Source organism: Budorcas taxicolor, chromosome 10, assembly GCF_023091745.1.
Source record: "Budorcas taxicolor isolate Tak-1 chromosome 10, Takin1.1, whole genome shotgun sequence".
Classification (NCBI taxonomy): Eukaryota; Metazoa; Chordata; class Mammalia; order Artiodactyla; family Bovidae; genus Budorcas; species Budorcas taxicolor.
In genome coordinates this window covers 28,513,712-28,657,890 of record NC_068919.1, presented here as the reverse complement: position 1 = coordinate 28,657,890, position 144,179 = coordinate 28,513,712, and the positions used below count along the sequence as shown (strand labels likewise).

General features: G+C 41.8%; 1 protein-coding gene across 1 annotated transcript; it reads left to right on the top strand.

The window, feature by feature from the left end:
- Window positions 1–61,603: 61,603 nt before the first annotated feature.
- Window positions 61,604–139,949, top strand: LOC128054398 (rho GTPase-activating protein 11A-like). The gene is made up of 14 exons (XM_052647030.1): window positions 61,604–61,732; window positions 65,769–65,839; window positions 67,545–67,641; window positions 68,157–68,410; window positions 69,058–69,221; window positions 69,388–69,534; window positions 73,272–73,346; window positions 74,429–74,593; window positions 77,034–77,163; window positions 86,608–86,840; window positions 122,405–122,554; window positions 126,902–127,011; window positions 133,599–133,652; window positions 139,854–139,949. The coding sequence occupies exons 1-14, from the start codon at window positions 61,604–61,606 to the stop codon at window positions 139,947–139,949; spliced, it is 1,875 nt and encodes a 624-aa protein (XP_052502990.1).
- The last annotated feature ends 4,230 nt before the right edge of the window (window positions 139,950–144,179 follow it).

Here is a 144,179-nt window from a genome sequence, read left to right as displayed (position 1 = left end):
CGTTGAATCTTCAGCGGGATAAGCCTTACGTTGATAAAGTTGGCAAGATGGGAAGTCTTCTCTGGTTTATTTCCATCTCTTTTGTCCACATTCTTATATTGCTTCCCTGCTGCCAGGAAGGGATGTCATGTCCCCCCGCCCCACCCCGCCTCGGTGCAGTGCTTTTGTGCTGTACTTCTATCCCTCCTCCCTGTCCCCTGATTCGCACACACCTTAGGTTTCTGTTTCAAATATAATTTCCAAGTGATTGGTATGCTGCACTGAGCCATGGCTGATTGTTGATCAGGTCCATACCTGCATCACGACTTATCACTAATGAAGGAATGCCCCAGCTGGGGAGCCTGACTCCCATGGAGCATTTCAGAATCCTGAGCAGAGAGGTCTTTGGTACTTCAGGGTTTCTTCAAATCACCCTTTCAGGGCAACTGCCTTGGGGTCAGCCTTCACCCTTACTGATGTACAGATCACCCCTTTCTTGCTGCTGTTAGGTTTCCAGGAATTGCTGCGTTGAAAAATGGTGAATGCTGAAATGATCATCATCAGTAGGCGCTGGATGGGTGCTCCTCGCCCTGCAGTGAGTCTTTCAGTGGAGGGCCTGGGTCTGAGATTCAGATTGTTTTGTCCTCTGGGTGGTTGGTGTCAACAGAGGCAGATAAAGAGGCTCTTGCTGTGCTTCCTTCTGCTCTAGTTGGTACGAGTGTTGCAGACACTAATCAGGACTGAACAAACATGGTGTTCCCTAACTCAAATCTTAGGGGGAAGGCATTTGAAATCTCCACAAGCCTAAAAACCAGAGACTTGTTTTTCTAGCACATGCTAGGTTTCTAAATAAAGCAACAGATGTTTGGTTTTTGCTTTTCTTTCCTGTTCATGGCTCCTAATGTGGGTGATATTAACCAAGTGTGACAGGTTTCAGATTTTTATTTATAGCAGTGGAAAATGGTTTTTATGTCTTTGCAGAGTTCTGGGCCTCTGAAGCTGTCTTTCTACAGCCTCAGCTTAAAATCCTGAAGATTGAATGCAAGAATCTTGAAGGCTCTAGAAATTAGAAGTTGCATTCCAAGGGTGGGAGAGAGCATGAGGAATCAGGCAGGATTTTTATATCTTTATTTCCAATGTCTAGCATGAAGCCTGGCATAGAATATCTCTTCTATAAATCTTTGTTGAAAGTTGCATGCATGAATGAATAGTATAGCAGAATTGAGAAAACCATATATGGAACTAGTTGTAGTTGCATATGATTATAAAATAATCATATGAATCCAAAGATTTATATTTTCCATATCTTGCTCAGTTCAGTTGAGTCGCTCAGTCAGGTTTGACTCTGCAACCCCATGGACTGCAGCACGCCAGGCTTCCCTGTCCATCACCAACTCCTGGAGCCTGCTCAAACTCATGTCCATTGAGTCGGTGATGCCATCCAACCATCTCATCCTCTGTTGTCTCCTTCTCTTGCCTTCAATCTTTCCCAGCATCAGGGTCTTTTCCAGTGAGTCACTTCTTCACATCAGATGGCCAAAGTATTGGAGTTTCAGCTTCAGTATCAGTCCTTCGAATGAATATTCAGGACTGATTTCCTTTAGGATTGACTGGTTTGATCTCCTTGCAGTCCAAGGGACATTCAAGAGTCTTCTTCAACACCATAGTTCAAAAACATCAATTCTTCCGTGCTCAGCTTTCTTTATAGTTCAACTCTAATATCCACACATGACTACTGGAGAAACCATAGCTTTGACTATATGGACCTTTGTTGACAAAGTAATGTCTCTGCTTTTTAATATGCTGTCTAGGTTGGTCATAGCTTTTCTTCCAAGGAGCCAGTGTCTTTTAATTTCAAGGCTGCAGTCACCATCTGTGGTGATTTTGGAGCCCAAGAAAATAGTCTCTCACTGTTTCCATTGTTTCCCCACCTATCGGCCATGAAGTGATGGGACCAGATTCCATGATCTTCATTGTTTGAATGTTGAGTTTTAAGCCAGCTTTTTCACTCTACTCTTTCACTTTCATCAAGAAATTCTTTAGTTCTTCTTTATTTTCTGCCATAAGGGTGGTGTCATCTGCATGTCTGAGGTTATTGATATTTCTTCCAACAATCTTGATTCCAGCTTGTACTTCATCCAGTCTGGCATTTCTCATGATGTACTCTACATATAAGTTAAATAAGCAGGGTGACAATATATAGCTTTGACGTACTCCTTTCCCAGTTTGGAACCAGTCTGTTGTTCCATGTCTGGTTCTAACTGTTGCTTCTTGACCTGCATACAGATTTCTCAGGAGGCAAGTAAGGTGGTCTGGTATTCCCATCTCTTTCAGAATTTTCCACAGTTTGTTGTGATGCACACAGTTAAAGGCTTTGGCATAGTCAATAAAGCAGAAGTAGATGTTTTTCTGGAAGTCTCTTGCTTTTTCCATGATCCAGCAGATGTTAGCAATTTGATTTCTGGTTCCTCTGCCTTTTCTAAATCCAGTTTGAACATCTGGAAATTCTCGGTTCATGTACTGTTGAAGCCTGGCTTGAAAAATTTTGAGCATTACTTTGCGACCGTGTGAGATGAGTGCGATTGTGCTTTATCTTGCTAAAGATCCATAAAAATGAAACTCCTTTAGCACTGCTTTGTGGTGGTTGTTTCATTGTTAAGTTATGTCCGACTGTTTTGTGACCCCGTGGACTGTAGCCTCCCAGGCTCCTCTAGCCAGGGGATTTCACAGGCAAGAATACTGGAGTGGGTTGCCTTTCCTTTTCCAGGGAATCTTTCCAACCCAGGGATCGAATCTGCATCTCCTGCATTGCAGGCAAATTCTTACCTCTGAGCCATCAAGAAAGCCCTTAGCACGTATTACCCAAAACATATTAACTGTTAGACTCTGATTCTTTCCCTATGCAAAGCTCTTAATTTTTTGACACTTCACTTTTACCATCTTATTCTTCTTTAAATTTCAGTCATAGGGACATCCTTTTAGCTGTTTCTATGCAGTTACTACAGTATCCCTTTCTTTCTTGATAAAACAGATATGGAAGTATAACTTAGAATAAAAGGAGAAAAGTCAGGGCATATTTTTTTTTCTGTTTCACAAGCTACTCATGCCCATGAGATTTTCTGCCTTAGAATCATTCTACTGGTCTCTTAAATATGTTCTCTTGCCTGGGGCAGATATTCCTGAGAAGGGAAAAGTTACATAAAATCTCCTTAGCAAGTTGTAGAATGTTGAATAATAAATTACGAGTACCCTTCTGGCCTGACCCTCTTTATGTTTACATATCCTCTGCAAGTGCATAATCTTCACATTCTTTTATTTCAAGTATTAAGGGAGGGAGATCAGCCCTGGGATTTCTTTGGAAGGAATGATGTTAAAGCTGAAACTCCAGTACTTTGGCCACCTCACGCAAAGAGTTGACTCATTGGAAAAGACTGATGCTGGGAGGGATTGGGGGCAGGAGGAGAAGGGGACAACAGAGGATGAGATGGCTGGATGGCATCACCAACTCGATGGATATGAGTTTGGGTGAACTCCGGGAGTTGGTGATGGACAGGGAGGCCTGGTGTGCGGTGGTTCATGGGGTCGCAGAGTCGGACATGACTGAGCGACTGAACTGAACTGATTAAGGGAGGGCAATTAATCTTCAAACAAAATGCCATGCAATTTCCAAATCTTGGTCTCCATTATGTCTCAGCAGTGGGTTGTTAGTGATTTTTACCTGCAATGAATCTACTTTATTAAGCTTCACAGAATGAATAGCAGCTATTAAGATGGTACCAGCAGAGGTCAAGAGACTGGGACAGAATGGCTGAGGGAGCAGGAAACCATATAGCTGAGAGAAATCATGGGAGTAAGGGAAGTAAATGGTGGGCATGGGAAAGGGTGAAAGGATAATATTTAAAAGGATATAATGATCCTTATACAAATGTAACATGAAGATGTATCAGAGATTTTAACTCACTATTTAGTGAAGGAACCAGTAAGATGTTACCACTGGCTCAAATATTTGACTTACAGAGATTTATATTCCATACTGGAAAAAATCTGTTTACGTAACTGTATGATCTTGGGCAAATTAGTTGGCTCTTGAGATGTTGCTTCATTTTTAAATCAAGGTGGGGGGGAAATATCAGACCTACCCAGGTCATGAGATTCTTAGAAAATCAATTGAAAAAATATAACACTTTGAAAATATAGCATCCTGAGTGCATGTTTGTTTTCCCTATTATTGGGTTTTGAAAGTAAATGTTGGAAGCAGGATATTTAATGGAATGGGCTGTAGAATGCATCAAGACAAAAAGATACACACACACACACACACACACACACACACACACACGTTTATTTTCCCCAGTATAGAGCCTTAACTTCAGAGAAAAGAAAGTATCTGAAAACTGAAAGTTCCCATAGGAACTCCAACAACATCTCAGAATTCTTCAACTCAAATAAAAGTTGAAAAAGTGAAGTTGATGATAAGCGTCAGTGGCTTTTGATTCTCAGGATCTCTAGTGTTAGCTTCTGATTCTGATCTGATTATCTCCCCACTCATTGGCTCAGTGATGGGCTCAGTTAGCAGCTGCAGTGGAGTCCTCAGCCCTCAAACCAGATGGTGGGGTTGTTCCTGTGATTTGAAAGAGGGTTCTACAGGGTGTTTGTCCTGCTGAAGTAGAGAGAACTTTAATAGGCATCTTATTAAACTAAGCACCGAAGGTACTGACTTAACTCTTCATAGCCCTTCAGCCCGTTCCATCTTGGGAAAATTCTGCACTTCTTGGTCTGGTGGAATCACCAATTCTATTATTATCCCCCATATATTGCACATGATAAATATAAAGAAACTTTTATTCCTGCAAAAAAGAATAATAACTTTTAGCAAAAACAATGTAAATTCACCCTATTTTCATTAAATGCTTTTGGATTTGTTTTGTTTAAATGAAAGAAGCCATGAAGAAAAATGAGTACAGTTCTATCCTAGCAGCTAGTGGCTGGACTGTGTGACTAGAAAAAGCATTCTGTTCAAGACAGACAAACTGTGGGACTTCCCTGGTGGTCCAGTGGCTAAGACTTCACACTTCCAATGCAGGATGTCCAGGCTCGATCCCTGGTCAGGGACCTAAATCCCACATGCTGCAAGAAAGATCCTACATGCTGCAGCTAAGACCTGGTACAACCAAATAAGTAAATTAATTAAAAAAAAAAAAAGACAAATTGTAGAAAGGTGCCCCTACTGGACATGGCAGTTGAGACCAGAGCTTGTGGCCTGGACCCAAGAGTAGAGGGGGCATTCGGCACCCAGCTCCTTCATTCTTACCTCCTACTGGAAGGAGCACAAACAAGAAAATGTACTCCGCTATGCTAGGCAGTCTATTTCTTAAGCAATCAATCTTCTTAGAAGTTCAAGAGTGGGAGATGGAGGGCTATGTAAATAAAAACTATCTTTTCTTCCTTTCTCAATACTATGACTAGCATACTTGAAAATGCTGAATAGTGGTAATAAAATAGATGATACTGTACCCTGAAGAGGAGGGACAGGTGAGGGAAGTGTCAGAGGGCTGGAGGATGAACAAACCTCAGGAGGACAGGGATGCAGACTTTGAAATGAGTTCTAGTGAAGGGAGGTGGCAGGAAGAGAGAGGCTGTTATATGAACAGTTTGGGGCAAAGCTCAGAAGTGATGAAGAGAGAAAGGTCAGGTTCGCTTGGGAAATTAACCGCAGAGAGAGGCAAGCTGGACAGTGAGTGCCTTGAAAATATGGCTAGGTCTTCAGTCTAACATCCCCACTGTTTAGCATGGTGCCTGGTTCAATATATTTACTCAATAGATTGACTGATTAATTAATAGATTTGGATGTGAGAGCCTGGTGGGCTGCCATCTATGGGGTTGCACAAGTCAGACATGACTGAAGCGACTTAGTAGCAGCAGCAGCAGGCAATGTCAACTTGATCTAAAGGGCCTAACAGCACATTCAAAGCAACAGCAGGTGAAGCCATTCCCTACTCTTGCTTTTACTTTTAAAAAAATCAAATTTATTTATTGTAATTGGAGACTAATTACTTTACAATATTGTGGTGGTTTTTGCCATACACTGACATGAATCAGCCATGGGTGTACATGTGTTCCCCAGTCCTTAACCCTATGCCACCTCCCTCCCCATCCCATCCCTCTGGGTTGTTCCAGTGCACCGGCTTTGAGTGCCCTGTTTCATGCATCGAACTTGGTTGGTCATCTATTACGCATATGATAATATACATGTTTCAGTGCTATTCTCTCAAATCAAACCACCCTCACCTTCTCCCTCAGAGTCCAAAAGTCTGTTCTTTATATCTGTGTCTCTTTTGCTGTCTCGTATATAAGGTGGTCGTTACCATCTTTCTAAATTCCATATTTATGCATTAATATACTGTATTGGTGTTTTTCTTTGACTTACTTCATTCTGTATAACAGGCTCCAGTTTCATCTACCTCGTTAGAATTGATTCAAATGTGTTCTTTTTAATAGCTCAGTAATATTCCATTGGGTATATGTACCACAACTTTCTTATCCATATTCATCTGCCAATGGACATCCTAGCTATTGTAGACAATGCTGCAATGAACGTTGGGGTACCTGTGTCTTTTTCAATTCTGTTTTTCTCCATGTGTATGCCCAGCAATAGGATTGCTGGCTCATATGACAGTTCTCTTTCCAGGTTTTTAAGGAATTTCCACACTCTTCTCCATAGTGGCTATACTAGTTTGCATTCCCACCAACAGTGTAAGAGGATTCCCTTTTCTCCACATCCTCTCCAGCATTTATTGTTTGTAGACTTTTTGATAGCAGCCGTTCTGACCGGTGTGAAATGGTACCTCATTGTGGTATTGATTTGCATTTCTCTGATAATCAGTGATATTGAGCATCTTTTCGTGTGTTTGCTGCTGCTGCTGCTGCTGCTGCTAAGTCATTTCAGTCATGTCTGATTCTATGCGACTCCATAGATGGAAGCCCACCAGGCTCTGCTGTCCCTGGCATTCTCCAGGCAATAGTACTGGAGTGGGTTACCATTGCCTTCTCCAATGTGTTTGCTAGTCATCTGTATGTCTTCTTTGGAGAAATGTCTGTTTAGTTATTTGGCCCATTTTTTGATTGGGTCATTTATTTTTATGGTACTGAGCTGCAGGAGCTGCTTGTATATTTTTGAGATTAATTCTTTGTCAATTGCTTCATTTGCTATTATTTTTCCCATTCTGAGGGCTGTCTTTTCACCTTGCTTATAGTTTCCTTCATTGTGCAAAAGCTTTTAAGTTTAATTAGGTCCCGTTTGTTTATTTTTGCTTTTATTTCCATTGCTCTGGGAGGTGGGTCATAGGGGATCCTGCTGTGATTTATGTCAGAGAGTGTTTTGCCTATGTTTTCCTCTAAAAGTTTTATAGTTTCTGGTCTTATGTTTACATTCTTAATCCATTTGGAGTTTATTTTTGTGTATGGTGTTAGAAAGTGTTCTAGTTTCATTCTTTTACAGGTGGTTGACCAGTTTTCCCAGCACCACTTGTTAAAGAGATTGTCTTTTCTCCATTGCATATTTTTGCCTCCTTTGTCAAAGATAAGGTGTGGATTTATCTCTGGGCTTTCTATTTTGTTCCATTGATCTATATTTATGTCTTTGCACCAGTACCATACCGTCTTGATGACTGTAGCTTTGTAGTATAGTGTAAAGTCAAGCAGATTGATTCCTACAGTTTCATTCTTCTTTCTCAAGATTGCTTTGGCTTTTGAGGTTTTTTGTGTTTCCATACAAATTGTAAAATTATTTGTTCTAGTTATGTGAAAAATACCTCTGGTAACTTGACAGGGATTGCACTGAATCTATAGATTGCTTTGGGTAGTATACTCATTTTCACTATATTGATTTTTCTGATCCATGAACATGGTCTATTTCTCCATCTATTTGTGTCATCTTTGATTTCTTTCATCAGTGTTTTATAGTTTTCTATATATAGGTCTTTTGTTTCTTTAGGTAAATTTATTGCTAAGTATTTTATTCTTTTAGTCACAATGGTGACTGGGATTGTTTCCTTAATTTCTCTTTCTGTTTTCTCATTGTTAGTGCATAGAAATGTAAGGGATTTCTGTGTATTAATTTTATATCCTACAGTTTTACTATATTCACTGATTAGCTCTAGTAATTTTCTGTTGGTGTCTTTAGGATGTTCTATGTAGAGGATCATGTCATCTGCAAACAGTGAGAGTTTTACTTCTTCTTTTCCAATCTGGATTCCTTTTATTTATTTTCCTTCTCTGATTGCTGTCTCTAAAACTTCCAAAACTATGTTGAATAGTAGTGGTGAGAGTGGGCACCCTTGTCTTGTTCCTGACTTTAGGGGAAATGCTTTCAATTTTTTGCCATTGAGGATAATGTTTGCTGTGGGTTTATCATATATGGCTTTTATTACGTTAAGGAATGTTCCTTCTATGCCTGCTTTCTGGAGAGTTTTTTATCATAAATCGTTGTTGAATTTTGTCAAAGGCTTTCTCTGTATCTATTGAGGTAATCATATTGTTTTTATCTTTCAATTTGTTAATGTGGTGTATCACACTGATTGATTTGTAAATACTGAAGAATCGTTGCATCCCTGGGATAAAGCTCACTGGTCATGATGTATAATCTTTTTAATATGTTGTTGGATTCTGTTTGCTAGAATTTTGTTGGGGATTTTTGCATCTATCCTCATCAGTGATATTGGCCTGTGGTTTTCTTTTTTTGTGGCATCTTTGTCTGGTTTTGACATTAGGGTGATGGTGACCTCGTAGAATGAGTTTGGGAGTTTAACTTCCTCTGCAATTCTCTGGAAGAGTTTGAGTAAGATAGGTGTTAGCTCTCCTCTAAATGTTTGGTAGAATTCACCTGTGAAGCTGTCTGGTTCTGGTCTTTTGTTTGTTGGAAGATTTTTGACAACAGTTCAATTTCTGTGCTTGTGATGGGTCGGTTAAGATTTTCTATTTCTTCCTGGCTCAGTTTTGGACAGTTATACTTTTCTAAGAATTCGTCCATTTCTTCCAAGTTGTCCATTTTATTGGCATCTAGTTGCTGATAGTAGTCTCTTATGATCCTTTGTATTTCTGTGTTGCCCCTTGTGATTTCTCCATTTTCATTTCTAATTTTGTTGATTTGATTCTTCTCCCCTTTTTTCTTGATGAGTCTGGCTAATGGTTTGTCTATTTTATTTCTCTTCTCGATGAACCAGCTTTTAGTTTTGTTGATTTTTGCTATAGTCTCCTTTGTCTCTTTTTCACTTATTTCTGCTCTGATTTTTATGATTTATTTCCTTCTATAACTTTGAGGTTCTTCATTTCTTCTTTTACTAGTTGCTTTAGGAGTAAAGTTAGGTTATTTATTTGATTTTTCTCTTGTTTCTTGATGTAAGCTTGTATTGCTATGAACCTTCTTAGCACTGCTTTTATTGAATCCCATAGGTTTTGGGTTGTCATGTTTTCATTTTCATTTGCTTCTGTGCATATTTTTATTTCCTTTTTTATTTCTTCAGTGATTTGTTGGTTATTCAGAAGTGTGTTGTTTAGCCTCCATATGTTTGTATTTTTAATAGGTTTTTCCCCGTAGTTGACATCTAGTCTTACTGCATTGTGATCAGAAAAGATGCTTGTAATAATTTCAATTTTTTTTTCATTTACCAAGGTTGGTTTATGGCCCAGGATGTGATCTATCCTGGAGAATGTTGTGTGTGCATATGAGAAAAAGGTGAAATTCATTGTTTTGGGGTGAAATGTCCCATAGATATCAATTAGGTCTAACTGGTCCATTGTATCATTTAAAGTTTGTCTTTCTTTGCTAATTTTGTTTCATTGATCTATCCATAGGTGTGAGTGGGATATTAAGTCTCCCACTATTATCATGTTACTGATAATTTCCCCTTTCATTCAGTTCAATTCAGTTGCTCAGTTGAGTCTGACTCTTTGTGACCTGAGGGACTGCAGCACGCCAGGCTTCCCTGTCCTTCACCAACTCCCAGAGCTTACTCAAACTTATGTCCATTGAGTCGGTGATGCCATCCAACCATCTCATCCTTTTTCGGGTTTATCTTTCATTTTCTCCTTTGCCTGTAGCTTCTCTTCTTTTCTCAGCTGTTCGTAAGGCTTCGTCAGACAATCATTTTGCGTTCTTGCACTTCTTTTTCTTGGGGATGGTCTTGGTCCCTGCCTCCTGTACAAGGAGCAAGCATCTTTAAATTTCATGGCTGCAGTCACCATCTGCAGTGATTTTTGGAGCTCCCCAAAATAAAGTCTCTCACTGTTTCCATTGTTTTCCCATCTATTTGCCATGAAGTGATAGGACCAGATTCCATGGTCTTGGTTATCTAAATGTTGAGTTTTAAGCTAATTTTTTCACTCTCCTCTTTCACTTTCATCAAGATGCTCTTTAGTTCTTCTTTCTGCTGTAAGTGTGGTACCATCTACATATCTGAGGTTATTGATATTTCTCCCAGCCATCTTGATTCTGGCTTGTGCTTCATCCAGTCCAGCATTTCTTATGATGTACTCTGCATATAAGTTAAATAAACAGGATGACAATATACAGCCTTGATGCACTCCTTTCCCAACCAGTCTGTTGTTTCATGTCTGGTTCTAACTGTTGCTTCTTGACCTGCATACAGATTTCTCAGGAGGCAGGTCAGGTGATCTGGTATTCCCATCTCTTTCAGAATTTTCCACAGTTTGTTGTGATGCACACAGTCAAAGGCTTTGGCATAGTCAATAAACCAGAAACAGATGTTTTTCTGGAACTTTCTTGCTTTTTCTATGATCCAACAGATGTTGGCAATTTGGTCTCTGGTTCCTCTGCCTTTTCTAGATCCAGCTTTAACATCTGGAAGTTCACAGTTCACATACTGTTGAAGCCTGGCTTGGAGAATTTTGAGCATTACTTTGTTAGCATGTGAGATGAGTATAATTCTTTGGCATTGCCTTTCCTTGGGACTGGAATGAAAACTGACCTTTTCCAGTCCTGTGGCCACTGCTGAGTTTTCCAAATGTGCTGGCATGTTGAGTGTAGCTCTTTCACTGCACCATCTTTTAGGATTTGAAATAGCTCCCCTGAAATTCCATCACCACCGCTAGCTTTGTTTGTAGTGATGCTTCCTAAGGCCCACTTAACTTCACATTCCAGGATGGCTGGCTCTAGGTGAGTGATCACACTGTTGTGATTATCTGGGTCATGAGCTCTTTTTTGTATAGTTCTTCTCTATATTCTTACCACCTCTTCTTAATATCTTCTGCTTCTATTATACCACTTCTGTCCTTTATTGTGCCCATCTTTGCATGAAATGTTCCCTTGAGATCTCTAGTTTTTCCCATTCTATTGTTTTCCCCTATTTCTTTGCATTGATCACTGAGGAAAGATTTCTTATCTCTCCTTGATATTCTTTGGAATTCTGCATTCAAATGGGTATATCTTTCCTTTTCTCCTTTGCCTTTGGCTTCTCTTCTTTTCTCAGCTATTTGTAAGGCCTCATCAGACAGTCATTTTGCCTTTTTGCACTTCTTTTTCTTGGGGATGGTCTTGGTCCCTGCCTCCTGTACATTGTCACAAACATCTGTCCATAGTTCTTCAGGCACTCTGTCAGATCTAATCCCTTGAATCTATTTCTTACTTCCACTGTATAATCATAAGGGATTTGATTTAGGTCATACCTGAATGGTTCCCTTCCATACTTGTTAGCATTTGACTTACGTATTGAGGTGCTCTTATGTTGGGTGCAGATGTATTTATAGTTGTTATATCTTCTTGGGTTGATCCTTTGATTATTAGGTAGTGTCCTTCTTTGTCTTTTTTTCACAGTCTTTATTTCAAAGTCTATGTTATCTGATATGAGTACTGCTACTCCTGCTTTCTTTAGATCTCCATTTGCATGAAATATCTTTTTCCAGCCCTTCACTTTCAGTCTGTATGTGTCCCTTGGTTTGAGGTGGGCCTTTTGTAGACAGCATATATAGGGGGTCTTGTTTTTATATCCATTCAGACAATCTTTGTCTTTTGGTTGGGGCATTCAACCCATTTACATTTAAAGTAATTATTGATAAGTATGATCCCTTTGCCATTTACTTTGTTGTTTTGGGTTCAATTTTATAAACCTTTTCTGTGTTTCCTGCCTAGAGAAGATTCTTTAGCATTTGATGAGCTGGTTTGGTGGTGCTGACTTCTCTTGGCTTTTGCTTGTCTGTAAAGTTTTTTATTTCTCCTTCATATCTGAACGAGATCCTTGCTGGGTACAGTAATCTGGGCTGTAGGTTTTTCTCTTTCATCACTTTAAGTATGCCCTGCCATTCCCTTCTGGCCTGAAGAGTTTCTAATGAAAGATCAGCTGTTGTCCTATGGGGTGTTATCTGTGTGTTGTATCCATTTGTGTGTTATTTGTTGCTTTTCCCTTGCTGCTGTTAATATTTGCTGTTTGTATTTGATCTTCATTAGCTTGATTAATATTTGTCTTGGGCTGTTTCACCTTGGGTTTATCCTGTTTGGGACTCTCTGGGTTTCTTGGACTTGGGTGGCTATTTCCTTCCCCATTTTAGGGACATTTTCAACTATTATCTCCTTAAGTATTTTCTCATGCCCTTACTTTTTGTCTTATTCTGGGTTGCTTTTTCTTTCTAAGATTTTTTGCTGTGGACCATTTTTAAAGTCTTTATGTGAATTTGTTACAATATTGTTTCTGTTTTATGTTTTGGTGTTTTGGCCATGAGACATGTGAGATCTTGGCTCCCCCACCAGGCATTGAACCCATACCCCCTGCATTGGAAGATAGTCTTAATCACTGGACCACCAGGGAAGTCACCATCCCCTACTCCTTATTGATAACCCAGCCAGTCCTTTCTGCATTCACACTGCAGTAGTCATATATGCCTATGACAGCTGTACTTCCAGAAGTCCCCGATTTGGCTCAGTCATTTCAACCAGGGATCGCCAAAACTGAATTACCACTCAAACACTCAGAGAATACTTGAACACAGCTCCTGGGTCTCTGGGTACTTCTCATCATCAACCAGGGGGACCAACCATTCAGTTAACCAACAGCTGGAAGGTGGAGAAATCAAAGACCCAAAGCTGAGGGAAGGGGAGAGTGAGAGCTTGCTGACCTCAGGCTCTGAGAGTCTTACCCCTTACACCCTCCCACGGCACATCTCAGTTTCCTGTAACACCTAATATTGATGTTACCGCAGCACCTGGGCTCCTTCAGCTTGACAGCCTTGAGGGCTGCAGCATGATGTCAGCTGTCACTTTGAATTCACCCTAAGTCATCAGAGTAATTGCGTAGAAAGGCAGCAGAATGCTCAGGCCCCACCCAGCCCCTCATATGGTTCTCTCTTCCGACTTCTCCCATTCAAAAGACAGCTTCTGAGCTGAATCTCTTTTCTCCCAGCTCCCACCTCCATCCTGTCTTCAAACCCACTCTTCGAAAATCCTCCTTCCTAAACTGCAGTTGTTATAGACTATTTCTAAGTTACAAAGGGATTGTACATATTCCAAAATTTTTCCTTGTTGGAATTTCTTTGGAACTCAAAGCACATTTCCCAAAAAAAAAATGGTGTCGGACAGATTCTTAAATCACCCATAAAGCTCTGTTTAACATATGATTAGATTAATTCATCATACTTTATTCTCTTTAGTTACTGCTCATGTGATAGATGAGCAGTCCAAGGCCCAGTGAAAGTGAGTTTCCCGACCCAAGGCTCTCAAGGAGATTGGAGTGAGGACAGAGGATGCCTGGAGGTTGTGTGACAGGTGGCTTTGATGGGCTGGAGCTCAGGCAGTGGAGAACATGTTGGAGACAAGGTTGTATGGACACAGTTCGAAAGGCATTAGAGGAAAAGGGATGGAGAGTCTCTGAAAATGGATAGAATTTCAACACTGAACATCACAAACTTTATTCTCCAGTGAAGACATAAAAAATAACCACAGAGTGCAGATTTCATATGTGGAAATTGTCATGGCAACTCATTCCAGGGTCAGGGAAAGCAAGCATCTGAGAACTGCATAACACTGTCTTCCAACTCTTTATCAGGGGACTGGGTGACTGCTTAAGGAGAATGAGAGGGCAGCTGCCAACACAATCACAGCAAGTGTCTCCCTTTCTTCACTGCCCACACCACCTGCCCATCAGCCATAGGTATCTCACAGGTGGGCCCTCCATGACAGAACATGACCCTCCTTTAAGGAAGAGGGTAGTGTTTCCCATTCTTGCCTTGATTCAGGCCTAATATGTAAGTGTCTGGAAAGCTGGGAGGCCCCTCAGGTTGTGGACACACCAAGGGCCTCGGAACGACTCCAACACTGGAGGGGAGGGGACCTGGGGAATGTCCTCACTTGCCCCTGGGGAGCAGTGGTGTGGTGAACTTGGAGCAGTGGGTCTGTCACAGTGGTCCTCTAATTTAAGTGAATGTTCAACATATATCGAGCACCTGCCATTGTGTGAAGTATTTCCACATATTGTCCTTGAAGTTTGCTTTAATTTGATTCTATCTATATAAAAGTAACTAAATTGAGGGGGCCAGAGAAGGCAATGGCACCCCACTCCAGTGCTCTTGCCTGGAAAATCCCATGGATGGAGTAGCCTGGTAGGCTGCAGTCCATGGGGTCGCTAAGAGTCGGACAGGACTGAGCGACTTCACTTTCACTTTTCACTTTAATGCATTGGAGAAGGAAGTGGCAACCCACTCCAGTGTTCTTCCCTGGAGAATCCCAGGGACAGAGGAGCCTGGTGGGCTGCCGTCTATAGGGTCGCACAGAGTCGGACACAACTGAAGCAACTTAGCAGCAGCAAATTGAAGGGGCAGGAAGGGTACTCTTCCACTCCTGCTTTTATAAGTGAATATTTATTTTATAGTTTTCCTGTCATAACCATATGAAGAAGGCCCACCCTGTGTAAAACCTTGTGATCAATCGTATGTGTGGCAGGAAAGTTTGGAAATATAAAAACAGTCCTTCAAAAGACTTTGCAGTTTATGTGGGAAATCAAACGTGCCTCAATCATATGTGGAAATCAGGCAAAGAAATGCTGATTGTGGAAGAGGTGTACTAAGGATCAGCCTTGATATTCCAAACTGGGATTCTGCTCTTATGAATCCACTTTTTCATAGTTCATTTCTTTTGAATAAGTAAAGCATGCGTGGAAGGCTACAGTCCATGGGGTACTCCCAAAAAGTCAGACATGACTGAAGCGACTTAGCACACATACATGCATGTGCACGGTACAAACTCCAGTAGGGACAAAATGGTATTCAGTGAATAGCCTATCTCCCCTTCTTCCCAGTCTTCTCATTTTTGTCCCCAGATGCAACCATATTTCTAATTTCTTATACAACCTTCCGGAGTTTTCTGTGTATTTACATATGTCGTTATTTTCTTCCTCTTTGATTTAATTAACAGCATATCTTAGAATACTTTCCAGAGTAGTGTTTACATAGACTTCCCTTGTTTCTTTAAATTAGGATGGGTAAGCTGCAGCCTACAGAGTCATATCTGGTCTCTGTTTTTGTAAATGAAGTTTTATTAGAACACAATCACCCCCATTCATCCACACATTGTCTGTGGCTGTTGTTACACTACAATGCAGAGTTGAGTAATTGTGACAGAGAATGTATGATCTGCAAAACCTAAATGCCCTTTACTGAATAAGGTTTTTGACCCCTGTTTTAAATGACTGCCTAATGTTCTATATATGAACTGTCAAAATTTATTTTACTAGTCCCCTATTAAAGGACAATTCAGTTATTTCTAATGTTTTGCTATAAATACAGCTATGATTGACATATTACTATTTGTGTTATTCTCAAACATGTGAGTATATCTCTATAATTACAGGAGGAGATTACTGGGCAAAATATGTCATAGATTTTTCATGAATATATGTGTTAATGATGTGAAAGAAGGCTAAGACCAGAAGATAGATCAATAGCAAGAATGAACTGAGAACTCTGTGCTGCTAGGAGATAAAATGAAGAACACTATTTCAAAAGAGAGTAATGGTGGTTGCTTTCATCCATTCCTTGGAATGGGACTGTGGGAATCTGATGGATAGAAAGTACATTGTTGTTGTTGTTTAGTTGGTAAGTGTCCAGCTCTTTTGTGACCCCAGGGACTGTGGCCCACCAGGCTCCTCTGTCTATGGAATTTCCTAGGCAAGAATCCTGGAGTGGGTTGCCAGTGTCTTCTTCAGGTGATCTTTTCAACACATGTCTCCTGCATTGTAGATGGGTTCTTTACCAATGAGCCGCCTGCGAAGTCCACATAGAATTATGTGTCTCATTCACATAATCTACTGATGTATCACAACTGTGGAAACCAATGCAAGAGCATTCACTCCTGTGAAGGTCACTCTTTGTCCTAATTGCAAACTCCTCTCCACCTCCCTCCCTGTTCTCATTGCCCAAAAAGAGCTGTGTCAGAGCCTTGGAGGCAAACACATTTGACTGTCAGAGCTGCTGCTTTTGGGGACAGCTGCATAGATCACTGGGGTCAGGGAGTTTGACTTTGTTGTGGACAAGTTTGCTTGGCTTTACCTTTACTAGACTGAACGGGTCTTGGTGATGGGGCTCTGGGTTCCCCAGCCTGGGAAGCCAATTTGGGCTCATGTCCTTAGAAAGGTGGATCAGGAGTCAACGAGCTTTGGGAAGAAAATCTCCCCAAGAGACTCAGAAGAGTTCAGATCTTCTCTGTAGAGAACAAGAGGTGGATCCAAGAACTAGGAGCAAATCAGGCTTCCACTTTCACCCACTAATGCCCTTCTGGGCACCAAGCCTTATGCTGAGGGTGAGCATGTAGGGATTAAGAGAGAATTTGGATGCCTGGCCAAGGGCTCACAGCCTAGTGGAGGAAAACAGAAAGACCTGCACTTCTCAACCTGTGTGCACCTTTTAAATTTTCAAGCAAAACACATCAATGCCTCTGTCAGACATGGCACAAACAGCTGACTCAAAGTAGTTCACAGCTTCAACTTTAGATTGAAACACTCCTTTCAATAATGCCATATCTTTGCAAAGCTAGGTTGTTGGAGGTTATTGTGCTAAATAGAAAGTAACACATAAAACTCAACATAGAAGAGAAAATGAGGGTGGTAGTATCCAGTTTGACTCCAAGTTTGAGAAGCTATGTATGCCAAGAGGGTACACACATCCCACTGGTAAGTGAATGTGGTTAAGAATGAAATAAAGCATGACTTTTTCTCCCAATTTATATATATTGTTTTGTGAAGTGGCTACTAAGTTATCAGGAAAGAAATATTTATTAGTAAATGGAACTATTGGTATATATTTTTGGCCTTTGTGCACTAGGAACAAAGGAAACACTAGGGCACTGAGAACTGAAAATGTTTAGGAACTCTGAAATGGACATGTAACTGTGCTTCCAACATTGTGGCCTAGTGAAAGCTAACACTCCAAGCTCAGCTACCACTTCCTCAACTATAAAATAGGGATAATAAGACTGAAAACCCTTGGGGGGGCTATTGTGAAAGTTAAATGAGATAATGCAAGTAAAGAAACACTGGCAAGTCTAAATCCACAGAGCCTTGGGTACCATAAGAGAAGCAGAGTTTAGCCCTAACTACTCTGACCTACACCAGCTTGAATTCATTTGTAAGCCTTTGGTTTCTCAAATCAAGTGCTGTTGCCATGGTAACTCTTGTAATGTCTGTAATATCTGGTGTCAGTCAACTCATTCTGAAACCAGAAAATTAATAATCCCCCTGAAATTTGTCATGGTATTACGTGAATGATTTCACCATCAGTCTTTCATTAGGGCTTTCCTCCTAACATTAGTTCACAGTGCTTATTCTGTTTGAGAAGCCTAAGGATCCTTGAAGAAACAAATTTAAGACAAATTGTATCAAAATTATTCTCCAGAGTCTCTGACATATTTCTGTTTTAAAAAGTTCAATTGGCTTGACTATGGTACAGTTTTATTTTGGTTTATACCTATTAAAAACAAATTTTGTGTCTGAGATCTTATTTCACTCCCAAAGACAAATATATAGTAAGATTTATGACTCCTCATTTGAAAAAAGAAACGAACAAGAAAATCCTTCCGTTTTGGATGCCACCCTAATTCCAAAGCATCCATGAAGATGGCTGTTTCTATCATTAAACAGAGCCTTCCAAACCTTTCAGCAAAGCTGGTATCTTTTCTGCTAGTTACAGATGGGTTTTAAGAACTTAACAGAAGTGTTAACTTTAGGAAAGATGATCAGATTAGATAAAAGAAGAGAGAAAATCCAAACTCTAATTGTCTAAATCAGTTGTTCTCAAATGGGGTGGGGGGCTGGGGAAGGGTGTTCACACATCAGAAGACATTTGGCAATGCCTGGAGACATTTTTGATTGTCACAACTGTGGAGGGTGCAAGGAGGTGACATTGCTACTGGCATAGAAGCCAGGGTTGCTGCTAAATTTCTTAACAGTGCACACTGGATAGCACCCACAACAAAGATTTATCTGACTGCAAATGTTAAGACGACTGAGGCTGAGAAGCTCAAGATGGCCTTGACATTGTTCCCTTTCTTCATTGAATCACACTTTTTGATTCTTCCTTCTAATACCTCTTCTCCTGACCTTATGAATTTCTTTGAATAATTAGCTTCTGAAATTAGGTTACAGTAGCTGTGGAAAAATATCAAGTTTTTTTCCCAAATCAGTGGTTCTCAACAGTTCTGCACATTAGTATAACCTGGGAGAACTTTCAAACTATGTCAGCGTACAGACTCCACCTTGACCAATTAAATCCATATCACCAGGGTTAGGACCTAACTACAGTATGTTTTTAGTTTTCCAAATGACTCTAATGGGCAGCCAGGGTTGAGCACCAGAAATCTAAATAAAGAGAAAGGTTATTTACTATACTGTTCATGCACCCATGAAGAGAGAACTCAGTTGCAGGAGGGTGGGTAGAGGGTGGGTAGTGATATCTCTACCAATGTAGAAATGCTTTTTTCCCCCAGGGCTCAGGTTGACTATTTGAAGGAAGGGCTGTTTGAGATTTTCACTCATGAGGCTTGATCACCTGTAATATTTCACTTTTTGGTGGCTAAACTATGCATGACCAAAATTTTATGTACTTATGAGTTCTCAACATTTTCTTAATCTTTTTCAAAAAATTACAAGTAAAAGAGAATTATATAGCCCTCTTACAGTACCCCCAAGCTTGACTTTCACCTTTCCCTGCATCTAAAGAAGACTGGAGTATTTTTTCTCCTTGGATCTCATGCACCAGTGGAGCCCTATGCTTCTTAGCATGCTGAAAGGCCAAAGGAAGGTTTTCCAATTTACCCTTTCTCTGTCCCTTTCACCCTCACCCGCAACCCCCTTAGCAAATGCTGCCTGAGCAGATGGTTTTGATGTGATGCCCCAGAGGTTAACAGATGTTAATTCTGATGGAACAACAAAAAGACAGAACTTTTCTATTGCCACATTCAACCTAAACTTATGGTGTTCTCCCAACAAATAAATGGTGCTTCAGATGGCTGACTTTAAAAATCCTAGCCAGGGTCAAAGAATTCCAAGAACAAGGGGAGAAGTAGAAGTCATCAAGGGAGAACTGATTTCAGCATAAAAAGAAATGAAAATTTTTTAGTAGGCAACCTACTTCTCATTTCCCAAGGATTACCACTGTCTGGCCCTGCCCAGTGTCCTCCTTGAAGGATACCAGATATTTAGGGAAGTAGACCTCTTTCTCTTGATGGACTGTGATAAACTATAAGTGTTCTATCAAAATGGAGCAAAGGCCCATAGATATATCCTCAATAGTTCAAGAGTTTTCTTTTGATGAATATTTTCAGTATTATGCTGCCATGTCATTCTAAACAGTATGCGTTAGTCTCTCAGTCGTGTCTGACTCTTCGGGATCCCATGGACTGTAGCCCACCAGGCTCCCCTGTCCATGGGGATTCTCCAGGCAAGAATACTGGAGTAGGTTGCCATTCCCTTCTCCAGTTCTAAACAGTTTATTAGCACAATTCTGGTCGTCTGAATAACTACTTTAAAATTAAGATGCCACTCTCTATAGGTACCTGAAATTGTGTTTGTGTTTATATTCAAACCCTGCAAAGGGTCAGTAATGTTGCTGAGTGTTGCCCTAAAGCTGAAGCAGTAGTTTGACTACAGAAAGATAGGATAATGGAGTCATCACCTTCCCATAGCATAGCAATCCTACAACATTTGTTCTGTGAATGGATACCCTGCATGAATACCAGTTGTGAACATACCACCTTGAGCCAACAGGTGATTGACAGTGAGCAGAGTAATACATAGACAATAAAGCACTTTTTGTTCAATTCAATAAAAATATTTTAATTATTACTATTAACACCATTTTATAATATCTCCTTATGATAACCAGCGTTCACTACTTTAATGCTTTTATTTTGAAGTATAAAATGACTAAATTTATTTTTTTTAATTTAAGTTTATTTATTTTAATTGGAGGCTAATTGCTTTACAATATCGTATTGGTTTTGCCATACATCAACATGAATCTGCCACGGGTGTACACATGTTCCCCATCCTGAACCCCCCCTCCCTCCTCCCTCCCGGTACCATCCCTCTGGGTCGTCTCAGTGCACCAGTCCCAAGCATCCAGTATCATGCATCAAACCTGGACTGGCAATTCATTTCATATATGATATTATACATGTTTCAGTGCCATTCTCCCAAATCATCCCACCCTCTCCCTCTCCCACAGAGTCCAAAAGACTGTTCTATACATCTGTGTCTCTTTTGCTGTCTCGCATACAGGGTTATTGTTACCATCTTTCTAAATTCCATATACAGAGTGAAGTAAGCCAGAAAGAAGAACACCAATACAGTATACTAACGCATATATATGGAATTTAGAATATGACTAAATTTAGAATTGTACCAGAAGCTACTTCTTTCTAGCATTAAACTCCAAATCATCTGTTTTGCTTCTGCAAATCATTATTTATCATATTTAATTGGTATTTTAAGTTTAACTTTCATTAGTCCTGTATTTTGTTTATCCTTAATTTACACATTTGTTTCTGCTTTGTATTCACATAAGAGTCATAAGAATATACATGTTTATATTTAGGGGATATTAAAAATGTTAGTTCTTACTGGAATTCTAGGAGCACTCAGTTTTTTTCCTTAAAGAAAGATTTGCACATTGGTCAGTTTTGAGAAATGCAGGACTAAAATGTTTCTTTTGAAACCAAGGCTGGTTGAAACCTCAGATTTAGACTAGATTTGAACTTGGAGCCTAGCTGAGCCAACAGATTGACATTCTCCACTCTGTTGAGAGGATATTAAGACAGATTTTACCCAATTTTCCCTGCCTTTACCAGAAGATGAATAGCCATATTTCCTTCCTTCCTAAGTAGACTTGCTGAATACTTGTTCAATAATAACGGGAAGGAAAAAAGATGTTTAAAAATAGGCAAAAATAAATAAATCTGAAAGCAAGGTTACCAACAGGAAGAATACAGATTGTAAACTTTACTTCCTTCCTATTGGTATAATTTCAAAACTAATGCCCTTAATCCTTTTATCTAAAATCTACTGTAACCTTTTTCACTGCATGATCCCAGACCCCGCAAAGTCCTCCTGATCACAGATCTCAGTGTTCTCAGTCTCACAGATGCTCATGAAGGCATCTGGTCAGATACCATGAGATGCTGACTGCTTCTTTCCCTGCCCCTCCTGGTAGCTCTGTAGCAGCCAGTCCTCCTGTCTCAGTTACCATTTGCTGGACACTGCCCCTGATGCCTGTGCTCTTGAATTCAAAGCATTGGGAATGCCCTTCGCCGCCTCTTTTTTTATGTAACATTGGTGGCTCAGAGGTTAAAGCGTCTGCCTCCAATGCGGGAGACCCGGGTTCGATCTCTGGGTCGGAAAAATCCCCTGGAGAAGGAAATGGCAATCCATTCCAGTATTCTTGCCTGGAGAATCCCATGGAAGCCTAGTAGGTTACAGTCTACGAGGTCGCAAAGACACGACTGAGCGACTTCACCTTCACCTTCAACTTCACCTTTGTTAGCAGGATAGCAAAGGTCTTGTGCTTTAGTGTCTTACAGATTTTCTGTTTAAATGGAAAAATCCAGTTTTTACCTTTAGCTCTCTTTCCCTGGGACCAAGAAGTAGAATTACTAATGTAAAGGGAGAAGGGAGAAGACAGGTATCTACAAGGCAAGGTGAGAGTCCCCAAAAGATGCTAACTCTGCTGACACTTTGACTGTGGATCTCTAGCCTAAGAATTATGAGAAATCAATTTCTGTTTAAGCTACAATGTCTGTGGTACTTTGCTGTGGTAGACCAAGCAAACTGGTACAGGGAGAAAGAGCTCGGGGCTTTCAAAAATCCACAAGTATTACGGAGGGGCCCATATATGGTGTCAACCTTACTTTTCTTCAAATTTCTCTGTGTGATCAAGTGACCTGTCAATTGATTTCCTTAGTATACAGTGAGACATTAGTTCCTACTATTTCCATCCCAGGGTCTAATGTTCTCTGAGCTCTCACAGGCATCTTACTTGCACCTTTATTATAAAACTATGTCTCATGTTTAAACTCTCTGTTTCAACCATGGTCCATTTCTCCACAAGATAATGAGTCTGAAGAACAGGGACTGTGGCTGTTTTTTTGTCTTCCAGTAGATAGTAAGTACTCAACAAATGTTTATGGAACAAATGATTTAATAAATGAATGCTTTAGAGATTTCCCTGTTAGTCCAGTGATTAAGAATTTGCTTTCCAATGCAGGGGAGACAGATTTGATCCTTGGTTGGGAACTAAGATCCCACATGCCAAGGGGCTGCAACTGCTGAGCCCATGCACTCTACAGCCCATTCTCCACAACTAGAGAAAGCCCAAGTGCTGCGATGATGACCCAGTGCAGCCAAAAAAAAAAAAAACAACTAAATGAATGAAAAGTATATTAAAAAAAACTAAATGAATGAAAAGTATATTTAAAAAGAACAACAAAAAAATAAATGAATACATTAATTTAAAAAAAGCCACCTTTATCCAAAAGATAACTTGAAGGAGCTTTTTTCCCTGGGAAATTTAGACTAAACCAGTTAAAATGATTTATCTAACCCTTAAGTCAAAGTTGTGGCGACAGCTGGGCACCAGAGTGGTGCCACTTTTTGGAAGCTACCCCAAAGCCACTGCCTATTTGCCCAACCATAGAAGAGGTCATCTACACTCTGCAAGTTCTCTGGAGGGAAGAGGCCCCAAGGTGCTCTGCCCTGGGAAATCTGCAATGGCCTTTTATCCCTGGGAGGGACCTCTGTTAAATGATAGCAAGGGAGAAGGTGACTGAAGTAAAAAGTTTGCTCGCTCAGACACATTTGCTGTTGAAAGGGTTTGTCGCTCCCCTTCTGAACCACTTTCTTTTTGGGAGCTACTTGATGCTGATCAGTTTTCCTAGGCAGCAAACATTTTCTGTAAAGGGCCAGATAGTCAATGCTTTGGGCTGTGTGGACCATGCAAATATGCACGTAAATATTTTTAGAAAGTAATGGACACTCTCCTCACTCATTTCCAGCTCACTGGGAATGAGCAAATATCAAGGCCTGTCCTCAAGACTGGAAGAAAATGAAGATAAAGGATACTGGAAAGGAAATAAGATGAAGCCACGTTTAGACCAGCAAAGCCTAGGTTGCCACCTGCAAAACAGCTCATTTAGGTTACAGCTCATGTTATGTTGATTTTTCGTTGAAAAAGGATGAGCTTATTTCTCTCATCAGAGTAAATGCTCTCATTTCAGACAAACCAAGGAAACTGGTGACTCGCTGACCTCAAATTCAGTGAATGCCCATGAGGGGTTGGCCTGGTCCTCGGTACGAAGGAAGGAGAACTCACAGCTGATATGACCTGGTGTTATGCCAGTCTGTGCAGAATTAGAAGATGGATTATTGTGGATTTGTTTTCCTTTGGGAATTAGGGCTGGCACTGGCTTAGCTTCAGTGCAGCTGAGGTATTAAATGAAATGCATTTCTATCTTAACAGCCGCATCCCATTTAGCCCAGTGACTTTGGGGTGACTTCCAAAACAATCTCATCAGAATGAGTTGGCAGATTAGGGCTAACTTGCATGTCAGAACTGCAGGCAAGGAGAAATGAAATGCACGATATTGGTCCTCCTCCTGCTCGCTGAAGAAGATGAAACTGCACAGTATGAGGTGGGCAAATGAGTATTGGTTGAACTTTGGATCTCCTTCAGTTAGCTAGCTTCAGGAAGATTCAAAGCAGTGTAAAACCTTCACGACTAGGTTAAAATATGCCACCATGTCTGGCCACGCATGGTGCTGGAAGGCTTTCTAGGTTCCATGTCAGCTCTGATTTGAAGTTTTTCACCTGTCTCCTTACCTGTTTGGTGAATTCACGCAGTTCAATCGGAGCAAATAAGTGCACACGTACTGAGCATAACTCCCTCTAGATGGCCCTCCCCTTAACTGAGAAGTCTCCTAGCTCTGGAAGGCTCAGTTTTCTTATCTGCAAAAGGAGGCTTAGCCTCCACATCTCACGATTGCTGTAAGGATTGGAGCAATAATGTATGATAACACGTGTGAGGATGGCTTATAAACTCTACAAACATTGGCTTTCATTTTACCCTCTCTCCTTGCCTAGAACCCAAACAGAATGTGTTCTATTCAGCTGACTGGAAACCGGGGAATGGACAGCTGAGTCAGCGACCCAAAGACTTGCTCTCTCATGGTCTTCTTGCCTTTTGCCTCCATCAATCAGCACTTATCAAAACAATGTCTGCATTAGAGCAGGAGACATTTGATTTACAGAAGCATGGATTTCTTGAAGGATTGGGACGAAAAATATTTTTCCAGATGCAATTCAATTTGTCAGTAGCTCCTAATTTTCACCTGTCCATCCCTGCCAAGCCAGTTCTGCACAGATTTGTCCTTTAAACACACATAGAAAATCCCCAACACAGTACCATGCAAATAAGCACAGCATACACACAGAATCAGTCTTACAAATGGACAGCCAGGTGATCACCCATATTCTGTAATATGGGAATGCTGCTGAGGTTTCTCTGCTGTAAAATACCTCTCTACTAACTTGGGCTATATTCCCCAAATGCCACCATTATGGAGTTGTTCACTTAAAAAAAATTTTTTTGTTAATTTGTATATATTTGGCTGCAACAGCTCTTAGTGGCAGCATGCAGATCTTCATTGGGCGCATAGACTCTCTAGTTGCGGCACAAGGGGTCAGCAGTTGCAGCACGCAGGCTTAGTTGCTCCACAGCATGCGCAATCTTAGTTCCCTGACCAGGGTTAGAACCCACATCCCCTACACTGCAAGGTGGATTCTTAACTACTGGACCCACCAGGGAAGTCCCTGGAGTTGGTCACTTAACTACAGAATTGTCCCTTTTAAAAAGCAAATATTTCTTAGAAAGATAATATTTTACAACAACCAGATATTAACAAGTTCATGTAAATTTCTTTATATCTTTTCTAAAGTACAGCCAGGAGCTTCCTTTAATCTAGTAGAATGGAGAGGGGTACTGGGGACACAGAAAAGGATGTAGGATGTATCAAAGAAAAGAATATTCCCATTCCATCCCATTTACTCTTCTGTAGCACTTTCCAGTGGATTCTTGGCTATCTCCCCAGCTTTGTGTCAAATGCACCCTGGGGAGTATTCGTTTGATTGGTCAACCTCAGGCCTCATGTCCATTCCCTATCTGCAGAGTCGGGGATATAAAACTGCCAAGGTTTTCACTTCTTGAGTGGGAGAGGTACTCTGTCTTCTGTTAAAAATCAAAATCCCACTGGGTAAATTTTAAAAATCTTACTGGCTCTATTCAGCAATTCCTGAATCAGGCAATATCCAACCTGGCAGAGAGGAAGGAGCTCTGAAGAGCTGAACAAGGAGAGATTGTTATAGGCCAAAGTGAGCAGAAACAAAGATGTTATCCTGGGTATTCGCTGATTGGTTGAAGCAGAGTTTGTTTCCATATATGGAACAAAGGGAAGTCTTCGAGCCAGGTCAGGTAGCTTGTGCTAAGTAGGCAAGAGCTGATTGGCTGACCTAGGCCTGCCTTTTCTGGGAGAGTTGCATATAGAATCTTAGTTTGGGCTTGCTGATTGGGTCTTAGCATGAGTGACTCCATCTTGGGCCCAGTCTGGTTACATTGATAGCATCACGACTCATGTAGTGAATAATTCCCTCAAATATAAAAGGACTGAAATGGTAGACAGTTTCCCAAATGACAAACGCCCTTTAGTCACCTTTCATGTGTCAAGTACTGCGTTCAATTCCAGGGATAAAACACAGCCACTGTCCTTAAGTAATTGATAGTGAAATAAGAGAAACAGACATGTCAGGGGACAGCTACACAGCCGTGCCCATTATAACAGTACTTAATAGAATGCAAAAAGTACTATTGGATCCTGCTGCAGAGAGTGACTAAAACCCAGGAAACTGGAAAAGGCCAGAGTGAGGAAACACCATTTGAAATGAGTCTTGAAGGATCAGTAGAGTTTGCCTCTTGCAGAAGAGAGGGAGGTAACTACCTTTCTTGTGTGGGGAGGACATCTTGTAGAAAGGTGTGGAGTCATAAAAAGTTAACCACTCAGAATTCTTTGTTATAATCAACTTCCACTGATTTAGGCCAACTTAATTTTATTTAATATTTATTTAGTTATTTATTTATTTTTGGCTGTGCTGGATCTTCACTGCTGCCTGCGGGCTTTCTCTAGGTATGGTAAGCGGAGGTTACTCTCTAGCTGCGGTGCACCTGCTTTTCATTGTGGGGGCTTCTCTTATTGCAGAGTACAGGTTCTAGGGCACACAGGCTTAGTTGCCCTGTGGTATGTGGAATCTTCCTGGACCAGGGATTGACCCTGTATCCCCTTAATTGGTAGACTTTTTCTTAGCCACTGATCATCAGGGAAGTCTGGCCAACTTAATTAGAAAATGAATTCATGAGATGCTAGGTGATAGCTCAGAGTTAATAGAAAGCCTGGAAACTAAGGTTGGGAAACTGGTAGGAATCAAGGGATTGGAGCTAACGGGCTGGATCTTGCCCTAGTAGCAGCTTGTCAGGATCCCACCACTGTCCTTTAACACAGAATGTTGCTGCCACTGCCACCAGCAGAATGGATTATCGATGGCCTTTGCATCTTTCAAAGTCCTGGGCCAGAACACTCAAGTCCCCAAACCAGAGGGCACCCATACTTTCACCACTCCCCAGTGAGAATGCCCTTGGACTCCCACCCAAGCTTACCACTTGGGATTCTCCCCAAATATGATAAAGGGTTTGTAAACTGAGCAGCCAAAAAATTAATAAATAAAATTGACAGATGTTCTCAGCAAAGAGTGTGGCCTAATTTGAAACTATTCAGAAATTCTGATTGTTAGATTCTAGGGTAGTGGAGGAAAGGGATGCTAGAGGAGGGTGGAGAGCGAAGACACCAAATTTTTGAAGACTTGCATGACCACCTCATTAATTTGAACTTTCTCCCATAGGCAGAGAGGGTCAGCAGAGATAGTAACAGCCAAATGACTGTGTGCAATTTTTGTCTTTCCAGAAAGATAATGTTGGTGGCACTGTGGACAGTGAACAGAAATGGAAAGAGATGGAGAGGAGGGTCAGTCAGGGCTTGTTGCTGGATTACAAATGAGAGACACAGAGAACTTGGGCTAAGGCAGTGGTGGGGCTGGAAGTGAATGACAATTGGTGGGATTTGATCAACTTGAGGTTGCACAGATTTTACCAGCTTCACTCCCCTGCTCAGCGACTCCAGTGGGGAGAGTAGTAGAGAGCCAGGAAGCAGCTGCAGACAAAGAAGCCTATCTTCCCCACTTATCCATGCCTACCCCAGGAGCAGCCGGGTACTTGTGGTTCAGGGCAGAGAGGAGATCCTTTGTGTTTTCCTCATCAAGGCAGGACCTGTATTCTGAGGCTCCTTTAACACTCTCAACTGCTGGGCCTTACTGGCCTAGAAGAACTGAAGATGTGGTGATGTCCTGATACCCTGCTGAGAACTCCATACCTGCTCCACAGCCAGCTCATTTTAGAAGTGTGGACCTGAAGTCCTCAGCAGTCTTGATCTGTATGTTGTCACCCTGCTTATTTAACTTTAATGCAGAGTACATCATGTGAAATGCTGGGCTGGATGAAGCACAAGCTGTAATCAAGATTGCAGGGAGAAATATCAATAACCCCAGATATGCAGATGACACCAACCTTATGGGAGAAAGGGAAGAGGAACTAAAGAGCCCGTTGATGAAGGTGGAAGAGGGGAATGAAAAAGCTGGCTTAAGACTCAACATTCAAAAAACAAAGATCATGGCATTCAATCCATCACTTGATGGCAAATAGATGGGAAACAGTGACAGACTTTATTTTCTTGGGCTTCAGAGTCACCATAGATGGTGACTGCAGCCATGAAATTAGAAGACGCTTGTTCCTTGCAAGAAAAGCTATGTCAAACTTAGCATATTAAAAAGCAGAGATATCACTTTGCCATCAAAGATCCATATAGTCAAAGCACTTCCCTGATAGCTCAGTTGATAAAGAATCCACCTGTAATGGCGAGACCCCGGTTTGATTCCTGGGTCAGAAAGATCCACTGTAGAAGGGATAGGCTACCCACTGCAGTATCCTTGGGCTTTGTGACTCAGCTGCTAAAGAATCCAGTTGCAATGCAGGAGACCTGGGTTTGATCCCTGGGTTGGAAAGATTCCCTGGAGAAGGGAAAGGCTACCCACTCCAGTATACTGGCCTGGAGAATTCCATGGACCATACAGTCCATGGGGTCACAAAAAGTTGGACATGACTGAGCAACTTTCACTTTTCATGAATTTTTCCAGCAGTCATGCACAGATATGAAAGTTGGACCATAAAGAAGGCTGAGTGCAGAAGAATGGATGCTTTTGAACTGTAGTGTTGGAGAAGACTCTTGAGAGTTCTTTGGACTGCAAGGAGATCCAACCAGTCCATCCTAAAGGAAATCAATCCTGAATATTCACTGGAAAGACTGATGCTGAAGCTGAAACTCCAGTACTTTGGCCACCTGATGTGAAGAAGTGACTCATTGGAAAAGACCCTGATGCTGGGAAAGATTGAAGATAGGAAAAGAAGGGGAGGACAGAGGATGAAATGGTTGGATGGCATCACTGACTCAATGGACATGAGTTTGAGCGAACTCCAGGAGTTGGTGATGGACAGGGAAGCCTGGCATGCTCTAGTCTATGAAGTCACAAGGAATTGGAACAACAACAACAACAATTCTTGAGAGCTTTATTGCCTGAATTAGTGTCACTCTGTCATCCATTCTATGGGCTAAATGTTATTATAATCCACATTTTACATGTTACTAAGCTGAAACACAAAATTAAGTAACCTGTGCAAGTTTAGAAAACTGACAAGTAGGAAAAGCCAGACATAAGCCCGGAAATCTGGCTTCAGAGGCCATACTCAGCAGCCCCTCAAGAAAGGAAAAGGAAAGAAGGAAGTGATTCAAAAATTCTGTGCCTATTAGCCCCACAGTCCACATGGGTATGACTGGGAACACCATGGTGTCCTTGTTCTGGAGCAAGGTCAGCAGTGGCTTCACACCTGAAAACAAGTGCCCCCCAGGCATATGCAGAGGCTTTCCAAGTGTATTGAGGGTGCAGTCAGTTTTAAGGGGACTGACTTCCATGTCCTCACCTTCCATGTGTCCTTTTCTAAGATGGATCTTCTTCAGAACTTACCAGCATTGGCAGGCAGGCTCTCCTTCCCATCTCCCTTCCATTAACACCAAAAAAGCACACCTCTTGTCCTTCCCAACTATTGATTATCCCAGGTTGTAGGGCCTCAGACAAAGGGACAATTGGAAATCCTGGAGCTGAAAAAGCAAATAACTCTAATGATTGGACAACACAGTCTTTAGAAATAAATGTTTCCAATACTTGGCTTTCAACAAGACTAAAATACTGCCTACTAGAGATAAGAAGGGGACGACAGAGGATGAGATGGTTGGATAGCATCACCGACTCAATGGACATGAGTTTGGGTATACTTCGGGAGTTGGTGATGGACAGGGAGGCCTGGTGTGCTGCAGTTTGTGGGGGTGTAAAGAGTTGGACATGACTGAGCAACTGAACTGAACTGAATAGAGATCATGGATCACTAAAAATAATTGTTGATGCTAGAGCACCACAGGACTTCTGGCATATAATTCAGGAGTCTGAGACTTGGTTGACACTCCTATAGAGAAGGGCTTCCCAGGCAGCAGTAGTTGTGAAGAACCCGCCTGCCAGTGCAGGAGACATGAGACATGAGTTCATCCTTGAGTCAGAAAGATCCCCTGGAGGAGGGCTTGGCAACCCTCTGGTATTCTTGCCTGGAGGATCCCATGGATAGAGGAGCCTGGTGGGCTACAGTCCATAGGGTCACAAAGATTGGACTAGAACAACTTAGCATGAATGGATGCTTATAAAAATACCTCTTCAGGAATGCAAATATGTGAACAAGATTATTTAGTATTCATATCTGTTAAAATGGAATTAGGAATATAATTTTACCTTCATTTGAAATATCCACCCATGGGTATATAGCACTATTCAGCCACAGATAAATGACTAATTGGAGGTTGGAGGTGACACCCACTAAAGATGTATTTCCCAAATTTTTACTTTTATCCTTCTTTTAATTGAAGTATGGTTGATTAACAATATCATGTTAATTTCAGATATACAGCACAGTGATAAAGTTATACACACACACACATATTCTTTTTCAGATTCTTTTCCCCTATAGGTTATTACAAAATATTGAGAATAGTTTCCTGTGCTATACAGGAGGTCCTTGTTGTTTCTGTACTTTACTTATAGTAGTGTATTTATTTTAATCGCAACTTTCAAATTTATTTTACCCTCCTTTCCCCTTTGGTAACCGTAAGTTTGTTTTCTATGTCTGTGAGTCTCTTTCTGTCTTGGAAATAAGCTTATCTGTATTTAAAAAAAATTTTTTTTAAGTAAGCCAGCCAAAGAAAGACATCATGTGATATGGCTTATTTGGGTAATCTACTTTTACCTTTAATAATCATCAAAATTTGTAATATAATTATATTGTCTTGATATATTACACACCAATAGTCATTTTGATGATACCTCAATGCAGAAAACTGTTTTTAACACTTAAACAAAAGGTTCTCAAAGGTTTTCTTGTGTCATAGCACCCTTATTGAACCAGAAGTATTTCCACTTAATGATATTTATATCCTAATAACATAGTAGACATTTGCAAAAATTAAACACATAAAGTGAGAGGAAAAATAATATTTCTATTTCATTCTTAAATAACCACAATTACTTAATAAGACGTGTGCACCTGTTGTACTCTGCACAGCTTCTTAAACCTGGGGGTCAGATTGGCACCACACCCTCATCGCCTGTCCCACACTGACTTTGTGCTGACTTGCTTTCAAATCAAAGCAACTGCCAAAAAAACAGTTTTTCAAAAATGTAACCTCATCAACGGAATGTAGAAACAGTAAACTACTTCTAAACTGGCAGTTGACACAGTGTTTCCCTAGCAAATTTAAAATATCCCACAGTTTCCCCGTGATTTCACTGAAAAGCTGCTGGCACACCTTGTAAGTAATTTGGGAGTAGCTGTCTTAGAGCCTTAGATTCACAGGAAATAATTCCTTTAATTTCAATTTGTGCATCTCTTTTGTTGCAGCAAAAATGGTTGCATAATTAATAAGACTTATAAGCATAAATTACATTTTGTTGGAATAATATTCCATGGAGGAAGTAGAATGTAAATACCTTTTTTCATGTGTCTTTTTAAAAAGATGCTATTACGTATCAATTTTATATGGTATTTAAATATCATTGGATACATTTAAAGGAATGATATGACCTTTATTTTAAAATATTTATTTTTCAATATCAGAATTAATGACATACCAGCTGTTACATGCTTTGCCACTGTTTAAGTTTATGATTAAATATTTACATGTCAACCTATGTGTGAAGGGGCTATATTTTTTCAAAATTCCTTTAGGGCAGGGCTGGGTTCAATCCCTGGATCAGGAAGTTCTCTGGAGAAGGAAGTGGCAACTCACTCCAGTACTTTTGCCTAGAAAATCTCTGCTTGTTAGCAGCAGTCCTGGCCTCTTTCCACAATAGCCAGTAGTATTTCCCCTGACCATTCTGACAACCAGAAATGTCTCTGCAGCTGCTGCTGCTGCTGCTGCTAAGTCGCTTCAGTCGTGTCCAACTCGGTGCGACCCCAGAGACGGCAGCCCACCAGGCTCCCGTCCCTGGGATTCTCCAGGCAAGAACACTGGAGTGGGTTGCCATTTCCTTCTCCAATGCATGAAAGTGAAAAGTGAAAGTGAAGTCGCTCAGTCATGTCCGACTCTGTGCGACCCCATAGACTGCAGCCCACCAGGCTCCTCGGTCCATGGGATTTTCCAGGCAAGAGTACTGGAGTGGGGTGCCATTGCCTTCTCCGGAAGTGTTTCTAGACATTGACAAATGTCTGGGATGAGGGTGGCAAAGCATCTCGCTTGAGAGCCATTGTTTTTGCGGTGTTTAAGCAAGAAGGTACAAAGACCATAATCTAGACTTGACTTAGGTGAGGAGCAGTAAAGCATAACCCTTAGGGATTTACGTTTTAGAACTTCTGGTCCTACTCTTACTTGCCTTGGGTGAGAGAGTTGATTTCTCTAAACCCATCTCTTCATCTATAACCAGAAACAAACTTTATTAGCACTTCAGAGTTGTTGCAAGCCTTAGATGAGAACGTTTGTGTGAGAGCCATAGTGAATATGACACACAGTAACCTGTTGATAAATCTTAGGCATTATAGTTATTCCCAACACTTCTTCAGTATGTACTTCCCTATGGAGACTCCTCGTCTATAGCATCATCTGCCTGAACTCCTCTGTCTTGATATTGAGAACTTTTATCATCTGCCCCCACACTGTCAAGCTAGCCTTACACCCTAGTGAGGAAAGCATTGCACACCAGGCTCAAAACAATGCAGTCTGATTTTTGTCTAGGTCTAGTTTCTGATTTTTTCACCAAAGACCGCTGTGATCCACTTGGCCTATCTCCTGGTGTATGTGTGTGTATGTGTGTGTGTCTGTGATGGTATGTGTGTTTGTGTGTGTGTTAGGAGGTATGCAACAAGATATCAGTTCATTTCAATCACTCAGTTATGCCCAGTTCTTTGCAATCCCATGGACTGTAGCACACCAGGCTTCCCTGTCCATCACCAACTCCTAGCGCTTGCTCAAACTCATGTCCATCCAGTCACTGATGCCATCCAACCATCTCATCCTCTGTCATCCCCTTCTCCTCCTGCCTTCAATCTTTCCCAACATCAGAGACTTTTCCAATGAGTCAGTTCTTCCCATCACATGGCCAAAGTATTGGAGTTTCAGCTTCAGCATCAGTGTTTCCAATGAATATTCAGGACTGATTTCCTTTAGGATAGACTGGTTGGATCTCCTTGCAGTCCAAAGAACTCTCAAGAGTCTTCAACACCACAGTTCAAAAACATCATTTCTTCAGCACTCAGCCTTCTTTATAGTCCAACTCTCACATACATACATGACTACTGGAAAACCCATAGCTTTGACTAGATGGACCTTCGTCAGCAATGTAATGTCTCTGCTTTTTAGTACATTAAGTTTGTCATAGCTTTTCTTCAAGGAGCAAGTGTCTTTTAATTTCATTGCTGCAGTCACCATCTGCAGTGATTTTGAAGCCCAAGAAAATAGTCTGTCATTGTTTCCATTTATTCCCATCTATTTGCCATGAAGTGACGGTACTGGATTCCCTCAAGCCAGTTTAGATTCCACTCTCCTACACCTGCTCTGCTCACACAGTTGTCTCTCACCTCTCTAATCTCCTTTAGCACTGGAGATCTGTATCACACACTGTAGCGCTTAGCTATATACCCTCGGGTCACTCCCCTTGTTTCCTGTGTCTGTGGCATGGACCCATTGATATGAGTTCTTTAGGGGAGCAAGTACCTTACATCCTTTTTAGTATGTGTGTGTGATGCTCAAATGACAGCACACAGCATTGAGTCAATACGGGTTAATCAGTTAATTGTCTGGGTCATTATATTTTGGTGTGTGCTACTCATGACATCTGTGTCCTAGGAAAGTTTATTCAGAGATTATCATGGGATTTGAAAATAAATAGCCCCTCAAAGTTGTACATGCATAGTAAGACAAGGCTATGTTGTGGAAATTCCCCAGCTGTTTCACATTTAATATGTCCTTCTGTGATTGAACGCTGATGGGAAGGACAGGGAACATTAGACACCCAAGCTCCTCTTGTTCATGTACGATTATAGTCTCTAAGTGTGCTTTCCTAAGTAATTCCCTCAACTGCGGTTCATTAACAGCCGTTAACAATCCCCTTCTGGCCTTAATTAATTACCTTGCTTTGGAGTTAAAGGGGGAGAATGGTTGTCAAGGGCATTATTTGCTCAATTACCCAAAAGCCATAGATAATGTGTGGTAATGAATTGGAAGATGGAACACCCAGCCCTTCTCCACCCCCACAACAGTAAAACAGCTCTGCCCTTTAAGGTGTGTAACACCAGCCCTTAGAAAGAACTTGTGTTCGGGACAACCCTAAATGAAATAACAGGACATAATATCTTCATTTTCCTTCCAGCAGAAACACTAAAATTCTACGTTAATGACACAGCTCAGTTTTTTAGATGATTCAAAGACCGATTACCAAGGTTTCTTGCTTTTCTTCCATTGCCTACTCCTCCTCCTCATAGTCTGCTTTTTTTGGTCATTTCATGGCTATTTCATAGCTGGCTTCATCCCTAGGCTAATTATATCTTGTACGGTATAATTAGATCTTCTTGCAGGGGCTTCTGTTATAAAACTACATTTTACTTTTGTTTGCTTTTTAAAAAGCATATTCTGTTAGGCTTGGGTTTTAAACTACAAAAGGAGTACTTTCTCCTTTTTTAAAGAAAGCGTGATCTTCATTAGACCAGAGGTAAATGTGATCCTCTTTGAGATAGTTGCTAAGGAGATACTTGGTGTCATGTGGAAAATAACAAGGCTTCAGCGGGTCAAGAGCTAAGGTGAAGAGAAGGAAGACAGAAGCCAACCATCTCTTCTTTAATAGGATAGTGAAATCATGGCATTTTCCTTCTCTAATAGAAAATGTATATATTTTATGTCCTTGAGATCTTTCTCTTTGTACTTGAACCAAGGGAATCTGAAAGCAAATTTCTTGATTGGGTCATGAGTTGTCAGTAGTTGTGACTTCCTTCTACCCACTATAGCAGATTTTGAGCTGATATTTGCTTGGGGTCTTGAAACTATGACAATTCTAGGATCAGTGAAGGGAGTGAGTAGGGATGGGGTTGGATTGCAAACCACTTGGGAATTCACAGCACTTGAAACATTGTAATTCTGTACAGTTTTTAGATATAATTATTAGAAAATGTAAGGGCTTCCCAGGCGGCACAGTGGTAAAGAATCCACAGGAGACACAATAGACATGGGATCAATCCCTGGGTCAAGAAGATCCCCTGGAGGAGGAAATGGTGACTCATTCCAATATTCTTGCCTGGAGAATCCCAGGGACAGAGGAGCCTGGTGGGCTACAGTCCATAAGAGTTGCAAAGAGTCAGACACAACTGAGTGACTGAGCATAAGGAAATTATTGTTTAAAATTGTAAGATATGTGTACCAATAGGGGTGTATCAACTTGCACTGCTAGCATTGAGAAAGAGTCTCTAACTTTCTGGGGTGGAAGGGGGGCTCTATGAGGTGTGTGTGCATGGATGTATGTTCATGTATGTGGTTGGTGCATGAGTGTGCAGTGTGTGTAAGTATCCACATTTGTGGTATGGTGGGGTGTGTGTGTGTGTGAAGGCTTCACTCAGAAGGTAACTCCTGAGCTGAGTCTTGAGGAATGAGTGTCCCAGGTGGATAGAAGGGTGAGGACCTTTAAATCAGAATAGACAGCACTTCAGCAGTAGAGAGACAATGAGGAAACAGAAGCTAGCTTCTGCTAAAGTGGAGAGTGTAGGCTGGAAGGTGAGACTGGATGAACGGCTACACACCAGCTTACAAATGCCTTGTCTGCCCATGTGCTGTGTTGTGCTTAGTTGCTCAGTCGTGTCCAACTCTTTGCAATCCCATGGATTGTAGCCCATCAGGCTCCTCTGTCCATGGGGATTCTTCAGGCAAGAATACTGGAGTAAGCTGCCATGCCCTCCTCCAGGGGATACCATCTGAGCCACCAGGGAAGCCCAAGAATACTGGAGTGGGTAGCCTAACCCTTCTCCAGGGAATTTTCCCCACCCAGGAATTAAACCAGGGTCTTCTGAGTTACAGGCAGATTCTTTACCAGCTGTCATATTTAGCCTGAGCTAGTGCTCAGACCAAATATGACACCTGAGGAGAGGGCAGCTAGTTTGATCATTGATCGGATAACTATTAAGCTGGCAGCATGGAGCTCACCCGTCTGTGCTGAGGCCTGGCCTCTCTGCTCCTCGGCCATCTCCTCAGGTTCCCTTGTTCTCAGAAGCTAACCTAAGCCAATCTGTTTAGTCTCACTGGATTCAAACTTTGGTCCACTCCCGGAGTCAGCCTGTTACCGCCTATGCGGCGGACGCTTTAGGCTTTGACTCCAGTCGCCAACTCTGAACCTGTTTCTTTTCAGCTGAAGGGCACATCCACATCCTTCCTTAAAATGGAGGTTCCAGATCATTGCTTTTGTGCATACCTCCTTTCTGTACCTTTCATATCCACCTCCTCAACCAAGCGTTATCTTATTTTTATTTGTTTACGGCTGCACCGACTCTTTCACTGCTGCGTGCAGGCTTTCTCTAGTTGACGGGAGGGGGCGCTACTCTTCTCTGTGGTGTGCGGGCTTCTCACCGCGGTGCTTTCTCTCGTTCAGGAGCATCGGCTCTAGAACTTCTGGGCTCCAGTAGCTGCAGCGCGTGGGCTTAGTTGCTGCGTGGCAAGTGGGATCTTCCCAGACCAGGGATTGAACCCACGTTCCCTACACTGGCAAGTGGATTATTAACCACTAGAAGTCCCCAAGTGTTTCTTTTGAACATTCTTTTCAGTTCACAACGCAAAGTTTAAATATCTCTTCTTACCTATTTGAATAAAAGATTTATTTTGTTTTGTTGACTGAACACCATTGACTGAAAAACTATATGCCATCCTTCCCCCCACTGTGGCACAACAGGAAATATATTTGATCTTTGTCCTCAGCAGCTTGGGATTTCCTAATAGGAATGTCTTTTGTCATTCATAAGGAGTGCCTTTTGAGCCTACCTGAGTTTATGTCAATGACTTAGTTTTGATTCAATGGACATGAGTTTGAGCAAACTCCCAGAGACAGTGAAGGACAGGGAAGCCTAGCATGCTTCAGTCCATGGGGTCACAGAGAGCCGGACACGATTGAGCGACTGAACAAGTGGCCCATAGGTAGCCTCAGGATGCGGCTGGTCACCAGAAATCCTAAGAGATTAGACAGCTGGAATTTTTAGTCCCACCTATTGACCACTGTAAGGAGTGGCTGCAGATTAAGTCCTATAAAAACTCTTGAACCGCAAGAGCTGAAGGGCCTCCTTGCTGGTAAGGGTGGTACACCTCAATTTTGTGAGAACAGAAACTTCTGTGCTCAGGGTGCTTCTGAACCTTACCCTATGTATCTCTTCATCTGTAACTTTTAAAATATCCTTTATAATAAACTGATAAAAGTAAGAAAATGTTTGATTTCTGTAAGCTGCTCTAGCAAAATGTTTTAATCCAAGGAGGAATCACGGGAGCCACCAGTTTAGAGCCAGTGGGTCAGAAACACAGGTAACAACTTGCACTTGTAAATGCCATGGGAAGTGGGACAGTCTTGTAGGAAGGAACCCTCAGCCTGTGGGGTCTGACACTCTCCTCGTTGATAGCGTCAGAGTTGAGTTAAATTTGCAGTACACCCAGTATGGCCACTAAGAATTGGAGAATGGCTTGGTGATGTTAGAAAACATACACCAAACCCACTAATCAACCACATTTGGCCATTTAGGCCAAGAGGTCTCATCACCAGTGTTTCCCCCATCCTTCAGCAGTCATGGTTTGGCACAGTCCTTCTAGAAGATAAAAAAACAAATTTGGAATCTACCAAAGTTCTTCCAGTTCTCATTACTTCATGGTTTTATCCCTAGGTTTATTTGCAGCTCATAAACGCAAACAATGGAAGCTAAATAATACTTTTTGCATAATTTCTTTTTCAATTTTGCATCCTTGTATATTACTTTTCTGTGTCAGAGGAAAGCATGTTGACACTCTGTCTCACAGAAAAAATGAAATGTTCCCAGGAGCTCCCCGGCTGCCACTCCTGATGCCAGGATAATGAATGCTGATATACTCACTAGTATCAAGGCATCATCAGCCTGGAATTTTTGCATGGGCTCCCTCATTCTGGAAGCGAAACATAATAATGCTTAATTAATAATGTTTAAACATATAATGAAAACAGACAGACTTCCTGATTTCAGTAGGCACTTGACATCCAAGAAACTTGGCTGTAGTACTGTGAGATGATTTTAGCTCACATTTGATCATATCTCAGCACCTGGCTCAGTTTAATGGTGTCACCACTATCTCTGGAGGTCTGGCACACCTTGGCACCTCATCCAGGTTTCTTAATAATTCCACTTATTTGCAGTTTGCAAAATGATCAGATCTTGTCTTTGTCATTTGGGCTATTATAACAGAAGTATTAATACCATTGACGGGGGGCACCTAAACAACACATATTTATTTCTCGCAGTCTGGAAGCTGAGAAGTCCAAGACCAAGGTGCCAGCAGATTTGGGGTCTGGTCAGTCCTGTTCCTGGTTTGTAAATAAATGTCTTACTGCTGTGTTCTTGCGTGATGGAGAGCTAGACTGAGAAGAGACAGTCGTAGGGACTGCACCATGTCCCCCTCAAAATTCATGTTGAAGCCCTAACCCCGGTACCTCAGGATGTGTTTGGAGATAGGGCCTTTAAACAGCGATTAAGTTGAGGACTTAAAGTCAGCCCTAGAACAGTCTGATCAATGTCCTTATAAGAAGAGGAGGTTAGGACACACAGAGAGACACTATGGATGCACACGGAATGACCATGTTAGGGCATGGAGAGAAGGTGGCCATCTGCAAACAAACAGGCCTCAGAAGAAACTAATCCTACCAACATCTTGATCTTGGACTTCTAGTCTCCAGAAATGTGAGGAAATTAATTTCTGTCTTTTAAACCACCCAGTCTGTGATATTTCACTATGGCAGCCTGTGTGGTCAGACCATTCAAGATGGCTGTTCTCTTGCCCTTGGTGCATCCCGTTGTTCAACTAGCCCTTTCACTCAATGACTATTCAATTCTCACTTGACCTTCTAATCCTCTTAATTAGAGGGCGTCATCAGTAACTACCTATGTATTTGCCCCCTGCCCCAGCCACTGGTTTCCCTGGTAACTGATGAGTCTACCTGACATTAATTCCCCCTGTAAATGGGAGCCCCCTTCTCTCCTGAGTAGCGTAGACTGCTGCCCAGGCCTGCCTGCTGTCTGTCCTTCACAGTGGGGTGTTGCTCCAGGACCTTTTGCTTCAGATTTGTAAGATTCCCTATTCAACAAACCACTGGTATCTGTACTGCTGTCTCTGGGTTCTTTCTTTTGTCTCATGGCTGTGCAACTGGAAGGCCTGCGAGATGCAGTGAACACAGCCCTAGCAAATTAATACATATCCTAATAGACAATTGTTAATAAGCATTTAAACAAAATAAGAAACTTCTTTTTGCAGTTATGATGTAAAGCAGAAATAGAATGACCTAGTGATTTTGCAGTCTTATCCTTGTTTCCAGGGAGTTTGGAGGAAAGCAGTAGCACCATAACCCACTGAAAACTGAATTGGGCTGATTCTGGGTCTGGATTACTGCCACTACTCCGGTGCCTGTGCGTGCATGCCCATGCTCAGTCATGTTTGACTCTTTGCAACCCTATGGACTATAGCCCACCAGGCTCCTCCGTCCATGGAATTTTTCAGGCAAGAATATTGGAGTGGGTTGCCATGTCCTCTTGCAGGGGATCTTCCTGATCCAGAGATCGAACCTGCATCTCTTGAGTATCCTGCATCGGCAGGCAGATTCTTTACCACTGCACCACCTGGAAATCCCTATTCAGGCACCTAGTGGTGGACTGTGGATCATATGTTTTCACGTATTGTAAATCAGTTACTGTCTACCACTTATTTTCAGAGCCCACTTTGACTTTGAAATGTGTCCTAACTTATATGAGCAGTGATATAGTCATCTTTATAGGTAAGTTTGGGTAACAGGCTTTTCTACAAGAAATCTCTTTGGAGCTGGGATAAGAAAATCGAGCAACAGTTTCCCTGGATAATTTGCTGAAGGAGAAAAGGTGCCAAGTGTCATTGGCAATGTGGCAAGATCATACCACAAAACAAATGAGCAAGCTAACAAATAAAAAGCAAGTTTGTTAACGGTACCTTGTTATAGGCCTCAGTAACCGCCCCCCACCATGCCATCAGCCTAGAAACACACCATCAGCCTAGAAACCCTCCACCACCCGAGTCCAAGTGCATGCATGGGGTTGCATTTCACCTGACCTCTCTTCCTCCATGTTCTTTCAAAGGGTTTCTAGAGGACTTTAGCTTTGATGATTTCTCCCATTAAGCCTGCTTTTTAAACCAGTAACTTCCATTGGTGGTCCAGACTAAGACTCTGCACTCACAGGGGCTCAGGTTTGATCTCTAGTCAGGGAACTAGGTTCCACATGCCACAACTAAGACCTGGCACAGCCAAATAAATAAAAATATTCTTTTTTAAAACTGACATATTTATTTTAAAAAATAAAGGCAGGGAATGGGCTGGATAATACCAAAATAAATAAATAAATAAAAAATAAAGTCATTCAATTTTACTTGCTCCATCTGCATAAATATATATGGGCCTATGGAGGAGATCCCACAGTATAATGGATCAGCTACCCTTGACTTCCTGTCTCTGCACAGAGAGTGGAAGGATATTTTCCCTTCCCACAAGTAAATTTGCTTACAGGCAGAATGGATGCAAATAAAATTTTTAAAGAGTAGCTGTAAAGAAAGAAGATCCTAAGTGTTCTCAGTGCATACACACACACAATTGTAATTATGTGAAGTGATGAATGTGTTAATTAACTTTAGTGTGGTAATCATTTCATAATATATACACGTATCAAATCATCCCCTTGTGCATCTTAAATTTACACAATATTATATGTCAATTATATCTCAATAAAGCTGGAAAAATGAAAGAGCAGCTATGATGAGGAAGATGGCTAGCAAGTAACAGTAGCTTAAGGAAAAACAAAATCTTTATATGAAATAACAGAAAGCTCGGGAAGTGGCCTCCGAGATGCTATTTTTATTTTCAGCATTTCAGGTTAACACAGATTGAGTTAACGATGTTTTCCTATAGCTCCCAGGCAGCTCAGCAATGGCAGGGCTCAGACTCACAGAGATGCACTTCATGCAGATTTGAAAGAGATGAGAAGTCAGGCCTAGGGGGTGTGCTGGGTCTCCAGTCTGCAGACACAGAGGAAAGCAGTATTATGTCAGGGATTTCCTACTGCACCCTAGACACATGGCAATTTTCACAGGTCTTTTCCTTGTCAGTTTAACCCGTTTTACTCAGCTACCCAATTTCAATGGCTAACAGGCTTTTTTATTAAAGTAACCCCAGAGGTTCAATGATGGAAAATGAGCTGTGTTAGAGCAGAGGATCATTTAAGAATCCTGAATTCCATTTCACCCCTGGTGTTTATGTTTTCCAAGGGAGAGATAAAATTGTGTATGTTCAGAAAAAGGAAATTTCTGAAACTCTAATGGGAAAGTTTGAGATGCTTCCTGCTGCAAATAGATTGTTAAAGACTAAAGAATCAGCTCAAACTGAGGTCTACTCTTTGGTTGACTGGTGATTGCTACTTAGAGACTTTATGTCAATCTGTTTAAGTCAATGAAGATTGGTTGAGACATTTTGAAGTTCCAGTTCCGCTGTCTTTAGAAACATTTTCTCAATATATGCCTTTTATGGAATTATTTTCTCAACATTATTTAATTATTCAAAAACCTGACTCATTAATGCTTCATGAGTTTCAGCAAGTTGTGTCTCTGTGTGTGAGTGCGCACGCATGCTCACATGCGTGTGTGTGTTTTTATGTGTACTCTTTGGGCAACTCTCTTAAGTTTTCTGAACAATTTTCTGCATTGGGGTCATATTTTTTGAATCATAAGCTCCAATAGGACTACTCCCATATCACTGAGTATTGAATTCTATTATTGTATTATGACCAACCTAGATAGCATATTCGGAGAAGGCAATGGCACCCCACTCCAGTACTCTTGCCTGGAAAATCCCATGGACCGAGGAGCCTGGAAGGCTGCAGTCCATGGGGTCGCTGAGGGTCAGACACGACTGAGCGACTTCACTTTCACTTTCATGCATTGGAGAAGGAAATGGCAACCCACTCCAATGTTCTTGCCTGGAGGATCCCAGGGACAGGGGAGCCTGGTGGGCTGCCGTCTACGGGGTCACACAGAGTTGGACACGACTGAAGCGACTTAGCAGCAGCAGCAGCAGATAGCATATTAAAAAGCAGAGACATTACTTTGCCAACAAAGGTCTGTCTAGTCAAGGCTATGGTTTTTCTAGTAGTCATGTATGATGTGAGAGTTGGACTGTGAAGAAAGCTGAGCACCGAAGAAATGATGCTTTTGAACTGTGGTGTTGGAGAAGACTCTTGAGAGTCCCTTGGACTGCAAGGAGATCCAACCAGTCCATTCTAAAGATCAGTCCTGGGTGTTCATTGGAAGGACTGATGCTGAAGCTGAAACTCCAGTGCTCTGGCCACCTCATGCGAAGAGTTGACTCATTGGAAAAGACCCTGATGCTGGGAGGGATTGGGGGCAGGAGGAGAAGGGGATGACAGAGGATGAGATGGCTGGATGGTATCACCGACTCAATAGACATGAGTTTGAGTATACTCCGGGAGTTGGTGATGGACAGGGAGGCCTGGCGTGCTGCGATTCGTGGGGTTGCAAAGAGTCGGACAGTTCTGAGTGAGTGAACTGAACTGAACTGATGATGCTTAAAACATAAGCATAATTGAGATGGTGTAAGATAGAGGATTTTCCTGAAAAGGGAATTGGAAGTTTTTGGATATCGCTATCATATTATAATTCATATTATCAATACACATTGTCATATTTTGTTATTAAATTAAAATAGTAAGGGTTTTGTATATCCTTTTTTCCCTCCCTACTCCCAAATGAGATAAATGAGAGAAAGACAATCAGCCTGATGTGACCTGTAAAAACAGAAGTCGTAAATGTTTGGTCTTCCTATCAAACTCTTGCCCTTTAGGCAGCATCTGTTTCATGTCAAATGCACTGTCTATGGTGTTTTTATTGACCTGTTTTATTGTGGCAAAAGCATATAACATAAAATTTACCATGTTAACCGTTCTTAAGTGTACAGTTTAGTAGGGTTAAGTATATTCCCATTGTTGTGCAAAGGATATACAGAACTTTTTCATCTTGTCGAACTGAAAGTCTATACCCATAAAACAACAACCCCACCTGTCCTCTTTTTCTCAGCCCCAAGTAACAACCATTCTACTTTCCATTTCTAAGAATTCGACTACTCTCACGTAAGTGGAATAATAGGTATCTCATGTAAGTGGAATAATACAATATTCGTCCTTTTTGTGATCAGCTTATTTCATTTAGCATAATGTTCTCAAAGTTCATCCATGTTGTAGCATCTGACAGGATGGCCTTCATTTTTAAAGGCTGAATAATATTCCATTGCATGTATATGTCACATTTTGTTTATCCATTCATCCATCGATGGACACTTGAGTTGCTTCTACCTGTTGGCTGTTATAAATAGTGCTGCTATGACCATAGGTACGCAGATATCTACTTGAGGTCCTGACATCAATTCTTTTGCATGCATACCCAGGAGTGGGAATGCCAGATCATACTATAGATGTATTTTGAAATTTTTGAGAAACCACTGTCTGTTTTCCATAGTGGTTGAATCTTTTTACAGTCCTACTAACAGTGCACAAGGGTTCTAGTTTCTCCTCACCCTCATCAACACTTGTTATTTTCTGTTTTTCTGATATTAGCCATCCCACTGGGTATGAGTCTTACTGACTTTTGATTAACAGGTTCTACAACGTTTTTTTTAGGGTCCATTTCAGTCTCCTATAATCCTCACTATTGAAATTTCTTGGTTTCTGTTTTTTCACTCAGCCTTCATTTAGCACCGACTTTGTGATAGGGATAAGGGGATACAAAGACTTTTTCAAAAGACACCTTACATGCCATCAGAGAGCTGACAGTCTCATCAGGGACAGAACTGTAAATATATAATCATGTATTTACATGTGATAAACATGTTACATGTACATCACATGAGCAATGTGCCAAGTGTCAAAATACACTCAGATACAGAGTTCCATGGCAGAATTAAGGAGGAAGTACTTAACTGCTTGGGGAGAGAACCCCAAGGAAATAGTAGTTGAGCTGGTTCTTGAAACATAAGACAGAGAAGGAAGGCTTAGGGATTTTGCATGTGCAGAGGTACAAAAGAACGGAAGAACATTCAAGTTTAGGAAACCACCAGCTGTTTCTTCTGGATATGGTCAGAGCATACATAGCATATGGACAGAAGTGTGAAAAGGCACAAAGGAATGTGACAAAGGAAATGGCAGAGTTGATGCTAAAATGTACACAAGAGTCGTATATGAAGAGTCTTATGTGTCACGCTCTGGAAGAGGCTGTCACTTCCATGATTGAAGAAGTGACATGGTTGCAAAGTGTAATGGGGCTGGGGTAGGGTTGGGGAGTTCAAGAATGAAGATAGGGAGCACACTTCAGAAATTTCATTTGTCCTCTACAAGTTAAATAGAGATGTTGATGTTGAGCCAGATTCAAAAGATGCTTAATGGTTGAATACATGGGCTCTGATGAGTCTTTCTGAAGTGATGCTTAATGGAAGGTGAGGAATCTAGGATGGCTCAGATTTCTGATATGTCTCATATTTCTGAAGGGTGATGGCATTACCTGAGAAGAGAAAATAGGGAAAAGGACAAGCAGGCTGTTGGTGTTTGTCAGGGTGACACTCCAGGAAGATGACAAGGAGATAGAGCGGTAAGAAGCACCTGTGAGATACAGAAACGAAGATGCTGAAAGACATAATTGGAAAAATTAGGCTGGAGTTCCAGAATGAGGTCTGAGCCAGAATGGCATAGATTTGGAAGGCACCACTGGTAAGTTAGTAAAGCCACGGGAGGGGATGACATTATTTAAGCAGACCGTGCTGATCAGGAGAAGGTTGAGTACAAAGCTCCAGGGAGCCTAGTATTCTCAGGGTGAGGACTTTAGAAGAGCCAGAAGAAAAGGGTTCTCTGGTCAGCCGGAGAAGTGAGATTATGACTGAAAATTGCCCAGTGAATTTGGTAACCAGGTTATTGTTACCTTGGCAAGAGCATGTGCAGTGAAGTAAAGGCTTCAGAACTCAGATTGCAGTGAGACTGAAAACCCTAAATGCAGAATACTCTTTCAGGATTTTTGTAAAAAGGAAGAGGAGAGGGTAGGAGAAATAGCTGGAGAACCAGAAGAAAGTTTTTATTTTCACTTTTTTCGGTTGTTAGTTTTTCTGAGGTGCATACTAGGAAGCAGTAAAGAAGAAAAAGTTGGCAATGGAAAAGAAGGGGGAAAATGGATGAACTGAAAAATTGGATGGATTCAAAATAATGAGTAAAGACAGCACATTTGACCAAAACAGAGTCCCTTCTGCTTCAAGAAGGTAAAAAAAAAGATGTTCTAGAGTATACCTCTGTATATGTAAGTGATATCATTCCTATTCTTTATAGCAAATCTCTTAATTCTCAGCAAAGATAAAAAGTGAGTCAACATTTTTCTCCATTTTTAAAACAATAACAAATACAAATCTTTATATCTAAATTTCTACTCCTCTTAGTCATTAGAACTCCAATTAAATCTTTTGTAAAAGTCGCCTTTGGTTTGCATGATCCAAAAACAAACAAAAGTTTGCTCCTAGGCATTACTCTTTAGGATTTCCCAGCAAAAGAAGGATCCTGAGTTCATTAATGGTGAGGTTACTACGCAACCATGGCACTATCTAATATCTACCACAGTGGCCCTTCAAAGCTTCTAAACCAGGTAAGTAACAATGTGTACAGTGTATTCATTAAAGGACAGGGGATATTATCCTAGATCCTGCATAGAAAACTAATGAAATTGATGAGTAGATATTTCTTGAAATGAAATCTAGAGTTACACTTCTCTCACCTACCAGATTAGAATTCTCTGGTAAGAGCACAAAACTCTGGTTACCACAGCCCAATTGATTGAACAAGGAGGCCCTGAGAGTGGGGTGGCTTTACTTCTATTGTGGCCCATGTAAGCAAAGCACAATCTCAGCCTATAAATGCCTCCAGGTTACAAAATTGAAGCCTGAGGACAACCAATCATGAAGAGCCAACTTTCTTAAACTATACCTGATCAACAATTTCCTTTCTCTGTTCCACCCTTTCTCTAAAAGTCTTTCCCTGAGCTCCTGTTTGGAGAAGGAAATGGCAACCCACTCCAGTATTCTTGCCTGGAAAATCCCATGGACAGAGGAGTGTGGCAGGCTACTGTTCATGGAGTCGTGAAGAGTCGGACATGACTGAGCGACTTCACTTGAGCTCCTGTTAGGGGAGCACTCCGCACCATTTCAGGTTTGCCACTATTTCAAATATATTTTTGCTCAGATATGCCTCAGTTTATCTGCTAACACCACTCTGTAAAAACTATGGACTGAATGAACGAGGGGAAAACTTGGTGAATAATACCTGGATTCGATTTTGCAATTCGCATCTATTCATGTAAATGCTCTTCTCTTTCCTCTAAGGGCTATCTCACTGCAAAATATACTCTGGTCTGCCTCCTCAGTGGGATGTTCACTCCCAAGGTAATGGCCTCTACAACACTGCTGTGTCTCTAATGCCTGTCATGGGAATTACTCAATATTTATGTCAGGCATCTGGCAATGATCCCTGCTATCTATTCCCTCTAGAAAGTGCTTCAAACATTCTAATCTAGTTGCCTTCCTTCAAGATATGGAGAAAGAGATTTTGGAACATTAACTACCATCTACCTAGAAGAAAATAACGGGCTTTTCAAAGGTGTGTGTGTGTGTGTGTGTGTAGCACCCAATTCTGGTACTTTTTGAACAAGCATCAGATTGTGTTACTACATCTGCTCTTCATATGAATAAAGACTGTAGATCTGAGAAACAATCTGTGAGAGTCAAATTTCTACCCATAAAGACAGAGCTACCTTGCAAAATGCATTTCACTGAAATTTTATTCTAAATGAATATTCAGAATTGCTGCTGCTAAGTTGTTTCAGTCATGTCCGATTCTGTGTGACCCCATAGACAGCCTCCCACCATGCTCCCCCGTCCCTGGGATTCTCCAGGCAAGAACGCTGGAGTGGGTTGCCATTTCCTTCTCCAATGCATGAAACTGAAAAGTGAAAGTGAAGTTGCTCAGTCGTGTCCGACTCTTAGCGACCTCATGGACTGCAGCCTACCAGGCTCCTCCACCCATGTGATTTTCCAGGCAAGAGTACTGGAGTGGGGTGCCATCGCCTTCTCCATTCAGAACTAGACATGCAAATTAAGAAATTGATTTTAATGCAGTAAAATTGATTTCACCATAGTTCCAAGAAACTTGGGAAATAGAACTTCACACTTAGCAAACTTGGTCATAAAATGCACTAAGGTATTTCATTCTCATCAACCGTAACTTTTGATCAAAAGTGAATGCCTTATCAGAAAAACAGAAGACCCAATCAAAAATGGATAGAAGACCTAAACAGATATTTCTCCAAAGAAGACATATAGATGGCTAATAAACCCATGGAAAGATGCTCAACATTGCTCATTATTAGAAAAATGCAAATCAAAACTATAATGAGGTATCACCTCATATCAATCAGAATGTCCACCATCAAAAACAATCCACAAACAACAATTGCTGGAGAGGGAATGGAGAAGAGGGAACCCTCTTGCATTGCTGGTGGGAATGTAAGTTGATACAGACACTATAGAGAACAGTAGAAAGATTCCTTTAAAAACTAAGAGTAAAACTACCATATGACCCAACAATCCCATTATTGGGCATATACTTTGAGAAGGCCATGATTGAAGAATACTCATGTACCCCAGTGTCCATGGCAGCAGTATTTACAATAGCTAGGACACAGAAGTAACCTAGATGTCCATCAACAGGTGAATGGATAAGGATGTGGTACGTATATACAATGGAATATTACTCAGTCATGAAAAGGAACACATTTGAGTCAGTTCTAATGAGGTGGATGAACCTAGGGCCTGTTATACACAGTGAATTAGGCCAGAAAGAGGGAAACAAATATCATACATTAACACATATATATGGACTCTAGAAAGATGGTACTGGTGGACCTACATGCAGGACAGTAGTGGAGACAGAGACTTGTGGACACAGCGAGGGAAGGAAAGGGTGGAATGAATTGAGAAAGCAGCATTGAAACATACACATTACCATATGTAAAACAAACAGTGGGAATTCACTGTATGACACAGGAAGCTCAAATCCTGGGTTCTGTGATGACCTAGAGGGGTGAGACAGAGTGGGACGTGGGAGGAAGGCTCAAGAGGAAGGGGACATATGTATACATATGGATGATTCATGTTGATGTATGACAGAAACCAACATAATATTATAAAGCAATTATCCTCCAATTAAAAATAAATTTAAAAATACCTTTTTTATCTACAGATTTGTTTGTTTACCTCTGTCAGAGACTCAAGCTGTCCATAAAATTTAATGTGTTCATGTGTATCCATATTGGCTAATTTTTTTTTAAAGGCATGGATTTGAAGACTTTTCTGCCCTGTTTATGCACAAAAACTATCCTAAACTGAAAGATATTTTGTGTTCCTTTACTCCCCTCTACTGGTAAGTTCTAATATAGTGCTTAACTATTGAAAAGTTGATAGAAAATGTTCACTGTGTTCTTAAAACCATAAGAGAAAATAATGTTGAAAATCATGGAAAAAAATTTGCAGTTCTTTCAGTTTGATTTATTAAACATTATTTTCTAGAATAAATCATCGGCCTCAGTTCAGTCACTCAGTTGCATTTGACTCTTTGTGACCCCATGGACTGCAGCACCCCAGGCTTCCCTGTCCATCACCAGCTCCCGGAGGTTGCTCAAACTCATGTCCATCGAGTCAGTGATGCCAGCCAACCATCTCTTCCTCTGTCTCATCTCATCTCATCTCATCTCATCCCTTCTCCTGCCTTCAATCTTTCCCAGCATCAGGTTCTTTTTCAATTATTCAGTCCTCATCAGGTGGCCAAAGTATTGGAGTTTCAGCTTCAGCATCAGGCCTTCCAATGAATATTCAGGACTGATCTCCTTTAGGATGGACTGGTTGGATCTCCTTGCAGTCCAAGGGACTCTCAAAAGTCTTCTCCAACACCACACTTCAAAAGTGTCAATGCTTCAGTGCTCACTGCCTATATAATTTGTTTTTAGAGTCCACATATGGTTTTCCTCCATACTTGTATTTAATACATGGTCAAGAGAATGGAGGACTTCCCAGGTGGCTCAGTGGTAAAGAATCAGCCAGCTAGTGCAGAAACCACAGGAGAAATGAGTTCAATCCCTGGGTTAGGAAGATCCCCTGGAGTAGGAATTGGCAACCACTCTAGTATTCTTGCCTGGAAAATCCCATGGACAGAAGAACCAGGAGGGCTACAGTCCACGGGGTCACAGAGCCAGACATGACTGAGCAACTGTGCATGCACCCAAGAGAACAGAGCCACATGGAATAGTAGGAAAAGGGCATTTCGCTTACAAACTAAAATAGTACCATACCTTGTTTGTATAAGCCATTTAGTTTACAAAACTTCCTCGCATCAGTCTCATTTATTTCTTACAACAGTAGCATTTGATAGATATGCACATTCTAAAATATAGAACTTATTCTTCCTAAAAAAGAAAATATGATCACTGGGTTGGCTACAGGTAAAATTCTGAAATAGACTCAAGTACTTGGCACCTCCAACTGTTCCTTTTTTTTTTTTTTGCCATTTTCTCTATAAAGTCCTTTTTCTCTTCCTCTGGTGATGCATGATCTAATATTATCAAGGTCATGTCTCGCAGTATAATATCAGTTTTAAAAGAAAGTCAGAATGAAAGCTGAAGTGATCAGCCACTAACAGGAAATTACAGAGGATAGGAAGGTTTTCAGTTGCTACTCAAATCAAGATGTGTGATGGCTTTTGAATCAAAACCAAAATATATAAGCAGCTCATGCAGCTCAATATCAGAAAAACAACCAAATCAAAAAAAGGGCAGAAGACCTAAACAGACATTTCTCCAAAGAAGACATACACAAATGGCTAGTAAATACATGAGAAGATATTCAACTTTGCTCATTACTAGAGAAATGAAAGTCAGAGCTACCATAAGATATCAGAATGACCATCATCAAAAAGACTACAAACAATAAATGTGGGAGAGGGTGTGGAGAAAAGGAAACACTCTTGCACTGCTGGTGGGAATGTAAATTGATACAGCCACTGTGGAAGACAGTATGGAGATTCCTTTAAAAACTAGGAATAAAACCACCATATGACCCAGTTTACCCTGAGGAAACCAAAACTGAAAGAGACACATTGTTCTTTGCAGCACTATTTACAATAGCTAGAACATGGAAGCAGCCTAGATGTCCATCGACAGACGAATAGATAAAGAAGTTATGGTACATATATACAATGGAATATTACTCAGCCATAAAAGGGAACACATTTGAGTCAGTTCTGATGAAGTGGATGAACCTAGAACTTATTATACAGAGTGAAGTGAGTCAGAAAGAGAAAAATAAATATATTATAAGGCATATATACAGAATCTAGAAAAATGGTACTGAAAAATTTATTTATAGGGCACCAATGGAGAAACAGACATAGAGAATGGACTTATGGCCATGGGGAGAGGGGAGGAGAGGGTGATATGTATGGAAAGAGTAACATGGACGCTTACATGACCATATATAAAATAGATAGCCAATGAGAATTTGCTATATGGCCTAGGAAACTCAAACAAGGGCTCTGTGTCAGCCTGGATGGGTGGGATGGGGCAGGAGATGGGAGGGAGGTTCAGGAGGGAGGGGACATGTGTATACCTATGGCTGATTTATGTTGAGGTTTGACAGAAAACAACAGAATTCTGTAAATCAATTATCCTTCAATAAAAAATGAATAAATTTTAAAAACAAAACAAAACCTATGAACAATAAAGACTGGAGAGGATGTGAAGAAATGGGAACTCTCCTGCACTGTTGGTGGGAATGTAAATTGATACAGACCCTATGGAGAACATAGGGAGATTCCTTAAGACACTAGGAATAAGCCACGTGTTAGTTGCTCAGTCATGTCCAACTCTTTGCGACCCCATGGACTGTAACCTCCCATGCTCCTCTGTCCGTGGGAATTTCCCAGGCAAGAATCCTGGAGTGGGTTCCAATTTCCTTCTCCAGGGGATCTTCCTGACCCAGGGATTGAACTCCAGTCTCCTGCATTGCAGGCAGACACTTTACCATCTGAGCCACGAGGGAAGCCATATGACCCAGCAATTCCACTTCTGGGCATATATCCTGAGAACACCACAATTCAAAAAGACACATGCAGCCCAGTGTTCATTGCAACACTATTTACAACAGCCAGGACATGGAAGCAACCTAATTGTCCATTGACAGAAGAATGGATAAAGACGTTGTGGTACATATATACAATGGAATATTGCTATTGTTCAGTCACTAGGTCCTGTCTGACTCTGCAACCTCATGAACTGCAGGATGCCAGGTTTCCCTGTTCTTTACTATCTCCCTGAGTTTGCTCAAATTCATGTCTATTGATTCAGGGATGCTATCTAACCATGTCATCTTCTGCCACCCTCTTCTCTTTTTGCCTTCAATCTTTCCCAGCATCGGGTCTTTTCCAATGAATCGTCTCTTTGCATCAGGTGGCCAAAGTATTGGAGCTTCAGCATTGGTCCTTCCAATGAATATTCAGGGTTAGGTATAGTGAGGTGGATGAACCTAGAGCTTGTTGTACAGAGTGAAGTAAGTCAGAAAGAGAAGAACAAATATTGTATACTAACGCAAGTGTATGTGTCCTTAGCTGCTCAGTATTGTCCGACTCCTTGTGACCCCATGGAATGTAGCCTGCCAGGCTCCTCTGTCCTTGGGGATTCTCCAGGCAATATCACTGGAGTGGGTTGCCTTGCCCTCCTCCAGGGGATCTTCCTAATCCAGGGATTGAACCCAGGTTTCCCACATTGCAGGCGAATTCTTTACCATCTGAGCCACCAGGGAATGGAATTTAGAAAAATAGTACAGGTGAACTTGTGTGCATGGAAAGAATGGAGAAACAGATGTAGAGAAGACCTATGGACTCAGCAGGGGAAGGAGAGAGTGAGGCGAATTGAGACAGTAGCATCTACATATATATACTATCATGTGTAAAACAGATAGCTAGGGGGAAGCTGCTGTATAACACAGGAAGTCCAGCCATGTGCTCTGTGATGACCTAGAGGGATGGGATGGGAGAGGGCAGGGAGGCTCAAGAAGGAGGGAATATATATATATATATATATATAATTACAGATGATTTGCATTGTTGTATGGCAGAAACCAACACAACACTGTAAAGCAATTATTCTCCAGTTAGAAAATAAAATTTTTGAAAAGTATGAAAACAAAAACAAAAACAAAAAAAGGCTGTTCTCAAGTTCACCGGCATTCCCTGCAGAAAAGGTGCTGCAGTCCAGTTGAGTGTGTATCAGACTGAGTGTGTATTCTGGAGCCAGGCTGGAATCTTAGCTCTGCCATCTAACAGTTCAGGACCCTGTACAATTTTCTTAACTTTGCTAACCCTTATTTTCCTCATTTGTAAAACAGGAATAGTACCTATTTCTGAGGGCTGCCATGAGGATTAATGCCTGACATGTTGCATACAATAAATATTAGTTCCTTCTGCCGCTTCTCTTGGTGAAACTTCTCAGATGGCAGAGTTAGATGCCAAAGGTTAGACAGGAACACCATTGATCATTTCAGTTATGAGGTTGTGAAGGTGAGTATGCTCTTTCTGAAGAATTTTTCTTAAGAACTATTTCCTAGAAATATTTACCATCCAGGCCCCATAGCTGCCTCACCCAGAGTTTCTGTAGGTATCAAGGATCCTCTTCTGAATGCGAGAGATCCACGGAGCTTCGTGTTTGCTTCTGTATACTCTTTCTGGGCTGCAAGGCTACTATCTACAGTGAACAACTGCTTCTACTTGTTACAAAATTGCTTCCATTTTAAGTTTTTGGTTTTTTTGGCCATGAGGCACATGGGATTTTAGCTCCCCAGCTAGGGGTCGAACCCACACTCCCTGCATACCACTTCTGTTTGGAGCAGTGCAGAGGGACAGATCCATGTAGGGCTGACCCTGCTGCATGGATAGTGGAAGAACAGGTTATGAATTTAGGCTGGTCAGCATCATAGACCAGGGGGTCAGGTGCCCGGTATCCTTGAGAAACCACCAGCACTACCTTAACCATCACTCTGGTCTCAAATGTGTGAAGATGTCTCACCCACTGGTCCTATGATCTATCACCCACTCTTATCTCACCTTTCAACTTCAGGGAAAGTTCCAAAGCCATAAGAGCTCCCTGTCACATTGAGTTCCACAGAGACAGAATCCTGTGGACACCGAAGGTGGTTCAGTGAATTTAAGACTGCTGGCAGGGCTTAAGAGAATACACTCGTTTTAATTCTGGCCATAAAAATGTACTGGGGTAGTTCATTCTTCTCATCTCCAATAAATTTTGATCAAAAGTCAAGGCATTTGGATTTTAAAGCCTCATATATTCTGTGGATTATAGTAATGTACTTGCTGCCATGACCTTTTCAGTTTTCTGGAATTTGCTTGACTCAGTCTGGAGCTCTTCTCTGTTTACAGTATTATTGACCTCTCTGCACGAGGCACACAGAAGACACAGATAAACACAGTAAACTCTTTGAAGGACACTTGCAAAGGGGAAGTCTCACACTGTCTAACAGTGAAATGGGGATGCTGTCCTTTCCCCTTGCGTTCAGCATTTGGGAGTGAACACCTTTGCTCTAAGGAGTAGGGAGAAAGGATCACATTCAAAAGATCCTGGAGAAGAATTCTACACACCATATGGTACACAGGGGTAAACATCTCCTATGGTTTGGCATTTCCTCCAGCTGTCAGAATTCCCCAACGGCTGAGACTCCTGAGTTTGTACCAGCTACAAATACCTGCAAGGAGATCCAACCAGTCCATTCTGAAGGAGATCAACCCTGGGTGTCCTTTGGAAGGAATGATGCTAAAGCTGAAACTCCAGTACTTTTGCCACCTCATGTGAAGAGTTGACTCATTGGAAAAGACTCTGATGCTGGGAGGGATTGGGGGCAGGAGGAGAAGGGGACGACAGAGGATGAGATGGCTGGATGGCATCACTGACTCGGTGGATGCGAGTCTGAGTGAACTCCGGGAGTTGGTGATGAACAGGGAGGCCTGGCGTGCTGCAATTCATGGGGTCGCAAAGAGTCAGACACGTCTGAGGGACTGAACTGAACCGAACTGACAAATACCTGTAATACTTATTAACAGTTAACATTTATTGAGGTCTTCTGTGCACTGGGCAAGACACTAATAATTTCATGAGTCATGTAAGTCTTATAAAAGGTGGATACTCTAATAATTTCCCACTATAGGTGAGGAATTTGGGGCTCAGACAAGTTAGGTAACTTTTCCATAATTACATGGTAGAGCTGGAATTCAACCTCTGGTCACCTGACTTTACTCTTTCCTAAGGGTATTCTCAATGGGCCCACATGAACACGGTGAACATTCCTCAAACACCCACCACCAAGCGCTTGGAAATAATGACAGAAAAAATAATTTACCAGTCAAATACAGGAAGAGCAGCCTCACTCCCTCCTCTTATTGGAAGGTCCCAGTGCACAATGGTGTATTAAAAGCCCCTAGAGTCCCTATGGTGAAGAAATTGGTGCATTTGTTTGACAGGAGACCTTTTTAACACTCTAAACAGCTAGAGATCTGGAGTCTGCCCACAGACGTGTTGGCCTATGGGAGCCCTGCCTTCCGCTCCTCCCACATCCAGAGTCTTTCAGTTTTCATCCTCCAGGTGTTTTGTTGCTTTTGTTTGTCTGATTATCCTATTCCGTAAGAGTGGGAGGGAAAGCTTTTGCTAATAAGAATCCCTTATTCAATAATTCAAAAAGCATTTATTGAGATCTTTAGTCCAAGTTCAGGGCTACCTTTTATGGCAAGTGAACATGAACCTGGCCCCTGCCCTCTCAAGGGAATTTAGACCTGGAGGAGGAAAGTGATACGTGCAACTAGCTGCTCCCACCAAGGACTCTAGTGTTGCCTCTCTGAAGCCTCAGGGAAGGTTTTGTGGGAGAAATCACCTTTGTGCAGGCTGATGAGTGTCATCTTCCTTCAGATCAATTACAGCTCCATTTAATTTTCAAAATGGCAACGACTATACTTTTTCATGATTGTCAGGTAACATCTGTATTAATTTCCTAGGGCTATCTTACAGAAGTAGCACATACTGGGTGCCTTCAAACAGCAGAAGTTTATTTCCCACAATTCTGGAAGCTAGAAGTCAAGGTTGGTGGGGCAGTGCTCCCTCTGAAAACTAGGGGAGAACCCTTCCTTGCCTCTGCCCAGCTTCCGGCGGGGGCCCCCAATCTTTGGTGTTTCTGGACATGCAGATTCAGCACTTCAATTTCTTTCTCCATCATCACGTAGCATTCTTACTTCACATGACTGTACCTCCTCTTATTATAATAGTTATATTGGATTAAGGGGCCACCCTACTTTGGTATGACCTTATTTTAACTGATAATGTCACATTTCGAGATGCTGGGGTTTAAGACATCAACATATCTTTTGGAGGGACACAATTCAACCCTCAACGATATGCCCATTATAAATATTCAAGTGTGCCCATTATATCAATTATAAATATTTAAATATTATCACTTCTGTAAAAAGTGATAATAGCAGAAAAGCACAAAGATGAACGCAAAAGTCACTTGGCAATGTTATAACTTGGATGTAACTACTGTTAACATCATTCCGTTTTTCTTTGCATATACACATATGAAGCACAACAATCATACTATACATATAACTTTGTGACTTGCTTTTCCTCAAATTATATTTTGAACATCCTCCAAATCAATTAATTTATATCATCTATGTAATGGCGCTCAATAACTTATCAAGCCTGTATTATGGTTGAAGGCACTATTAAACTGTCCACTTTGTAGTTTTGTGAAAGATGGAAAAATTCTTAAGCTTTTCTGTACTGACAGTTTTTATTTAATCATTTTGGCTTATCTATCATTGTCTTTTTTCCGCTCCATTTTTCCTACCTTCCCTCACACCACTGCAAAAAAACCAGCTTGAATTTCTTGCTCTAGAACAGAACAGAAATTTGCATATGTCTCTTCCGCTCACAAGTCTCAGAAGGCTATTATTCTATGTTTGACACCTTCGTCATTTCAGAGTTGTCACAAGTCCTGGGCTACTCTTTTGGATATCAGAACACCACACAAGGCAACCTCAAAAGGCAAGAGAAAACCCTGTGGCCTGAGACTAAAAGACCTAAACCTGAGTAGTCAGATGATAAGATTTACTCTCTATTCTATTTGCATAATATAAAATATAACAAAACATTTTGTTGGGTTTTCCCACCTAATAACCCATGGCTTCCCTGGTGGCTCAGATGGTTAAGTGTCTGCTTACAATGTGGGAGACCTAGGTTTGATCCCTGGGTGGGAAGATCCCTGGAGAAGGAAATGGCAACCCACTCCAGTACACTCGTCTGGAAAATCCCATGGACTGAGGAGTCTGATAGGCTACAGCCCATGGGGTTGTGAAGAGTCAGACATGACTGAGCGACTTCACTTCACTTCACTTCAAGAAATATTTATCAGCTCAGGCCACTGTACTTTGAGCCTAGTCCAGAGCTTCTTAAACTTTAGTGTACAGACAACTCATCTGGAAACCTTACAAAAAGGCAGATTCTGATTCAGTGAATCTGGAGTGAAGCCTGACTTACTCTTTTCTAACTTTTCCATGTTGACAGCAGTGGTGCTGATTCATGGATTGCATTTTGATAGCAAGGCTCTAGCTGAGAGCACTGATTAGGGAAGGCATCAAACCTATGCCTTAAGTTGGGCTGCCTGAATAACAAGCACTGAGAAGATTTGTGAGCAGGAGGCTTACTGGGGCAAACTCTTGGAATAGCAAGAGCAAATGAGTTTGGAAAGCAGGACTGGACAGATGGAAAGACTAAGTTGTGATACAGTTGCCACATAGGCCTCAGCTCATCCTGTAAGACTTTCTAAGGTTGGAAGGCCCTTCAGTTGTCCTGAACTGAGGTAAGGGACAGGTCTATGTCCCCAGACATGGACCAGACATGGCACACAGACTGCCCCCCAGGAGGAGGTGTCATCTCGGGTGAGGCAACTACCTTCTGTGAGAGCAATTCTCTGTCCTCAAAGGAACTTGGTTATGAGCCTTCTGTAGCCAATACTTTTGTAAGCAAAGAAGAGCAAGCATTTCAGCCTTGGAGGGCGATGTAGGTGAAGCATTGCTGTGCCATTATTCTGGTGAGAACTCCAGTGACCTGAGAAAATCACTAAATTATTTTCTGTTAGTCAAGCTGACTTTTAGACATCTTCCCAAATGTTTTGGTTTTATTAATCAATGAAATAGTGTCTGTGCAATGTGCCAGGCCTTGAAGGCAATGATTTCAAGGCTGATCACTTTGGCTTTACAGAGAATATCTCCGGATCTGATTTAGAAAGCTACTCAAGTCATCTTCTCCCAAGCTGGGGTGCAAGAAGAAAATGTAGGGAAGATCTTTGAGAGATAACTTGATTAATTTCACAGAAAAGAGAGTGAGATAGCTAAAGAAAAACTGTGTGCCTAGTGGCGCTAACTAGAAGCAAAGTCTAGGGAATTCCCTTGCCATCTAGTGGTTAGGACTCTAGGGACATGGGGTTCAATCCCTGATTGGGGGATTAAGATCCCTACAAACTGCAGGGCACAGACAAAATTAAAAATAAATAGATAAAAATAAAGGCAAAGTCTAATGATCAGTCAAGTAACTCTGTAGGGCATTCAGTAGTAGTGTCTTGCTACTTCTAGAGGTAGGTGTGGGAGTTTGCTGAAGTGAGACAAAATGTCTAGGGATGAGTAGCCATATGGAAAAAAATAAACCTTGATCCATCCTTTATTCTACAATGGATACATTCCAAATGGGTCAGAGATCTAAATTTTTTTAAAATGAAACCATACCGGTATTTTTTCAAAAAGAATAAATGAATTCTTTTATAACTTGGGAGTGGGAAAAACATTCCTACCTATCATTCAGAGTCTCATTAAGGGAAGAGGCTGATTATTTTAACTACAGTTTAAACAGACAACAGACAAGTAAAGCAAATAGTCCAATAAAGGTTAGTTTTTAGAAGTGCAACATAGGACTTCCTTGGTGGTCTAGTGGTTAACGATTCACCTGCGGATGCAGGGGACATGGGTTCGTTCCCTGGTTGGGGAAGATCCCACATATTGCAGAGGAACTAAGCCCCTGCACCACAACTACAGGCATGCCCTAAAACCACTCTCTGTAACAAGAGAAGCCACCTCAATAGAGGTCTGGTTGAATAAACTATAGTACATTCATAATAACCAAAGAGAAGATGTATATCTAGCTCATTTAAAACACAGTATTTTTTCTGTACATTTCCAGTGGGACACTAATATAGAGGGAAAAAACACACATGCAAATTTAAACTTCATTTAGCAGTCTTATGTTAGCAATACTGCTATTCTTATTCTGTTAATATATATGTATTATTTATACATATGTGTGTGTATTTATAAACATGAATAAAGCAAGTAAATAATTGTGTCAATACATTAAGAACTAGTATTTTCATCTTAAGAGAAAGGACAAAACATAAAATCAAAGAGCTCAGCTTTAAAGAAAAAGCACTAAGATACGTTAGAAAATTTAATATTCAAGAGATACAGTGGGTCCTAAAACCCAAAACAAAGGGAAGTTTGGGTAAAGGAGGAGGCTAAAAACCATGTAATTTTTTATAGTTATGTCTGAAGCAAGAAGAAAAGAGGAGAAATACGTTTAGTATAGCTTCTGATGCACTGGTCCTGTTAAAATTGATGGCTTTTTCCGTAGTGCTTTTGTCTCTTGAATGCTAGGCCCAGTCTACCATCCCACCTTCACTTTTTATTGTTAATTTCTGCTAATTCTTCAGATTAGTTCATTGTTACACCCCTCCCCCATCAAGGATCTTTCACTGTACCCTATCATGAACTATTCCTTTCCTTAGGGTATGTCTCTTAGTTAATAATTATGTCCCCATTCACATTATTACTTGGTTGATATTCTCCCCTACTCCCCTCCTTGGAGGGCCAAAATCGTGTCTGGTTTCACTCATCCTGTACCAAACTGCACGTGTGTGCTCAATCGCTTCACTCCTGTCTGACTCTTTGTAACCCCATGGACTGCAGCCCGCCAGGCTCTTCCTTCCATGGGATTCTCCAGGCAAGAATACTGCAGAGGGTTGCCATGTTTGTTTCCGTTTTAGGGCATCCTCTTTAGTTTGGAAAAGGTAGAATATCTAAGTACCTGAACTCCAAAAGGAACGGAATGCTTCTAAGAAAACTGTTTCCCATTTAAACCCTTTCAAGTCCGGCAAATGACGCATTTGGCCTCTGGCACTATTAGGCGATAAGCACACAACTGGATAAGGCAGATAAAGTTTTGTTTTTTGTTTTCGCTACTCTTGCCAAGTTTACATGGACTGAAGCATGGGTGGTAGTAAACGTACGCAGCCCTAACAATATTTAATCCCTGATGGGACTGCTGACGTTTGAGAATGGAAAAGCAGCCCGGGGACGAGGGCTGGGTATGTGCAGTCTTGTCTGTCAACAAGATAAACCACGCTCTCTGCACCGTGAGGGCCGGGAACCAGTCTCCTTCGTGGTCTAAGTCCAGACCCCACCGAATGAAGCTTTGGCAGCGGCCGCCTCCCCTAGACTTTCCTCCCGCACTCCACTTTCTCTTGACGGGTCTTCTTGATTGTATCTTAACTACCTAAACGCAAAGATCTGGGGGTCATCATCAGTCCCCTAAGTATGGACCAGTTCCCAAAGCCGAAGTTTCCACCAGACATTCCGGCTTAGGGTTACTAAAATCAGCGTTGATGAATCCCGACCAAATGGTCTCCCTTACGATTCCGGAGAACCGGCTTCTTCGCAAAAGGGACTTCAGCCTCCGGCGAGATCCAAAAACAGAGAGAGAAAGAGAGAGAGAATGAGGTGTCTACTACATTTCCCCAAATATATTATCTCGGGTTCCGGCCAGGTGTTTTAAAATACGCAATAGACTATTTCCCTGTAAATTATGGCTAAGAAAGAGCAAGTGGAACTCATTTTTCTTTCTGTGTTTCTTAGTTTTGCCCTCCACACCCTTCGCGCCCAACCCCGTCGCCCTCCCCCGGCCGGTAACCCAGTGACGCCCTGGACAGGCAGCTCCTGGCCACCTTCCGGGGTCCTGATTTTGAAAAGCGGAGCGGACCAATCAGAGTGCGGAGCGCTATTTGGCGCTGCCATTTGAGCCTGGGCTGAAAGCGAGGGTGGGCCGGCCGCGGCGCCTCCGCTGTCTGCAGAGGCGGTGGGGACGGAGGAATGCGGAGGGTCGCTTGACTTCACTAAGCGCACCGGGATGTGCTGGCCGGGGCAGCCGGTAGGCTGATGGGGGAGGGAAGGAGCAGCCTGTGAAACGGGGTGACGGCAGCCACCAGCCCGGGCGGGGACCGGGACTGGGAGAGGCCCCTGAGCAGCCGGCTGGTCCGGTGGCTGGGCTAGGGTGGGGGGCGTGGGGTCGCAGGGATAGACGCTCAGCTGAGCCTGCTGGGGTCAGGAAGGCGAGAAGAAGGGTAGTCTTTACTGTTCGGAGAGAGACGAGGACAAAGGGAGGTTTGGAAGAGAGTGGCTGGAAGTAGTGAGAAGCTGGTAACAGGCGTGCTGCAAGGAACTGAAAGGATCTGAGAGAAAGAAGAGAAATCTGTGTAAGTAGCTGAAAGAATTAAGTGACAAGAAAGGAGGCCAGTGAAAGTGAAGGAAAGGTGAGGAGTGGCACAGAGCTAAGAGAAGGGTCGGTGAAAGTGTATAGAGGATCGAGGAAAAAGCCGTGGAAGTGGCTGGGGTCCGGGGCCGGAAGAGTGTCAGACGGGGCCGGAAGGCAGCGGAGCTGAGCGCAAAACTGAGAGTGTTTGGAAACTGGAAGACTTGGTGGCGAAAGAGGGTCAGGACTCAGATCGCACCTCGGAAAGTGAGCGACATGTCCGGGATGTGGGATCAGAGGCTGGTGCGTTTGGCGGTTGTACAGCAGCTTCGGGCTGCCTATGGAATTAAGGTCAAGGGTGGCCGTGCGCAGTGTGATCGAAGGAGACAGGAAACAGCAACCACGGAAACAGTGGTAAGTTCTGGGGAAAGAGGTTTAGATTTTAAAAGGGGCCAGGGCGGGGAGCGCATTCTGTACCATCGCTTATTACCAGGTCATGCTAAAATGTTCATTCTGTATGGATCCAAAAGAGAATATGTTTAAGTGTGTCCACCGCAGTAACATTGACAGTTTGAACTAGATAATTCTTTGAGGGGCCTAGGGGTTAGCTGTCGTGTACATCATAGGATCTTTAGCAGCATGGGCTTCTACACACGAGAGGCCAATAGCGTGTCCCAATTGTGACAATTAAAAATGTCTCCAGAGATTGCCAGCTTGCTGTATTTTCAGCCTTTCACCACTGTTGAGTAATATTTGGAGAGGGACGAGGGATACCAGTACATTTTCTAAATGAACCAGTAAATGAGGAGATGTGACAGCATTAGGTATAGGCTTTAAATGAGTAAATTGAGAAACCACAGTAGAATGGTTCAGAAGCAGTTGATTTTTGGGTGGTTGAGGTAAGGGGATTTTGAACGAGATTTTAATATTTGTACAGAATCCTGAAGAATTTCATTGTGAAAAATAAGTTGCATATAAGCAGTTTGTTTTAGATTTATATCTAAATATAAATATATACCATATATATATATATACACACATCTAATTATATGGTACTTTCTTTTAAGATCTCAAATATAGTAGGTTTGTAAGTGTGTGAAAGAATTTGTGTGCATATTTCTTTTTCTTACCTCTAAGGAAAACTGACACTTTGCTTTTAGAGTCAGATAGACTTTGATTTGTTTTTGATTCCTGCTCTCCTCCTGTTTGGGGTGTGATCTTGGGCTGCTTGTCCTAAGCCTCAGTTTCCTACTCTGTACAATTGGAATGGTATCTCTCCTTGAGTTATTGGGGGAGTCAAAAAATAAGATTTGTAGATAAGACTAGCACACAGTGCCTGTCACATGCCACTTATTTATTCAGCCAGTTGTTATGATAATCAGAGGTCTACATTCTAATTAGTATTCATGCTAGAAACCCTAATAAAGTAGAGAAATACAGAAGATCATTGTGTTATGAGATCTAACATGTTAGGTAATTATTTAAGTACTAGATTTCTTAAGCTCTTTGGTGTTTATTATCTAATGAGAGTTTTGAACTCTACGAAAAGTGCTAGGCATCTTTTTAAAGATGATATTGTAAGTGGTGTTCTAATAAAATTTTAAAAGCATGTTATTAGTTTTATTTTATGAGATTAAATTATAGCACTTATTTGTGAAGTCAATTACCGAGTCTAATGAACAAAAAAAAAACACCAGCTCAATTCTAGGTATGTATGACATTTGTAAACTTCAGCTTTGGCATATGATTTATTTTTGCATTTTGTTTATGTAGTATCAAGAAAATTCTGATTTACCTAAATAAGGGGTTGCCTATACTAACATAATTTTTTTTTTCCTTAAAATTTTTTTTTTGGCTGCACCTGTAGCATGTGGGAAATTAGTCCTTGACCAGGGCCTTTCCCAATGAGTCAGCTCTTCCAAATCAGGTGGCCAAAGTATTGGAGCTTCAGCTTCAGCATCAGTCCTTCCAATGAATATTCAGGATTGCTTTCCTTTATGATTGACTGGTTTGATCTCCTTGCAGTCCAGCGGACTCTCAGGAGTCTTCTGTAGCACCATAGTTTGAAGGCATCAATTCTTCAGCACTCAGCCTTCTTTATGGATCAATTTTCACATCCGTACATGAATACTGGAAAAACCATAGCTTGACTAGACAGACCTTTGCTGGCATAGTGATGTTGCTGCTTTTTAATACGTTCTCTTGGTTTGTCATAACTTCCCTTCGAAGGAGCAAGCGTCTTAATTTCATGGCTGCAGTCACCATCTGCAGTGATTTTGGAGCCCAAGAAAATAAAATGTCACTGCTTCCCCTTTTCCCCTTCCTATTTGTGATGAAGTGATGGGACCGGGTGCCATGATCTTTGGTTTTTAAAAGTTGAGTTTCAAGCCAGCTTGTTCACTCTCCTCTTTTCACACCCATCAAGAGGCTCTTTGGTTCCTCTTCACTTTGTGCCGTCAGAGTGGCTGTTGTTACTGTTCAGTTGCCCACCCCTCTTCCATCTCCTTCATCGGCTCCCTTTTTCTTCTATTCCTTAAGCGTGGATCTTCCCCAGGGTTCAGATCTCTGTTCCTCTTTTCTGCTCTGTCCCTTTTGTTGTTGTTCTGTTGCTAAGTCATGTCCAACTCTTTTTGACTCCATGGATTGCAGCAGTCCAGTCCTTCCTGTCCTTGACTGTCTCCTGGAATTTGCTCAAACTCGTGTCCATTGAATCCATAATGCTGTTCCACCATCTCATTCTATCACCCTCTTCTCCTCCTGCCCTCAGTCTTTCCCAGCATCAGGGTCTTTTCCAGTAAGTCAGCTCTTCATATCAGGTGTCTAAAGTATTGGAGCTTCAGCTTCGGTGTTAGAGTAGTATCATTTGCATATCTGAGGTTGTTGATATTTCTCCCAGCAATCTTGATTCCAGCTTGTGATTCATCCAGCCCAGAATTTCGCATGATGTACTCAGCAAAGAAGTTAAATAAGCAGATGATGACATACTGCCTTGTCATACTTGTTTCCCAGTTTTGAACCAGTTAGTTTTTCCCTGTGCGGTTCTAACTTTTGCTTCTTGACCCGATACAGGTTTCTCAGGAGATGGGTAAGGTGGTCAGGTACTGCCAGCTCTTTAAGAATTTTCCATTTTGTTGTGATCCACACAGTCAAAGGCTTTAGCATAGTCAATGAAGCAGAAGTAGGTGTTTTTCTGGAACTCTGTTGCTCTTTTCTATATTCATCTATTAAATTGAACCAGATGCTTGAGAAAGGACTAGTAAGATTTTGTCAGATCATTAAGAATGTGAATGATTTTGCCATGTCATGCAGCTTGCAAGATCTTAGTTCCCTCTACCGGGGATGGAACCCTGACTCAAAGCAGTGAGTCCTAACCACTGGACGGCCAGGAAATTCCCTGAATGATTTATTATTGTAAATAAAAGTTAAATGTTAATAATATGCTTTTAAAATGTTAAGTGCTTCAAGAGCATTCAGGGGGAGCAGATGTATCTAAAATAAATTAACATAATGTGATTAGGTATGCCCACTTAATCTAATTTTATATAAGCAGACATGTACAGGCTTGAATTAAAAATAAATTCAAGTCCAAAATATTGCTACAGCCTTCTTAAACAGTGACTCATTTTTGAAGTTTGAATATATGCCCAAAGGTAGTGATAGATTCTTTATTCAGAGGTAAGCACACTCAATCAACATATGGATATACTCTTGGGATCTTCAAATGTATTAACATTTGAACGTAATACGTTCTATTGTGACTTCTTAAAAATGGTTTTCAAAGTGTGAAATAAAATTTAAATTGTTTACAAAATCCTTTCCTTCGATATTCAGAGCAGTTTGCTTAGTATTCTCCAGTAATGTGGAAAGGGTTCCCAGTGTAAAGACTGGGGCGCAGTGTAAAGACTATGCCTGCCAACGCCGGAGACGCCAGAGGGGTGTGGGTTCAATCCCTGGGTCAGGTCAGTCGATTTGGTCTTCTGTTCAAGTTAGTAAGTATTTATAAGGTGACCAATAGAAAGTTTAAGGTCAGTATTTATATGTAGTTACTGAAGGAGCTTGTAGTATTTTCCAGAAATGTTAGTATTTTGGGCCAAATTCTGTGTAATAATTTCCTGACTGAACGCTAAATGAATTAATTTTCCATTATGGGATTGGAAACTGAGGGAATTTGCTTCCTTGCTTAAGGGCAAAGTGACTGTTTTTGTACTCCCAGCACCTAGTATCTTAGTATACAGAAGTTACTTTTTAACAAATGCACTTGATATAATTGTTTTCTTTGTCTTGACTAATAGTTTATTTCTGCTATCTTGTTTTATTTTTTAATTTTTAATTTACCTAGTATTTTATTTAAATTAAAATTCTTAATTTTAATTTTTAATTTACCTAGTATTTAAGAAAGTTTATATTGAGCCTAATATTTGTATTAGAGTAACTGAATTTGTCATTCTAGGGTAAAATATTTGGAGTACCATTAAATGCATTGCCCCAGGCTGTTGTACCAGAATATGGACATATTCCAAGGTGAGCAAAGTTTGAAATGAAGAGTAAATATTTCAAACTACTATTTGAATGTATGAAAATAAATAGTTAATTGATGCACACAATTAGTTGGAACTAGCAAATGATTTTATTTCTCAAAATTTACTCAGATTAAAAGTTGTCTTTTTAAAATTTTGCATATTTTAACTTTTTAATTTGTATTCATTTTCAGGATTGAATTTTAAGGTTCAGTAATGAATAAATGTTAGAAACAAGAATTTTTGGTTCTCTATCAGTCTTTTCACTGCTGTTCTGATTATACTCAGTGATATACTAAACTACCAATTCAGTTATAATTTTTATTATTTTTTGTTTTAGAAATGTTGGCTAAAAGAATATTTAAGCTTTTGGGGTATTTGTGAATATAAATTATGTAACCCATGAACTTTTTTATATCACTATTTGTAAATAACCTTTTGGACTAACTGCATCAGAAATTACTAGGGAAGTTTACCTCTTAAGAAAATAGTTTAAAAGTGTGTAATATAAACAAACTACCTTAGCTCTTACTAATTCATTTCTCCTCTATCCAAAATAAGGTTCATTCTGGCTATTATTGTCCAATAACCTAAGTTTTTAGTAGATGCATTCTCTAAAAGCTTTTGAACACCTTTTTGCCTTAGGACTATTTTCCCTCACTCACACTGTAGATTCACAGTCTTCATGAGGTAACCACTTAGTATTTTGCCTTTTAGATGGCCTATGAAAGGCCTTTTTATGATGATATTCAACATTTAGAATTGCAGTCATAAACCTAGTGTGTGTATGCATGCTAAGTCGCTTCAGATGTGTCCGACTCTTTGTGATCCCAGGGACTGTAGCCCGCCAGGCTCCTCTGCCCATGGGATTATACCAGCAGGAATACTGGAGTGGGTGGCCATGCCCTCCTCTAGGGCATCTTCCCAACCCATGGATCAAACCCACCTCTCTTATGTTTCCTGCACTGGCAGGTGGGATTCTTACCACTAGTGCCATCTGCGAAGCCCCATGTCCCTAGTAATAATGACTAAATCTTTGTTGTAATTTGTTTGCCTGCTTTAAAAAGAAAACTTTTCTGTCAATAACTCTGCAACCTTCAGCCACTCTACATCAGTAGAATGCCTTCATTTTCTTGTAGCTGACTTCCGTTCAAATTCGTGTTACCAGCTGTTAACTGAGCATATAAAGCCAATATTGATTGTTAAAAATTATTCAGTATAAAGAAATTGAGCACACACCTCTAAAAACATGAGAAGTGTTGTAAGGACTGGGATCAATTTATCCGACTTTCTAAGAGGTAATATTGATGAGGGAAAAAACCTTAACTTACTTTGGGGCAAATGTGCAGATGCTAGGTTTTTTAAGCTATGTGTGTCATGCAAGATCACCTGTGGAAAGAGAATAGGTAAAGAAAAGGAGAAGGCCTTGGAGCCCTGGGTGATCTTAGGATGGAGAAGTCTGGCAGAAAAAGAAAAACCAGAAAAGTTTGAGAAGGAGCAGTCAGGCAGACAGCAGGAAATAAGTGAAGCGAAAAAGAGTATTTTCAAGATTGTCAAGAGTGGTCATGTATCAAGCAAGATAAAGACAGTGACTTGACTCTGGATTTGGCAGGGCAGAGGCCATTAGTGACTTTGATGGAGTAATGGGGATGAGTTTGATTGCAGAGGATTTGTGCATTTTGCCACCTGAAAAGAGTTCTGTCTTTTAGTTTTCTTGTTGATGCTTGCACGTCTTTAGAAGAACATGTTCATACAGAAGGGCTTTTTAGGAAATCAGGATCTGTTATTCGTCTAAAAGCACTAAAGGTAAGCATATACTTGAACTATATTTGTAGCACTCTTTGATTTGGTTTTTAGGATTGAAATATTTAGAATTATTACATGAATTATTGACAGAAATTGAGTTTGCAAATAGCTTTTTTTCATGACAGAAGAACCTTTTTCCAAAGTGAGTGTGTATCATTTATATAACGCTTTTTTTAAAAAATTGAGGTATAATTCACAAATATATTTAAGGCATACAGCCTGATGTTTTGATATACATATATGCTGTGAAATGATTTTCACAATCAAGCTCTTTATATAATGCTTTAAAAATTTACAGAGTACTTTTAAACCCATGGTCCTTGTCCCTGTGTATGATAGGAAATGAAAGTTCGTTTAAAATTTTGTTTTTAGCCTTCTAAAAAGTACTGATATGTACTAAAACAAGAGTTAAGAGAAATTCGTTCAAGAAAGCTCTTTAGAGTATAAGGAAGGATACTTTATTTGTGTTAAACCCTCAAACCCCAGAGTGCTCAAAATGATTATATTTATTTTAGAATAAACTTGATCATGGTGAAAGATGCCTGTCTTCTGCACCTCCTTGTGATACCGCGGGACTTCTTAAGCAGTTTTTTAGGGAATTGCCAGAGCCCATTCTCCCAGCTGATTTGCATGAAGCACTTTTCAAAGCTCAACAATTAAAAACAGAGGAGAAGAATAAAGCTACATTGTTGCTCTCCTGTCTTATGGCTGACCACACAATTGATATATTAAGATACTTCTTTAACTTTCTCAGGAAAGTTTCTCTTAGGTAAGTAGTAAATAAAAGTTTTGGGGAGATGACAGTTTAATTTCTCAACTGGTTAGATATACCCTTATGATAATAAATTTCATTTGGAATAGAAATTTTTCTTAAAAATATATTTTTCCTTACTATAGGAAGTATATCCTGTATAATGAAAAATATGTAATATTTCCTTGTTGTCTTGGGGTTGCCATTGTGAATGCCTTAATGGCTTATTAGTGTTATAGGATTCTGAGGCCATTAAATGGCTTCTAATGATAACTATGTTTTTAAAATATTTGTGGTTTGCTTTTCAATTTGTCCCTTCTCCTGGCTGTCATTGAGCCTGTTTGTTCTAGACATACTTATTGCCTTCAGTACTTTGAATTTTCTGTGTGTGAAAATCAAAGAAATGTATTCAATTTGTGTGGGGGAAAAAAGTGTGGACCCTAGGGGTAGCAGTGTTTTCATGACATATATTTAAGCACACAGAGGCTGTGTGTTTCTGATTCTGTCTTATTTCAAGTCAGTCATGTAGATGGGTAGGTGAGGGGTAACTGTATCTTGGTTTGTGTTTAACTGGTAAAGTGAGAGGTCTTCAGAATGTGCTCAGTGTTATTTTAACTGTGTATTTTTATCTTTGACTCCATCTTATAAAACTTTTTTCATTTAAGGTCCAGTGAGAATAAGATGGATAGCAGCAATCTTGCTGTAATATTTGCACCAAATCTTCTTCAGACAAGTGAAGGACATGAAAAGATGTCTGCTAACACAGAAAAAAAGCTACGATTACAGGCTGCAGTAGTACAAACTTTTATTGATTATGCATCAGATATCGGTAAGATGCAGCTGCATTCTTAAGTAATGGAATTTGTTTAAATGAGGGAGATCCCAGCTTTTTCTGAGTGAGCTCCCAAGACAACTGTTAGGAAGTGGTTATGTACTATTTAAACATTTTGAGGGGTGCTAGAGGAAAAATCTTGATTGTGAACATTTTCATCTAGGGCATGTTCCAGATTTTATCCTAGAAAAGATACCAGCTATGTTGGGGATTGATGGTCTCTGTGCTACTCCATCGCTGGAAGGCTTTGAAGAAGGCGATTACGAAACTCCTGGTGACTATAAGAGAAAACGAAGACAAAGTGTAGGAGGTAAGTGGTCATGGCAGTCCCATCTGTGGAGGTATGGCAATTTGCTTTTGCCTGAAATGTGTTTCCACATAAAAAACCTAAGTTATTAACTGTCCCGTTGCTTTTTTGAATCTTTTGGCTTGTATGGTATTCCCACCTTCTGTTTCTTCTGGCCTTCTTTGTAGCCTTTCCTTGTGCCTTCTTTGTTCTGTAACAAAATACTTATGATCCATCCCATATCAAGGTATTTATCCAAAGAATATGAAAACGCTAATTTGAGAAGACAAATGCACCCTTATGTTCATAGCAGAGTTATTTTCAACAGCCAAGATAAGGAAATGACCTAAGTATCCACCAATGGATGAATAATAAAGATGTAGTATGTACATATGTAATGGATACTACTATTCTTAATTTTTTGAGGAGTCTCCATAATGTTGTCCATAGTGGCTGCACCAATTTACATTCCCACCAACAATATATGGGGGCTCCCTTTGCTCCACATCCTCTCCCAACACTTGTTATTTCTTGCCTCTTTGATAATAACCATTTTAACAGTTGTAAGGTAGTGTCTCGTGGTTTTGATTTGCATTTCCCTAATAGTCAATAATTTTGGACACCTTTTCATGTGCCTGTTGGCCATGTGTGTGTCTTTAGAAAAATGTCTGTTCAGTTCCTCTGCCCATTTTTTGACTGGGTTGTCTGTTTTATTTAGGTGTTGTTGTTGAATTATATCAGTTCTTTATATATCTTGGATGTTAAGCACTTATCCGATATGTGCTTTGCAGATATCTCCTCCCATTTAGTAGGTTGTCCTTTCATAAAACTGATGTCACATAAGCTACTGCCTGTGTTTTCTTCTAGGAGTTTCATGGTTTCAGGTCTTACATTCAGGCCTTTAATCCATTTTGATGATTTTTGTCTGTAATGTAAGACAGTGGTTTAATTTCCTTCTTTTGCATGTGACTGTCCAGTTTTCCCAACACCATTTATTGAAAAGACTATTCTCTCTGTATTTTATATTCTTTTGTCATAAGTTAATTTTCCATATATGTATGGGTTTATTTCTGGACTCTTTCTGGCTTCCCTGCTGGCTCAGTGGTAAAGAATCTGCCTGCTAATCTGGGAGACATGGGTTTGAACCCTGGATCGGGAAGATTCCCCAGAGAAGGAAATGGCACCCCACTCCAGGATTCTAGTCTGGGAAATCCCATGAACAGAAGAGCCTGGTGGGCTGCAGTCCATGGGGTCGCACAGACTTGGACTCGGCATAGCAACTGAGCATGCACATATGCCTACATTTACCCGCTTTCTTTTGGCTGCCATGTGCTTGGAGTATCACCTTTCATCCCTTCACTTTGAGCTGGTATCTATCTTTAGAGCTGAGGTAGGTCTCCTGGAGGCAGTGTATTGTTGGGTTTTGTCTTTGAATCCATCCAGCCACTCTGTATCTTTCGATCAGTGAATTCAGTCCATGTACATTGTGGCTCAGACAGTAAAGAATCTGCCTGCAAGGCAGAACACCTGGGTTCAGTCCCTGGGTTGGGAAAATCCCCTGGAGAAGGGAATAGCTACCCACTCCAGTAGTCTTGGACTTCCCTGGTGACTCAGATGGTAAAGAATCTGCCTGCAGTGCAGGAGACCTGGGTTTGATCCCTGGGTCAGGAAGATCCCCTGGAGCAGCAAATGACAACCCACTCCAGTATTCTGGCCTGGAGAATTCCATGGACAGAGGAGCCTGGCAGGCTATAGTCCACAGGGTAGCACTTTCACTTTCACATTTAGGATGATTATTAACAGATGAAAACTTAGTACTGCCTAAACTAAAACTTTTCTGGCTGTTCTATTTGTCCATTGTTTCTTTTTCTTTGTGTTTCTGTCTTCCATTTTGTTCCACGGTGTTTTTCTGTTTTCTCTCTCATGTTTTGTGTCTCTGCCCTAGATTCATGTTTGGTGGTTACTGTGAAGTTGGTATAAATTGTCTTGTGGATGAAATAGTCCCTTTCTGCCAGTAGCATCTTATTGCCTCACTTGCTTGTGTGAGTTTCATCCTTTCCCTCTTCCCCTTTTGTGTTTGTGTTGTCTCAGATTATACCTTTATGTTGTGTGCTCACTGCCAGATCGAAGTAACTGCAGTTTTACTGCTCTTTTTCCCTTTAACCTTTAATATAGAATTGTTTGACAAGTTATTCTGATACGGAGTTGCAATTTTCTGATACCGTTTATCCTCTTACTCAAAGCTTTGTTTACTTTTGCCTTTTGTTTCTGGTAGAGGAGTTCCTTTCAACGTTTTTGTAAGGCAGGTCTAGCACTGATGAACTCCCTCAGCTTCTCTTTCTCCTTCTAATCTGAATAATATAGCTGACAGTTTTTATCTTTAAATATTTTGAGTATGTCATGTCATTCCAATCTGTCCTGGCTTGTCCTTAGTCATCAAAATTAGAATTCTACATGTTCCTATATGCCCCTTTCTCATTCCCATATCCTACTGTCTACCAAGTCTTATCACTCTGATCTTGTAAATACCTTTATTACTGCCTCTGTTTCCACAGGACCTACCTCAGTTCAGAGCCTCATCTCTTGCCTGGCTAATTCCCATTCTTCCTTCAGGTGTCACCTTAAATACCGCTTCCTCAAGGATACCTTCTCTAACTCTACGATTTAAACCTGTTGTTAATATTTGCATTTCACGCTGTTTACCCATTTTTCGATAGGTATTTATTTGTTTGTTATATTTAATGTTTGCTTCCTCCAATAGAAAGTTTCATAAAGGTCACTGTTTTGGCTACTGTTGTATCTTCATTGCGTCTGACACATAATAGGTACAAAATATATATTTGTTGAATGACTGAATAACATACTTAGAAGAATCTTTAGCTAGTTTGCCTATCTCCAAGGAGGCTTACACACACACACACACACACACACCCTACCCCCAACTAATCTATCATACTGCTGTCAAAGTCTCACACACACACACACACACACACACACACACACACACACACCCCCTACCCCCAACTAATCTATCATACTGCTGTCAAAGTCACACACACACACACACACACACACACCCTACCCCCAACTAATCTATCATACTGCTGTCAAAGTCTCACACACACACACACACACACACACACACACACACACACACACCCTACCCCCAACTAATCTATCATACTGCTGTCAAAGTCACACACACACACACACACACACACACACACACACACACACACACACACACACACACACCCTACCCCCAACTAATCTATCATACTGCTGTCAAAGTGCAGAAATGATGGTTTTGTTCCTTTTTGCCTTTGGAGAAGTTCAGATTCTTCAAAATTATATACAGCCTTGTTTTCCTAACACACAAGACTTATCTCAACCATATCCACTGTTCACTAGTTGCTCTAGCTGTATCAAACTCCTGGCTTCTAGTATACATACATTCTGTTTTTTCTTACATGCTTTTTCATATGCTAGTCACCTAGCCTGAATTCTACCTTCTACCTAATCAACACCTACAAGGTTTTATTTCCCTTTCCAAGCTTTCTCTCTTGGTGCCATTTCTTCCCTTCCTCAAAAGGTAATGATACCCTCTTCTATACTCTTTTATACATTGTACTCATTTTATACATTGTAGTTAGTTGTTTTATAGTTCATTCTATTTAATGTTTTCCTAATTATTTATGAGTTATTGATGAAAGATAGGCAGATGTTATAATTGATTATATTATATATGCCTTGCATTTCAGATTTTGTTAGTGGAGCATTAAATAAATTTAAATCTAACAGGACACCTTCTATTACACCTCAACAGGAAAGAATTGGTAGGTATTATATATTTTTATTTAATTGGACATTTATATATGTACAATATGGGCTTCCCTGTTAGCTCAGAGCGTAAAGAATCTGCCTGCATTGTGGGGGACCCAGGTTCTATCCCTGGGTCTAGTAGACCCCCTGGAGAAGGGAATGGCACCTGACTCCAGTATTCTCACTTGGAGAATCCCACGGACAAAGGAGCCTGGTGGGCCACAGTCCATGGGGTCACAAAGAGTCAAACATGACTGAACAACTAAATTTCACACTTTCATGTATATTATACAGAAATTAATTGTGATAATAATTACCTGATTTATTATGTTTAATCAATTCCAAGTGTAATTTTTAGTGGAGATATTGTACTATAACACTGTATTATGACATTGGATATAAATGTGATTACATATATAATTACATTGGATATGTTGAACCTAATATTATAGGTAAGAATTTATTTTAGTCTGTGTTTGTTTGTTTTAATTTTCTTGTTTTTCTTTTGAACTTTTAATTTTGTATTGGGGTATAGCCAGTTAACAATGTTGTGATAGTTTCAGGTGAACAGCGAGGGGACTCAGCCATCCATACATATGCAGAATTTTAGTCTCTTGTTATATCTGTGATCTTCTAAGTCATGTTCTTCCATTTGCAAGTGGGATGCTACTGAACATGTGAGACTGAAAAACTCAATCTCATTTTTACTTAGAACCAGAAAATTATTAGTGTTTGTTCCAGTTTTTTATTTTGATTTGCTTGTGGCTAAAATTATTTAACCTGGTAATAGAAAATTTGATTGTTTTCATTTTCCAGATTGAAGAGATTAATTGGTTAATAGTTATTATGAAAAGCAAAAATATTTAGATTAGTTTTAGTTTCAGCTGTTACTAAGAATCTTGCCTCTTTATAACTTGACTTTTTATTTTAAGTAGTTACATAGCATTAATTTAGTTATTAATGTATTTTTGATAATGCTAATGTAAACATCCCCCCATTATTGGTTAATTTTAAGTAATAGCTTTAGAAGAAGAAATTATATGAAGTGTTTGTATTTTTATCAACTCTGGGAGAAAAAACAAATTTTTTTTTTCAGCCCAGGTATCCATTTCACCAGCAATTCTTACACCAAATGCTAAGCGTAAACTGCCGGTAGATTCTCATGGTTTCTCAAGTAAGAAAAGGAAGTCCATCAAGCACAATTTTAACTTTGAGTTGTTGCCAGGTAATCTCTTCAGTAGCAGTTCTACACCAATATCAGGTAACAAATAGAATTTGTATAACTGGATTATAAACATTAACATGAGTGCTTATTCTGGACAAAGTGCTATTTCATAATAATTCCTTTAGGAGGCAGATTTTATTCTCTGTTTTGTCAAATCTCTGGATTTTGTAAAGTCCCCTAACTTTTAAAATAGACAGTGTGGTTCAGTATAATTAACATGTATGTGTGTGTGTTTTACTGCCTTGCCTGTTGAAAGCTATGGGTCGCTGTGAATAGGAATAGTACTGGAGCTCAGGTTTTACCTGATTGAATATCCTGAATTCTACTTTAGTTACTTCTGGATCTATGGCTGTGACTAGATTGCTGCCTTCTGTTGAATTGAGGTCACCAGCATTTGAGTGTCTCTGAATTCAGAGTGGGGGTGTTACCATTAATGTAATCATTGTGGGTTAGCTGGGGGGATGGGTAGTATTTTAAGTTTTATACTCAAGTAGCTTTTATAAAGGAGAAGGCAATGGCACCCCACTCCAGTACTCTTGCCTGAAAAATCCCATGGGCGGAAGAGCCTGATAGGCTGCAGTCGGACACGACTGAGCGACTTCACTTTCACTTTTCACTTTCATGCATTGGAGGAGGAAATGGCAACCCACTCCAGTGTTCTTGCCTGGAGAATCCCAGGGACGGGGGAGCCTGGTGGGCTGCCGTCTATGGGGTCGCACAGAGTTGGACACGACTGAAGTGACTTAGCAGCAGCAGCTTTTATAAAAAGCCTTTAGCTTTAACATCATTCCTTATGGCATGGATTCCACGTCCCTTTACCAGCCCAGTCATTTTATTCTGAATGAACTGCACGTTCCTAATGTGGCCAACCAGAGCCTCCAGAGAAAAATAAAATCACACTAATTTGAATACCAGGTTTAGTGTGATCTTGGATTGTTAGTGTGATCTTGGATTGGCTTGGCCCTTTAACATGTATGTGTAGAATACAAGTTGGCTCATATTAAACTGTGATCAACCCCAAATGAAATGAAGCTCTAAGCCCAGAGTCTTCCATCTCATATTTGTCTCACATTTAGTCAAAATGTGAGTGGTCTCAGATTCTTTTAGATTTTCTTTGTTTTCAGACAATGTTAAGAGTCCTACTTTGAATTTGTTAGCTGGATTATGAGGTCTTCTTCCCAAAAGCCTCTGTTTTGTTTCCAAAAGCTTTACATTTTACTTGTCTGTTTTATTTTAAAAGATGAACAGATTAGCAACTTGTTCTCTGTAGTCCTTCAGGTTCTCTATGGTTCATTAAAGTGTAATGATAAGAACTCTGAAGCTATGTCTGTAGTTCTTCCAGTGTTTACAGGTTGGAAATACAAGCTTTAACTTAGTATATTTTTAATGTTCAGAGAGTTTTCCACTTTGGAGGACTATTTCCAAATGGCAGATGTGCATCAGAGTTCTTGCCTTTGTTTATTAGCAACACAGTATCTTCCCCAGGAAACAAACCTCCTTCTCTCCAAGCTCCTGACCCCAGAATAAAGCTACCTGAGTCACATTTGATATATCCTATAGCCTCCAAGCTTTTTTTTTTTTTTAAGGCAAATGCACCTGAAACGTCACTATAATGGAAAACTCTGGGGACCTATGTAAATTCTTCATCAGTACCAGCAGAAGGTTGAGAGGGTTCATGTTCACTGAGTGTATCCTGGGCAATATTCAAACACAAGTCAAATGTATATGGAGCCTTTGTTCATAAGTCATAATACTTTTCCCCTAATTTTTTTCACTATAGTTGGTTTCATGATACAGTCTTAAATAACTTTATCAAAATGAGCTGTTGTAACCTCCAGTTGTTAGCATGGAACATGGCAGTAACCATGTGGTTAGATGTGTGTTATGGGTCATCAGTTTTTGTCAAAAATATTGGACAAATTGCACTCTAGAGTCAGATAGACAGCAGGTTGACTAGCAGGTGCATACTGCATACTCAGACACTAAATTGTTTTCCAGTAGTTCATTTTTGATAATGGCATTAATTAATCTTATGCACCAGGCTCTGTGCTAGACATCTTATATACATTATAGCAATACTTATATTCACCATAAAAATCCAAATTTAGAGCCTAAAGCCATTTAGTTAGTGGTGGACAAACTCAAAGTCTGTCTCAAAAGCTTATTTCTCTAATCTGCAACAGTGCCCACCTCTCCCTTGTAAGTACTGAGTTTGATGTAAAACCCTAATATAAAAATAATGGTGAATCTGACCTTTAATTGGCAACTAAAAAGAAATTGATACTTTTTTTTTCTTTTTTAGTTAACTTGAGTTATTTGACCCTTGAAGATTCTAACCAAAAATTATATGATTTTGTTATTGTTTAGAAGTGGAAATTAAGACTTTAAATCTAATTGCTGTTAATATTTTAAACTTTGAAAAGAAAATAAGTATGTGTGAGTATGTATGGTCTGTCACATGTGGTTGTTTTTATAGTTCACTGTGATACAAGCCCGGAAGGGTCATCCCAGAGTTCATTCTCTCCTGTCGCCATCAGTGGAAACCATTTGGTCAGTACAAATGTGCTAAGGCGAAGTAAAAGGCTTGCAAGCAAAAAGGTTTGCAGGTAAGTTATCCAGGTTGGGTAAAATTTGATATATATACTTAAAAAATATTTTGTCTTTCTATTGAGAATCATATTTGAATAATAATTTTTTAAAATTCCCTTTGCCTTTATAGTCTCATTAATCTAGGGCCTATCCTCCAGAGAAAGATTCCTAATTTGAGTCCATTTTGCCTGTTTAAAATCCTGTTTTATGTTGATGTGGGTAATTTTTAAGTTTCCTGTTAATATAAAAAGCTAGTCTAATGATTCTGGTTTATAAGTGACTAAACTCTTGTGATCAACAGAAAAGATTATTTTTTATGCAGATACAATGTGTTCATGTATGATATCTTAAACCTAAAAAATTATTACTCTGTTCAGTTACTAACAGTGTGATTTGCTCTGGGCTTTCAAACTTTATTTTGTAGGCATTTCTCTAGTTCTTATGCTGTAAACTGATGTTTTTAATTTCACTCTTTCTAGGGTGGAATCAGGAAAAGCAGGCTGCTTCTCTCCTAAAATCAGCCGTAAAGAAAAGGTTCGAAGATCTCTTCGTTTGAAATTTAATCTAGGGAAAAATAGCAAAGATGGAGTAAGTGTCTTTCACCATTTCACTGCTATTTATATTAGTGTAAAGCTGAAGACTTGATGCTAAAAGATCCTCTTAACCCTGTCTCTCCTCCATCTCCTGCCCTGTTCTCAACTCTTCTTTGTACCAAGCATTTACACTTGAGCTGTTATCTCCAGTTCCTCCTTTTCTATCTTCCTGAGATCAATTCCAGTGACGCTTCCATCCCAAACTCTCCCTGAAATAGACCTCGCAAGATTACTCATGAATTCAGCACTGCCCAAACAGGCGGACTCAATCCATCAGCAGCATGTGACCCAGCTAATGACTTGCTCTTCTTTGGCATATTTTCTTTCCTCGCTTCAAGGACATTTTGATTTTCTTCCTTCTTTGCCAGTTACTTTTCTAATTCCTTTATATTGGAGTACCCAAAAAGCTTTGCCCTTGGATTTTTTCTCACTCCACTCACTCAAGGTGATCATCAGCTCAAACTAAATATCGTGTATTTACTTAGGGCTTCAAATTTGTATCTCTAGCCCAAATTGCTCTCCTGAACAACTTGACTGCTTAACATTTACCTATTTGACCTCCCAGTTGGGAGGTACTGACATCTTAATAGAGCTCCCGAGATGCATTTGTTCACTGCTGTTATTTCTCTACTCCTCCCTGTCTCTCCAACCCATGCATCTACCTGCAGTCTTCACCATCTCAGTTATGGGAACTTATTCTTCCAAGCACTAAGGCCAAAAACCATGCAGACATTCTTACTTTGTCTCACACATACCATCTAAACCATTAGGGAATCCTGTCTAACTTCTGCTTCCAGAGTCTATCCAGACTGACCACTTTTCATAGCACTTTATTTCTAACTTTTTGAGTTATGTCATGTAAAACTTAAATTACTACAATAAGTTCCTACTACCTGCTTCTACTTTGCTGCAATACTAGAGCCAAAATTATCCCCTAAAAAGCAGAGTTAAATTATGTCACCCCTCTTTTCAGAACCCTCCAGTGGCTCCCTGCTTCACTTTCAGGAAAAAACAGAAGTCAAAGTTCTTACACTGACTTGCAGTGCCCCACATGGTCTGTTCCTGGCCTCCCTCTTGGAGCTCTCCTCCCTATTCATCTGACTTCATTCACTTTTGCCTCTTTGTGATTTCTTGAATGTGCCAAACCTTGCATCAGCATTAGGGGCTGCAGTGGCATTTTCCTCTCCTTGGAGTGTTCATTCCCCTTATATGTTCTCACTCTGTTTTCTTTATTCACAAATCATCTTCAGATCAATGTATTTAAAATTGTACCTCCCCCCGGCCACAAAAAATTATACCCTGACCCTTCACCACTCCATATCCTTCTTACCCTGTTTCACTTTTCCTTCTAGCACTTTTCATCTTATGTATTGTATATTGTACATTATAATTTATTGTCTATCTTATTCTGGTCTAAATCTCCCCATCAAGAATGTAAATTCCATGAGGGTAAGATTTTGGTCTGTTTTTGTTTTCTTTCACTCTTATGAACAGTCCTGGGCACATAATCACCACAAAAAGATTTTTTAAGTTAATGTATTAGGCTGTTTTTATTTTAGATCATAATATATCCACTAATAGCCAGTCAAATGCTTATAATTTCCATCAGTATGTATGCAAATATATTGTTTGCTATAAAATTATTCCTAATTTATATATATCTACCTTTTAAAATTAGCTATAGAGGATTTTGATAACTACAAAACAATAGTTTGTCTTAATATTTTGAATTAACTAGGTTTATTTCTTAACCAAAACTTTTTCAATTTTTTCTGTACAGAATGAGTGTTCTGGTGTCAATAGATCTGAAAATGTTGGTCGACGACTTGCAAATCAACAAAGTTTAAAAAATAGGATTGACTCTGTAAAAACAGGTCTGCTTTTCAGCCCAGATACTGATGAAAGATTAACAAAGAAAGGTATGTTTACATGATATTGGTAGAGTTTTACCCCAAAAACCTACTTTAATTTTTTTTTTTTTTAGTTTTCTTTCCATTTTATTGAGATAATTGACATATAACCTTTAGTTGCTTTTTTAATGATAAAATGTATTAAGTACTTTACTGTTCTATAAATTGAAAAATCATGTTTGAATAGTGAAAATATTTGAATTGGAGTGTATGTTTGTATGAACAGTTGGATCTTTACAATGTAAATACAAAAAGGTTTAATATTTATACACTAAAAAATTACTTTTTTGTATTGACTTGTTATTTTTTTATCCACACTTTAAACTTTTTATTTTGTATTGGAGTATAGCCAGTTAACAATGTTGTGGTAGTTTCAGGTGAGCTGCAAAGGGACTCAGCCATACATATATATCATAAAAATTTATTTTTAATACAAATCTAATTTATTGGAATTAAATGCTTAGTATTTCATTTATGTATTTGAATAACATTTCAAAAGTAAGTCAAATATAAGTTTAAAAACACTGAACTGCTTTATTTTAGGTTCGAAAAAGATCAGTAAGTCGGAGGAAAACTTATTAACTCCAGAGCGACTAAGTGGAACAAATTACCGGATATCTTGGATAGGACCTAGTAATTCAGATTTTCAAGTAGATGGAAATGAAGCTTCTCCAATAGATGGAACTCTTGAGGTGGAGAACTCTTCTTTGGAGCCTGATATGATGGTTGAAAAGTCCCCTGTTAGTTCATACGAGCTCACCCCTCCTAATGTACACAGTAAGCACAGTAACAACATAACTGGCAGCTCTCTTAGTGGTGATGAAAATAACTTGACCACAGAAACTGTGGTGAAAATTCAGAAAGCATTTTCTGAATCTGGAAGTAATCTTCATGCATTGATAAATCACAAGCAGTCATCATTAACTAATGTGGAGAAAGTAAAATTCAATGAAACATCTTCTACCAAAGGTAGCCCAGAGAAAAATCTCTTGGAAACTAATTTGACTGTGATAGAATCAAATGGACACCATACCAGTAACGATGAAGAGAGCTTTTCAGAAAGAGACTTCTCACTACATCAGCCTCAAATATCGGATAGAGAAGCCACTATAAAATGTTACTCAACTCAAATGAAGATACAACTAGAAAACAACATTCATTTGAATATACCAACAGATTATTTAAGCAAGCAGGAGTTGCGCAGTGATGAACATGTAGGGAAACAAGAGTCCCCAAGGGATACCCTCAATACTAAATTAAAGGAGCATGAAAATTTGATTGAAGAGAACTTATTGAAACACACAGCTTCTAGGGAGGTTGTGGCTAGCACCTCTTCCTTGGAACAGAGCACGTGCAGTAGCGCAAACCTGTCAAAACCTGGTCCTGAGGAAATCATTAAACAGCAGTCACTGGTGGAAACACGTGATGAAACGGTTTCTGAATGTTTACAAATGACAGAGCATGGAAGGGTTTCAGACCACATACAGTGGTTTAACAGGCTCTCTTTAAATGAACCAAATAGGACAAAAGTTAAGTCACCTCTTAAGTTTCAGCGTACGCCTGTCCGTCAGTCAGTGAGAAGAATCAATTCTTTGTTGGAGTATGGTGGACAACCTCCAAGGCGTAAATTAGTGAGTCTTGGTGATACTGCTTCTCCTCTGGTTAAATCAGTGAGCTGTGAGAGTGCTCTTCCCTCTTGTGTAGAAAGTATGACAAAAGATTCTTCCCATCCATGTACCAGATCAGGTCCTAAAGAACAGAAGTCATCTTGCAAGCAGTCAAATATTGATATGATTTCAAAGTCAAGCATGGAGGTAACTTCTACATCTTTCTTACAAATGAAGAGGCACTCACACTCTGTGAATGCTTCTCTTGGGTCCACCAGAGTTTGTAAACAAGAAGTGATACCTAATAGGCAAATTAAGGTTCCCTTGGATGATCTAACAAACCATGATATAGTAAAATCTATTGTAAGTAATGATAAGGTCTTTCCCCCTGGCATAAGCAGCAGGGTTCTTAGAAAACCATCAGAAAAAGAGAGGATCTGGTATAAAGGTTCTCCAAAAAATCCTATTGGAAAAGTTCAACTGCTACCAACAAGTAGACCTGTAGACTTATAGTTGGTAAATGGTGTACTTGTCATTAATGTATATAAAATTATCAATTGGTGATATGACTTGCAAGCTAATTGATGTGTTTGTAGCTCAGGATGATTGTTATGTGATGAATTTAATTTCATTGTACAAGGAACTTGAATTCTTGTTTTTCTTAATTATGGCAATATTTAAGCTGTCTTTAATTTTATTGTGATCTCTTAAAGCAGAGGTTACACTTTACTTTTTTAAAGAAATTGTTGACTGGGTTTATAAGAAGTTAATTTTTGAGAATTGGTTGAATTTTATTTTTTAACGTGATAGAGTGGAGTGAGTTGTGCTGATTTCTTGTTACTCCTAGGTCAAATGAGGTTTCTCCAAGAAATCTCAACACATAGAGGGAGAGATAAGCCCTGCAGATCTTATTTCTCAAATTCCATTAATGTTCAGTGTCTTTAAAAATCCCTAGAAGTTTGCTTCAATAGCATTTTAATCCTTTGTTCCTTTTGGATGTAATTAGGTTTATATTGCCTGTAGATGTGACAGTGTGTTCCCTTGAACTAAGAATAATGGCCAATGCAGAATGATAATGACTCAAGTGTGCTCATATAGTATGAGGCTGCAGAAATAACAGATGACTTTTAAGCCATACTATATTTGTAAAGTTCATTTGCACAATACATTTGTATCTGTTTTGTCCAATATAGAATTTAAAATTTTTTAAGAAGGAGTAATTAAGGTTGGAAGATTTTAATCAAAGTGATTGCTTGTATGCAGATGCTTGGTTTTAGACTTTGAAGTGGTTGATACGCCTCTGTACATTTACCTTGGATTCTTACAAGAACCTGTGATGGTTTTGTCATGTGTGTAAATGTTATTTATTTAGCATAGGCATTAAAGATAACTCTCTGGAAAATGACTTGCCTGAGACTCTAATGAAATTCAAAGTACCTTTTAGAATTTGATCCAAATTGTCAAGCTAATCTATCTAAATTGATATTTAAATTATTAGAAATAACAAAGTTTTAAGGACAGAATACTATCAATAGTAGAGTGTATCTAAGTTTTAGAAGAAGGAATATGCATGCAGAATCAATCACTAAAGACAGTTTTGCAGGTCAGGTGTTAGAATGCCACAGTCAAAGGTGAGGGCAGAACAGAACCACACTGCACACCACTCAGAACCACCAGGCAGCATGAACATGTGGGAGGAATTGAAAGTCATCAGAGGTCTGCTTTACCAAGTCCTCCTTGATAGCAGTGCATCTTATTTAAAAGCTAGTTCCTATTTCTGTAATCACTACCTAGGAATTGACCCTTTCTCAGAATTAGGAAGTATTATTTATTATATAAAGACTAAAATCTATAGATAGAAACATCATGTTTACCTGACATCAAAACAGGTTTTTAATACAGGTATGCATTTCTGTTGATGGTATTTCTAATAGTAAGTGGATATAGAAAATATTCTTAAATTCTGAGATGTTTGTTGTTGCAAGCAGTTTTTTTTAACTTTATTTTTAAAAATGTATTAATGTCCTTTGATTTCCATGGGAGTAGGTGAAATGTTGAACTGGAAGCCTAATTCAGTAAGAAGACAAGAAATTAACTGTACAAATCACCGGAATCAGTGGATTTTCTGAGAGATTAATAATAAAAGATATTTATTAAGAAAAAAAAACTACCCACATGTCACTCCATTTTTTGTTAGCTGAAAGCTGCAGTACAGAGTAAAGGATTATGCAGGTGCAAAGCTTGGAGATGTGGTAACTGGAGAGTTGGGAAAGTTGAGTTTTAGACTTGATTTAGTATTTGTGTTTTCATTTTTTCTTAGACAATATAGAGATAATGTTTTTAATCTCATGGGGATATTTAATCATATGATATACAAACATACTTAAAAGTCTGGACATGTGCAGTAACTCCAAAACCTATTTTCATTTTATTCTTACAAGTAAATAAAAATCTAATACTAATTTGGTTATTATGGGCAACAAAAAATACAGTTATACATAGAACTTAATAGATAGCTTGGCAACATTCTAAAATCACTAAAAATTTTTGATAAAAGATTTTGAAAATCATCAAGCCCAGGATGTTTTGTTTTTAGAATATAAAATTTCACATGAAGCGTGAACAGTGTATTTGGTCAGATTTCCATTCAACACAAAGGCAGCCAATTATAATGGCATTTCTGTTTTTCTAGGCACAAAATGAAGATAATAGTGAAACATTAAAGTAAAACTTAGAATTGGAAAAAGCTCTCATTATGTGTGAATAATAAATATTAAACTCCAGCATGGTCTTTAAGCCTAGAACCAATGGACAATATATTTGTTATTTTGCGCTGTTAGCATGCACTGAAATAAAAAGCTGGAAGCATAGAGCATCCCTGGAAGAAAAGGTACTGGGAAGGAGGTTGGCTTCAAACCAAAAGGTCACGGATGAATTTTGCAGGCCCCTCTTCATTATGTAAAGTTGCTGTAGATGATAATGGGTTTGGGGACAGAACAAGGATACAGAATTCTGGATTCTAACCTCATCAAGGTGTTCACTCTGAGATCTCCAAGTACTTTACTCATCCCCAGTCTTGATGAAAGAAATCGAAATACTTATATTCATCCTATGGTTTTACATTTCAATTCTTGTGTTTGAAAAGAATAAAAATGGATACATTTTCCGATGTGCAGAGTGAATGATTTCTCTTCAGGCAAAAGAAATCTTAGGTGATAGCTGGTGTGGAAGTTTAGAGATAACAATCAGAACTAATAGTCCTAGAGGTTTTCCTGTGGTTTTGGATTATCACTTTAACAGAAATTTAGCGCATCTTGTATTAAATATCTCCATAGTTTTCCTGCTCAATGAAAAGTCTTCTGTAGGCACTCAATATACCTGATCACTGCCATCATTAAAGGTTCTTAAGGCCTCAAATTTTGTTTGTCTTTCCTATCGGTGCCCCAGTGCCTGTTCGTCTTAAAGCTAAAAGACGTTTAAAAAGCTGAAAGGTGGCTAAATTAAAGGTGCGCTATTGCGAATGAAGGACAGAAGTGGGGAGGCATCTAGCGCATTGTTTAGATAATTGCTTGAGAAAAGGTTCGTTACTTCCATAGGGGTCGACAGAGGAAGAGGGCGTCGGGGAGATGTGTACGTGGAATGCGTGGGCGGAAGGCCCCCGGCTTCTGGGTTGCCTTCTGGGGAGTCCTGGCCAGGCAGCCTCCACCTGCTGGAGGAGGGACGGGGCGGGGCTAAAGTGAGGAGGGAGGTGACGCACGAGCGACCCAGATCGCCCCGCTTCTCGCCCGACCCCCACCGAGGCCCAGACCGCGGCAGGCTCCTCCGGCTGCAGCTCGGTGAGTCCTTCGCTGATGCCAGCTCAGACCTCAGCCTGACGCCCACCCGAGACAGACGGGTTCTTCGCGATCGGGAGCGGGGAGGGCGCCCTGCTGAAATCCTTGAGCTGGAGGCTGGGGGCAAACAAAAGATGGATGCGAAAATCGGAGGGTCGGCTCCAAATGAGAGGGAAAGAGTCGGGAGGAAGAAGGTTGGGTAGCTCATCAAATCTGAACGATGTTGGCTGGAGGTGTAAATGAAACAAAGACATCCTGCATGCAGAGCCGGGGAGGGAAAGACGGAGATGGCCGGAGAGGCGGATGCCTGCCTCTGGCCTTTTAGTCAGATTGCGGGCTCTGCTTGTCACAGCTCTTTGTAGAACAAGGTTTTACATCTGAGAGTGGCTTCTTAAAACCCTTTCCTTTACAGAAATAGAATTTGGGGGTTATGAGTATTTCCGTTTCAGGGGAGAAATGCACACCGCCACCATCTCTGCCAGCTCCCAGAGAAGGATGGGTAGAAGAGGGTTTGCAGGGCCCCTGCCTGAGGTGTCCGCCCTAAGGTCCAGCAGCTGCAGAAGGAATCTGTGAATATTTGTTCTCTTGTTCTGCAGGCTTCTGGTTGCATCGAAGCCAACGTTCAGGACAGGTTGACTCCCCAGATTTTCACCTTCTCTTTCACTTGTTCTGTTTTCTCTCATCACCTTTCGATTGCCCCAATTCCAACCTCCAAAACAGTGAGATAATATTGCCAACATAATAACAGCAGTCTGGGGGTCTCTGTGCCTGGCACTGTCCTCAGTGCTCTTGCATGTGCTCCCACACTTATCCTCACAGTGACCCTAAAAGACAAATGCTTTTCTCGTCCGTTTTTGCAGAGAAGGAAGCTGAGGCATGTGCTCACGATCCCCTGCTCCCGTTTGGTGCAGCAAGCAGCCCTCATCTTCCTTCCCAGATTGCAGGGCAGGCCTGAGCTGTGTATATCTTCATCCCCACCCAGGATCTCAAGTGTATCCCATGTTTGCTAAGCTAAGATGGTCTCTTCTACCAGCCCCGAGCTTTCTGTGCTTCTTTACCATGTATGTCTTCCAACTCCTTCCCATGAGCCTTTTCTTCCCCAGGACTAGGAAAGCCAAGATGTCACTCTCCCTGTCCCTTTCTCAAGATTGAAGCAAAGTTTTGTTGTTTGTTTCTGTTTAAAAGCAGGAGAGAGTGGTGGTGTAGGAATGGTGCAGAACTTCCAGAGAGCTATAATGACAATAAAAAATGACAGAACTGCCATCATAGTCTAGTCTTTCCCAGGATGTGAGGACACAGGGAACTGGCCATCTCGGACAGTTTTGTTTCTTTAATACCTTCTCACAATTGATGTCCTGGGTAGCGTGGACATGTAAGGCCTAAGCAAACCCTTAACAATTTTCACTGCGGTCTCTCTCTGGGCAGTCCTTGAATCACTTCCTGGAGGGAATCACATGATTGCATCATCACAGCTGACGATTGTGGCCAATGGATCTGTGTGTGGTCTTTTCTCTGCAGGTTAAAAATGGTCTCCAGGATGGTTTCTACCATGCTGTCTGGCCTGGTGTTATGGCTGACGTTTGGATGGACTCCAACAGCTGCTTATAGCCCAAGGACCCCAGACCGGGTCTCGGAAACAGATATCCAGAGGCTGCTCCATGGTGTGATGGAGCAGCTGGGCATTGCCAGGCCGCGGGTAGAGTACCCAGCACACCAGGCCATGAACCTTGTGGGCCCACAGAGCATCGAAGGTATTTGCTGTGTTCTACCAGTTAGTTTCTATCATTGCTGTTGTTCCGTTGCTAAGTTGTGTCTGACTGTTTGCAACTCCATGCATGGACTGTAGCACACCAGGCTTCCCTGTCCTCCAGTATTAGCAGTTTCTATTAGCACTAAAATAATTAATACATATTGAAGAAACTCTACTTTCTCCCTGTTTTCCCTTTCTTATACTATATAGCATATACATGCAGACACATAAGAATATGTCCTGTGAGAACAGCGACCTTATCTCATTCACAGCTGTAGCCCTAGCATCTAGCACAAAGCCTGATACATCAGTATTTATCAAGTGAATGAAGAAACATCTAGTGTTGTCACTAAAAAAAGATTAGAACCCAGATCCCACATCTTCTCCCCAAACTGATCTTTGGGAAATTGTATCCCCAACTGCCTATCTCTGAGCCACTGCCAGCCTGTATTTGTAAAAGATCTTCAAAATATAGGACCTAAAGGATCTGACTTGATTCTTAAGGAGGACATCAGATAAACCCAGAAGGAGCCAATGACGTACTGGCATTAAGACTTTAGGTCAAAAACTTAAAAAATATATCTTAAAGTATAACAAATGTTAATTTAATTGTTTCATGGTGGTAAGACCATTGCCCCCTTGAGTTTTCCTGAGTTTCTGGCAATATATTTTTAATACTTTTATTAGAAAGTGGTACTTTTTTGCTTAGCGCTTTATTTATAGAGAATTGGAGTCTAGGTCCTGAGCAGCTTTTAAGAGCAGGTGCCTTATTTCCATGCCTGGCTTTCTCTCTGATTCTGAATGTTCTCTTTCTCCACTGAGCTGGAGCCCTAGAGCCAGAGCATGGTTGATTTCATTTGAACACAAGAGAACCCAAGTGCACAGGAGTGGGTCTGAAGAAAACATGTGAATTCTGTCTCTGAGTTTTGTCAAAACACACATCCAGCAAATGCTATTTCTTGTACATCAATTTTGTATAATTTTGCCTAAGTCCATAATTTCTTACAACAGCTATCTGCCTTGAGGGTCCAGGGAATGCCGTGGATATTGTTGACATATGATTCTCATTTCTGTCGTGTTACCCATAGTTCTAAGCCACTGAGTAAAACTAACTCCGTGGGATTGTTGTCTGTGTGACTGACATTTGATTTCAGGAGTGGATTAACGCAGATGACTTGAATCAACAGCGTGCCAGCCTAGCACAGGGCTTGAGGTGGAACAAATCAAACAGAGCTTCACACCACCCCTTCTGGGGTGAATCTAAATCCTGCCCAGCACCTGCTGCTACCTCTGGCTTCAAACATACCTACCCATTTCAGACCGGCTCTTTCAAGACAGTGAATATCTGCCCCTTTAACCATAAGTGCTGTTTAGTCACCCAGCTGTTGTCATGGAGACAGTTTCCCAGGTTTCCGTTAATACTGGAAGCCTGATCATCTGTGCAGAAGAGAAACAGCAAATCCCTGGACATCAGCAGCCTGTGTTTATCCAGAGCCTCCTTACCTTCACTCAGCAGCCAGCTGTTTGGCACCTGCTCTGTGCCCGCCACCGTGCAGGAGGCTCTGAGACAGCTCTGTTCTAGAGGATTCTTGTCTGGGATTAGGGGTGAGGAGAGGTGATTACAGTGTGTCAGGGCCAGTGTTTTAACAGATATACAGGCAAGGTGCTACCATGGGAGTGAAGAACAAAGCATAACTTATTCTGCTTGGGTGTAGATGGAGGTGGTGGCTTTAGAGAAATGCTTCTTTGAAGAAGCAATGTTTGAACTGGGTTTTGAAGTTTGAATAGGAATTCATCAGGGAATGGCAAGTGAAAAGGCACAGAGATAATGAAAGTGTGGCTTAGAACAATTCAGAATCAAAAACTGTTTTTATTACCCTTGGGGTAATGTGAGGTCATGAGCTTCCCAGGTGGCCCCAGTGGTAAAGAACCCACCTGGTGCAAGGGATGTAAGACATGTGGGTTCCATCTCTAGGTTGGGAAGATCCTCTGGAGGAGGGCATGGCAACCCGCTCAGTATTCTTGCCTGGAGAATCCCAAGGACAGAGAAGCCTGGTGGGCTGGAGTCCACAGGGTCACACAGCGTCAAACACAAATGAAGCGCCTTAGCGTGTGTGCAGTGTGATGTCATAGCCATGTTGGCTCTCTTCTAACAGTGTCTGTGGAAGGTATGAATACCAGCTTGTGTTCGAGATTTCTGTTACTGTGAAAAATTTATCAGACATTTAGCAGCTTAATACAACCCTTACTTGTTACGCCAGAGTTTCCTTTAGTCAGGAGTCGGGCATGGGTTAGCAGGGCCCTTGGCTTGGAGTCTCATCAGGCTGAAATCTCGGTGTTGACAGGAGATGCACTGCTGGCTGGAGCTTGGGGTTCTTTTCCAAACTCATCTAGGTTTTCGGCAGAATTCAATTTTCTGCTCTTGTGGGACCAAGGCCCCTTTCTCTGGTTGGCTGTCAGCGGGGTCCCTCAGGTTGGTTGTAAGCGTCTCACAACTTGGCAGCTTACTTTCTCAAAGCCAGAGGGAGACTGTCCCTTTAGTCTGCTAATCATCATTCAGTATAATTATAGGAGTGATGGTCCCTTTATCTTTGTCATTTGTCAACAGAGTGATAGTCCACTGTGTTCCCAGGTCTCACCCACGCTCGAAGGCAGAGGGTTCATGTGCACCAGCAGGTGGGAATCTTGGGGCGGGCGGGGGGGTCATCATAGAATTCTGCCTATTACAGCTTGAATGCAAACTAACAGAGAAAATAGTCCAAAGACTTTAGAGGGAAGAGGAAACAAAGTGACTTGTTTCCTGTTGTGGACTTTGCCATTTAAGTTATCGCATGGTCTAATATTTTCTTATGTGAGTTTGTGACTGTTTCAACTCACTTGTTTACTTGCATTCTCTCTGCTCAGACGATCATTCCTGCTAATTCCCAGGGGCCTGAAAGATGCATGGGTTATCTTCCATATACCTTCAACATTTATTTTAGTATTTTGTTATGAAGGACCAAGTTAGAAAGGTTTTCTAATTTTTATAGGAAGAATACCCAGAATATAAATACAAAAAACCTCAAGATGAGAGCAGGGAGGCTGGTGTGGCTGCAGTTTCAAAGTCATCCGCTCAGAGAGGCCTGCCCAACTGCCCAGAGTAGCTCTCCCCATTCTCTGCCATGGTGCCCTTTTGTATTTTTTAAACTCTAGCGTTTAAAAAAACTTATAATGAATGTTTGTTTCCTTGCTTCTTTATTGTCTGTCTTCCCACTGGACTGTCAGTTCCATGAGGCCGCATCTTTTGTTTACTGCTTTATACCCAGACACATCGTAGGCACTTGGTAAATATTTGAAGAACGAATGTGTATTTGAATAAATATTTAAAAACTCAATATATCTGGCAGTGGGCTGCCCAGGTGGCTCAGAGGGTAAAGAATCCACCTACAACAAAAGAGGCATGGTTCAATCCCTGTGTTCGAAAGATCCCCTGGAGAAGGAAATGGCAACCCCCTCCAGTATTCTTGCCTGGAGAATTCCATGGACAGAGGAGCCTGGAGGGCTACAGTCCATGAGGTTGGAAAAGAATTGGATACAACTTCGAACAACAACATATCTGGCAGCAGTAAGTATATGAGTATAGAATTTATATTCTATTTGACACTTGGGTCTCTTGAGACTTCTTCCCCTTAAGCTCAAGGAAAATATTCCATTTCTGTTCTCTCTTTTAAAAATCAGGAACTCAGTGGTAATGTGCTCGTCAAAAGGTCTGTTTACTTTGACTATGACTGATCACCAGGGTGCAACTTTCCTACCTTCTGTACAGGGGCGTATTGAGAAATGGGGGCTTTTTGCAGTTATGGAACGAACCCAGCAGAGGGCCTACTAGACCTGAAGCATATAGATGTAAGAGGACTCCTGAAACCTGGTACCCAGCCGCCCAGTTGTTAAGCCAGTCTCCTTGTTGACCTGCTCTAGATGGTCACTGGAGAGGAATCATTTGCCCAAAACATCAAGAGGTTGGAGGTTATTTTTCACTTCTCCATAGGTACCTTAATCATGACTTGGTAAGGAATATCTTTCAAATGTGTAAATTAGTAACCCAAAGCAAAACAAAAATACAGAGTAAAGACAAACAGGCACCAGCTTATTGTTTTATAGAGAAGAAAATGTGCTTTAATGGAAAGGAAAATCTGAGTTGAGTCTTTTTTTTCTTTTTTTTTTTTGGATGGTAGTTTATTTTTCCAGATTGAGTCTTAAGCATACTTTTTACAAGCTGTATGTGATCTCAGTGACTTTCCTGAAACTTGGTTTTCTTATACATAAAATGGGGCTCTAGCCTACTCACATGCGAAAAGCGGGTGCTGTTACAACTGAATCCGGCCAGCCTTTTCTCACTTTGTGGAGTATCAGAAGCACAGCTGCAGCCTTTAATGGCCTTCCCTGATATTACTGTGGATGATTCACCCAGTTAGCAGTACAGCTCAGCAGTGCCGTGCACCTTGCATCTCGCAATGTCCCCAAGCTCAAATCGGCTTATTGGTCAAAAATGACATAGATAAGTGGCTACTGTTGTTATATTTTCCCCAGAAACAAGGAAAGCCACCAGCTGTCCAAGAGGTTAGTTCAGAGAGCCATTAGCTATGAGGTAGAGATGCTTGGGAGTCAGAAGTGGCTCTGCCAGCAGACACTAATGTTAGCTTTTGATGAATCCAATCAGAAAATGTGCTTCCGTTTTTAGGATAGCAGCCTCAGGTAGAAAGGGGTCTGCTCAATGCCACGGGTTCATTTCCCCCTACCCTCCTAGACCACCTGATAACACCAGATATCAAACCACTGAGGGATTTATATATATTGGCAATTGATGGATCCCAAATAAATTTAAACCAATATTGCCAAACATAAAAATGCCGAAGTTCCTTTTCATAACGCTAAATTGGGGGCTTAAAATTTTTTTTTTACTTTAAACAGAACAAAAATTATTTACTTAATAAATGTTAGGTGGAGAAAGAATTTGTAAGATAAGGTCTATTTAAAAGGGTGGATCCTAAGGAGCCTTTATTTCGTCAACCTCTGACCTCGTAAAGGAACCGCAGTGCCTCCATTTGACCACAAGGGGGCACCAGTTGCCTCCTATTTGAAGGTTCGTGGTGGTTTAGTTGCTAAAAAAGCATGTCTGACTCTTGAGACCTCAAAGACTGTAGCCTGCCAGGTTCCTCTGTCCATGGGATTTCCCAGGCAAGAATACTGGAGTGGGTTGCCATTTCCTTCTCCAGGGGATCTTCCTGACCCAGGGATCAAACCCTAATCTCCTGCATTGCTGTGGTCTCCTGTATTGTGGGCGGATTTTTTACTGACCGAGCCACTTAAAGATGCAGGTTGGAGAGAAGAGTCTTAAACGTTGATCAGCTGACCTGAGCCTCTCAATTTCAGGTTAGCCTCTGTCTGCAGTTGGAAGAAAGTGTGGGGGCTGACGCAGATATCTTGACTAAAATCTGTTTCTAGGTTATCCTCATTCTGGGAGAGCCAATGAGAGCAATGGGCTTGAAGGGTTGTCTTTGAGTACAGCAGGGCCTCCAGTTTGGCTCATGCCCTTTGGGGTTCTGTTGAGCTCCCCCTGAATTCAAATCCTTAATATTTCCCTGGATGATTTCCAGTTTTTTATCTTAGGCAATGACACCAATAGTGATAAGAAATTGAAAAGGAGTAGGGGATTATTTGGGGTTTTTTTTCTGGTGGTAGGGGAATGAGATAAAAATGATGACTTATTTTACTGTTACTTTTAAGGTGTCCTGGGACATCCAGGTGTAGGTGTCCAGAAGGTACTTAGATGTAGATGACACAGGAGAGCTCTTTGGGTGAAGGAAGGGGTTTGAGAGCCATTGTCATATTAGTGGTAGCTGATGTCATAGAAATGGATGAAGTTTCCTGGTCAAGTATTAATTAAGAAGAGCAGACACCCGAGAAAAAGCCAGGAAGACTCCATTTATAGGGTCAGGTAGAAGAATCTGCAAAGGAAACCCAGCAAGATTGGGCATTAAGAAGAACCAGACAGGTGCAGTGTAAACAAAGAATGAGAGTTTCAGGAACGGGCCGTGGTCACTTTGTCAAAATTAGCAGAGAGTTTGTATGAAATCAGGACCATTGGTGCAGAGTGTACCCTGAGTGTAACCCCTCTGAAGTTCCTGGGGCTTTGGGTAGAACAGGTTCTGCAGAATAGTGGGGGCTGGAAACCACAGTGCGGGAAACAGAAGGCACGGTATGAAAGCTGTTCCAGAATGTCGGGCTGTGGGGGGAAGACTGTGAAACAGCTGTGGAAGGATGAGGGGGTTGGTGACGGAGAGATGAGGCAGGTTTTTATGTAGGTTGTTTTAGAGATTTGAACTTGTCGAAGTGCTAATTAGCAAGAGCTGATGGAGAGAGGGGCTTCCCTGGTGGCTCAGATAGTAAAGAATCTGCCTACAATGCACGAGACACAGGTGTGATCCCTGTGTTGGGAAGATTCCCTGGAGAAGGAACTGGCAACCCACTCCAGTATTCTTGCCTGGAGAATCCCTTGGGCGGAGGAGCCTGGTGGGTTACAGTCCATGAGGTTGCAAAAGAGTCAAACATGGCTGAGCAACTGAGCATGCATGCACGCACGATGGAGAGAGAGTTAAAGTTGTGGGATGAAGGGCAGATGACTGATGGGTAAATGTTCCTGAGGATATGGTAGGAGATGAAACCAAGAGCTCAGGTGGAGGCCAGGGTTTAGGTCTTTCCTCAACTGGGTGAAAAGGGAAGAGGCAGAAGTGTGTCGGGATGCAGTGAAGCTCATGCTTTGTTTTTGTTATTGTTGTTCAGTTGCCAAGTTGAGTCTGACTCTGCAACCCCATGGACCGCAGCACACCAGGCTTCCCTGACCCTCACCATATCCCGGAGTTTGCCCAAGTTCATGTCCGTTGAATCAGTGACGCCATCCAACCATCTCATCCTCTGTCTCCCTCTTCCCCTTCTCCTTTCAATCTTTGCCAGCATCAAGGTCTTTGCCAATGAGTCGGCTATTCATGCTCACCATCCCCCCCAATCACTTCCTTAATTCCGTCGAGGAGGCCAGGTATTCTTTGCCACATTGTGCAGAGGTGGAAGGCAAAGTTCAGAGAAGTGACTTCTCCAGGGATGCAGTTAGTATTTGAACATGGTTCAAATGTACTAGACCCTGGTGTACCCTTCTTCTGTTCTGGCCTGCTGTACACAGCATGCTACTTCTTAGGCTAGTTGATTAATGGTTTGGTAGAGCACAGGCTTGATCTTGGGCCAAACTGGGAAACAGATTTATCTTTAGGGATGATCCTTGTTCCTGGGCTCATTGTTGACCTTTTGAATTTGCTGCTCCATATAGACGGCCTGTGAAGTGGCATTTATGATAAAGGGCTGCTTCCCTTCCCCGCCAGACTATGAGATCTGCAGGAGCAGACACAGGGTCTGACCTGCTGTTTCTGTATGCAGGGCCTAGACGGGGCCAGGCATGTAATAGATGCTCACGAAATGTTTTTTGAAAGACCCTCTCACAGTACGCGTGCTAGAAACATTGACCTCTGAGATGCCAGCAGGTGGAACTGGTGTCATCTTAGTTCAGATCATCTAGCCTGTGAGTATATTTTGAGCATTGAACCCTGACAACCCAATACTCACTGGCTTTCCTCCCACCTGCTTATTTAGGATCTTAGCTCAAGTGTCTTAAATCCATGCATGATCCAGAACACAGAGGACTGGTCCCTACCCTGGGGCACTTAGCCGTGTTCCCCTCTTTCCTCTCCTTCTCCCCTTCAGCTGGGCACCACCTCATCCTCCAGACCCCAACCACTGAGCAGTTGCAGCCTCAGGGAGTCTTTCATAAAGTGTTGGGTGGCATGGATAGGAGGAGACTGCTCTGAGTAACTCGTGTCCCTAAACCCTAGAGAGGTTTAGGGAAACAGCTTTCCATTTTGTTTCTCACTGTTCCCAACAACCCGCTACCCCACCCCAACCCCGTGCTCTCCATAGATTCACAGGAGAGGTTGTAAGGGAGACACACATAACTGGGCATCAGGCACCAAAGAGGTGAAAGTGAAAGGGGCTTCCCTGATAGCTCAGTTGGTAGAGAATCCGCCTGCAATGCAGGAGACCCCAGTTTAATTCCTGGATTGAGAAGATTGACTGGAGAAGGGATAGCCCCATTTCCCTCCACAGCCCCACTGCCCCACTGTCCCTGCCTCTGGTTAGCCAGCCAGACTCCTTCTTCCTTTAGTTTGAGCTTTTCCTCAGGAGGTATCTCATTCCTGGTGCACACAGGCTTCTGGTGGGTGTCCTCCCAGACACACTGTCCCATCTGAAGCCCAGAGCAGGTTCAAACTGGGACCTCGACCTTGTCCCACATCACCTGAGACTCGCCATCTGGAGAGAGGGTGTGGCAACAGCAGCTGCTGAGTCACCGCAGGGCGTGATGTCCACAGATAATGGGAAAAGCGGATCACACGCATACGGGAAATGGGAAAATGGTAACAAGATCTTACATAATACTCTATGGTTTGCAAAAAATCCTTTCCTGAGCCCTGTCTCATTTGATATAACCTTTCTAACCGTTAAAAAAAAAAGTGGATGTTGCTTACACCGCTTGAGCTTTTCAACTTAGCTGGCAAGCCAGCTGTGTTAGGTTTGACTGCATTTCTCCAGCCAGCTGTCTTCCATCCCCATCGACTTGGCTAATCCTGTGATATTTGGCTGAGAAGCTGTAATGATGCTGGGAGTGGTGGTAAACCACGGGCGAATTGGGGCAGATGGTGTTCCCCGGATAGGAAGCTTCAGAAAGCAAATCGTCTGACAAAACTGCCCTCTTGGAACAAATTGGTGCAAATACCTTGGGCGCCGTGGTCGTAAAGAAAGCTATGGAACCCGGCTGGGAGGGTTTAGCAGACCCCAGCTTGGCACTACAGTTAAAAGTAAGCGTGACTTTCACTCGAGGCAGGCCGTGGGATTGAAATAGCAGAAGGGGCACGTGGTGTGGACGGTGGGGGACGTGGTCACTGTGGAGCCGAGCAGGAAGAACGGTGAGGCTTGAACCCCAGGGGTTTGGGTCCTGCCTCGGACCAGCTGCGTGGCACTAAGGAAGTCCCGTAAACTCTATGAAGTCTAGTTTCCCAGTCTGAAGACGGAGGTGAGCTGCCCAGACCTTCTCTCGGGGTTGATATAACAGTCATGTTAAATCAGGCATATGAAAGCATTTGGGGCAATATGAAGTTTTACTCTTAGTGGAAAGGACTGCTGTTGTGGGTGTTACCGTATGGATTTCCAGGTGTGAATGGCTCCAGGGCTGGAAGGTGGTATGTCTGCGGTGGCATCCCATGTCTCCTGTTCCCTGTGTCCTTGACTTGGCCTGGGGAAAACTGCCTGCAATAGCTGCCTGTTAGACTTGGAGGAACCAGTTGACCTCTGGCCTTATGAACTGCTATGCCGCCTATCAGTGTTACCTTAGGAGTCAGCGACTGTGTCTGCAGTGAGGATGGATGGTTCCTGAAAACCAGTAAAGAGTGACTTTTCCATACTCAACAGTGCTCTGTTCTACTTCTTTCCTGGGTGGCTATAAAAGACTTGTGTTTGGCTGGGACGTGGGTTATAGAACCATCTTAAAGGTCAGGAAGACTGGCTGTTTAGTCACCTGCCAAGCCAAGAGCATGCTCATGTGCATGTCGGAGACGCTGGTGTAAGAATGGTGTGCAGATGGGTTGGAAAGCGTGTTCTCAGTGGCTTGAGAGGAGGCTGTCTACATGTCTGTATTTCCATGGACGTGACTGGCAGGCCATGATCAGTACACTTCCCCTGAACCATGCATCCTATCAAAATACCATTTAACATCTTTCCACTTTTATGAACTTTCTGAGTAATTATTGAGTGCCTACACGTTTGGGCTTCCCAGGTAGTGCTAGTGGTAAAGAACCTGCGTGCCGATACAGGAGACAAAGGAAGTGAGTGTTCGACCCCTGGCTCGGGAAGATGCCCTGGAGAAGGGCACGGCAACCCACTCCAGTATTCTTGCCATGGACAGAGGAACCTGGCGTGCTGCAGTCCATGGGGTTGCAGAGTTGGACACAATTGAAGTGACTGAGCAAGCATGTCACTATCTGCCAGGAACTGTGGCCTGGACATTTGCAAACCAACCAACATACATCTAATGTATTTACAAAGGATCTTTGTGAACTAGTTAAGAGTCAGCCATTATCTTCTAACCTGTTAGTAAAGGTTAAACTCTGACCTGAGGGACTGGGGCGTTTTCCTGAGAGCCGGGGCTGCGGCAGCACTGGACAGGCTTTGCCCTCGCTTTCGCAGCCCTGGATGCGTTTTCTGTCGGCGCTTCAGTCTCGGGGCCTCCAGAGGAATGCGTGTGTGCTAAGTCGCTGCTGTCATGCATGTCTCTTTGCAACCCTGTGGACTGTAGCCCGCCAGGCTCCTCTGTCCGTGGGCTTCTCCAGCAAGAATGCTGAAGTGGGTTGTCATTTCTACTTCAGGGGATCTTTCTGACCTGGGGATAGAACCCACGTCTCTTACGTCTCCTGCATTGGCAGGCAGGTTCTGTAACACTGGCACCACCTAGGAAGCCCTCCTGAAGGATAAGAATCAGAAAACACAGGCAAGACCAGGAATGATGAGCTGTGTTTTCACATACCTGCTAACTCCAGTGGGATGGGTGGGCTAAACACAAACTGATGTCCAAGGAGCTGCTGGTTAGTGGCTGGGCCCATGTTCTCTTATTGTAACCAGAAGCCCTTGTTTAAGCAGCTTGAAGTCTAGGTGAGGAAAAGGGATGTAAGAATGGAAATGTACGCTTTCCACAGGCTGGGATAGAAGCTGGGAGTCCAGGATATAGTTCTCATAGTCACCATGACAGGAACTGTGGGGAGTAAGCCTGCCCCCCACCGGTCGAAAAGACGTAGCGGGCCAGTTGAACTTGAGCTGGGCTTCCTTGAGGAGGGAGCATGTGGATCAGAGGGACTCAAGTTCAGGAAGGAAGAGGTAGGAGGAAATAGACTTTTTTATCTAGAATGTGTTGAGTGCACAATGGTTAGGGGTGGGGAGGAGGTGGCAGGAAGGCTGGACACTTTTAAGGTTGCCACTGAATTTCTCTCTTTAAGGGGATCTGGGGGGACTTAACCTGGTGGTCCAGTGGTTAAGACTGTGTTTCCACTGCAGAGGGCATGAGTTTGAGCCCTATTTGGGGAACTAAGATCCCACATGCCAAGCAGTACAGCCAAATAAAGAAATAAAAGCTCTTAAAAAAAAACAATGTATACAAAGAATGTTGCAAGCGCCTCTGAGGACAGGGGCAGGTGGTCTGTGAGGCTCAGGGCCCTGAACTCCCCCAGGGAAGCACCTGCCTCCCCAGCCCGTCCCCTTGTCTGCAGAGTGTCCAATGAGCTCTCTGTCTGCTGGCAGATAGAAAGGTCACCCGAGTCTGGAGGTGCCCTGGAGGCAGCAGGGGGCTGGTGGTACTGGGTGGAGGTGGGGTGGGTACTGCTTTGCGTTTTGGTCAAATACATGCACACTAGGGACAGCACCGTTGGAGTCTCAGGGACTGGAGGTGGGTGTCGCTTCAGTCACTCAGCGCGTGTGGAGTCAGAGAACAGAGGGAGCCTGCCTCCCACCACGCTCAGCACCGGCTGGATGATCTACCTGCAGACCCGCTCATTCCTCTAGCGCTTCACTGTCCTGGGTAGTTCTTCCCTTGGACACCCTGGATTGTAAGCCCCTGGGGGAGCAGACACTGACCCTTCCCAGCACTTCAGAGGACACTGATGCCCAGTGGGAGGTGACCCTGTGCAGTGGGAAGAGAGCTTTGGCCTGGCATTTGGCCTGAGCAAGGCAGAGTGATGCTCCCCCAGGGCCCGTAATGACTGTGGTGATGGGCCCTTCCCCTGGGGCTCCCCGGCAGGCTCAGGACACCACTGGCCCTCTCCCACGGAGGCCTGTCAGAGTTTATCTTTGCCTGAGACATTGTGGCCGAGGAGACAGTCAATCCAGGAGACTGGCCGGCCCTGCAGAGGCCCAGGGGACCTTCCTGGTACCATCCTCCCGGTCCAAGGACTCAGCAGGCCTGTTGTCAACAAGCCCAGCCCAGTTTGGATGAGATGTGGGTGACTAACGTTTTCCTCCCAGGCAGCAGGAGTGGACCGGCTTGCTGGGAGGAGTCCCTTTGCTGTAAACTACCAGAGACGCCCGTCTCCCGAGCTGAACCAGTGGGTGTCTTGCTTTCTTCTTCTTTTTTCTTAATCCTTCAGCAGATGATGGGAGGGGTCATCTGTTGAGTTTGTCCAGACTCCGAATAGTCCTTGGTCATTGGAGTGTGCAAAAATATGGCAACAATACAGGTGCTCTTGCCTGAAAATGTTTCCAAAAGGATGGGAACAAGAGCAGTTCTTCTGACAGTAAATGATGCATTATGCTAATATCAGAAGGACTTTTTTTTTTCCCTCCCCACATGTGTGGTCAGTGAAGAGAATTTTGGCAGTTGGTTCTCATTGAACCAAGTCTGTATACAGCACTCTGGAGCCTGGTCATCACCTCTAGCTTTTTTTACAGGAAGAGTTGTGGTGCCTAGGGGTCTGGGCTGTGACGGCAGGACGTGCCTGCAGCAGGCAGGGGGTGGTCAGCCCACTCTCAGCTCTCCAGATCCAGGCCTTGAGCAGAGAGAGCAGTTGGTACCCACACAGCTGTCTTTGCAGCCTGCCCGCCCACCCAGGCATCCCGACCCTGCTTCGGGGCATTCATTTGTGGTTAATGACAAGTCAAATCTCATCCCTTACCCCCAGTTACAGCACCAAGGAGAGCACATGGTGACCATCAGCCTTGCTCCAATCTAAACAGACAGGCTGAGAAGCAACTAGTGGGATACATAATAGTATTCTTTCTTTAAATGTGTTAGGAGAAGAGAACTAAGATTTATTTTGTATCTACTATGTGTCAGACACTATATATATATATGTGGTGGTGGTGGTGGTAGTGATTTAATTGCTAAGTTGTGTCCAACTCTTGCAACCCCATGGACTGTAGCCCACCATGCTCCTCTGACCCTGGGATTTCCTAGGCAAAAATACTGGAGTGGATTGCCATTTCCTTCTCCAGAGGATCTTCCCAACCCAGGGATCAAACTTAGGCCTCCTGCATTGCTGGTGGGTCTCCTGCATTGCAGGTAGATAAACATATGTGTGTGTGTGTGTAGTGTATATATATATATATATATATATACATATATATATACACACACATTTTTGTCCTCAGAAATCCTATGCGACGCTTTCCTCTTGCAAGGACAAGTTGAGGTGTAGAGTCGGTGAGTGATTAATTGGGCAGGACTGACTAGCTAAGGGGGATATGGGTCTAGATTCGAATCATGTGAGTTTGACTCTAGAGCAGGGTTTTCACTCTCAGGACCTGTGATATTGGCCAGAGACTCCTCTTGTTGAGGGGCACCTCTAGATGCCGGCAGAGCACCCTTGCTTATGGCAACCAGAATTGTCACCTGTGGGTCATTACTGCCGCCTGTGGAGAACCAGTTTTCTACAGGCTTTATGATTCCTGCCGCAGCACATTTCGAAAGGATATTTGGGGGTAGCCTGGTGGCTCAGAGGTTAAAGCATCTGCCTGCAATGCAGGAGACCTGGGTTTGATCCCTGGGTTGGGAAGATCTCCTGGAGAAGGAAATGCTAACCCACCCCAGTATTCTTGCCTGGAGAATCCCATAGATGGAGGAGCCTGGTGGGCTACAGTCCACGGGGTTGCAAAGAGTCGGACATGACTGAGCGACTTCACTTTCACTTAAAGACTCTCTGGATGGTATGGACTAATTGTTTATATTAATTTTTAATATAAAAGTAATAAAGGTCATTATGGATGATTTGGAAAATCATATATAATTGCATATATTTCTATGAAAAGAAAAATTTGGTCAAACTCCATGCATATTTTTAGGCTCCATTTCCTACATAGTATCAGATTGATTTCTGTAAATGTTCGACTAATAAGATTGTTCTCTCTCTCTCTCTCTCTCTTGTTTGTGGGAATCTTATTTCACTTGTTAACTATGATTACCTTACAAATCCTTGAATTTAACAGGCAAAAAAGACATCTCTTTCAGTTTGTATTTATTTGATTACTAATAAAACTGACCATCTTTCTATTATATAGCTATTTGCTTTTCTTATTCTCTGAAATATTTGTTAATAAGATGTGTTGTTGCCTAGTAAATCTAGTAGTGTCTACCCACTTTCAGATTTTGCCTTCTTCACAGTGCAGGCTCATAACTGAAGTTTCTTATGCTTTTTAGCACTAATTGAGGGATTGGACTCTGGGAAAGGATTGGGAGAAGAGAGAAAGGGAATGCCTGTGTATAAATAATTGATTACCTAAATTAGAATGAATCAAACCCTGAAGTTGGAAGCAGAAAAGAGGAGAGAATGGCTTATGCCTAAGGTCCTCAGACTGTATGAGAAGGGAGTGTCCAGGTACCTGGTCAGAGAGTTCCTGTGATGGCCACCAGGTGGTGGTATCGGCCTGGGACGATTTTGGTGTCTGGCGCGGGAGGGAGAGGAGAGTATAAGTGGTCACAGGTGAGTGAGGTGATAAGGAGGCTGAGTGTTGAACACAGAGGCTTGTTGGGTGTTTGGAGTTAACCTGCCAGTGACCACAAGTTGGCCTGGTGTGTGTATGTGTTTTTATATGTGTGTACAGAAGAGGAAGGGAAGGTTAGGACCGGTTATTTGCTTATTTATTTATAGAGATATAATTCATATACCATAAAATTCACCCATCTACAGCATACACTTTGATGGTTTTCAGCATATTCTCATGACCATAATCAACTTTAGAACATTTTAATCACCCTTCCCCTAAGCTGTCACTCCCCCTCCATCTCTGCCCCCCACCCCCTCTCTTCGCTTCGTCTCCCCCTTTCCCAGTCCCTGGCAACCACTAACCTACTTTCTGTCTGTCTGGATTTGTGTACTCTGGACACTTCATGTAACAGGATTGTACAACGGGTGTTCTCTCATGAAAGGGCTATTCTCTGGTTGTCACTACTTGTCCCAGCCAACACTGCCCCGGTTGACTTTGTAGCAAGAGGCGTCAGCGTAGCTGGATAGGCCATTCCAAGCGCTGTGGCATTTCCAGGCCTATTAGGGTAGAGAAAACGACAGACAACAGCAAGACTCTCATGTGACAGATGAACAGATTCACCTGGGAAGCTTATGGAACTAAAGATTCCTGGCTCCCGATCTCTCCAGAGGGCTTCCCACGTGGTGCAGTAGTAAAGAATCTGCCTGCCAGTGCAGGAGACGTGGCTCCGTCCCTGAATCGGGAAGATCCACTAGAAAAGGGAATGGCACCCCACTCCAGTACTCTTGCCTGGGGAATCCCAGGGACAGAGGAGCCCGGTGGACTACAGTCCGTGGGGTCGCAAGAGTTGGACACAACTTAGCAACTAACCAACAACTCCAGGAATTCATATTTGGTAGTTCCGGGGAGTTGAGGCTGCTGAGGATTTTTTTTTTTTTTTGGTGCCCCAGGTGATTCCAATGATTGTCTAGCCGTCGGCAGTGGGCAGTCAAGTGGTGGAGAAAAAGGAACCTGGTCTGGAATATGGAGGCATGAGACCAAAATGACCTTTTCCTGCAGACCATCTCTTTCAGCTGCAGCTTCACATCCAGCACCTCTCGTGGGAAGGGAGCTGCACGCTATGGTCGCCACGACCACATGCTACAAGGCTGGTTCATGTCAGAGCGTCGTCTTTGACTCGGCGTGACAAGAGTGCATTTTTGAAGGCCATCAAAAACAATGACATCAGCCTTATTTAAATACTGCTCAGCTGGCAAATAGCTTTAATGGGATATAGCAGAAAGAACACTGAATTAGAAGCCGGAAACTCGCCAGAATTCTCCACTGAATACTCCCTGGAGCTATTGTGAGCATCTGGTGAGAGTGGGTGAGAGGTGTGGCCCCTGGCTTAGATTAGGGAAGTGCATGACAAGACGGGGCTTCAGAGAGCATCTTGTCCACCTGTCTTGTTTCATGGTAGGGGACACTGTGGTCCTAAAGTTCCTTGCTGAGGTGGCGGACGTACCAGCGGCCAGCAGTGCAGCCAGGCGTGGAGCTGAGGGCTCGCGTCCTCTGCCGCCTTCTTTTCCCACTGTGCCTCACTTCACATCTCTCTCTCTGGGGATCTGAGGAATGCTACTGGGTCACCTGTCATTTCCAGAAGTGAGGAAACCCAGGCCTAATTTGTCCAGGGTTCCAGAGCTAAATGATTTATATTTGCCCTGGATAAGTAGGAGTTAAAGTAATGGCAGATGAAAACTCCACGACGGCATTCACGGATGGCTTTTAAGAACAAGCCCAGAACAGATCCAAGCTTTGTGAGGCCTGAAGCTTATGTAATTTGGAAACCCTCTTTAAGACAAATAGTACCAAATTACAAAATTAGGTCCAGGGCCTTGGAAGCAATCTATGCAAACGAGAGACTTTGAATCTTCAGCTTCATTCACTTCACTGTCAGTTCACCTCTAGGAACAGTTATAGCAAGATCCCTGATCATGTGTGTCCTGCTAGAATTTTTTTATTTGTAAAAGTCACACATATCCTGCTTCGAACCACTTAGTTACACCAGTCTCACCAAATGGAGGCCATTCTGTCAACAAATACGTCTTGAGTAGCTGCAGTACATAAAGAATACTGAAGGGGGCGAATTCCCTGGTGGCCTAGTAGTTGGGATTCTGGGCTTTTACTGCTGTGGCCTGGGTTCAATCCCTGGTCAGGGAATTGAGATCCTACAAGCTCTGTGGCCAAATTGAAAAAAAAAAAAGAATGAATACTGAAGGGGACAGAGGCTACAGCAAGGAGTAAGTACAATAAGTAACGGGAACGTCCCTGCTGGCTCAGACGGTAAAGCGTCTACCCGCAATGCGGGAGACCTGGGTTCAATCCCTGAGTCAGGAAGATCCCCTGGAGAAGGAAATGGCACCCCACTCCAGTACTCTTGCCTGGAAAATCCCATGGATGGAAGAGCCTAGTAGGCTACAGTCCATGGGGTCGCAAAGAGTCGGACACGACTGAGTGACTTCACTTCACTTCACAGTAAGGAGACCACAGTCTCAGGATATGCAGTTCCAAAGTATATAATAATAAATCCCAAGACCATTCTTTCTTCCCAGCCGTGGGCTGGGCCAGGGATGGATGCCTGAGGGATCTCAGCCTCTATCTGTGTCTCCAGCTTTGGTCTCAGAGAGCCGTCTTCCTTTCACAGTCTCTCCTCTCCCTCCATCAGATGGGGAATGGACATCAATATGAGTGAAACTCGGGGTTTTTGAATGAAAACCTTTTCGCGGTTTAAATGACATCTCTGTGGTTGAGCACCCCTTCCCAACCCACTGCAAAGTCCCTTAAATCTAAAATCACTGCCTTCAAATGAATTAAAAGTACATTCATCCATCAGGGTCCCTTTTCCCTAAAATGTGCCTGATGCCATTGAGATGGTTAGAATAACATGAGTACTCTGAAAAATCTCTGTGAAGATTCTCAGGATATTTATTTCCACTTTGGTAAGAAGTGTGTGCATGCTAAGTCACTTCAGTCCCGTCTGACTCTGTGTGACCCTATGGGTGGTAGCCTGCCAGGCTTCTCTGCTCGTGGGATTCTTCAGGCAAGAATACTGGAGTGGTTTGTTATGCCCTCCTCCAAGACAATCTTCCCAACCCAGGGTTCAAACCAGTATCTCTTATGTCTCCTGCATTGGCAGATGGGTTCTTTACCCCTAGTGCCACCTGGGAAGCCCTTTGGTAAGACATCTGTACTCAATTCTGTTTATTTAATTGATCATATCAGCATTAATGCCTGTATTTTTTTAAAGGTGTGGGTTTTGCCACTTTCTGAGAGAAAGAAATGGTGATAGAGATAAGCTGGGTCAAGAGGGGGCCTAGGTCAGTAGAGGGTGTTTTGTGATGTTTTATTTCATTTTCTTTAATTTCATTTTAAAATTGTTACCCTTAGTTTTATTGATTTCCCTGGAGAAATGAGGAGTCAGAGATGTGAGTCCCTTTAGGTAAAATCAAGTACTGTTCATGTCTTACTGAAATTTCCCTTTCCATTGGTGGGAGGAATGGCTGAGCCCTTGGTGTCATCTAAAGCTCACTGTGATTCTCGTGGCAGCTTTATTATTAAAAAAAGAGCCTTCTGGAACGTTAAAGCATGAAGGGACATTAAAACCTTGGGAGGGTTTACAGCATTTTGAAGCCAGGGTGGAAGGTTCTGAGCCCCTGGGTTGAGAAATGGCTGGATCCTTCTGGTGTCATAAGCAATCCTATCACTCTTGGGACCCTCCCTGTTTTGAATCATGGATTTCAAACATCCTCAAAAGCTCTTCTCCGGTAATTCCAAAACTCTTAACAAATCAATCCTAAGAAAAAATAAACAAATATGCAGAGGAGCAGAAGGATATTTAGGATATGGTTCTAATTAAAATTTTTAAGTTTTCCTTCTCAAAATCTTGTATAAGCCATTAAATATGAAAAAAACAAACCCCAGAGTAGGAAAGCAGTCACAGCCACTACCATCAGAGGTTTTTGAATTTTATGACACACGAATAGTTTATTTGTTTTTCTTCTTATTAACACCAAGAGAATCAAGTTAAGGCTGTAACTTTAAAATACTGAATGGCCGTCTGTTGAATTGGGCATACGTAGGGACATATCACAGAAGGTGAAACCCCATCCTCCATCAGCATATGAAACAGCGAGCCTGCTTGCTGTCAGAAGGCTTCAAGTACAGGCACTACAAAAGAAACACGTCGCGTGGGCTGGTTGGAGCCATCTGGATGTTTGCCTGCAGTTCCCCTGTGACGACTGAGTCTGCCAGTTACTTCTGTGGCTGTTCTGTTGATCTTTTGGCCATTTCTCTGTTTGGTGGCACCTGAAGCCAAGGTGAAAGAAAAGAACATTTACTAAGTTCTGTGTTTGTACCAGTTCATCTTAATGAAGCATTACTATCACCCCTGTTTTACAGAAAAGGAAAATGAATATTTTAAAAGGTAAAGATATCTTGTCCAGGATCACATAAAGTTTAAAGCATGGAGTGCGTGCATTGTAAAATGACAACCACTTAACATTTGCCAGGATCCTGCAAAAACTTTACAAGGTCAATTTTTTTTTTTTTTTTTACTTTATTATTTTATTTTTCTATTTTTAAAAAATATTTTTAATTTTTAAAATTTTAATTATCTTCATTTATTCATTTATATTATTTATGCATTTCATTATTTTTTAAACTTTTTATTTTGTATTGGGGTGTATTTTGTATTAACAATGTTATGACAGTTTCAGGTGCACAGCAAAGAGACTCAGCCACATATACACATGTATCCATTCTCCCCTCAACTCCCCTCCCATCCAGCTGCCACATAACATTGAGCAGAGCTCCACTCTAAATATAACAGTGTGTACATATCCATCCCAAACTCCATAACTATCCCTTCCCCCATCCTTTTTTATTTTATCCTCATACCAAACTCTTAAAATTGATATAATTTGTATCCACATTTTATAGATGAAGTCATACAGTATGATGGAGCCAGGATTCAAACTCAGGTAGGCAGACTGCAGAGCCCTGCTTTTGCACAGCATACCTCTAACTTGAGCTGTCCATGTAGACCCCAGCCACGGGTGGCTGCCACACACTTGACAGATGCCTGGTTTGAATTGCGATGTACTCTAAATATAAGACACACACCAGATTTTGAAGGCAATACCATAAATAAATAAATAAAACAATGCAAAATATCTCATCAGCCCTTCTTATTTATGACATGATAGCAATTTGCATTTATTGGGATACATTTTTTAAAATTAAACTTCATCTGTTCTTTATTTGTTTGAACTAAGGCTACTAGACAATTTAAAATTAACTATGTAGCTTTCATCATATTTCTATAGGATAGCACTGCTATCTACTATTGCAAGTAAAGAAGGGGCTATGAAATTTGTTTTTCATCAGTAGTTCTAGTTAAAATTTTGGTTAGTAGAGTGGGTGGGGAGGTTGAAGCCATTTCAAACTTTTTAAAATTGTTTTTTAAGGCTATTTTAAAATGTAAGCCTGGGTTCATGAATGAATTTGAATTATGCTTTCTTCACTCTCAGTACCATGTGTGGGTAAGAAAGACTGCCATTTCTAAGGTTCAGAAGGAACTTGTGATCTATGATTTCAGTGTTGCGTGGCTGCTGCCTCTCTGCTGTCCTCAGTAGTGGGAGCTGCTTCCAATTCCACACACTTTGTGACAACCAACTTTGTGTCTCCTCCAGCATGCCAGGGGGCCCAAGCTCTGGATATGGCACTTGGCACTTAGTTTATCCTAAGTAATGAAGATCAAATAAGTAGCTAAGCATTTTTTATTGGTTTTGATGTTGTCATATTATTTTTTAAATTGACACTTAAATTTCTATTTTCTAGCTATTATGGATTAACATCTCTCTGGAACATTGAGTACAAGCTTTTGTGGGAGGATATGTTTTCATTTCTTTTGGGTATATATCAACACCTAGACCTGGAACACCTGGGTCATAGGATAGCTCTGTGGAACTGTTCGAGAAGCTGCCAGATTGTTTCCCAGAGCAGCTTCCTCCTGGTATTGATACCTTCCCATAGGCAGTATGTGAGGATGTGGTTTTATTCTTAACTATTGCCAGGCAGAGATGACATGAATACAAAAGGAAGAAGTTGGGAATATTTGTGTGAGATAGGAAGACTACAGACCAGAAACACTGTATACCAAATGTTTGCAGGAGATTTAGTCCAAGTGCCCCTCCTTCCTCCAACATACATACCACCTGCCCTCTCCTCCCAAGGCTAGAATTCAGAAACAATAAAAACAGAGAAAAAAAGGTAACAGCTGCTTAGAAACTCAGAAAAGAATGTCCTGCGAAGAGATCACAGTTTGTCCAAAACAAATGCTTATGCTAGCTCTTTATAAAAATGCTTAGTTACTTACGGCAGCTTTGGATGGAGAAAGGGAATACTAGGGATATATCATGCAGGTACCGATTAGTAAGACCAAGTGGGAGTGTTCTTTGTCATGGCCCCAAAGCCTTCTCTGACCCCAATTCAGTTCCTTTGTCTTAATCTACTGACAAGGGGGCTGACACATGAAATGTTTGGATTCCTGAGCCAGGTTTCTGCTCCTCTGACCAGTGCAGAACCTCAGAAAGGAGACGACTCCAGGCAAGTGGAGTGCCAAGCCCTATCACCTCTCCCATCTCCATCTCGTTCAGAATGGACCCATCATGGTCTCTGCTGCCCCTTATTCACACTTCCTTCTCAGTGTGTTCCCAGCGGCCTGCTTCCCCTGTAACACTCAAGCTTTATCAAAGAGCTTAAGTCTGGGGTAGAGGACCACCTCCATGATCATGAGGGCTTGCTGTTGATTTCACCTATTGGCTCACCCATTCAGTGCTTCCCTATTTTATGCTTCTGCAGACATCCTTCCCTGGTGGCTCAGATGGTAAAGAATTTGCCTGCAAGGTAGGAGACCCAGGTTCGATCCCTGGGTGGGGAAGATCCCCTGGAGAAGGAAATGGCAACCCACTCCAGTATTCTTGCCTGGAGAATCCCATGGACAGAGGAGCCTGGTGGGCTACAGTTCACAGGGTCGCAGAGTTGGACACGACTGAAGGAATAACACTTTCACTTCACTTCACTTTCAGATATCCCTTATCTTCTTTTGTGTTGGAAGCTATTTCCTTGGATGTTCAATCTAACTGTGAAGGTTGTAGCCATTTCCCTGGTTCTGGTTTGGCCTCTGAGGTCTTCCTTACATTGATTTTTGCCTGCCTACCTGGGTCATCACTGCCATTGCCCTTTCTGCTGACCTGAGAACCTGACGTAGCCTGCTTGTTTCTTTGGCTGGTACCCAGGGGGCCAGGAACTCCTGTCAGTGAAGTCATGAACTTAAGTTAAAATTATTATCCCAGGAATTCTATAATGTGCAAAGATATTATACACGAGCAGAGTACCATGTGTTAATTCATACTCATTAGAGACCCTCACCCACAGGAATGACACCCAGAACTTGTCACATCACTGAGAACAGAGATGTGGGGCCCGGAGTTTGGACAGAGGATGTCTTCAGTCAGTGAAGTTTCAGAAAGGAAGATGTAGTTGGGAGCTTTGAGTAATTGGAGACAACAGGACTCTAGGTGGAACCAGGTGCTGGAGGCTCCAAGTTCATAGTTTGCCTTTTTTATAAAAACCAATATCCTCACCTAATACCCATCCCTACCCCAATTTTGTGTTGTTGTTATTGTTCAGTTGCTAAGTCATCTCCAACTCTGCAACCCCATGGACTGCAGCACCCCAGGCTTCCCTGTCCTTCACTATTTCCCAGAGTTTGCTCAAACTCATGTCCATTGTGTCGATGATGTCATCCAATCATCTCATCCTTTTTCACCCCCTTCTTCTCCTGGCCTCAATCTTTCCCAGCATCAGGGTTTTTACCACTGAGTCAGCTCTTTGCATCAGGTGGCCAACATATTATAGCATCAGTCTTTCCAGTGAATATTCAGGGTTGATTTCCTTTAGGACTGACTGATTTGATCTCTTTGCAGTCCAAGGGATTCTTCAAGAGTCTTCAAGAGAACAATTTGAAAGCATCAGATCTTCAGTGCTCAGCCTTCTTTATGGTCCAGCTCTCAAATCCATACATGATTCCTAGAAAAATCATAGCTTTGATTGTATGGACCTTTGTCAGCAAAGTGATGTCTCTGCTTTGTAATACACTGTCTAGATTTGTCATAGCTTATCTTCCAAGGAGCAAGTATCTTAATTTACCATCTGCTGTGATTTTTGAATCCTGAGAAAATAAAATCTGTCACTATTTCCACTTTTGCTCCATCTATTTGCCATGAAGTGATGGGACCAGTTTTGTTCATATGTCCCATTATTTTTTCAACATTAGTTGATACCTTAACTCAAGCTCCACTACCTCCCAGTCAAGTCACATAATTCCAGCAAGAATCACAGACTACAGGTTTTAAATGACCCCAAATTGGCTCTAACCTCAGTACAAAAACATACCTGGTCTCCATACAAATTGCCAAATAGAGACTTCATTTCAGGCAGCAAATAAATTTACATGAAGGGACTGGAAATGCTACAATGTAAATTACCTGTTACAACAATTTTTTCAAAACCCACAAAATTCACAGCTATCCTGAAAATGCCTCATTTTCAAATTAATGCATTTTACTTTAATTTGGGGTTTGAGGTGTACGTGTTAGGAAGGGGCGGGGCTTGTGGCGGCTGCAGGCAAACAAGTTAAATTCAAAGAATAGAATTTGAACTTTTGCAAATGAGTAAACAGCCAAAACAAACACCGCTTTGGAAAAAAAATACACATTTTCTCCTTTTGAAAAGCAAGCAATGCCTAAGCAAAATACCTTAAAAGTGAACTAAAAAGCTTTTCTAAAATAAACAACTCTGCTTGTGATCCTAAATTGGGACCATATGGACATGTGAAAGCTACAAACGCACTACATTTCGACTCCGAGTTTCTGCCTTCACTGTTTGCGTGCCTCCGAGTAGATGCTGATAATGTTGCCTTTGGTCCCAAAGGAACCTGAGATTCTTAGATCCTAGGATGAGCGAGCAAGCAAAAGAAGAAAGAAAAGGAATGAAAACAAATGCCTTTCAAGACAAAATATCTGAACAGTGAGTTCTATTTTTGCTTCCTTGCCAGCAGGCGCGACTCAACTCAAATCTCTTCGGCACATATAGGATGATGCCAGCGAAATGGGTTGCATTTACCAGGGATGCTGGCTACGTGGGGAAGACCCTGTTGAGGAACCAGGCTCACACTCAGAACATTAGGATAGCTTTAGCAAGCCGCCTGGACTAGCCTCCTGCCCTGGGGCAAATCAATGAATAAGCCAATTCAGCATAGATAGAATCATTCCTTTGTTTTTCTCAATTACCAAATGTTGTGTGCTTTGGGGTCACTTGTCATGAGTTTAGAGAATGTGAATATTGCAACATAAGCCCTCACCATTCTAAACAGCTTAAACTGAATTCCGTTACTAGGGAGGAGAATTGAAGACATAGCATCCATCGCTAATTGTACATGATTAGAGGCTATTTTCTCATTCTAGGGTGCGTCTTTCTTTTCTCCCACAGTGCTCATGGTCTGTTCCATGAAGCTGGCACTTATATTAGGTGTGTATTTATGTGGACATGTTTTGTTTCCTGTAACTGGATAGCAAATCCTTGAGAAAGAGATGATGCCGCCTGGTTGGGGAGGGGGTGGTGTGCTTGCCTTGAAAACAATGAGTGAAATGAGTTCAAGCGTTAATTTTTAGTTTTAAGTGAACAAGGATGTACTACTGTTAATAAAGAGTTCAGCTGTTTTTGAGCCCTTGTTCCTAACTGCCCCCGGTACAGAACTGTGGGCATCAGAATGAAAAATATGTAAGACTGTGAATCTGGGCTCTGTTAATTGTGCTATTAGGAAATATTGATTGGATAATGGAAGGAGTTTACATTTATTGAGTGCTCATTACATTCCAGGCACTTAGTTATGCATTTTGTATCTTATGCCCAAGTTAAAAAGGGTTTGGGATATCATCAGATGCCTGACAACATGTGGATTTGAACCTGAACAAAGGGAAGCTATAAAGTTTCTTAATAAAAGAGGTGCTTTCTTTCTGTGCATGTGTGCCTGGTCGCTCTGCTGCTGCTGCTGCTGCTGCTGCTGCGGCTAAGTCGCTTCAGTCGTGCCCGACTCTGTGCGACCCCATAGATGGCAGCCCACCAGGCTCCCCCGTCCCTGGGATTCTCCAGGCAAGAACACTGGAGTGGGTTGCCATTTCCTTCTCCAACGCATGAAAGTGAAAAGTGAAAATGAAGTCACTCAATCGTGTCCGACTCTTAGTGACCCCATGGACTACAGTCTACCAAGGCTCCTCCGTCCATGGCATTTTCCAGGCGAGAGTACTGGAGTGGGGTGCCATAGCCTTCTCTGGTCTAGTCACTCAGTCGTGTCCGACTCTTTGAGACCCCATGGACTGTAACCCACCAGTCCCCTCTGATTATGGGGTCTTTCAGGTAAGAATACTGGAAGGGGCGGTCATTTCCTTCTCCAGGGGATCTTTCCAACCCAGGGACTGAACGTGCATCGCCTCTGTCTCCTGCATTGTAGGCGTATTCTTTACCCAGGCTTGTCTGTGGATCCTCAGTAAATGAAAATCAGTTGCTTTTCACAACTACATTTGAACTTTAGGACTCTCATTTCTCACCAGGAATCAAGGCAAAAAAGGCTTTTTAATGCACAGAGTTAATTTTGAGAATGGATATGTACAGAAACTACTTTTTAAAAAAATTTATTGAAGTATAAATAAATACAGGAAATATTATAAATCAATATTGTATTAATTTTTGTACAGCAAAGTGATTCAGTTATGCATATAAATATATTTTATTTTCCATATTCTTTTCCATTTTGGTTTTCTCATAGGATATTGGGTACAGTTCCCTGTGGTATACAGTAGGATCTTGTTGTTTATCCTTCCTATATGTAATAGCTTGCATCTGCTAACCCCAGACTCCCAGTTCTTCTCTCCCCTACTGCTCTCCCCCTTGGAAACCACAAGTCTCTTCTCCATGCCTCTATGTGAGTCTGCAGAAACTACTCTTAATCGTTTTCATTCTTCCTTTGAGCCCACTGAAATTACTGGGTTTGAAGGAAGAAGAAACAAAGGTTAGACATTAAAAATTTTTTAAATCCCACCCCTTAAGTTGGCCATTTCTTTCAGGTGTTTTTCCCTCATTAATAAGGGCTAAGTTGTTTCTTTCCAGCCCTTTCTCCTTTCTTCTACTCTTTGCTCCAGTTCAGACAATCATGTGCATTGAAACTGCCTGAATGCTGTGCTGAGAAACCCAGGCATGACTGTATAGGAGGTGACAGATTACAGGCATTCTCATTTTATTGCGCTGCACAAATGATGCAGGGTTTTGTTTTGCCTTTTTTTTAAAAAACAAAACAAAACAAATTGAAGGTTTGTAGCAACACTGCATTGAACAAGCCGATCAGTACCGTTTTACCAACAGCATTTGTTCTTTTCTTGTCTCTGTCACATTTTGGTGACTGTCACACTGAAAGGGAAAGTGAAAGTCGCTTAGTCGTGTCCGACTCTATAGTCCATGGGATTCTCCAGGCCAGAATACTGGAGTGGGTAGCCTTTCCCTTCTCCAGGGGATCTTCCCAACCCAGGGATCAAACCCAGGTCTCCTCCATTGCAGGTGGATTCTCTACCAGCTGAGCCACAAGGAAAGCCCAAGAATACTGGATTCACACTACTAGAAGCTTTTTCATTATCATATTTGTTACAGTGATCTTGTGACCACTATGACTTTCTGAAGGCTCTGATGATGGTTGGCATTTTCTAATAAAAATGTGTCTTTTTTTTTTTCAAATGTGCCCTGATACCAGTTTTTTTTTTTTTTTAATTTTGTATTGGAGTATAGCTGGCTAACAATGTTGTGATAGTTTCAGGTACACAGCAGAGAAGCTCCGTGATACATAGTAAGAATGTATGTATCTTCTTAATGAAGGTATGTACATAGTTTTTTTAGACATAATGCTTTGCACACCTAATAGACTACAGTACGGCGTGAGCATCACTTTTATATGCACTGGGAAACCAAAACATTTGTGTGACTGGCTTCATTGTGATATTTACTTGATGGCAGTGGTCTGGAACCAAGCCCGCCACATCCCCAAGGCCTGCCTAGCGTCCTCCAAGCTGAGGAGTGATGGCTCTTTTTGTAAAACTGTGTGTGTTTCCAGGTTGTGAGGTAAACACCACAAACCTCCGGGCCAGCCAGCCCTTCCTCATTAAGGCCCCCTGTGTCCCCTCACGTCCAGCCGGTGCTGCCCCGTCACAAGGTCCACACCTGCTCTGCGGCCTCAGAAACCACTCTCAGGCGCCCTGCCTGCCCCACTTCGCCTTCCTCCTCAGCCCCGGGGGGGAGAATGCCCAGGTGGCTCAGCGGTAAAGAATCCACCTGCCAGTGCAGGAGAGGTGGGTTCCATCCCTGGGTGGGGAAGATCCCCTGGAGGAGGAAGCGGCAACCCACTTCAGTATTCTTGCCTGGGAAGTGCCATGGACAGAGGAGCCTGGCGGGCCACCAGCCGCAGGGTTGCAAAGAGTCCGACACGACTGGGCGCGCACACCTCAGAAACGTCAGCCAGGGCCTTTGTTGTCTCGCCACTTTCTTTCCTCTTTCTCTGCTGCCCCCTCCTTTGCACCTTTGAAGGGAGAAACAAAGGAGGGCTACACTCATTGGAATCACCTATCTGACTGCTTCGGTCTCCCAGACTGTGAACAAAAGGAAAGCTGGTCATCGCTTTATAAATGATGTATGGAGACACGCGGAGGAATGAAGGCCCGGACCGCAGTGTATTTTTAGCGTCTGCTGTTTGTGGTAACATAAGTGAAAACTGCTGGATGCCTTCCCTTCAGCTGAATGGCTGGTATTCAGGCGAGTGTGCCCGCTGCCTGCCAGACTCTCCTCACGGAACTCCCTCTTTATGAGGTGGGTGACTGGCTCCTTGGCACCAGGCTGCCCCACCACAATTCTCCTTTATTGCCCAGTCGCATGGCTCCCCAGGGGCCCCAGCATGGGGCTGCGGGTGAGACAGCTGGCCACGAGCTTGTCAGGGTGTTACCAGATTGCAAGGCAGAGTCTGCAGGGCAGGGGCTGTGTCTGGATGCTCTAAAACTTCTGGCATGAGGCTGGAACTCAGACACGCAGGAACCACGATGGTGAGGCCCATGGCGGGCACCCCATCTCAGAGTCATCCTGCTGGTGTCTGGCTCGAGTAGGATGTCGACCCCCACTGGTTGCTGACACTCTGGAGCCTCAGAGTGAGATAGAAAATATGAGAGAGGCCTCTTATGCCGACAGGTCATTCTACCAACGATTGCTCTTGAGCTAATCTTTGGAAAGGGTCCGGATGGGCTGTCTGAGGCCCCATGGGGCCAGTGGAAACAGCCCTGGGATCCCAGGCTGCAAATAGCACTGACTGGCTGAGCAGCTTTAGGCAAGTAAAGGTCGCCCAGGACTCACTTGCTCACAGTTATGAGTAGTAACTCTTGTCCTACTGACCTCACTAAAAATTTTTAATAAAGATATTAAAATAGTCTAAAACAATTGAAACCATAATGTTACAAAAAGGCAGGGGAGTGGTGCAGTCTCTTCTATTTTCTTCATTTCTGACCAACCTTAACTTCTACCAAAACCATCCCCCTCTGACCCCAGCTCTTGCATCACAGGGTGACCCATGGGGCTCCGCTTATTCCCTGAGAGGACATTGCTTATTCTATGAGAACGTACCTTCATGCTTCATGAGCGAGGTCTTTGCTTTCAGTCCCTGCAGGATTAGTTTGAATGAAGAAAGGTGCAGTGGGCTCCTTTCCTTGTGAAATGTGTGAGAGTGCCTCTATAATTAGAATAAAACTGTCTGTAAAGGGACTTCAGCTAGCTATAGTTCCTTTATCTGAAACCTTAAGTGACTTTCAAAAAGCCTCTCAGTGGCCACACTGAATGTCACAAACTCCATGAACCTAGATGGTCATGCCAATGTTCTCAGTGCTAATTTACTCTTAGTTTGCATCTAACTTGAGTAAGTCTGGCTGTCTCCCTTTCTAGCCCTTGATACTGAATGCATGGGTAACGGAGCAATAGCATCAACATCACCTGGGGGCTTGTTGGAAATGCAGTGGCAGGTCCACCCCTCATTTGTTGATCAGAGTCTACATTTTGACAGGATCCTCAAGTTATGCATACGTGTGTGGTAAAGCCAATTAGAAGACAAGACTTGCAGGCCCTAGACCTACTATTTATTTATGCACTGCACTTTATTATGAAAAGGATTGAGGATGACTAGGATTAATAGTTTACAAAGAAGGAGAAGACAAAGAACTTTAAAAGCTCTAGCAGCTGGGACCACTTATTACAGTTGTATTGCTGTATACATTTTAATGCTCTGAGAACACACTGCTGCAGCATTGTAGAGTCACGGGTATTGCCAATAATAGTCCCAAAGTATCAAGAAGAGGTAAGGACATATTCCGAAGCTGCTGTTTATAGAAGCGAAAGGGCTTAACATTTATTTGGCAAAAATGAAATATTTTCTGTCTATTCTAGAGACATTTGTGGAGTGATACAGCCATGATGGAAACAGATAAATAAAGCATCATCACCGGATAGAGTTAATTGCCTGAAATAATTTAAAAGCTGTAGTGAAAGATCCCATGTTTAACCAATGGCATTATTTTCCCAAATAAAGGGACCTCTAGATTTTGGAAACTTCATGTGAAATGGAGCAGAACCCCCATGGTCCCTCCCACTACCCCACCCCCACCATGACCTCTGCCTGCCTTTTGTCTGTGGAAAACTTTAGTCAAGGGATAAGTTTAATCAGAGAAATGAGAACTTGCAGAAACAAAGGCAAACCGTCAACGGAGACCAAATAATAATAATGTAGTCATTCAGCATAGCCAAGGACCTTTATTTCTTTCTCAAGGGCTGTAGATAATATTCTGAGCCATATCCTGTGAGCTGTCTTATAGATACTACAACATCAGGTGGAGAAGTTAGCTACGTGATGACCAGACTGTACCCAGGACATGAGCTGCCACAATTCTAGGAACTGTCCTCAAAGAGACGGGAACAAATGGACCCTGGAACTAAAGGTTCACTGTCCTTGAAGCAATCGAGATGACACTGGTCAAAGCACCGAAGACCAATTTGAAGACGACTGTCAGATCAGAGAAGACTGTGCTGTTTCTGCATGTAGCCCCCTCCTTCTGTCTGTAAAAGCTCTTGCCCCACTAGTTGCCAGTTAGTGGGGAGTCGGCCTTTGGACAGATGTCCGCCCCCACCCCCAACCCTGGTTGCCAGCATCTAAAGTGAAGCAAACTTCCTTTTCTACCAACGTGGCATGTTTATCGGCTTTGGGGCAGTGAGCAGCCAGATCCCCCTCACCTCTCGGTAGTGCATGGACACTTGACTCCTCTCTCCCTTCTGCACTGTTTGAGATTTCTCTTATTTCTGCTCATGTTGTGACTGCTCCACCCCAATCTGTGTCACCGCTCCCCTGAGTCTCAGCAGTAGTGTGTTATTAAGCCTTCTTAACTTCCCTCCGGTCTACGTTTGTACAGTGGCCTTCAGAAAGATGCTTGAGTACACTGGATCTGGAGTAGAGGGCTGAGATTTTTTAAAATTCCGTAAGTGATTCTGATGTGCACCCTTGGTGGGAAAGAGGGTTTTAAACTATTGATAAATCAATGCTCTACACAACATCCAATTATTATGTCACTCTTCTTCCTATAAAGCTTTGGTTGCTGTTTGTTATTCTATCAGTTCATAATTTTCTGCCTGGTATTAGCTGTCTCCCCTTCTATTTAGCTCTTCCCTTCCAAGCAGTGCTCATCATTGATGCTCAAATATTCCTTGCTCTCACCTACCTCTGTGCCCTACGTGTGGCTTTTCCTTCACCACCAATAAGGACGGATCCTGCCTTTCCTGCTTCAACTCAAATGTCACCTCTTCCATGGAAGCTTTCCTGGAAGGTTCCCTATTTCCTGAATTTCCACATCATTTAGAATACCATAATGAATTATATCAAGGAGTGTACCTTATCATGTACCACTGGCTTGTTGTTTGGGTGCTGAACAACCAACTAGAATGAAGAACTAAGTAGGGAGCAGGAATCCTGTCTTTCACATTTGTATTTTCTATGGCACAGAGCATAATCATTGGTACGTTGCTTCTTGCAGGCAATCCTTCACGTTGTAGATCTAGGTTAGATATTGCTTCTCTGCATACCTGTGACATCTCACTGTAACCCTGTCACATCATAACTCTGCATCTTAAATGTATTTCCTTTCTTTTTATTGAGGTATAGTTAATTTACAATATTGTGTTAGTTTCAAGTGTACAGCAAAGTGACTCAGTTATATATATATATTCACACATACTTTTTCAGATTCCTTTCTATTATAGGTTACTGCAAAATATTGAGTATGGTTTCTTGTGTTATAGAGTAGGTCCTTGTGGTTTACCTATCTTACATATTGTAGTGTGTATGTGTTAATCTGAAATTCCCAATTTTTCTCTCCCCTCCTCCTGCTCTCCCTTTTGGTAACTATTAGTTTGTTTTCCATGTGTGTGAGTCTATTTCTGTTTTGTAAATAAGTTCACTTGTATCATTAATTATGTATTTCATTATGTATCCCTTAAAAAACTGTAAACTCTGTAAGAGCAGGAGTCATATTTACTTGGTTCATCATTGACCCTCTAGTCCATGTCTTGATGGTCATATATACTCAAGAAATATTTTTTAAGCTGACTGAATAATAATTTTAAAATATGTTTCGTTTTTAGAGACAAATGGACCAGACAGCATCCTTGGCATCCTAACAGTTTGAATGACTTGGTTTCAGGTGCAAAATAGAGCAGCATAATCTAAACACTATACTGAACCGGTTAACTAGCATTTGATTGTATACTAAAGTATATAATTTTCTAGTTATTTTCCATATGTGGTTAGTTTCATTGGCTGGCTTCCCTGATGGCTCAGGTGGTAAAGAATCTGCCTGCGAGATGTGGGAGACCTGGGTTTGATCCCTGGGTTGGGAAGATTTCTTGGACAAGGGAATGGCAACCAACTCTAGTATTCTTGCCTAGAGAATTCCATGGACAGAGGAGCCTGGCAGGCTATAGTCCGTGGGGTCACAAAGAGTCAGACATGGCTGAACAACTAACACTTTCACTTTCTTATCTATAAAATTCAAGCTCTTGGAGAACAAAGGATAGCATTAAAATTTTTTTTTATTTTGTACTGTGGTATAGTCAATTAACAATGTTGTGATAGTTCCAGTTGAACAGCAAAGGGACTCAGCCATACAGATATATGTATCCCTTCTTCCCTAAACTCCCCTCTACCCATCCAGGTGCAAAAGATAGAATTTTTTTTTTTTTAATGTCCATCTAACTCCCATAGTTCCTCAGTGAGTATCTTTTGATTTGATGTAATTAAATGTAGTTTTAAAAGAGCCTGTGTTATATCTGCCTGGTGCTAAACATCTGTTGCTTCCTAACAAGTGTGCCATTCATTCTAATGGCACTGGTGCACAGAGGTAAACAGAGCCTTGGCAGGCCTTCCATAAAGGAAACTGTGTTTGCTTCTTTCATTAATTGCTAGTGGAGCATTAAGACATGCATCTCCCTGAAGCCAAGTTGGATAATTCCTGGCACTTAAGCCTAGGGTGCTTTCAAAAGTTGAGACATGTATTGACACACCAGAAGGCATGCCCTATAGCAATCACCAAGGTGGCTCTAATGCCAAGATGGTATAAAGCCTCAGATATATCAATACCAAGCATACAAGTCTGTCTCTCTAAACTTTTGTGGGTCTTGGGTTAACGTGAGATAATAACTGTGAATTTCTAGAATGTCTCTGAAGGCAGGCACCTCAGTATAAATTGGAAAAATCTTCAGAGAGATACAGAAAGTTTCAAAATAAAATGATCAAAGGTTCACCAAACAAAACAACAGAATGAAAGTGGCAATGCTAATAGCAGAAATATGTGTCAAGATATGATTTGTCAATTGTTATTAATTTTGCCAGTTAATGACGATTAAAATGAAGAATTTATACTCTTGGACATAGCAATTAGTATAGCATCAAAATGCTAAAGCAAAAACAATGAGAAATAAAAGATACTGACAGACACTTACTGGTAGTAATAGATTTCAACACAGCCATAAGATTGTGATAGATAAAATATGAATAAGGACATAAAAGAATGTGATTAATAATGTTGAATAATTGGCTATATTTAGATATTTATGGGTTATATAAAAATACATCTTAAATACTCACATGGAAAATTTATAAAAATAATACCTTTCTTTAAAAATCCAGAAATTTTGTGCACTACTCATTCAGTGAGCTATAATGTAAATGTAAACAAAAAAACCCCAGTTATTTTATGGTATCCATATTTGGAAGCTAGAGGAATTTGGAATTAGAGGTACAATTATCCTTTTAAGAATTAAGACTCTGCTTTTCCACTGCAGGGGGCCTGGGTTTGACCCCTGGTTGGGGAACTAAGATACCACAGGCCATGCTATGTGGTCAAAACAAAAAAACAAACCAAAAGAATAAGTGTTAATCAAGCACAATAAATTAAGACAGAAAGATGCAATGTGACTTCAAAGAGACAATGGTATTCCCAGGACATTGGGAGCTAGCCATGATCCTACTAAATATATTAATATTTCCAAAGGAGAAATAGGTGTTGATCTAAATGGGAGCTGATTCAACCAACAAAGAGGGAGAAAAACAAGTATCAGAGGTTTATGCCTTGGCACAACTTGTCCAGGGGAAAAGGGAGACTCACCTAGCTCGACTTAAGTTACATAATGTGACCATTCTTCCTGTGAAGGTGGAAGTATGGTTACTTTATGCTGTGCTGTGGTTAGTCGCTTTAGTCGTGTCTGACTCTTTGTGACCCCCAGAAACTGCAACCTGCCAGGCTACCCTGTCCATGGGGATTCTCCAGGCAAGAATGCTGGAGTGGGTTGCATGCCCTCCTCCAGGGGATCTTTCCAACCCAGGGTTCAATGTATCTTGCAGTTTGTGTAATTCCCTTCCTCTACTTTCATTCAACCCCTTGCCACCCCCATTCCCCTCTGGCAACTACTAGTTTGCTCTCTGTATCTGAATCTGTTTCTTTTTTTTTTTTTCCATTTGTTTTGTTTTTGAGATTTCATATATAGGTGAGAGCATATAGTATTTCACTTAGTTTAATACCCTCCAGGTCCGTCCATGTTGTCATATGGCTGTGTAATATTCCACTGACTGACATTCTCTCTCTCTCTCTATGTATATATATATACACACACATATACACATACATCTCCTTTATCCATTCATCTGTTAATTCATTCAGTTGCTTTCATATCCTGGCTATTGTAAATAATGTGGCAATGAATATTGGACTGCATATATCTTTTTGAATTAGTGTTTTAATTTTCTTCGGATAAATACCCAGGAGTTGAATTGCTTGATCACATGGCAGTTCTGTTTTTCATTTTTTCAGGAACCTCAACAGTGTTTTCACAATGGCTGTACCAAAGAGTTAATTTTAAAAATAGAACACTGAAATATCTAAGTATTGATAGTACTTTTGTGAAGGGCCAATAGTTTTGTAAGTTTAGAAGATGAGAGGAGATCGTGAAGGATAACAACAACAAACCTACTTAAGTTTTAAAAACTTATGTTAGCAAACTATTACAAATATAATATCCAGAAGTCAGTCAGACAACATGGAAAGTGTTTGCAGGAAATGTAATGCCCCAAGACTTGATACCTTTATTATGTAAAATGTTCTTGAAAGTTGATAAGAGAAACACTAAAATTCCAAGAGCATAAACAGACAACTCACAGAAAAGAAATTAAATCGGGTAAATAAACATGGAAAAAAATCAACTGAGCTAGAAATCAAAGACACTCAAAATGAAACAGTACTTTTTCTAAAAGCCTTTAAAATTAGCAAAGAAAACATAAAACTTTATTTTTGTAAAATCCAATACTGGTTAAGATGTATAAATATAGAATTCTCAGATTTTGTTGATATTTTATAAATTGGTACCTCCTTTCTGGAAAACAGTTTGGCAATATAATATAAAGAGCCATAAAAATATTTATAGCATTTGACCCAGTAATTTGACTTCTGGGAATCTTTCCTGAGGAAAACTAATCCAAAATATGGAAAAAATTAAATGCCTAAAAGCAAATTGGGAAACACTAAACATCCCACAATGGGAGAATGATTAATATGTTGTGGTAGAATCACTGGATTGAAGACTACATGGACATTTATAATCATGGGGATAGAGACCGTGCAGCCACATGCTTTAATAGTAAATGAAAAAGGAACAAATGCATAGAAAGAGATGCACAGGGAAGAAAAGATTGAAATAAATGCACCCAATTTTAAGTGGTTGATCTAGAATGGGAGAAGGTCAAATATTTTTTTCTTCATCCCCTTTTATTGGTAATTGGTTGTCATTCAGCCTGTTCTTCTATCTGGATGCCAGTTGCACCCTTTTCTCTTCCCTGAGCCCCGTGCCAAACTTGCAAAGCCCAGCCCTTCAGTGCCACTCAAGCTCCAACTTGTCCAAAAGCCCTCCCATCCTATCAGCCTAATGAAACCCTCCCTTTCCTCTGTTCCAAGCACTGTATTTTAACATGTCCAGCATAGCATATACATGGTGTGCCCTGAGTGGAAATGATATTTGTGCAGTTTGTGCCTGTTTTCACAATGAAAATTTTAACCCCCTAAGGGCCGGAACTATTGTATTTCCTTTTCTCTCTCCAGAGCATAGAACACAGTACTTTGCTTGTGTGGTGTGCCTGAATAGTGGTTGAAATGAATGGCATTGCCCTGAAATGATCTACTTTTGATTTCCTGGCAGGTGGAGCTCATGAAGGTCTGCAACACTTGGGTCCCTTTGGCAACATCCCAAACATCGTAGCAGAGTTGACCGGTGACAACATTCCTAAGGACTTCAGTGAGGACCAGGGCTACCCAGACCCTCCAAACCCCTGTCCCATTGGAAAAACAGGTAGTGGGCATTAGTGGGCATGCTCCTGGGTTCCCATGAAAGGTAGGAGCTTTTGGAGGAAATTAAAAATGCTAACATTGGCTACATATGTTCAGAGAAATAGTATTTCTAGTCCCATGAGCCCCTATGTATTTATTTGTAGGTGGATTGGAAAGGGAGGTTGACTCTAGAACTCTTGGTGAGTTCTGGTGTTCAGATATACCTGCAGAGGACTCTCTTGCCAAGGCTTCATCTTCTCTCTCCCTCATTGGGAGTTGATGCTCTTTTCTGCATATGCTTCATTTTTTAATAAAAGAGAGGGTTTTCTCTTTTTTTGCCTCTTCTTTGATGCAGTTGCTGCCCACTTTGGAACTTGTTTCCTTTGTGGATGACCCATGTCCTTTTGTTTTCCTCACTTCTCTTGACAACTGACATTTCAACTATGTTGTAACCAGTGAGCATCTATCCTGAAATATTTCCTTGGGAGTTGGGAGGTGGCATGAGAGAGAGGGGACCCAGGAAAGTAAGTTGGTTAAGGAAGTAGGTTGAAACCTTCCTTGCTATTCATGTATTGCTCCCAACTTTCTACCCCCCAGTGCGAAAGAGGATGAACGGTGAGTGAGCTTCACTTATGCTGGACTTTGAGCAGCTTACTTTGCTGGTTCAGAGTAGTTTCTCTAGACAGAGGACTACCTGAATTCAAACCCCTGGTCAGGAGATGTGACCTCGAACAAGTGAATAAACTGCTTGCATCTCAGCTTCCTTATTTGCGAAATGGGGGTTATTGGGGAATTAAATGAAATTATCCATGTTAAGCACTTGGCACATCACCTCATGCAGAGTAAGGACTCATTAAATATCATCCAGACTGTAGATAGCTTTGCCACTAGTGAGCAACCAGAGTAGTCTTTTCCCTCCAGCCCAATAATAATAATGTTAGTATTTATTGGGCTTCCCTGATGGCTCAGATGGTAAAGAATCTACCTGCAGTGCAGGAGGCCCGGGTTCGATCCCTAGGTCAGGAAGATCCCTGGAGAAGGAAACAGCAGCCCACTCCAGTATTCTTGCCTGGAGAATTCCGTGGACAGAGGAACCTGGCGGGCTACGTGGGGTCGGAAACAGTCGGACACGACTGAATGACTAACACTACACTTAGTATTTATTATCCTTACTTTACATATAATGAACCTGAAGCTTCCGAAATAGCTTGGTCAAGGTTATTCATGTAACAAGTAGCTGAGCCAAGACTCAAACTTGGGTCTATCTGATTCAGGACCGTGGACCTACCCACTAAGACATGTTGCCTTGCTCTGAAAATTCTGACAGTGTTGGTACCTCAGCTTTTCTTAAACACAATACAGGCTCTCTTTGAAAGAGGTTCCTTCTGAAAGATAGCCCTTTTTTCATTTACGGTGAGGTCTCTGTTTCCCATGGGGGACAGAGCCTCCATCCTGGGATGGGACAACCAAAATAGTTGGATGTGGCCAAGCCAGTGTGGGGATGTTGGCCCAGGACTGTAGGAAAATCTAAATGACTGCACAGAACCAGTGATTCAGCCACATTTCACTTGCTTGTGAGGCTTTGGATGAGCAGGAAGAAAGACCAGTTTAAAGTCTGAAGAGTAACAGTCTCCGTGAGGATTTGGTTAAACTGATTCAATATCATATCGGACAATGGTTCTTAAAATGTAGTCCTGGCAGTATCAGTATTACCTAGAGACTTATTGGAAATGCAGATGTTCACCCCTATTCCAGAGCTATTGATTTAGAAACCCTGGGGGTAAAAAATAAAAAAGTAAAATGTTAGTTGCTTGCTGCTACTAAGTCACTTCAGTCATGTGCGACTCTGTGTGACCCCGTGAACTGTATGTAGCCCACCAGGCTCCTCTGTCCACTGAAATGGAAACCCTGGGGGTAGGATGCAGAAATCTGTATTCTAAGCTGCCTTCCTTGTGATTCTGGAGCATACTGAAGTCTGGAGACTGCTGTTAGAGGAGAATGGAGGGAGAGCCAGAGTTTGAGCCAACAGATTCGCTGTCTAGTCCTCATTACAGTGTGTCAGCTTACTTCCTTGGACCTTAGTTTCTTCATCTGTAAAATGAAGACATAGTCGGTGCCTTAAAAAACATTCAGTGTAGTCCTTGGTAATCCTTGAAACAAGTAATATGGAGATCTATGTGATCAAGCCCTAATCAGTAGCACTTAGGAGCTCTGAGATGGAGCAATCCTGGCTGGCTGATAGAGTTGGATAAAAACCCAGCTCCCAGGCCCTTTCTTGTCTGCCGTTATCTTCCCTTTCCCTCCCTGCCTTTTCATTAAGCTAGCATACTTCTCCCTCTTTGTTCTATCTATCATAATCTGCATTCTAGAAAAAAAAACTCACTTGCTAAATTTAGCCATTATTTGTTAGAAATTGCTTGAGACATGCCTCATTGAGAATCATGACACCACATAGTCCAGCCATCCAAGAATATCCTTCACTTCCCTCTCTAAGCCACACTCACCTCTGAATCATGGCTCACTCAGCCCGGTAGAGCAGCCAACAGAACTCACAGTCTGTCCTGGTCCTCAGGGATGTGAGTTCCAGGGAGCATTTTCGGCTCCAGACACCTTCGGTTCCCAGAGCCACGGGGCTCTATCTCTGCTCAGTTGGGGCCCACTCAGAGGTACCTGAGAAACGATTAGGAAGAGGTTGTGAAGCTGCCATGAGCAGATTGCCTGACCTCTTTTGCTTTGCTCTCCCTTTCCTCCATGTTAATGGCTCTAGATGAAGAAAGCAGATAACCAGCTCAGTGAGAAGTGGGGAGCCATGTTAGAGTCACATTAGGGTTTTTTCCAAATGCTAGTGCTTTCCTCACAAGCTTCCTGCTGCTAAGGGCTGAGAGACTGGACGCTGAAAGCTACTGGTAGGCGTTGGAGCGGTCTCAAGAGACCAGACTACGTGCCTGATTGTGTTGGACCTCTTTTAGCAGTGACCTTGACGCTTCACTCTCCCTTCGAAAGGAAGTCTCTTCCATTTCCCTAGTTAGTAGTAGTGTAGTTGCTAAGTCGTGTCCGACTCTTGCAACCCCGTGGACTGTAGCCTGCTAGGCTCCTCTGTCCATGGGATTCTCCAGGCAAGAACACTGGAGTGGGGTGCCGTTTTCTTTTCCCTAGTCCTGCCCAAACCACCTTCCCAACCTCCCCGCCCCCCACCACTTTTAACGCTGTTGTCTATAAAGCACATTAGAGACAGGAAACAAGACTCAGAGCACTGTGACTTGTAATGACGGGGCTTAGGTAAACGCAGCAGCCAGGAGGGATAACCTTTTTCTGTGTTTGAATGGAAGACATGCTTTATTTCAAAGAGCATTGATAATATGAACTGTCATTTAAAGAGAAATGGTGAGAAGGGAACTAAGACATAGAGGAAACCTATTATGTGCCAGATGCTCTATATGATCATCTCTGTTCCCCATAGCTACTCTGAAAGGTAAGGATTTGATTATTCTCATCTCATAGGTGAATAAATGGACTTAGGCTAAGTTAACTCTCCCAAGGAACTAAACCCATCTATCACTCATGAGCCAAGATTTCAACCCTGAGCTCGGGTCTGTCTTTCTGACTCCAGGCTTACCCAGTTACCACTACAACACACACCATCAAGTTCTGTCTAATAATTATTTTTCTTATATAATGGACTTTCTCCAAGAAGCCAAAATCATTTCTAAAGAGCCACCCAAGAGAAAACAGAGTAAGTCATGTGAAATGGAAGTATATCAGTAAAGGAAATAATTGCTGTTATGGCAGACAAAAAATAACACTGGCTTAACACAATAGAAGTTTATTTCTTATTTGTGTGAAGTCTTGCCAGAGGTGGGTGAGGGTGTTGTGGAGGTGGATGGTTCAGCAACCCAGACTGCCATCTTTCATCTTTGCACTTGACAGCCACAGTTGCCCTGGTCGGCAACATGTAGCAAGCAGACCAACAGATGCTGGGGGTGAGGGTGGGCCTGGGAGAGCAAGAGAGGGGGTCCTCCAGAGGGTTTTTATGGGCCAGGCTTGGAGGTGGAATACATCACTTCTGCCCACATTCCATCAGCACAAATCCAGGCATATGACTCCACCTGATTGCATAGCAAGGCTGGGAAATTAGCCATGTGCCGACGGGGAATGGGAAGTGGGTTTGGTGAGCAGCCAACCATTCTCTGACATGGGTAGGAGAGGAATGGGAATCTGGGATGAGCAAATCCCAGAAGGATATTGATTTAGAATGACTGATGTGAATACATTCTGACCTTTGGATGTCTAGTTGTTTTTAATAAATTAACTCTTAGAATAACAATAGATACTTGGCTGTTCCTCAAAAACCTTTTGTTGTTTGCAGTAGATGATGGATGTCTAGAAAACACCCCTGACACAGCAGAGTTCAGTCGAGAATTCCAGTTACACCAGCACCTTTTTGATCCAGAACATGACTATCCAGGCTTGGGCAAGTGGGTAAGTCCAATCTTAATTGCTAGTAAGTCGTATACTCTGGTACTCTGAAGGTACTGATGGCAGAGAGAAACAATATGGGTGGGGAGAGAGAAGGAAAATTGTTTAGACTCTGATTTTTTTTTTCCAAAAATCTCTAGTTGAGAGGGACTTTTAATTCCAAACCACACTCACCGCCTAGAGCACAATATACCAATCCATTTGAAGAGTCAGTGACCTGAACCAATCTCATCAGCTCTAATCTCAAGAGGGTTCTACTGTGGTCTGCTCCATAGGCTGTGTCATAACACGTCCGAAAATCTCATCAGTGTTTCATGCACCTCTTACAGGAAGTATATGAAATTCCTGTTTTGAAAAAAAAGGATACTAAGAAAATTTGCAGGTTTTTTCCCTAGACTGAGGGAGGTGATCTCTGCAGAACTAAGGGAAAACCATGCCAGAATCTGAGAAACAGACACGCAATTCTGCTTTATGGAAAAAGAAGAAAAATTCCAAAATATGTGGCAGTGAACTTGCCATCAATGGCAAGAACCTATAACTGCCAGTTAAGGAAATTGTTTATATGCACTTGGAAAGAGAAAGCATGACCATTTGGCATAGGTTTGCTAAAAACAAGTTTTGTCGATCTAATCGTATCCTTCCACTTGCCAGCATTATTCATTTACTTGCCAGCTTGATGAGGGAAATGAAGTGAGCATAGTGCGTTTGGACTTTAGCAAAGTATTTGATGAGCTCTTTCATGATATCCTGTTGGAAGAGGTGGAGAGATACAACCTAGGCAGGAAAACATCACCGAAAGGGAGCTTATTAGAGAGTCCATGTCGAGAGGGAGAGCAGTTTCACATGTATCCTATGTGTCTTAGCGATATCCCACTCCACATTTTTATAAATGTTTGTAATAAAAGCTATAGAGCATATGCTTATCAGATTCTCAAAGAAAGACACAGAGTTGGAAGGGAGAGCATTGAATGACAGAGTTGGGATTCAAGAAGATCCCAACTGGCTGGAATAATGAATCAAACAAGATCACAGTGGAATGGAGATAGACCTATTTTCCTGTGGTTTGGATGATGTAATCAAATGCAGAAGCCACGTGAGCAAAGTGGAAAACTACTAAGGAGGGTTAGTTCATGTATGCATAGGCGGCCAGTGCGCCTGTAGGAGGAGTGAGTGAATGAGGAATGAGCAGATACTCCTAACTGCCCAGGCCTATCTAAAGCTATAGGTCTCCATCACTGGCAGCCAACTTGCTACCTACTGGGAATACTGTGGTCTCAGAACTAAACTGTGGTCTCTCTTCATTTTTACATTGTTTTAGAGAGAGAGAGGTCCCTCCTCACTAATGACCACTTCCATTTTTCCCATCATCCAAGCACTGAGTTTGATTCCCTCTCCAGTCAACGTGCACATGTTTCCTGTCTTAAAATGACAAAGCAACAATGCCCTCTAAGTTAATTTTGCTCCCTCCAATATGCATTATTCTATTTCTCTTCTTTCTTATAAGCAGTGATGTTAGGGAGAATTTGCAGAGCCATCTGGAAGCCTACTAGCAGGGTTTAAACATGTTGAATTACATAGGTAACCATCTATAGGTTCTTGAATAGGAGGCTAAAATCATGAAAGTGTTCTATAAAAGTTATTCTGGTGGCATATGGAAGGAAGAGATATAGAGAGAAGAAACTAAAGGTGGGGGAAAAAAATGGAGATAATTCTACTTATGAAGGCTGTGAACACAGAGAATTTAAGTGAATCTCAGTAAAGCAATAAGAATCCAAGACATTTCAAAGGGAACTAGGGGACTGACTAGATTTGGTATATGGCATAAACATAGCATGAGAAGGTAAAAAGAGCTGTGTCAGGTTTGTAAGAAATGGATGGTATGAACGTTTCCTCTGAGGAAGTTTTTTTTTTTAAATAAAGGAAGAGGAGAGGGAAGTAGGAGTGAAAGAAAGGAGCAGAGGAAGAGTAGGAAAGAGCAGGTCATAGAGGAGCATTAGGAAGGAATCTACAAGAGATGGGCGGAAGTGCCACCTAACAGAAGCAAGGGCCTGGACAGAGCCTGCTGTGTTCCAGGCGCTTGCTGGGTGCTCGATATACAATAGTCATTGACATGCTATTGGTCTCAAGGAGCTAACCAACTTGGGATAAATTGCATGAAAATAAAATGAACCCACCTCAGCATGGCTCAGCTTCCTGATCAAGCTCTACCAGGTGCAGTTACTGGGGGAGATGGAAGAGAATAGGCAAGGAAGACCCAGGGCTGAGGACTCACATGGCCAATTGTACAGTAACCACTGAGGATGCCGAAGGTGCTAATCTGGAAATGAGGGGAAGGTGCGAGGGAAAAGTGCGAGGGGAAGAGGGAGACCAGTCTGAGTGAGGATGTGAGAGAGATGGAAACTTCCCTCTTGTCAACTTTCCTCCCCTCTTCTTGAAAATCTTTGCAGGTCTCTCTCATCGTGTGCCACTCCCAGCACTCCACTGTGAAGTCAGCTACCATCTCATTGTTTTTGCCTCTTTTCAATACTGATATCTTTCCTTGGAGTCACTGCCATTCACTGTCTACATTAGAGCTAAAGACTAGAAGTTTAGGACTATTACAGATCAATGACCAGGAACAATGTTTACACACCTTCCTCATCTGTAATTATGTGTCTGTTTAAACTTGTTTCCTTCATTTATTTTCTCATTACCACCTAGCAGTCAAGCATGAGTTCCACTTCATGTGGAAGTGTGAATTGAGTATGTCTTGGTTTTCTAAGCTGGGGTCCCCAAGCTTTCCTTAGCGTTCATAAAGAATGGTGGTCTCAAGTTCCACTGTCCTTTAAATTAGCAAAGGGATCATCTTTCACAAGAGAGCTACACACAAGATCCTGATTCCTTTTTTTTTGCTGGTAATGTTTCCCTGTGTTTGAGCTGAGCTGGAGCTCAGCTGAGTCTTGAGTAGTGATTCACATAAATATCAGCATCTGTCTAATTTCCTGCATTTCTCTCTCTTTGTTAATGCATCAAGATACATTTATTAAATGCACATCATATACCTTCCAGGCCCTGCATTAGGTGTTCAGTTCAGTCGCTCAGTCATGTCCGACACAAAGATGATAATAGCCATTGTATTTTATAAGACAGTAAATAGTCATATTTGTTGAGCACATACTGTGTGCCAGACAGTGCCAAATACTTTATGTGAATTATTTCATTCAATCTGCCCTTCCCTATCATGCTCATTTTACAGATGAGAAAATACAGGCTTAGAGACTTCCCTGGTGGCTCAGATGGTTAAGTGTCTGCCTACAATGCGGGAGACCCAGGTGCAATCCCTGGGTTGGGAAGATCTCCTGGAGAAGGAAATGGGCAACCCACTCCAGTATTCTTGCCTGGAAAATCCCATGGACAGAGGAGCCCGGTAGGCTACAGTCGATGGGGTTGCAAAGAGTCGGGCACGACTGAAGCGACTAAGCAAGGATGCATGAAGAGGGAGTTTAAAAGGTCTGCCCAGCCCCACGGAGCTGATCATTGACAGAACTGGGATTTGAACCAGAACATTGGACTCTAAGAGTTCCCTAAAAACTGGATAAATCTCTTTTCTTTCCATGGCTCAGCACTCACAGTGCGTCCTGTACAGTGGTTCTGTCGAGTCTTGTCTACAACTGGTTGTCTTTCAGACGATATGTCACCTGGAGCTGCCGTAGACAAAGGCTGGCTACCGTAGATGTCAGCCAAGCCCTCCTTCACACATCCGTTACTGAGTGTTACTCACTTAGGAAGAAGTTGTCTTGAAAAGCAAATGTTTCTCCTTTCCAAGTGCTTTTCACATCTTTTCACCAGCAGCTTGGGTGACTAGAGGCTCCTGCTTAACCGGATGCAGCTGTGCTGGGCCTTGAACCTGAGCCGTGGGAGAAATGAGACACAGGACCCTCTGCCTTCCTTTGTCTTTCATGCCCTTGTTGTGTCTGAAGAGTCAGATGCTCTTCACTTTGGGTTTCTCTCATGTTTCCATGTCATTAGTCATGAGCTATGCCTTTCTGATATGTTCTTCTTAGTATTCCCCTTGGGAAATGCCTGGAGCCAGTTTATCCCAGAATTGGTGGTGACTTGGGCAAGGTGGTGTCTGCCAGATTTCTCCAGTGTAAAGTTACTATTTTTCCCTTTGAAATTAATAATTAATCTGTGGGGATTTACTTCAAGACTGTATAAATATTCTGTCCCCATTAAACTTTCAACTAACAATTTTAGTATCCACTGATGGCACTCACCAGAATAATGATAACTATGGTAGTTTTAAAATGGTGATTTATTTAAAAATGTTACTATTCTTTCGGCATTTCTTGGTTGGCATTCTATTCTAAGCAAGAGTTTCCCCTGTTCCCCATTTTTTAAAAAACCTTTTTATCAGTATAGATTCATTGTTTCCTGTTATTATTTGTTTTGCTGTTCAAACTGTCCTAGATTTAGCCAGTGGGAGTCTCTGCAGGCTGGCTTTTCTTTCCTTTCCCCGTGTCTCATCACTTGTTGAGTACTTCCTTACTTTCTGGCCCAATTAGATATCCCAACTTCATTCATCCTTGTACTTTCCCTACCCTAGCTCTGGAATCAGACATTTCTCCAAGAAGCCTCCCTGGTTCCATTTAGGAATGGAATTTGAAACCAAGATCTAGGCAGTCTTCCAAAATCTTGATGGCACAATGGAAAGCCCTCTTTGTGAACTCAGACCTGCTGCTCACATGGAAAACAGGCTCACTGCTCCCCCTCCCCACCCTATCTACAGGGAATGGGTGTCAGGAGGGGGGCTGATCTCTTCTCATTGGCTTTGTGTACTTCTTTCACCCACAGGAGACCTGTCAATCCCTGCCTTCAAATCCATATAATAGCAGGGTTAATCAGGAATGCCAAGGTCACTGGCAGGCAGGGGTGGGAAAGCATCTGGCTCATCCTCACCTGCACTCTTAGGGAAATACAGGGACCATCTTTGAGAGGAAGGCTTGCAGTACCTTTCCTTTTCTCTTTGAATGAAGGCTCTTATGAGTATAACTCTGGCCTTCTAAAGGGGAGTAACTAAGATGCTACTGTTTTTACCCTGCTGGTTGCACAGTGGACCTCGACCATGGCTGACTGGCTGTCCCACCCCATGATACTAGCTCGAGGGTCCCTGTGCCCTCCCTCCCGCTCAGGCAACTGATCCCAGTGATGCGCAGAAGCCTCTCTCCTGGCCCCCTATCTCCCAACCCCTGTCCCCAGCTTTGGCATGAATTCCTAGGACTTTCTCTTTCACCAGGAATTGTTCCATCTACAGAAAGGTAAGCACAGACAGCAGGAATGAGCCTCACAGCAATACCCTCATTCCTCGAGTGAATGATCTGTACTTTTCTCCCTTCTGAGATGAAACTCATCAGTTCTCCAAGTAAGCGTGAGATTCAGGCTGCGGCCAGGACCGATCTTTGGAGCTGTGGAGGCTCCTTGACGCTCTGGCACGGCCTCCGTGCATAGTTGAGGTTGGGCAAGAGATACACATTGTAAATTGTGGGTGGAGTAGATTTTAATGAACATGAAAACTATGACCTCGTTCTTGGTATTTGTCATTTTCATTTCCAAATCTACCATGAAAAAAAAAAAAAAAGAACTTGATATCCAAACACCCCAGAAGATACAAGGGTTGTATAAACTTGTTCCTTACCAGAACTCTGTCATCTTCTTCTTTTAAAAAATCAATGTCAGGGTATTTTAGAGTAAGATGAATCACCTCTTTTATATATTATCTCCCTTCTGATGAAAGAAAAAACATTTTTTTTAAGTAAACAACTTGAGAAAGCCCCCAATTCCTCATTTCCCATTCTCTCTTCAGGTTAAGTGTCCTGTCTCTTATAATCCCAATAGAAGGGAAATATATTCAACATGCACATGACATTCTAGAGCTCATTTAAATCCACTATGTGTTTGGAATCCAGAAATATGTGGAAACACTTATACAAACTGTGGTAACAGAGCCTGTCCTGCACCCCTCTCAACAACATAGCTTTTCTTCTGCCAAGAAGATTTTTGGCAGTTTTTAAAAGGTTCACTCTATTAAAAATGTTATAGACCAAATGGTTTTCCGATTGTCTTGACTGGGGGCACTGACTCAAGCCACACGAGGAAGGGTTGCAGAAGTCGGATGTCTCATTTATTTACATAGAGGATTGTTGCTAATAGTCAGACACTCCTCTAGAGAACAGTTTATGTGTACAGCTCATAAAAAGGGAGTTAGACACTAAAGTAAAATAAGATAAAATTGTTTGTTTTAAACAAAGGCTGTTCAAAGTGAGGAGATGGGTCTCCAGTGCCCCTTGTGTGTTAGAATGTCGTATTTTCTGATTTATATGATTGTTGATGACATGGGTGTGCCTTGGGGCATCACAGAGAACTTTACTAAAAGCTGCACAACACCGGCTTTTCTCTTGTGGTCTATCTTTCTGACACGACACTCCTTTCATCTGGTTTTGTTTCTAAAATATGTGTATGCAAATATCCAGGGGGCCACACCAAGGATATAATAGCCATTGACCAAACGTGACCCATACTTCTGCATTTGTTTTCTTTTCTCTCAACTCCAGAACAAGAAGCTCCTTTATGAGAAGATGAAGGAAGGACAGAGACGCAAGCGGAGGGTAACGTCTGACTGGCTGTGAGGCTGGGGGATGTCTAGGGCTTTCTGAGTGGGGCAGTTGACAGGCTGTTTCCCTCGGGTGGTAACAGAAAGTAGCAGAGTCCTTTCATGTACAGTCCTGCATGGGGGCGAGGGTGAATAGTGGTCCCTAGTGATAACTGTGCCTAGAAAGTCTGCCCTTGGTTTCTGTGATGTCTTCTCCAGGCTCTAGCATGTAATTTCTAGTGGCACACCAAGTTCTTTTTTAATCTTGTTAGTCTGTATCGGAGTATAGCTATTACTGTACAATGTTGTGATAGTGTCAGGTAGACACCAGAGGGACTCAGCCATACATATACATGTATCCATTCTGCCCAAAACTCCCCTCCCATCCAGGCTGCCACATAACATTGAGCAGAGTTCATGTGCTGTGCAGTAGGTCCTTGTTGGTTATTCATATAAATATAGCAGTGTGTACATGACCTTCCCAAACTCCCTAACTATCCCTTCCCCCCATCTCTTCCCCCATCCTTTCCCATTGGACAAGCTTAATTTTTTTTTTAACTTTAAACTTATTTTGTATTGGAGTACAGGTATGACTATACAATCTTGCGATTGTTCCAGGTGGACAGCAAAGGGACTCAGCCATACATATACATGTGTACATTCTTCCCCAAACTCCCCTCCCATCCAGGCTGCCACATAACACTAAGCAGAGTTCCCTGGGCTATACAGTGAGTCCTTTGGTTATTCATCTGGCACAGTAAGTTTTGTGGCAAATCCACCACCATCATTGCACTCACAAAAAAGTCAATTGCATCCCACCCGTGGGTGTAGATAGGGATGTGGGGAGTACAGGAGTGATGTGTCCTTCCTCAAAGGATCTATAGGCCACTGGAGGAAACTGCCCACAAATCCATCCACATCAATTACATAAAAACTCAAACCAAGAACCAGGAAGTGTTGAACTGCCTGCTCCAGGCAATAATTTTGAAGACATGTCGGGGCAAAAGATGACATGAACAAATCTCATTCCTTCTGCGTACTTTTTTCTCTTGGTCCAGCCAGACTGATGTAAAAATCCACTAGGTCCATTTTATTTGTTTACTGACTGGAATTTGGAGGGTTAGTTCTTCACCATCCCAGGGCTGCCCGAGGTGCTGTTCATTTAGCTACTACAGTGATTCCTCTTGTAAAGCTGATGTCACTTGACTTTGGGCTTCCAGTGTATTTGATGGTGTTGAGACTGAACAAGTGGCCGGTGGTTGGTGCCTTTTTAGACAAAAGTGCCAGGCCACCTGCCATTTAAAAGCAAAATTTTGGCAGCACTGAACAGCATGTGGGATCTTAGTTCCCCCACCAGGCATTGAACCTGTGCCCCTCCCACAACCCGCTTCTGCCTACAACATTGGCAGCATGGAGTCTCAATCACTGGATCACCAGGGAAGTCCCACCTGCTTTTTTTTTTTTTTTAAAATCAGATTTTAAGTTAAAGTCTGCTTGTTCCATAATAAAATGCTGCCAGATAGTAACCATCTTAGTTAAAATATACAAACCAAACTGTACATGCAAGGCCACTGACTATTTATTTAGACGAGGGAGTACCTGGATCCTGGCAAAATTGGGGAGTTTGGACAGTAGTCATTGAGGCCTTTCTGAATAGTTTTGCCAGATCTAGTCAGAATGCTTGAAGAGGTGTAGGTTTTGTGGACTCAGCATTAATTCCTCAGGCCCCCAAAATGAAAAGTTCCAAGCCCCTGTGCTGCCTGACAAAATACGGAAGACCCATGGCCAGTTCTCTATTCAAGAAGCAAAGTTTTGCTTTGGAAACAGATGTTCAGAGAGTTAATGGGGTTATTCAGAGATTTTTCTTGGATGATTACAGTTTCCAGTGGTAGATGGTGGCAGGGAAGGTCTGAAGGGTGTAATGTGATCTTGAGAGAACATCAAGAAATTCTATTCCAGGAGTTCAGAATACACATAATTTACCAGTAAGATGGCTTGAATGTCTCCCCATGGTGCAATAAGGACATTTCCAAATAAGAACAGTGACCATACTGAAATGGGTGTCTTAGCATGAAGCTTTAATTGTCTCTGCTGCCTGACTCACTATTCCTCCTGGGCTGCCTTGGTTAATGACTGCAGGTCATGATTTAGGTCATTTTTGTATGAGACCAGTGACGACCAAAACTCAGTTTGGCTAGCACACATGTTATAAAGGATTTTATTTTGGCTTCATCTTACTCCACATAGGAAAGCCTGAGAATTTATGAAAATAGGGTCGCTTTGACCCAGAGGTATCAAGTTCTTCCTATTCTCAGACATCTACAAAGATCCGTGCTCATGCCATAAACCAGGGGCCTCTCAGGTCTGGAGGAGAAACAGAATTTACCTTCCCTGTCATCAGACCTCAGATTATGTTCCCATCTTGATTGATGACTTTGACCGCTCCCTCCGGTATACAAATCAATATGAAGAAATTATGGGCTTGCTATTGTGAAAAATCAGGGCTTCCTCCAGTGATGCTCAGCATCTGCTCTGGGTTTCCAGAGGTCATCAGAGGCAAGGGTCCAATCCCAGTGGTTCTATCAGTTGTGAAATAGCAACTCTGTAACCTAGCCAGTCTCTCACCCAAGGGAAAAGGTAAATATCTAAGTGCCTTGAGTTCTTCAGAAGGTATTTAAAACCAAGTATCATCACTATTGGGCTTCCCTGGTGGCTTAGTGGTAAAGAATATGCCTGCTGATGCAGGAGACGAGGATTCGATCCCTGGGTCAGGAAGATCCCCTGAAGGAGGAAATGGCAACCCACTCCAGTATTCTTGCCTGGGAAATTCCATGAACAGAGGAGCCTAGCAGGCTACAGTCCATGGGGTCACCAAAAAGTCAGACACAACTGAGAAACTGAGCATGCACACACATCATCATTATTAACCTTGTATGTAGGATTCAGTACTCAGACATTTACCAAAGAAGCTCAAGTGATTGCTCCTTTTACTTTCCCATTAATTCAGTTCCTTCATTCCCTGCTTCATCTGTTGTGGCCTAGGTCTGGGCAGAAGGACTTGCTCTCATGACAGTCCCTTATCAGAACAGCTTCTCCCCAGAATTACAACAGAGCCTTGGGTGGTTTTATGTATCTTTCTAAATTTGCTCAAATCTAGTTGAATTCCTAGTTGCTTCAAGAAGAAAAGGTCAATAAATGACCTTTTAAATGGCAACATATTTTTAATTCTTGGGAGGTATCTTATTAATATTTGAGATCTGCTATTTATCTTATTTAAAGAGTTTGTCAACCTTTTATTTCTATATTTGATAAACATGACTGTCATGAAGGGATACATGTATATGTATGACTGAGTCCCTTTGCTCACCACCTGAAACTATCACAGTATTGTTAATCAGCTATATGTCGATATCAAATTTTTTAAATGCTCAAAAATCATATTAAAGAACATAGCTTAGAAAAAATATTTTTAAATTAATATTTCATATCCTTTTAAATCATTAGAAATTTCAGAATATGTTTTTACTAAGAAAAAATAAAAAATATTTATAGTGCTGAATGTACTTTTTCTGTCCATATGTGCTCCACCTAGCTAGAGATTCTGAAATGATTCTCTGGGTTAAGCCAGGCCATTCTAGTTGACAATTCCTAATATAAAAAAGTAATTATTTAAATATTTTAAATATGCTTCCCAGCAAAGTACTGTTATTTGGTGACATACCACTTTTCAGATCAATGAGAACATTGCATACTTTGTAATTCTCAGCTTGTTTGTGATGCATTTTTGCAGGACACGTTGGGCCTTTCCTCATTCATACTTTTACCTATCAGAATGTGGAAGTACATTTTTAAATACTAAACTCAGTTTCCAGGCCTTCTATTTAGGAGAACATCTGCTCAAAAGTCATAGCAGACAACGTCCCATGGGCAAGAGAGACCCCCTGTGAAATGCCTCCATTCATCCGTGGGGCCTAGAGGTGCCATGGGATTGCAGATATATTGTAACGACAGTTTCTTTCTTATGTTTAATTATTGGAAGACAACTTCAATAAACAAATACCTTTCAAAACCTGAATTTTTGTCTGCTTGCTACATACTGTTATAAAACTCCAATTCCTAGTTTAAATCCAAACCTTAAAAAATAGATATAAAATAAAGAAGGAATGGAAAAACATTGACTCATTCAGAATACCAACAGATGAAAAGAATTTCAGACAGTGGAGTCTTGAGTCAAAAATAAAGGAGTTATGTAAATAAGTTTATTTGCACTTTTTTTTTTGATTCCACATATAAGTGATGTCATGTGTCATTTGTCTTTATGTGTCTGACTTGCTTGACTCAGTATGACAATCTCTAGGTTCATCCATGTTGCTGCAAATGGCATTCTTTTGTTCTTTTTATAGCTGAATAATATTCCATTGTATATATGTACCACACCTTCTTTATCCATTCCTCTGTTGATGGGTGTTTAGGTTGCTTCCATGTCCTGCTACTGTAAATAGTGCTGCAGTGAACTTTGGAGTGCATGTCTCTTTTCTAATTATGGTTTTCTCTGGGTATATGCCCAACAGTAGATTGCTGGATCATATGATAGTTCTATTTTTAGTTTTTTCAAAGAACCTCCATACTGTTCTCCATAGTGGATGTACCAATTTACGTTCCTATCAGCAGTGTAGGAGGGTTCCCTTTTTTCCATACCCTCTCCAGCATTTAGTGTTTGTAGATTTTTGAGGACCATTCTGACCGATGAGGTAATACTTCTGTAGTTTGGAGTCACAGATGTAGGAAACAGACTTACGGTTACCAGGGAACAAGGGGAGACAGAATAAATTGGGACTGACATATACACAATATGTGCCCCTGGTGGCCCAGCTGGTAAAGAATCCGCCTGCAATGTGGGAGACCTGGGTTCAATACCTGGGTTGAGAAGACCGCCTGGAGAAGGGAATGGCTACCCACTCCGGTATTCTTGGGCTTCCCTGGTGGCCCAGCTGGTAAAGAATCCGCCTGCAGTGTGGGAGACCTGGGTTCAATATCTGGGTTGAGAATACCCCCTGGAGAAGGGAATGGCTACCCACTCCAGTATTCTGGCCTGGAGAACTGCATGGATTGTATATTCCATGGGGTCACAAAGAATTGGACACAACTGAGCAATTTTCACTATACACATTACTATATATAAAATAAGTAAGTAGTAAGAACCTGCTATGTAGCACAGGAAATTCCACTCAGTACTCTGTAATGGCCTATATGGGAAGATAATCTTAAAAAATAAAAAAAAAGAGTGGATATATGTATTTGCTGTACACCTGAAGCTAAATTGTTTATCAGCTATATTATAATAAAAATTTTTAAAAATAAAATATCGCAATTTTATACATCCTAAAAAATAATAATAAATAAAGATGCTTTCTGTATAATTTCCTTTCCTTTGGCTTTTGAATTTGACTGAGAGAAGGTGACAGTGATAGCTAGAGCCCTTGATGAGTCCTTTTTAAGTGGAATGCTGCTTTGGAAGAGTCAGTCACAGCAGCAGGTAATCTGTGACCACTCTTCCCATTTGGCTCCATTCTGTCCTCTTCTTTAGAACATTCTTCTTGTAAAATGGTTTAATTCAGTTTGTATTCTCTCTTCTCTAAACCCATGGGATAATAATTCTGTTTCATGTGAGGCTTTGTATTTAAGTTAATAGTGAGGGTTTATTAGTAGGTTCACTTCAAATCTTTATTCCAAAACAGGGAGTGGGACCAAACTGCATCTGATAATGAGTTGTGTGAAACAGTTGTGTTAAAGACATAATTAGACACATCTGTCAGTCAGTGTTTTGGAGAAGGCAATGACACCCCACTCCAGTACTCTTGCCTGGAAAATCCCATGGATGGAGGAGCCTGGTGGGCTGCAGTCCATCGGGTCGCTAAGAGTCGGACACGACTGAGCGACTTCACTTTCACTTTTCACTTTCATGCATTGGAGAAGGAAATGGCAACCTACTCCAGTATTCTTGCCTGGAGAATCCCAGGGACGGGGGAGCCTGGTGGGCTGCCGTCTATGGGGTCGCAAAGAGTCGGACATGACTGAAGCGACTTAGCAGCAGCAGCAGCAGGCTCCACTGTTACCTAGTTAACCCAATAGGTGGGAAAGAGTTCTCGTTCACCTTTTCTGTGAGATGTCTGTATCTGTTATTCACGTATGATTCTAAACCATATATATTTTTCAGAGTGTCAATCCATATCTACAAGGACAGAGACTGGACAATGTTGTTGCAAAGAAGTCAGTCCCCCATTTTTCAGATGAAGATAAGGACCCAGAGTAAAGTGAAGACGCAGTGTGGAAATTCATGTGGCCTGCTATACCTCCTTGGCACTGCTTCTGCCCGTGTGTTGTTAGAGCCCCTGTGACGGGCAGCATGTTTCTAATTCAGATAAGTATGGATGAAAAGCAAACGTATTTTGGTACTGTGTTGTCCTTCGTGCCGATAGCTCTGCTTTCTGCTAAATTAGGGTGAGAGCCTTTTTTCCCCTTTAAGTGTGGATCTGCAATGAGCATTAAAATTGAATTGTATGTGTCAACAACAATAAAAAGCAAATGAATGAAACGTCCTCTGATTTCTTGCAATTTAAAATGGTGTTTTGGGTGGCACTGTTTTGGCCAAGACTATAAAAAACTGGCATTTGATTTTTATTATCCAGTTCAGTCAGCGCTTATGCACTGTTACACACCAGTAAAGGAAACAGTACCCAAGAGGAGGAGCTGACACATTTCACTTGGGTACATCTTAATAAGTGTGCAAGCACAGGTATGTGGATTTTTTTAAAATTTGAGGCTCTAAATTCTTAAAATTAAAAAAATTAATTTTAAAAATTAAATTTAGAGCATTATATGAATGATTGCTTACTAGGACAAAATCTTAAATATGATCTTATTTTAACAATACTGTGAAGTAAATATGGAGTCGGTATTATCAGTCCCATTTTACAGATGGTGGGACTGAGACTCAGCTTCCGTGAAAAGCTGAAAGTGGCACAGTCAACAAACAGGGACTACGGTCAACTGACTGTGAGTTGTTTTATTTACTCAGCAGAGTTTGGGTTTCTACCATGTGTCAGGCACAGAGCTGGGCTCTGGTGGGGGGTGGGGGCGGGGGGTGCACTGGGGACTCAGACTGACACCAGCAAAGTCCTCAGGCAGCAAAGCATCCAATCCGTGAGCTCCAGGTAGGTCAGTCAGCTCCACACTACTTTTAAATCTTGGAATACAGATGCAGACGTGCTTTCCTGCGTGTTTCTGAAGAGTTGTGCCCTCTTCTTTCAGCTGAGCCCTCCCAAGTGAGAAAATCAACTCAGAGAAAGGCTGGTGGGAATTAGTTCATTGGTGAGATTGTTTTTGTGCTCTTTATACCTCCTCACTGTACAGCTGTAAAGGAGATGATGGTTTCAGGCTTTGATATCATTGGCCTCAATTTCCTTTTCTATAGAAGGGAGATGACAGTGAGAAAGCACTCAGGGACAAAAATCATTCTTTTTTCTTTTTAAAAAATTTTTGACTGCACAACACAGCGTGTGAGATCTTAGCTCCCTGATTAGGGATCGATCCTGGGTCTCCTGCATCAGAAGCACAGAGTCTTAACCACTAGACTGCCAGGGACGTCCTAGAATGATCATTTTTCATTTTAATAAGTGAAAATGTGCTACGTGCTAAGTCGCTTCAGTCGTGTGTGACCCTTTGTGACCCTGTGGGCTTTAGCCTACCAGGCTCTTCTGTCCATGGAATTCTCCAGGTAAGAATACTGGAGTAGGTTGCCATGCCCTCCTCCAGGGGACCTTCCCAACCCAGGGGTCAAACTCACGTCTCCTGCATTGGCAGGCAGGTTCTTTACCATTAGCGCCACCTGGAAAGCTCTAATATTTTGATTGCTCAGTCGTGTCTGACTCTTTGTGACCCTGTGGACTGTATGTGGCCTACCAGGCTCTTCCATCCATGGGATTTTCCAGGCAAGAGTACTGGAGTGGGTTGCCATTTCCTTCTCCAGAGGGTCTTCCTGACCCACGGATCAAACCCGGTCTCCCACATTGTAAGCAGATGTTTTACCATCTGAGCCACCAGGGAAGTCCTAAGCTCTAATAAGTTATTATTAAATCTAAATGTCAATGACTTGTGTAACAGAAATAGCTTGTCCATATTTAGTTAGCACCTGAATCTGTTATTATCACTTATACAAATTAGGAGAGGTATTGGCCCCTGTTTCAGAGTAGGAAGCATTTTTCCTAGAGGGTTTCAGCAGGCAAATTCTCCACAATCCATAGCATCATTTCAAAAGCATCATTAACACCTGATTTTAAAAGATAATTCACTCACATTCTAGAGATGTTTAGAGCTGGGAGGGTCTAACCTAGGGATTCTGTGTTTCATAAGCATTTTAATTACAGTTTATAGCAGTTTCAGCTCTCTTAGAAAAAAGAAAAGACACCTTTTTTCCAAGATTGATCAGAAGGAAGGAAAGATGGCCAAAGACATATTCCGAGGTCAGGAGGAAGGAAGTATAAGTGAAGCAGGAGGAGGAGGTGGCTGTTTGACTCATTTGCCTTTCAAGGCCCCCCCCCTCCATTTTTTTTTGGCCTTTCCCTCTTTCCTAGGCTCCCTTGTCAGCTGACATCTGGCTGGGTCTAACATGAGGTGGCTGAGGGCAGAGTAGAAACTGAGAAAATGAAAGAAAACAAGATAATTCATTTTTGGGCCCAGTAGTTGCGTCTTCTCTGAGGCTCCATCTCCTGCCAGGTAAGCCTGGTCCCCCAGGGCACCAGTCATGTCACCTCTTCTCCTGGTCCCTGCAGCTAAGGAGGTCACGGTTTCTTCGTTAATCTCTGGTTTATTTCACCAACTCCTGTTTGGCTTCCCGGCCCTTCTATCACCTGTATAAACCATTTTCTATATTGAATTATTTCTGTGTGAATTCCTTAGGATATTTTCTATTTTCCCAACTGGTCCCTGACTGATACACTCATCCACAGGGCAATCAAAAATGAAGTAGTATGGAAAAAAATTTAGAACAACTCCTGTGGGGAACAGACAGGAGAGTTCTTAATCGTTCATGATTCACTTAGGGATATTGTTTAAACCGCACATTCTGATACAGTAATTCCAGAAGAGCCTTCTATTTTGCATTTGTTTAAATTCATAGACAGTGCTGTTGCTGCTGGCCCTCGAACAACATCTTGAGTGGCCCAGAAGTAGGGAATTAGAAAAAGGTGAAAGGCATGAACTGCTCTGAGAGCCCAGTTTAGTAACTTACTCTGCACTTGTAAGGAGCCTGTCAACATGGTTTATAACCTTATCCAGTCACTCTCAGCACCTTCAGGGGAAGAGCTGATAGGGTAGACATGAGAGTGAGCCCTCCTCAAACGATACATGTACAACATTAAGGAGTCAAGATTCTAAGACACGAGGAAAAGCGATCCTGAGATGCCCCATTGTAGACACGAGGCTCTGTGAAGGGTCAGGTTGGCTCAACTGATTGGAGAAATGTCAAAAGAATTATGGAAATGATGTGACCCGAAATAAGCTTCAATAGGTACAAAGGGGAATGAGAGGGAAACAGAAAAGAGTTAGCAGCCTGGGAGAAGCTGAGTTAGGATTCTCCGCAAAGGAAAAATTTCAAGTAACCGTGAATGATGTCTCTGTTGTGATGACTACAGCAAGTAGAGTTGAGTGGAGCTGACGATGAATAGGCTTGAAGTAGAAGGTCAGGGGAACCAAAGACAGAATCAGTAATGCAAGAGGTAAAGTCTTATAGGGAAGGTCAAGGGAGCAAGGTTCTGTACAAGGTCAAAGTTGTACACAGACTTGTAGATTGCAGGCTGAATCTGAGGTCAAAGAACCTCTGACACTCAGTGGGGTTCTGTGTGCCTATGCATATCTGGAGGGGTGCTTTTCCTCTTATGAGGGAGTTCCAGATTCTCAAAGGGATCTGTGACCCCCAAAACCTTAGAAATCAATGCTAAAATTAGTACTGTGAGCCACATTGGTTGTCACTGAGGAGCAGAAAAGTCTGTTGAGGAGCCCTTGAAAAAGGCAAGAGGGCGGAGTAAAACTTAGGGGGATTTCAAAAGGAAATGTCATGGCCAATAATCATCAATGCCCTCTAACCACCAGGTGAAAGACCAAAGAGTTAATTGCTAGTAGATCCATCAGGCCAGCAGCTCCTAAATCTACTGGTCAATCAGATCAAACAAGAGACAGATATTATGGGCCTCTAGACCCTAGTAATCTCACAATTGCCATAAAATTAAAGTAGACCAATACAAAATAATCCTGCACTTCCTCTGACACTTAAGAACTGTATCCTATTTAGCCAAACTCAGCCCTTTGGGAGTCATCAAGCACCTATTTAAGAGGGAAAGATGCTCCATCAGAGCATCAGAACTGCAAGGGGCACCTGGTGGGCTACTGGGTTCCTCACCACTTTGCAATCAACACCGCTGTCCATCAACTGCAGTGTTCTATGTTCAATAATCATTCAAGCACATACCAGGCAGGTGGTCCAGAG

Bases quoted from the DNA above. Each gene is read 5' to 3' on its own strand.
- LOC128054398 (XM_052647030.1), top strand. From the start codon at position 61,604: ATGTGGGATCAGAGGCTGGTGCGTTTGGCGGTTGTACAGCAGCTTCGG. The intron at 68,411-69,057 runs GTAAGTAGTAAA...TTTTCATTTAAG, and splicing joins CTCAGGAAAGTTTCTCTTAG to GTCCAGTGAGAATAAGATGG. The intron at 122,555-126,901 runs GTAGTGGGCATT...TGTTTGCAGTAG, and splicing joins CTGTCCCATTGGAAAAACAG to ATGATGGATGTCTAGAAAAC.